Raw genomic sequence first — 126,205 nt, forward strand, 5'->3', positions numbered from 1 at the left:
GATTCTTTTTATTATTATCGTTTTTCTACGATTTTTTTGAAGGTCTAACAAAACATTTCCCTACGACCCAAAGGTTTCTTCGAGGGTTCTACAATTTTCTTGCGAACCGTAGTTCCCACACGTTTCTTCCATTCCAGCTTCGCGGTTACGACAATTAAAAAACTGAACAAGTACGTCCTTCCTCGTTAACACGACGAATTAACTAACCGCCGGAGTTCTTTCATGAAACGGTTATCTTGAACGAACTCGAACATTTCACGGACAGAAAAACAATGCCCTTTGCAGTTTGACTGAAGTAAAATGGAATCCATTGGCCAAATACAGCGACACGGAGTCGACGAATCGTTCTTCACGGTTCCGCAATTTGTAGTCATCGGGCAAGTATCGCGCGACCGCGGCAATCAAGAAAGCGTTATGAAGAAGTCAGGGGGGTTGGCCGAACGTGGCGAGTACAACGTAGCCGTGGATCTCGGACAGCGTGCGAAAGAACGTGGCCGCGCAGCCTTGAGGGACGACGTTGCCTCGTAGGCGACCGGTCGATTGTTTAACAAACCAGTCCGCGGAGCACTGTATCTCACCGGTGCTGCCGCGCCGGGGACCGAGGGCCCCGCGATCCTAATTAAGAGGAATGCCAGTCTCACAATCCGTTCTTACGTCTTCGTGCGAGCGCGGTTGTCGGGTACCGAGGCAGAGGCATTATCTTTAATGAGGAATTGCGTCGGGGCCACGGCCATATGTCGAGGAATCTTCGTAACCGGACGGTTAACGATGCTCGGCCGATCGCTAGCCGAGCTATTAGTCAACGTGAATCTTGATCCTCGCTAATTAAGCCCCGTGTTAGCCGCCTCCGTAACCCGGAAAAAATCACTCGTCAGCCGGGTTACCATCCGACGGTCCCATATATACAAGAAACTTAAACGCTCTTCATTTACGAGGCTACGGACGAGAGCCAACAGCACCGTAAACGTCCGACACGTCCCATGAAATTGCATCCGCCGCGTACGAAGACGGCCAACCGGTGTCGCGAATTGCGGCCGAGCGAATGACGGTGAGAATGCAAATTTATATATTCCGTGGTAACGCGGAGAAAAAAACTGACGTCGAGCACGGCATTACCACCGGTTAAAGATAGATAGTTATCGGCGACGTTAAACTAACCAGCTCTTGCGAGTTCTTCTAAATAGGGTAATTTATTTTTTGCGATGTATTTCCTTAATTAAGATACCGGGGCCGGTTTGGCTAATCGCTGCGTCTTCGCTGCATTTTCAATTATAATTATGTTTTCATTTATCGAATGCGTCTTACATTTTTCATTCTACCTGTTTCTTGATTTAAAAAATTTATGGAACATCCTGCTAAACGCTTACAGCGAAGAATTTCGAAGCAGTTCTACCGATAAGGAGCTTTCTCCATGCAGAAACCATAGACAGTCGCCGTGCCACGATTCCGTTCGTAGACGGGAACGGCGATGGAAAGCCGCCACGTTCGGAGAAAGATGTAGGTCGTTGGAAAGTGTGATACAGCACTGGCTCCGGGATCGCGATCACGTTCGTCGACGGTGGCAAAACGTACGCGCGGCGGACCAGTCGCGGCTGGCATCCGCTAATGAGCCGCGCGTCACCGCACGGTTTCAGCGATCCGCCACACGCACGCCCAGGTGTGTCCGCGCGGCGATCGGGGTCGAACGGTTTCGCGGAAGGCAATCTCGCGGTGCCTCGAATCGGCGGCGGCGGCTAGAAAAACGTTTCCGCGAATCCGTGCCCGCGGCGGGCAGAGCCGCCGCACGGATTCGCTGCGCCGACGATGAAAAGTCCGGATTTCTGCAAGGAGCCGCGGCGGAGTGCGCTCGACCTGGATTCGTTTGAGCATTTAACTCGGCCGCGTTGTTACGAAGCCCGTTGCTCGCGCGAAGGGCACCAGCGATTGCGGGAACACACCCTTTGATCGAAAATAGCGGAAAATCGTTTGCCAAGCCGCCGCCCCTGAGCACCCTTTTTTCTTGTTATTTCTTACCGAGAGTCCGCGCGGCTCACTCGCCGCTGAACGCGATCCCGTCGATTAACGATTTGCAGCGGTTCGATCCCGTTCGATTACACTGTTCGACGAATTCTCGTTTCCCGTCGGACCTTCCAACTTTTAATGGCCGCTTCGCGTAAACTTGTCGGCTGGCTACGACGTATCCCTTTCCTTCTTTCGCTCGCGGCTTTTTGGACCGAATAAATCGAGAGTTTGACCCACTTAAAATCGAGAGCAAACTATTAAAATTAGAATAATTTCCAAGTTTTTCATAACCTGAATATATCCGTCGAGATTTTTCGTCATTTCTCGTCATTTTACGTGCGTGTTCTTTGTCGTTTCAAGGTACGTGCGTTTTTTTCTCGTCACATTTTATCGACGTTCAGTGATGTAATAAATCTCGTTCTCCGCGGGCCGACCGATCGACGGTGTCAATCGGAGCGCAGTCTAGCATTTTTCTCCTTCAATTTAGGACAAAGAACAAAGCGCTTTTTTCGCAATGTAACTTAAAACTGAATCTTATTTTAAAAAATGTAATACTAGTTATAGTGCGCTGTGAAAGCGGACGAGGAATTTTTGCGTAAAATGTTTTAATAACAATTAAGGAAGAAAGAGTTTGAATAGTTCAAATTATAAATTGTAAACAGGATCATACGATAGAAGACTTAATAAAAGTTAATAAAAAGTACTAACTTCAAAATACTAATTTTTTTAAAAATAAATACTTTAAATCGATTTTCCTCAAAATAATGGTTTGGAATCTCAACGCGCAATCATTGAATCGAATTTTTATTGTTATTACATCGAGCGCAGCTTTATAATGCTAGTTTTCGCGCTTTAATTTTATCAATAAAATTACTCGAATTTCGTAGGAATTAATTTTTAGGATCGATTCACGGCACTTAACATATAAATAGTATCGAAACAACGTTATTGTCAAGTCCTGCTCACATATTGATCGGTACATATTCCGGCTGGAAACTTTTATCATAAATGCATAAAATCCGCAGGCTATTTGGTATTATATGTATCAGTCTAATTCTCATTTAATCTCCCATTCGTTTCGTGTTTATTCGTCGCTCTCTTTACAGTAATTTTAATCTCGCATTTATCCTGTTAACACGTTCCCTATCACGCGCGCCGTTTTCAGTGTACGTTATTCTCGACCCCGATGCTGCAATAACTCCGCGGAAAAATGGCTGTTTGCAATCGCAACAATATGCTTTCAACATATCCAAACGACAATGGGATTCGTAACGAGCGAGTCAAACGCGGCACATTGTTCCCTATAAAAGGTGTTAATACAATTATTTAAGTTTATTAGAATTTTGAAAATGCTTCTGTCTTCAGTCTAAGAGATATTTCATCTTTAATATCGCGAAATGGTTCTAGGTTCTTTTTCTCTTTTGGAAAGGGAGATCCGCGATGCACCGATGGTCACAATAGCTGCCCATCTCGGGTTCCTTCTTCTGAAAAACACGCTAGCGCCATTTCGCAATATTAAAGCGGAAATACCTCTTAGACTAATAGCTTCGAATTCGTTAAAAATAGCTCGGCGTTTTTGTCCGAGAAATTACAGGAACACTGATCCTTTTATGTATAATTATCAGTGCCAATTTGAATAATTTTATTATTATGTTAACGCGGAATATTTCAGGGCAAACGAAATTATTCATTTCGCATTCTTTGTTTTAAAGTTGTTGATATTACGAAGACTGTTTTAATCAATATTTTAAACCAAAGATATATAATAATAAAAAAGGAGAAGCTGTAAATAAATATCATTTTTCCATCGTAATAAAAAGAGTGGATTTTATGCATTCATAGCAAAAATGGACAGGCGAAATACAAAAGTCAAAAAGTGATGTTATATTATTTTCTGTGTACTTACTTTATTAAACGAAGAAATATATTTTTATATCTGACTTTTATTTTTTACTGTTTACATGCATTATTTTAAATAAAAATCCGCAGTCTTCTAATAGAGCAACAAACATTTGTTTCACTTAGGGTTCAGTCAAATTAGCGTTAATGTTAATAAAAACTTCTCTAAAAATCGTGTTCTACTAATCTCAATAAGAAGATCAACATTGTTGCAAAGGAGCCGAGTTGAAAACAAAATATCGGACCTACGAATGAAATCACAGGCATCACAATAAAGTCACGAAAATCCGCAATATCCGAATACCTATCAGTCAAGAGCAACCTATGAAAGCTCTCTTGAACATAGTTAAAATTGTTCCCCATCCGGCAGCATTTATTGCGAATCCGCAGAGATTCATACAGCATTTTTGCAGTCCAATAACCAAACCGTTCCGATTTAAATACCGCAGCAACCGATCGAAATTCCGCGGGGCCGATATCGCGGCGCGGAAAAATTGTTGAACGCAGAGAGAGAAAGAGAGAGAGAGAGATAAAGAGAGAGCGCAGCATCCGCGCGCGCTCGGATACAGCGAAAGAAATTGCTAGGCATCCGGAGCTCGTTAAACGAGTTACCACCGGCTTCGAGCCGGCTTGTACGTCGTTTCCGATCGCCGGCCGTATCAGTCATGTATCCCGCGGACAGCGAGCACCGGAAAAGAAGAAACCGTCTTTCTTCTTCTTCTTTCTTTGCCGCGCAACAGAGGGACACGGGCAAAAACACGTGACCCGACGACGAGTCAAGAGAATCCCGGGGCCGGGAAGAATTTTTGCGAGCTCTGCTTGACTGCCCCTACCACGCGAAACGGAACTTCTTGTTGCGACGTCGCGACGTCGCGCGTCGGTTTATACGTCGTGTTCGACTCGAAGATGCGAGTCGTCGCCGCGGGCCAAGTTTTTCCTAAGCCGCGCGCAATTTTCTCGCGACGCGGTTCGCAAAAGGTCGATACCCGGCTGTCGGATCTTTCCTGTTGACCCAGTCCTGCGACCGAAACTTTTCTGCCAGCCTCCATGTGACATTGTTCTCTATGCATCGAAAGGTAAAGCCATTATTGGACGTTATTCGAATTGAACGAATATTAACCCTTTGCACTCGAGTAGTAATTCTGAGGCACCTCTAAAATTGTTACATATGTTCCAAGATTATTTTTATATTTAAAGTCAAGACATATAAAATTGTTAAAAGGGTAACTATTATATAATACTTACATAAATTATGAAATGGAAGAACTATAAGCTAGAAAAATTATTTTGTGCGAAGGATCAATCCAAGATAATTATCTAAATGAATTCTTTCTAGTCGAATAATTTATTTTAATAATTCCTTGCTTGTCATAAATTATTTTATCTATTTATTCTAGTAATCCTTTATTACTCGTATAAAACTCGAATAAAAAGAAATGAAATTAAAGTAAAAATAAAATTAATTCCAAATAGGCTGTATAGAAACAAAATATCTACGAATTTAAATCTGATTTAATACTCACACAGTTTTTACCTATAAAATACTAACTGTTTTCTATTGTTAATAACTTTTGTTTTACCAGTTTCCATGGATTTTAGTAAGTTGAGAACTTTAGTAAGTTTAGTAAGTTTTTGTGTCGTCTACTCGTTTTTATAGCAAAAACGTAATCTCGCAGCCTAATTATTGTAAAACAAACAATTTGCAATAGATGGTTTCGTTTATCATACATTAGTTCGTAGTTTGTATACTGGGACAAGTGGCCGTTTAAATTAATGCATACTTTAGCTGCAGCACGTGTATAAACGTATGCATACACCGGCGAAACTTTAAATTTCATTGCTCGCGAATACATTTCCTTATGAAATTAGTATGTGCATGCGTTGACTGGTGCATGCATTTAGGTAGCCATTTAACGTATTGGCCCAAGCACGCGGTTTATTAATTAAAATACGACTTCTCCGAATTAGATAATTTATATGGTTTCAAAATTGTGTATCATTGATTTATTAACATCCTTTTATTCTTTTTGGAATCGCTGCCTTCTTTTTAACAATTTTTTGTCGTCGTCGACCGCGTTTATTCCCTTTTACTATTTATTCCAGCATTATAGTACACGGACAAAAATGAGGTAACTTTCTGACCCCAATTTGTCTTCAACCCAATTTATTAAGAAAATTAGAACGGTCCCTAATGCTCGCCACCTCCGTATTACCCTCGCGCGCTGTCCATGAAAAAATTAGACGGTATCTGGGCGAAAACATAAGTTGGAGGAAATAGAATTTTTTCGGGCAAGGTTATATTTAGCTGAAATTTAAACGATCACCGAGAAGTAGGCTGTAATGCCGTCCCTGACGAATACTTTTAAATAAACGAATTATTGGTGAAAGGAAATGTCCCAATTCGTCAAAATAAAATATTTTAATTCGTTGAAGTAAAATATTTTAAATTGGTAAAATAAATCATTTTAAATTGCTAAAATGAACTATTTTATATTGCTACAATAAACCATTTTATGTTGTTAAAATAAACTGTTTTAAATTGGTAAAATAAACTATTTTATATTGCTAAATTAAATTATTTTAAATTGCTAAAAAAGCTATTTTAAATTGCTAAAGTGAACGATTTTCATTGCACAGCGTTTTTAAAATTGCTGTCCCGACGGTCAAAGTCATAAAGAAAATTGTTACACAAGAACTTATGTACCAATTTCGCTGCAACCATCACGTGGTCGTCAGAATCGTCCGCCCTCGTAAGGACGATCCAATCGGCTACGTCAAAAGCGACACAGCAATTACGTAAACAGCGTAGCCGTGTTACCGTCATTAATATCGTTTCCGGCGATCCAAAAAGTCGTCGTCGCGGCGTAATTTGGCAAGAGGGAGGGTGCGGGACGCGGTTCGCGGCGGGAGGGTTGCGTAGCAGGGGTGTCGAAAGTAAACGACGCGGGTGTACCCGTGGGAGGGTACGCGTCGTGACTGGTGAGCGCATTAGAATAACGTCCCCCGCAGCCAGTCTGCTACTAATTACACGGAGTTTGTATTAATGCGGACGTTAGCATTCCGGCATGGCCGCGCGGCGTTCCGCGTCCAGACGTGTCGGCCGTCGCTCGTCCTCTCGTCATCCCGCCTGCCGCCTGCCGCCGGTTGTTGTTGTTGTTGTTACGCGTTCTGCGGCCGTGATGACGTCGACCGGGAACGGCCGACCACCCACGCCACCCCCGGTGTCCGGCGATACAGGTGGATTTAACTGCCCCCGCAGGTGGACAACCTGTCTGGATAATAATCTGAAATTAAACCCCCGTTTGCGCTTACGCTCGTTTGCCGGTTGACCCTTTGCACTCGGGCTCTCAGTGTTAAGTTGAAGATCGGTGGCTGGCTCGCGGTGGACGCGTTCGTCTTTGCGTTTGGCAAAGGTAACGCAATTGTCGAGGTAACGCAAACTCGATCAAATCTGACAGAACATTTTGAAATAATAATATGAAATGAAATATGTTTGAATTTTTCGATCACTCAGCTAAATGTGGACGGAATGAAATTTCAGTTAACCCTTTGCACTCGAGTGGCTGCTATGAGACGACACTTCAAATTGCTACACTATTTTCTAAAGAATTTTTACGTTATTAAATTTATGTTAACACTTTATTGACCGGTAGCCTATAAATTGGCTCTTCCCACCGATCGGTTGCTATAGCAGCCCTTAATTAGTCATCTATTATTGAGATAAATGTGTTAAATTGTACTACAAGCTTGAATATTATTATATAAATTTTTAAATATTAAATACCTTTCGCGATTAATAAGATAAATAAAACCAAAATAGAAACGAAAATTTTTACGATCAGATGACCGGTCAATAAAGTGCAAAGTTATGTTAATATAATTTATATTATAAGTATATGTGTTCAATTTCACGTGTTAACTAATAACAATCATACCAAATGGAAATACTGTAGGCCGATATAAATGTCTTCAGTTTGGAATTAAAATAATGCAAACTATTAATATTTATACAAACAATGCTAAACATCGTAATGAATTTCAAGGCGACGATGTTGCACGGTCAAGAAAGTATAAATTATATATGCAACGTGTCACAAATTAATTCTGTAAAAATCTAACATTAGATTATCTTCTCACACACAAAACCATATATCAACCTTCAGCACCCTTCGATCAATGATCTGTATTAAAAGACAAACACTTCTGTATCCGAGCGATAGACTACTCGACGCAAAATGTTTCACACCGTGGCTATCGAGTACGATTGCTCTAGGTATCCGGCGCGTAGAGCGTCAATTCGGGTCGTTAAATTTTATCAAGTATCGCGTAGGGAAGCGGAATCGATGGGCAATTACCGTTTCGTATTCAATTTTCTAGACACTGATCTCGAAAGTATCCCGGGAAACGGTTCTCGTTTTCGTCGGCGTCCTCTCGACGGCGGGGAGGGGGGGGGGGGGGGCGCCCCGCCGTCTATGTACGTAGGTGCAGACAAGAGGTTCGAAACGCCTGGAAGTAGTCGGCGGGAACTTTTGCAACGGCGTCGTCGGCCCGGCCGCTGGGAACTGCCGGGCGGCAATCACGGCCGGAAGCAATTTCCGCGAGGCATTAATACGTTTCAGATAAGATTGGCAATTCGTTGGATCTCGGTGGCAGCCATTACGGCCGGCGCGATATCATAAAACAGAAGCGATTTTCAATAACGACCCGCGATAATATTGGCAGACAACGAGGACCCCCGGTGGCGGTTTCCCCCGTCGTCTTCCCTTTTTCCTCGATTCCTCCCTTCCTAGCGACTAATTCTCGGCACCCCTCCGATCGGCGTCCAACGATTCCTCCACTCTCGACGCCGCTCCACCCTCAAAGAGATCCTACGGATCGAGTAAATAACGTTACGGATGCAAATTGCCGGCCATCGGGCGGCTCTAACGAGACGATACAATCGTTTCTCTTTGCTCTCTCTCTCTCACTCTCTCTCTCTCTGTCTCTCGTTTGTTCGCTGTTCGCGCGCCACGCCTAAACGACGCTGCCAAGATTTTACAATGAAACTCCGCGAGGAAATGCGTCGCAATTATTATTATTATTACTATTATTATTATTATTATTAACTTGGACTCTCGTTGTCTCTCGTTTATTCAACGCCGGTCGACGGAATTCTTTTGTCGTATTAATTCGCGGGATGGATGTTGATCTTTACATCGAGACAATTCGTTGCGGAATTCATCGGACGCTTCTCCTTTTTTTTCGTCCACCCTTTGTTTCGACATTTCATTTAGCCAATTCCTGCGTTATCCGTAATCTTATATTTTAACGGAGCACGAGGATCGTTTGTCTTCACATCGAGAATGAAATGGTAACGTTAAGACAATTAATTGTGGAATTCATTCTCCGTTGCTATTTAATCTTGCTGATTCTGTTTTCTTTGTAATCTCATTTGTCAAGGAGCTGTTTCAATATAAATTCCGGCTCTGTTAAACTTTATCGGCGATTTGTTTGTGAAGAAACGAGTCGTATATAGAAGATGTATTTACGCGTGATCTAATAGCATTTAAAAAATATTTGAACTAATAGAGTTAAAATCGGTGACATTGACTACTGTGAAATATAATGGAATATTAAAATGATTGTCCCATGTTATATTATATTAAAATATTATATTACAATGAAAGGGGTTGGATTGAATCTCGGTATAATTTACACGCTCTGGAATCTATAAATTGATCTCGATCGATTATGTATAGTTACAAGTGTAAACTATGTACAGAAATTGTTCACGTGCTACGTTCTAGAGCGGACGAGGATTATACAGAACTTCGAGGCTGCTCGACGGCCATCTTTCTCGGCCGAATGGCCGTGAACCTCGGGCGGAGTCACCTTGGCAGTGTAATTAGGCAAGATCGATCGCCCTACGCCAGCTCGAAAATTTAATCCCGGCGAGTTGATCAACGCCTGGCCACCGTTAAAAGAACTTACTAATTATGCCGCTCCTAAGCCCTGCTCCCCCGGAACGAGGATAAATGAAGATTTAGGGCGAACGGGGGCGGCAACAACAAACTAGCTGCAGCACCCTACCCACCGCGATACGAATTACGGTCTATTTGGACGAGCAGATAGGGGGGTCGGAGTGTTTCGCGCGATTGAAACACGCCGGGTTTGTTTGGTCCTGCAACTTCGCTGCTCGTGCAACCTGTTCCTCCACGTGTTTCCAAGTTCGAGAAAAAGTTGCGGCGATTAACCCTAGCACGTTGTTTCGAAATAATAGCGGAGAGTAATTCGACCGGCGCAGGGATCAAGTAATTGTGTTTCAATTGTTGTTCTGGAATTTGGAGGAATGTATTGTTGTTAAGAAATTTACGAGAAATATTTATGAAATGTATAAGAAATATTTAGGAAATATTTAAGAAATATTCGAGAAATATTTTTGAGAAACCTACAAGAAATATTTAAGAAATATACGAGAAATATTCGGACACTGTTTAAAACAGTATAACTTTTTAAACAGTAAACAGTATGATTTCATTTTAGATATTAAAAAGATTGATTTACTAGACAATGTTCGCAATATTGTTTTCAAAAATTGCAATTGCTTAGAATGAAAGAAAAAAATAAAAATCTCATCCATTTTTAACTTTTTCATCTATAAAACGAAGATAGAAAAGAGAGACGTTTTCTGGCTCTAGTTAACTTATTTATCAATAAATGTTCCCCCGGGCTTACAAAGAATGCCTGAGGGTATTACAAATTTACCGCTATTTCGGATAATATTTAATTATTTATATTACAATTTGAAGATAGAAAAATATGGAATGTTGTACAATGTATTTTTGTCCAAAAAAACACAGGAGGTTCATGAAAGTTATCTAAATATTCTATATTGTTTTTCACAGGTATTAAGCTTCAATTACTTCTCATTTCTCATCTCAGCTTGTCAATTAACGTCAAAACGACAGAATGGCACAGAAGTAAAAATGATAGAAAGGCAAATAGATAATTCAGTCGTAAGTACCTCCTTTGGAAACGAAAATTCCAAGGCAAAAGAGAACAAGTTTATCACCAGGACGTTTGATACGAAAACGATGTGCAGATATATTAAAACGTAAAACCACCGAAAGGCAGACAAGAATACTTAATGAGGAATACTTAATGAACTAAAAAGAATTTTCCCGATATTTGAGATAATATTATCCACGCCACTCTCACAGTATCGAACTATATAACGATATTAAGCTATTTGTCTAAAATTTGCGAGCGACGTGCGAAACACGCGCAAGAAATAATTGCGGATCGAACAACGCCCGGAATAATTCGGCGGACTAATTTTCAGGCAAATCGACCGGAATAAAACCGAAATCCCGGCCGAGGAATCGAGACGCGCGCGAAATCTTCTCTGCCGTTTCCCGTCGTTCATCGCTCGCGCAGTTCCCCGTGAATCCTGTCGGAGAACAGCTCGGAGTGAAACGCGCCGGCAGATGAGCCAATAAAAAAAAAAAAGAGGCGCGAGCCTTATCTGCCGGCCAATACGTTCTCCCGGCATTGTTTCAGCCGGCGTTGAAGGCGAAAGGGGTTGATAACGGGCGGCGGTGTGTGCGGGCGCCTGTGCCTTTAACGAGCGAACTTTTCGCGAATAAATTCCGCAAATCAGCGCGGAGCAGTGTAGCTTTCTCCCGAGAAAGAGTCGTGCCCGCTCGCCAACGTGTTCGCGCGTTTACGTATCTGTTCGACGAAGTTGGAGAGCCGTCCTATCTCCGTCCTCGCTTTAATCTGCAAGAATAAAGGGACATTCTGCGAAACGGCGATTGGAATTGGCGGAATGTTTATTTTAATTACGTCCCGTTCAAACGCGCCTTTTCAACTCCGCCGCTCATTTCGATTTGTCAAAGTGAACGAAAACAATTTCAGATCTCCGCTCGCTGGTTTAACTGGGAAAGGATTTTTCGAGGGTCTGAAAGCGCGGACACTTTGACCTTAAAAATGAGCACAGGGATGGATGTGTTCAGATTTGTTTAACCGGTGCTACGGAAGTTCAAAGATGGGCAATTCTTTATTCACGACTTAACGATTCTTTGATACGGAGTAGTGCCTCGTTGTCGTGGATTATTTATTAAAAAACAAGTTAAAATCAAAATAGACAATTATTTCAAATATCGCAAATTAAATCAGTTTTATACCTAAAAATTAAACACAGGGATATATTTAAAATGAATTAGTATAGAATAACATTGTAAATATATAATCAATACAATACTTCCTTCTCAATTATTAAAAATAATGAAAGATATTTTAAGATCATGGTTTATAAATCAGATGCTTAATTAACCCGAATTCTTTCACCATAATTGTATCGTCAGGTTCAAAACGCGTCAACCACTCGACGTCGTCCAGGCCGCGGCGCTAACTCGATACAAACACCGCAGAAATTATTCCGTGTGCCATGCAAATGTTCGCGGGATTTAAATCCGCGCGTTTTTTTCCATCGTCTCTCCAAAGCAGGGAAAATATATTTTCATAAATTACCGAGTTTCCCGGACGGCGTCAAAGGGGATGCGACGCGCGTGTCGCGGGAGAACGAGAACCGTGGCGGGCAGACCGGGTGCGCCACTTCTGCGGGTTTCTATGTGGGTCACGCCGCGAGAAGGTATGGCGGGGAAGCGCCCTGAGCCCGCGATAGCATCTTCCGTGGAGCGTGCACGAGGGCGCGATGTTTTATGGAGAAGCCTTTCAGTTTGATTCACGGTTTACAGGCGGCGAAAAAATAGGAACACCCACGGTCTATTGTTTTATGGTGATTACTTTACCATTCTCCCGTGGTTACGTGAGTTAAGTTTCAGCTCCTGCGCGCAAGAAACTCGGCCCGGTCCGTTTATGTTCTTTTTCACGGAGAAACCCCCCGGCCCGATGCTCGCCGACCGAGTAATTAGTCCTGCTTGTGGCATTTCTACCAGCGATTCGGTTACTTAAGTTCTTTGCGCGCCGCGAGATTTTATTTTTTCGTCACCCCGCTTGCGAAAGATTTTTACGGATTGTGTAACGTCTATAATTTCACCGTTTTTGCTATAATATCGTTCCAAGATTATAATTTTCTATAAAATAACAGTTTCCGATCTTTGAACTTTTAATACATACACGTAGCAAATTAAATTCTAAAACGTGTTAATAAATTAGAAAAATTTCTTTTTTACTGTTTATTTTTCTAGATTATATGTATTTTATATATACGATGTAAAATGGTCACAAGTAATTGGCAAATAAAGGATAATAATGATGATAATAGTAACAAGAACACTGCTGTCGCGTTGAAAAGGTTATAAGAAAGGATTTCATAGTTTCGTCCAGGCCAGATGTTCGTTCAAATGAAAACCCTTTTACGTTCACTTAATTCCTGAAGATTCCGCTAACAATTAACCGGCCCTTCCCCATTTAAAAATCCGTTGAACAAAAGTAAAACACGAGAACCTTGCCCCAGATGTCTGACAATTTCGCCCAGCGGCTTCTACAATTTCGTAGCATCACGTCCGACGGCGTCCCCTAAATCGACAGGACTTAGCCGACTTAGGGCCACGGCGGCGTTCTTTTCGTCCCATCGAAACTTTCGTCGAAGTTAAGCGAGCGGTACGGTCAAGTTCCGTGGGCGTTCAGCGGACTCGTTCCGGGTCGAACGGCGGAAGGACGGCTTCGTAACCCATTTAGAAATTAGGGACTTATTTAACGAAAGTACGGGGGGGGACGCGATCGTTTCCGGCGACGTTTCACGCCGGTATCGTTCCCGGCGCCGGATAACGTCCCGTTTAGAGAGTTTCCCCTCCTCGTGCAAAACTTTTTCGACCCCGTAATCGCGCCATCGAGCGCTTCTTTAACCCGGTATTAATTCGAGGACTCCGCGTACAACGAGTTTGTTTAACCTTCGCACCGGCTTTTCTCGCCGTCCGGATTCCGCGGCGCGGGCCGCTCTCTCTCCGCCAGGTTTTCATTAAGTTAATGCGGGGGCGGCGGCGACGGCAGTCGCCTAAACGTCGTGTAATTCATTCTTCAAACGGTCGCGCGCACAGCCCCCGAGAACAGAGGAGGACACCCGGCCGCGTTAATTACCCAGCTCTCGGCGAGCTGTTTCTCTCGAGGAGGACGAGCCTTCGACGAAATCTGCCCCCTCCTCCGGACGGGATTTATTTGCTCCCCGGCTAATGCCGCGACGACGCGGCAGGCTTAAAAACTAATAAGTAACTTCCGCGCGGATCCTTTCTTCTTCTCGCATACGGCGTTCGCTGCTTCGCGGCGCGATCGCGAGCTCTTGGCGTCTGTGAAGTCATTGCGGACAGGAGGCACTGTGACGAATACGTGTAGAGGACTTTGGAATATTTTTTATTAACGTTGTGGAATTTTTTAGAAAATTTATTAACAGTAAATTGAGCTAGTTCGCTTGAAGTTTCATGGAAAAGTTTTAATTTCTATAAATACAATGACTTGTGCACTTTTATATTTAACATCATAATTTTGAGACTAAAAATTTTTTCTTGAAAAATAACAGTCAATTCAACGCACGCGTATCTTTTTTTTTTCTTGCAGAATATTCTCTCATTTTTGATTCGAAAAAATGATTAGGTTTTATTGCAAACTTAATTTGCAAGGACTGAAAGGACTACTGATTTGTTATACCACGTTTTGTCTCTTCGTTATCATTAATTCATTAAACATCCTTTGTCGTCAAAAGAGGCGTGTAATAAACAGTTTGCGGATTTTTATGCAAAATAAACATGGTCTGTATCAATTACAAGGTGTCGAATCTTCGTTCTTCCTTTAATCATCGTAATAGATAAATAATACTAAAAATTTATTTATCAATAAATGTTCCTCCGGACTTACAATAAAACCCGGGGTAATTACATTGACGTTTTAAAATGCTTCCAGTTTTTCCATTATTTGAAATTTAGTTTTATATAGTTATAACAATACAGTCCTGTCATAATTGCATAAAATCCGCAGTCTGGTTATAAGTTATCATAGCATCGATTCCTTCTATTATGGATCAAAGAGAAAAGCGTTCTGAACATGCAGCACAAAAAAACAATATTCACTCGAAACAGTGGACAAAAATAAATCGAAACTATAATATAGGATAAAAAATAAGGAGACCATTGTTTTGACAGAGGCGGCTGTTTTGGCGTTCGAACGCGACGTGGAAATATTAACATTCTTCTTTGAGGGATGCGTTTCCTGGTAGCGTTCCCTCGTATAAAATGTTTTTGGACTTCTCGGAAGGCCAGAGTCTTTTGGAGCGACTACAGGCCAATTAATCTGGCAGATCCACCCCTGACACTCTTTTTCTGTTCTCCTCGCGGCTGTCCTTTTTTTGCCTCTACTCTCCCCGCGTTTCCTAAGGAACGAAGACGACGAGAGGACGACGACGTTGACCAAATTTTCGTGCGCGCGTGTTCTATTCGTCGCGTGGATGAGAAAAGTTTCACGGGCACCGGTCGCTTCCACACTAGAGCACCTCGCCGGATTCGGCGGCGCTCCTTTCCAAGTTATTCGCAACAAAGTTCCGCAAGAATGTCTGGCGAGTTCATAAATTGTTCGAAGACATTCTGCGGTGGATACGGGGGACCCCCGAAGTTTAAAGTGCCTTCGGGCCGATTATATGCGCTAATAGATCAGCCGCGCCCTAGATTTTTCGAAAGTCCGCCGCGCACTCGTAAATTGTCTATTCAATGCTGGACGCGAGTTTGCGTCCGTTCAAAAACAAACGCCCCTTATTCTTCCCTTTCCTCTCAGGTGGAATATTAGCCTCTTCTTGATCCCCTCGTAAATTTTGTCTTCTTCGTCCGTCGTTCGCTAAGCTGGTTCATTATGTTTGCAAATTCTTTGGCACTTGTTCCTTTAATTTTCAATTCAACGGGGATAGCATACGATTAACCCCTTGCCGCACTTTAACGAGTCAGTCTCGTGACGGAGATTTCTAATAATAAGCTATTAAGTATGAACGTTCGTCGGTTCCTTTAACTAGTTTTCCTTTAATTAGTTATTGCAATTGTAATTGCAACTGTAATATAACTGTACGTACTATTACGATTGCAATTATTATAATATATTATATTACTATATTATTATACTACTATATTGTATTCATTTTAATCGAGAGACATAAAATATGGATAGATATTTATATATTATGATTAATGACACCCTATGAGCATCCTAAATGGATAATTCTGCTTCTGAAATTTATGTCTGCATTGACAAATAAAAAAGTAAGTACAGTGTAATAATCTATAATTAGATTGCCAATTTCCATGCAAAATATTTTGTTAACAACGAAGTACGCGATGCTCTAGCACCATCTATCAGTTCAATTAATGAAATTATTTCAATCGGGTATATTGAACGGTCAACAATATTAACAATATTCATTCATTTACTAATACTGTTTATCAAGCTTGATGCACACCGAAATATTGTCTATATTTCAGTTTAATTTACATTTGCCATTCAATCAATGTTAATTTATTTGTTAAGATTGTTCTACCTGCTTTGTATACTAGTATGTGTCGGTATGATACCGGAATTCTAATAAATAGACTGTAGATGCTCAGCGTTTATAACAAAACGAGGTAGATCAAATATGAAATAGTGAAAATGATTAATTAAAAAGCTACTGTACTATTCTTTTCAACTTGCTATAGTTATTATAAAAGAAATGTATATAATGCAACTAGATTGCAACTAATACAGGCTATTTATATACACAAATAGCAATAACAAATCAATAATTAATATTCAGGTGTCTTCTTTATTAATTCCTTCTAATTCATTCGCTAATTTCCAGAAAAATAACATCGCACAATTTCTTTCTATTCAACACACATATCGCGTGTGTAATCAATTTATTATTCACAATATGAATATTATTATTTAACTATTTCGTTTCTGACAATTAATTCCAGTTTTCACACATTTCATTAAGGTCGACGCAAAGACAAACATATTTAGCAGAAATACATTAAAGAATGTGTTGAATAAATTAATAGATAAAATTATAAACAGACATATACAGACTCTGTTACATTTCTGTCAAAAATCATTCGAGTACTATTATTTTTATTTAAAAAATCATTCCCTGAAATAAATGAATTTGTAACACTCGCAGGCACGTGTTGAAAGTTACTTTTGGAAAGATTCACCCACACGTTTTCATTTAATATTGTCAATAAATGCTTCCTCTGCAACAAATAAATAATAACGGCTGCAAGATGTCACAGCTCCAGACAAGTATCCAAAAGTATCGCAGGACTTTCTAACCGCTCTGTACATCGGTACACAGACGTACATGGGGGCCGAGTTGGCTAATTGCTGGGAATGTGTCTTCTCTCGGTCACAAAGCTCGCTCGCGGTCGACAAAATGGCTCGACAAAGTTAATCCCTCCCGCCGTACCGACCCCTTTTCCTTTCCACCCCGGCCCCCGTCGCCCACCCCCGCGAACCGGCGCACCCTTCGCGGGATCTCATAAATTCGGCGAGGCTCTCGATCCGCTCCAAGATTTAGCTGAAAAAGAAATGCCGTGCGCGGAGAGAGAGAGAGAGGGAGAAAGAGAGAGAGAGCACCCCCCCCCCCCACCACCCCCCCCTTTCCCCCCCCCCCCCCACCCCCGGCAGAGATCTTCGTTCGCCCTCGTTACGCCACCCCCTCCGAAGCTGGATTATCCAGCAGAATTAACTTTCATCTTGGAAAACTCTGGCCCCGCAGCTCTTCGAAAATCCGCTCCCTTTCCACCAGGACCAGGAACCGACTCTCTCTCTCCACCATCCTGCTAATTCTGAAAAATCTCGACGCCGATTCGCCTCGGTGTGCTGCTGCAACGCGGCGGTTACAACGATCCGGTGATCTATGGGGTGAAATTGGAAGTCGAAGGTGTAGAGCTTGTTAAACGAGACCTCGTTTTTCCGAACAGGTTCTATATACCCTTGCCGGAGCTGTGGAAGTTGACCGCTGCGGTTTGTACATTTGCGACAGGGAGAAACGTGCGATATGAATTCGGTACGGTTTCGTTTGGATCAGGGTGAGTCTGCTTTCGAGTGGAGAAATTTGGTTAATTGAGAGAATTAAAGAAATTTGGTCTGCTTGCCTGTAGAAGAGTGCGAAGAGAATTTTTGTAAGCGTAGCTGTTGTATTCTTTTAGATAAAAATTATGTTAGGACTGTGTCGAACAGGACATATAAATAAAATATGAAATCTGCGCGATAAAGAATAAGACTCATACTTGCATACATATAGCGCAAACATAATCGTCTGACGTGTTTCTAGTTATAAATAGCGCTCATAGAAAAGCGAGATGGTGATAGGAGTAAGGAGGCGTTGTTAGATCACAATCGGCCAGACTCGAGCACCTCGTTTCCTGAAAATTAGGGCTAACAGGAAAGTTAATACATATATGTTGAAATGTCTTTAATTTGTTAAAATGCCCCGATTTATATGAAAATTTAAGAAAAAATAGCCTGATGCGAATGTGTTAATAAAGAAAACGCGTTTTCCTCATTTTTACCACAAGAAATTATTGCTTGATTAAAATGCTAATTTGTCTAAAGATCTGCTATTAACAAACAACATACAATCATCGATAGAAAGAAGGTAAAAAAACTAGCACAAACATGATTTTAATTAATGACCTACAGATAGAAGTAGTAGTCGTACTTCAACTCGTACTACCAGACTATACACCTTTCTGCATTCTCAACAATACATACAAAATATAATTAACGAAATTAGCGCAAAAAAGCTTCCACATATTTATCTTATTTTCCCCAGAAAATTGCTCGCACCGAGCGTGAATAAAACAGTAATTTGCCAAAAGACCACCCTCCACTCGCGAAATTATCAAATAACAATGAATTAATCCAGCGGCTACGATTTAAATAACCAATGCGCGTATCGAGGGAACCCGCATTCGCTATACTATCCGTCGACGAGTAAATTCGCCAAAAAAAGAAGATCCGTCGACAGCCAATCGAAAGGAGGAGCGTTTCGACCGGTCGGTGGATTTATGGTCGCGCGAAGAACCAGCCCAATCATGTCCATATCGCTATTACGATCGCCGGGTCGCGTTCGATTCGCAATTCCGATCCGAAGGTATCGGACTCCCCGCGACGTGTTCTCTGTCGGGCCGATAACAATAGGAGCCGGTTGTTCGTAGGAGGCTCCGCGTTTCCCGGAGACCGCGAAATAAATCGCGAGCAAAAAAGTCTCCAGCGCACGGGGGGGGGGATCGGTTCGGTGTACCGCGGGGAGGGGTGGCTCTGCGGCTCGACTCGAGACCCTCGCATTAGTTTTTATTCGGTGTTTGTTATACGCGCGAGGGAGATACACGGAGACGGGTGTACGGCGGCGGCGGCGGCGGCATAGGCGTAGGCATCGGCCGGTAACCGGAGTCAGACCGCCCACCTACAAGCTACGGGCAATAAAACGGATTTATCGATGCCGCAAAATGGCGGCTCCTTGCCCGCTCTCCGGCGTGCTCGTACTTCATTTTGCCGATATTAAATGCTGTAAATTCAGGCGGCTGCTACTTTCCCTTCGCCCTGCTATCCCGCGCCCCGAGCAGCCCCCGCCCTTCGCCCACCGTTTTCGTTTCGCCGTCGGTTTTTCTCATCGCGCCGGAAACGAGGAAAAGAGTGGACCTCGAGAAGCGCGCGGAAGAAAAAGAGAAGGAGAGAGAGGGAGGGAGAGCGAGCTCCTGAAAGAAACGCTCTTCAGTTCCCCCTTCGAAATGGAAGCAGCGTCCTTCCACCGACACCTTTTCCATAACTTTAGCTACCCTTTACACGCATTTATTTTTTTATGTAAATTCTAAACTGCTTCTCTTGCTATATACTCTTTTTGTCCAATTTGCTCGAATTGGGATGATCTTTGTTTGGAAGATGCTCCGTCGGTTCATTTGTTCGCCTGGCCACCCTGAAAAATTCTATTTTGCGTACTCCGATGTGGTCTACTAAGAAACGGTCTTTTCTAGCTAGGAAATTTTACTGTACTCTGTCGTGGCAATAATTGTATAAATCATTTTTATATCTTTAAAAATTCAACATTATAAACAGTACATTGCGCTTAACGTTTTTCAGTTATTATCAGATATTATTATGTCAGCTTTAATATGTCGTATTATATACAAACCATTGGTTGAAAGATTTCCCTTTTTCTTTTTATTTTCCTTGTTTGTACACTGTTAATTGTTGTCGAATTTTTTATTGTATATCAAAGGGTTCATTTCGCTATACATATGAAATTTATGATTATTGTTATCATTATTATTATTGTCATTGTCATTATTAATATATTTGAAGTCTCTACGATATTCTATTCTTTTAGACGAGCGCAACTAGGCAATCGAAAATCCTTAATTAATTGCATTCGTTACAATCGTCAATAATTTCATTCTTGTGTACACGAAAGCAAGAATCTGAACGTATACGGAATTTAAAATTAATTGCTTAACGATCGATAAAAGCATTGCACGAACATTTCTGCACGAATATATCTGACGTGATTGCAATAAAATCGCAGCTGCATAAAAGCAGTCGCCTGGCGGATACAATTCCCTTAATTCGCTATCGAAAATCAGATCCAATAACTTCTCCGTGCATTCAGTCGAGTCTGTCGCGGCAGAGGAGAGAACGGCAGCACGGGGTAAACCCGCGGAAATCAAGAAAACTCGTCGTCGATTCGCGCGGTGGTCCGTTTCTCCGCCTTTTGAAAACACTGCCGGATCCGGTCGCGGTTCCGGGGCGCAGCCATATTAAAATTCGAGCAGTGTTTCCGGCACAATGTTGGCGCGGCTCTCCGCGCGAGTTTTCATTCGCTTCCGTTAAGAAATGGGAGCAGTCGCGGCGACGACGCTGGAAACACACAGCGAAATGAAAGGTGCCGCGGTGGGGTTCTTTCATCGGCCGGGCGCGACTCCTTCCTTCGCCGGATGGTTCCACATGTCATAACTCATCCGGAGCGGCTCCCGATATTAGAAAGGTGACATATCGTCATGTATTGTGTGCCGTTGCTGAAAGGATCTTCAGAAGTCGGTGCTTTCACCGCGGCGCTGATGCTTACCGCACGCGCGCGCGCATTACCTGAAACGGCGTGTAGCACGTGCGATATATTATTCGCGGTGTGTTAGGCAACGAAACCGTGGCCCTGTGAAGTTGCATTAGTCTGACGACGGGCACCTTTGACATTAGGGTCATCTCACAAAGAATCGGAGATCTTTTGGAGTGCTTTTTCAAATTTTGCTGACATTTTTTAATGTTAACGTCTGTTGTGATATATGAATCTCGATGGATTTTTCCGAATTTTAATAATTATTCGTTTTACAGGCCTGCGAAATTAAGTGTCAATCTTTTCAAATTTAACTATTGAACTATCAAACAAATAGTTTAAATAAAATTTAGATCTCTCTGCTAGACAGCGAATCTTCGTACAAAATATTTGACCTTCTTATAATTTTAATATGACCAAACTAATATACCTTTTAATCTCTAATTAATCTTCCAACCGACGGATAATTTTTTATTTAAATAATCGTTTCTCTGCTATAGTTAGACTGCTGAGTTTGCAACTAATTACAAGATACCGGAGTTATGTAGACATTTATTTCCCTTCTTGACGATTTTAATGAGTTGGAAGTGAAGTAATAATATTTATAAATACTTTAAATGTTTTTGCTGTTTTGTGTGTTGATCTAATCATTTTTTCATAATTGCATAAAATAGTAATAGCAGTATCTAAGAAAGAGGATCTTCTGGTCAGTATTAAAAAGGTTAAAAGTGCGATAAATATTGCATTAAACTCAATTGTTAATCGAATTAAAATAAATGAAGGCCGACGGTTTGAAAAATCAAGAAAAATTGTCAGAACAATGTTAGAATGCGTCAAATTAATCTAACGACAGGGCAAAGATAACAAACTCACAAAGAAATTCCATCTAACTAAAGCAGCCTTGTATTTCTAATTTTTTAAACATCGAGAACAAGAAATTCTTTAAAATTATCCAACCTCCGTTAGTCCAATATCACTAATGAATCTTCCCGCGAGATGAATCTAGCAGCGAAGTCTGTATTTTCAGGATAAAGGGTTTTGTTAAGGTAGCGCACCACTTTCCGCCGCGACGGTGCACGAATATTCGAAATAGATGCGGTTCCAGAAAACTATTTAAAAAGTTTATAAGGTTTTTATTCGAATCGCCGTGGCGCGCCGCCATATGGAGCACACTTTTCTTCCGAGCCCGGTTGAAATCGAGCCGAACGCGGGAGCACCCAGATCCGAATTTCTTCGAACACGAGTAAAATAATATTATCGCGCTCCGCGGAATTTCATATAGGGTTTCCACGCTCCCGTTACGGTTCTTGTTACCCGCGAATGGGTCGGAATTGACCCTTCGCGGAGAAATAATAACCCCGGCTGCCTCGGCGGTAGAAACAAGTACAACGAGGAGCAAGTGCGGCGACGTTCACTTGTTATTCTTGGAGAAGCGATTTATAGTGTATTTAAAGAGCTCGAGAGATAAAGGTATGCGTAAATAAAAATTGTGCGAAGAGTATAGTCTCGTGTCGCGAGAGAAATTTGAATAACACCTTTTGGTGTATGCGATAAAAAAAGGAAATTAAAAATTTGACTACGCCGGCACGGTATTCGAGTTAATCGAGATCCAAACTCCGACAAAGTAACGCCATTAAATCACAGAGCGTTACCGAAATATTTTCCGTGGCGCATCGGGCTCATAAACCCGTGCGATGTCCCTAAAATTTTATTGCCGATAAAATTTGCAGCGAGGTTATCGCTTGTTTCAGAAGTTTAACGGCGTCTCCGGGGGACCCGGGATTCAACGATGAACAGTTAATGTAACTGAAATTGCTTCGCGATCCGTATTAAAGAATTATAAATCTTCATCAACGGTGGCCGAAGTTTCCCTTCGAACGATATTACCACTTGCGTAACAGTCCGCTCGCGAAATGGTACGCGTCTTGCTATTTGGAAGATTTAATAGAACTCTCGAAACAATGGTTCCCATTGTTCACGGCCTGGTGCGAGTAATACGAGTTCACTTCGTCCGCCTCTTGGCGGAACTTTCTTTTAACAGGATCGCATATCTTGTTTAAACAGCGAAGTTACTCCCCCCCACCGTTCGATATATTCATAATTAAATCAGAAGGAGAAAACAAGCGCCGCGCAAAATGATGACTAACAATTCTAAAGAATTAAATGTGGCACGGACGCGGCCAGTGTTCTTTGCGTTTTCGTACGTTTCTCGTAGCCTGCCGAGTGCAGGAGCCGCGCGATACTTTTTTTTGTAAAAATAGATCGAGTTAGAGTGCTTGTAAACAATGCTTTCGCGAGATGGAAGTCAATGGAAATTATAAAATCCGTGGTGCAGCGCGTACGACTGACTTTCGTGCTGTTGTATCGTTCGGTGTTGTATTTTTTGGGGAACGTACAATCAAACTGTGTCAATATTCTAGTCCAATATGCATCGAAAATGCATTGAAAACGCATCGAATATGCATCCCGATGCGCATCAAATATGAACCCAATTAATTACGATTGTCGTGCAATATTGGCTAGAGGAAAAGTTGATGCTATCGTATGAAATCGAGTGCTCGGTATTCATTAATTAGCGGGCTGGGAGGATCTTATAAACGTACCGTGGATTTTTATACGTAGTTGTAATTTCATGATGCAAGTATGAAGGAAGTATAAGCAATAAGTTTTATAACCTTCGTTAAAAATTTTAATAAAACAAAAATAAGGCGACAGTGCTTTTAATAGTATCGAACTTGACGAAAGACACCTTTTAATTATCTTTATTTAACACCATTTTTACCAAAGCGATTCAAGGATATCTTTTAATAATTTTGAGTAAAAACTGTTTTCTATATTTTCTATGTATTTTTGAATTTTTTCCTATAATTGTTGCAAAATTAGATCGGTAAAATATATAATGTAAAATGTCGGTATAAATAGTATTCTTTTGATATATTTTCTTTTAATACAGTTTCCAGCATAAGAAATCATAAAAGAAATCATAAATAATTCTACGTAGGTGAAAATCAGACTTTCGTCTAATTGTTCATTTTGGCTTCAAAATAACTAACATCTCAATTGAAATAGCAAATTCTCGCTACTTTTTACGAGTATACTCGTCGCGAACAATAAACCGTTTAATAACTCAATCTCCAATACATTTAACGAACAATCCGTAGCCGCGCCTGCACGAAACTGCCGATATCAAATTCTCTATTTCATCATGCCCGACAACTTCCATAAGAAACACTTTCCCCTATTATTCGCGATAACGACGGCATTCCGTCCGGGGCCCGAGCTGGCGACACGCTGCGCAAAAACAAATAAAGCAAAGGAAGAGAGCGAAGCGAAAAGAGGGGTCGTAAGGACTTCGAACGAATTCTTCGGCGCACGAATCCTCGAGCGATCGCAATTCTCCGCTCGTTTACGTATTTGCCCGTACCACCTGCCGGCGATAACGCGCCGCCCCTGCCACGGACGGAGGATCCCGCTCGAAGTTGTTAAACACGTGCTCGTCGGGTAATAAGAGCGCCGGCTGTCCCGCGGCGTAATCAGGCTCGTAAAACCGGGCTTTACGATCGGCCGCTTACGCAAAAACCCGATCATATCCGCGCGAACCGGAAGCACCGGGGAGCAACACGTAACCCGCGCGTCGTATAAAACTGCGAAACACACGGCTCGGCCCTCGGCCCCCGGCCCCGCGCCCGAGTTTTCCAACCTAGCTAGCCTATGCATCCCGGCCGAAGGAAACTCTAATAAATTTCGCGGCCGCGCGATTACACCGTACCTGGCGCGCACGCGGCCCGCTCTCAAATTTCCAAACCATCGATCTCGCTGGATGAGATAACGCGAGGGGATCCGGGAACCGGAACGCTCCGGCGATCTCTTTATTGCTATGTACAAGCCCCGTTATGGAGATCATGCTGCTATGAAAATTGAAAATCCACCGGCGCCCGTCGTATTTTCCGGGGGATCGCGGGCATCGAGGCCTCGGCGCGGGGATACGATTATTTAAATTAAAGATCGTACGTTGGTTAGGAGATTGAATAGAGATTAAAAGGTGTATTGGCTTGGACGTATTAAAATTATTCGCAGATCGAATCTGGATTTTTTAATTTTGTACGAAGACTCGATGTCTGGCAGGGAGACCTAAATTTTGTTTAATGTTAGAAGATCCAATTTGCTAGACGATGATAACAATATTCTCGCAAACATTACAGTAGGTTGGAATTAAAAAATTGTATTTTTTTATATTATAATTGTATTTTTTTATGGATATAAATAACCTAGTCTAAAATAATCAATAAAGACCCTCGACGGAAGTTTCACAATTTACAAGTTTAACTAACTGAGAAATTATCACTTATATAAAATGTTCAATTTTTCTAAGATCCCTTAACAATTCTTAGGATGTTAAAAATGATCAATGGTATCTATCGCCGATGATTGTTACGTTATAGAGAACATGTCACTGGCACCGAACACCACTTTCTGGTAATTCTGGTTCAACATATTCTTCAGCCGCTCGGCGTGTTCTTTGTCCGTGGTCTCGCAGACAACCTTCACGTCCACGCTGAAGATGTCCGACATGATCCATGCCCGCTCGTGCATGATGTCCTTTATCGAGACACCGATGCTCGCTAGCATTTTGCAGAGCTCCGAGATACCGCCAGGTCGATCGGACACCGTCACTGTGAACTTCAGGAGACGTCCTTCCGCGGCTAGACCTCGCTCCAAGCATCTGCCTAGGATTGTTGTGTCTATGTTGCCTCCACAGAGCGGCAGCACCACCCTAATTAATTGCGAAACGAAATATAAATATAATAATGCCAAGAACTGCTATCAAAATAGTACCAAAATTAAATACTTAAATAGTATCACGAATAAATATTCAAAATAACAAAAAAATAAATAAATACTTAAAATAATACTGTAAATAAGTAGTGAAAATAATATCAAAAGTAAATACTGTAAGTATTACTAAAAATAGATGCTTAAAACTTCAAAAATAAATATTCAAAGTAATGCCAAAAATAATTACTCAAAATAATACCACAAATAAGTAATTGATAAGATAGGAAACTAATTGGCCTATTTGTGAGGTTCTAAGGTGGAATTTATTCTGAACGGTGGTCTAAATTTTTCCATTAGAAAACGAACCTTTTCCCTTTGAGTTCGTCCAACTGGCCAGCCAATATGGCAGCCAATCCGGTTGCGCCAGCACCTTCTACGATGCACTTCTCGTTCTCGACCAGTTTCAAGATCGCGATGGCAATCCATTCCTCCTTCACCACGACCAATTTATCAATCAATGGGTTCGCTGTGGCAAAAGCATTATATCCCACCATGGGAACCGCCAGACCATCGGCCAGAGTGGATTCTATGGGGGTGTACACTGGTCGATCTGCTTTTCGTGCCGCAGAGAAACTGGGACACCTTTCCGATTCCACGCCCTGGAATACCGAAAAGATATACTCGATCATTCTTCACTGTACTTGCAAGAATTATTTTATATTTGTATAAATTATTAATTCAATATTTAGACTGTTTTCAGGAGATTTAGGATTGCGACAGTCTCTTATAGCCTTACAATATTTATCAAGTATTACGGAAAGGTAATACGAATCTAACTCTTTTGTCGACCACGCAATAAAAAACAAATGGCAGTGAATTATTAAATAGAGAATGGCTCACAATGATGGTCACGTTAGGGTGAAGAGTTTTCGTAGCCAAAGCCACCCCCGCGATCAAACCACCCCCACCAACGGGAACCACGAGAGCGTCGATGTCTGGCACTTGTTCCATAATTTCTAAACCCAATGTACCTTGTCCGGCCATGATATCTGGATGATCGTATCTAAAATGAAAAGAAAAGAGATAAAGATAGTTAATCAGTATAGAATAATCAGAACAGTTAAATCAGTCACCCGGTATACATCAAAACTTAACATTGTGTATATTGTTATCGATCGAATTTACTTAAAATTTCATTGACCATCCATTCGGCCGCAAACATTTCTTTACTATAGAGTGATTGAAACTACTAACATTTTTGTATTTCCATAACATTAGCATTGAACAATATGTTCTTTCTCTATTTTACTTATTTTATTTTTATTTTATTTATTTTATTAAAAAGTACATAATAATATTAAAATAGCTCAATGGCAAAGTTTAGTTTCCATTTTTCGATTATTTATTTTATTAATCGTGAAGGGTATCTGATATTTAATAAATTATATAATAATAATATTGAAGCTTACCGTAGTACTTTTATCTTTTATCTTAATAATAGATATCAAAATATTGGTTACCATGACAATCGATTCACAGGCTACCAATCACTACAAAAAGCCGATTCATAGGCTATCGAACAATAAAGTGTTAACATTCTCGCGGACAGTCTGTTAGAGTCTGTTAGAGAGTGTTTATTGGAGACACAATAATTCAATTTCGAGGGAAATCAACCAGGTGTCGGTACATTTCTCAAACACATACGCAACCGTGTAAAATGTAATTCAACAACACGTTGCAACTAAAAGCCGGCGCTTTTGTTAGCGACTGTATATCAGCTACGAGCTTTGAATAATTTCTGTTGGTTGCTGTACTACAATTTATTCATGGATTAGTGGGATTACCGATCGGGTCGGGACTTCGTTAATTATTATTTCGATCATTTAGTATTAATTATTATTGATTAACGACCAACGGGTTGAAGAACTCTTTGATACGTTCGCCAGCATTATTATACAGGGCAACGTGGATCGAATCAGAGAGCGGACGTTAACCCTGGTGCATTCTCATGATCCGTTCGATGGGGATGCGTATCTTTGTTCCCAATTAACACTTCGTAATTTGTGCCCCGAGCACTACGTTACCGAAACCCTTTACTTCGACAAATTACCAATTTTCAATTTACGAGAAATAAAATGTAAAGATACGTATACCGGAAATGTATTTAATTTCTCTCATTCGATACACACAGAAGATAATACTGCAAATAAATATTCAAGGGAAAATAGGCTCAAAATAGTACAAATAAAGAATTAGAAAAATAGAATATATAATTGAAAAATCTATGCATTTTTGCGGTAGAAATTGTTCTTGATGGTAGTCTATTAATTTTTAGTAAAATGAAAAAGCTATTCGTTGATCGAGTCAAGAAATTATACAATTGAGATATAAATATCAATTTTCATATTTTTATGATGCTTCAATTAATTAACAAAAATAATTCCGGTTCACGTCGGAATCGTTTTGACGTTTTTACGAAGCGATATAAAATACCTGCTATACCTCGCGAACCTGGTTAAGAATGTTGTTAAACCATTTGAGAACATAGAAACAGCATGACCATGCTTATTTAACCACGCCATTAGCTTGATTGGAAAGTCACTCTAAACATGCACTGTGCTCGTCAGAGGAGAATGAAACAATCTCCCGGGACGGACTAATAAACGTCACAGGGATTACTGACATTTTCAGTATTACTTTACGGTAGCATACGTCTCCGCAAAAACAATTGCATACCCGTTGATGTAGATCAGTCCTTTATTCTTCGAATACTTGAGAGCGATGCGCTTCGCCTCGCCCATATCGTGGCCGTCGACGATCACGGTGGCACCGTACTGTCGGCAGGCGGCGATCTTCATGATCGGTGCTAAGGTAGGCATCACCACGGTCACTGGAATCCCTAATTTGTAGCCGTGATAGCATAAGGCGAGCGCGTGATTGCCCAACGAAGCCGATATCACGCCGATCTTCTTCTGCTCTTCCGTGAGCATGAACAGAGCGTGCCTGGCCCCCCTTTCTTTGAAGCTTCCGGTTATTTGGAGGAAGTCCTTCTTCAGGTACAGATCGATCCCTGTCTGCTCCGACAGTCGAGATCGCTGTGGAAATGATTGGACGAAGAAATTATTCGCTTTCGATTATGCGGCCCTTGGAATCCTATCGCAATCTTTGAAACTAATGGCAAAATAGATCTGCGTGTTTCGTGAAATTTATAAACGAATTTCAACACTCCATAATTTCACAGAATACTCGTTGGTATTATTTTTTAATTTTCAACCCTGCAAAAGCGAATCTCTATAAAATATTTAAATATTTTCGAGATATTCTAATTCCAGTAGCAGCTCTACATTGTATATTCTACGTAGATATAATTTAGTTGTAATAAATATGTAAACGTTTCACTGTCTTGTTACTCTGCCATTCGACAGAAATTGCAATAATTCAGGACTCTATGCAGTTACACGAGTTAAGAATTCATGTAGCAGCTAAAAGGATCCGAAATTATAAATAATTAAAAATGTTTTATGTGGTTTCTATTTGAGTATACTGGTTCGTTCTTTTAGTAGACAGTGGATCTGTAAAATAAATATTTTCTATGTCTTTCGCAGGAAATAAGAATCAAATAGAAAATTCTTTTAATCATTTCACTGAGTTGAAAATAATAGAAATAAAATAATACATAATGTATAGACATCGTTAAATTTATAAAATGGTTTCAGTAAGTTGAAAATAATACGTAGAAATAAAATAATATATAATGCATAGACAACGTTAAATTTCGAAAATCGTTTCGCTGATTTTATCTTTCTATTTCTTTAATAAATGTATAAAATCCACAGATCATTCTGATGCACAAATATTACATGAACGATATCAATGGGAATTACATAATTCATTGATTTATGTAACAATTGTTAATTTTACTTTTCGAAAATCCCGTAATGTCAATCTGACACGGAAAACTTTCTTGCAATTCTAAAATTAAAACTGACGTTCCGCGAAATGCTTGCGTAATGTTCCATACTTGTGCATTGATAAAACTGTTTACGTCCAATTGGTACATCATCCGTTCGACACAATCCCAATCGTAATCACCAATGCTCTGATTTTTACATTCTTAATCACAATGAAACAATTGACAACTCTCTGTCAACCTTGTTGGAAATTCATTCTCGTAACAAGCGTCTATTTTCTTAAACAATTTTAAAACTAGAAGAATGAATGAGATATTCGTGTCCAGGTGAAAAGAAAAACGCTGTCAATTTTGTTAAACATTTTGACTATTGCTAGACTCGTAAATAATTATTGATTAATTATTATGATTATGATTATTATGATTATGATTATTCACTTGGATTTAGAAATTAAATTTTACACTAATTTATACATTTTAATTGTATCAAAATACGCTGAACAAGATACGAAATTTCCACTATTTATTTAAAAATCCAACATTGAGTATACACCAAATTAATATTGTAGAACTGTTGAGAATTCAGTCGGGGCTAAATTAAATTAAAAATACCAAAATATCTGCAATTTACAGTCAATCAACGTACCACGCAAGGTGTGTTAACGATCCCGCACTTGATCTTGAACGCCGCCGAGGTGATGTCCTCGAAGCTGATCTTCTGAGGGTTCTCCTCCAAGCAGAAGGGGTCGACCAAGGGTTCCTCATTGCTCTGCGCAGAAAAATGCGGGTATCTTGACACTGTCCCAATCGCAAACCCGGTTCCCAGTGTCCGATCGATGGCGTGCAACATCGCGGCAACGTTTTGAATCATCGCGAACAAGCTAGCAGAGATATCGAGACACGAGGGCAGAATACGTTTGAGCAAGGCCCGTATCGATCTCATTTCCTGCGATTCGCGTACACTTCTCCTAACAAACACAATCGAACGACTTTAAAATCGCGATTCTATACGTGAACGTGAACGCAATGATTACGAGAAGGTCTTCGTCCGGATCGCCGTTGCTCCGGCCCTCGATCGAATCGACCGGGTGCCCGTTCTGCGAGCCCCCGTTCTTCCTGTTCAGATCCTTCATGATTTCGATCGATCCGCCGAGTTGCGACACGCGCGAAAAATCGACTGCAAACGATCGCCGGTCGGCCGAGTTACTTATTCGAACGTGAGGCAACCGTATCGCTTCGGCCGGTCGTTATCGCCGCGCGACCTTCGACCTAGTCCTTCGTTCGAACGGCTTCTTCGATCGGCTGTGTCTCCAAGTCTCGTGATTGTCACAGTTCTTCGCACATGCAGTTTTTCCGTCCGGCTCGCCGCGATTACGGGAACGGGTAATAATATTCCAGCGAGGGGTTTCGGGAACAATGAGGCTCGCAGTGGAACGGGGGTAATGAAATGTTCCGATCGTTATTAATCCCTGACATACTCGTAAAGATGCGTTCGATCTAATGGCTGACGATTATGGATTCTATGGTCTGGCTAGAATGGAGAGGGTGACTGATTTACGGGAGAAACTTTATGAATTCGAAGTAGATGGCTAGTCATTTGATTGGAGGTGTAGTGATCGGTAGACTGTGGATTTTGAGGAAATCTGGCTAGGTTTAATTTCGGGCAGTAAAAGAATTAAAAATTAAGGGAATTGGAAATTAAAAGAGTTAAAAATTAAGAGATGTAGGAATTAAAAGAATTGAAAATTATAAGAATTAAATTTAAGAGGATTAGAAATTATAAAAATTAAAAATTAAGAGAATTAGAAATTGAAAGAACTAAAAATTAAGCGAATTAGAAATTAAAAGAATTTAAAAACAAGAGTTTAGAGAAGATAGAGATGTCTGTTCTACTGACAAAATGACATAATACATTTAGCTAAATAGAAAAGAAATTAATAACCGAAATTCATCGTCGGTAAAATTGCGAAAAAATAAAATTAATAAAAATCATCACCGTTACAATTTCACCACGAAAGTCGTCATCGAAACTCGACAATGCTTCTAAAATACGCCAAATGTTTTGCAAATATGTCTAAATTTCGGCTACCTTTTATAGTTAAAAGTAACAGTAATAATTATAAATTACTAACCATAGATAACGGCAAAGTAGATACAGGAACGTTAGGTTCGTGATACGATGATTGAACGCAGCTTCTGGCTTCTCGCTTAGACACCCCGAAATCGACTGATTTCAGTCGAATGACGATCACAAAGCGTCCGGCTAAAGATAACCCCGGCTAGAACGATAATGCTCGAATAGTACCAAGACCGAAGGAAAATTATCGCACTCGAAAACGCGATCTCTTTCGGTGGATTGTCATGGCTGTTTTCATTAATCAAACTTGCTCTTTACACTTTGAATGGTTCAGACAACGTTGGCTGATTATTGCTTGCTGTATCGAAACAAGATCCACGGCTTCGTACGAAGAAACAGAGAGACTCTTTTAGGAATCACGTAGAGAAAATAATGACATATAATTGTTTGTTTTAATCTCGTAATTATTATTACTGTGCAGCTTCTGTTTCCATCGAATCGTAATTAATTGAAAGCGATTGCGAGCTCGCGCATGTCGAAACAATAACAGCAAAAAAATGCTCGCGTGCCTCATTATTGGAATAACTGGTAATAACAAAATTCATGTTCTTTGTACTTTGTCCACGGCCACGGTATCATTTGTTTGGCTCTCCTTGCATGGTCACCAATGTTCTTTGTTTTCTATGGTAAACATTTTGCTCCGTACTATGTCCCAGGGAGAAAACGATACTCACGTTTCGCGGCCTACGTCTATTATCATTGTTATTGTTAAAATTGGGTCAGATGCGATTCGGCAGTGTATTCGTCACAATGCACGCCGCCAGTTACCGTTTATTCTGAAATTGTTCATTGTTTCGTGTAATTATTCGTGACAAATGCGAGCATAAATAACGAGCCAAGAAAAGTATATACGTGCCGCCCGCGTGGCCATTGTTTGTTGTTCCGCGTATTTTTAAACTCGTGCGTCGCCGAGCCGCCTCCGGTATTGTACGCGTAAAAAAAAGCCAACGAACCCGCTCTGCGTGGCACGCGGAACATTGTAATTTCGCGGCTTCGTCATTAACAACGGAAAAAAAAGAGAGCACGTTGATAACCGATAATACGAGCGCGTACGCGAAGAAAAAGAACTGATGCGCCGCGCGGTTTGTAATTTCAAGAACCGTACGGAAAAAACGGTGAACCATTGTGTTTGAAAAGAATCTGTGAAATTGATATCCGTGGGAAATGTTTGTTAAATCCTGTAGAAATTGAAGATGAACATATTTAAGGTAAAAATACCTGTTACGGAGTGCTTTTAAAGGTGTACAAGATCCATATATTTTATATTTGTCCATGAAAAATATATATAAACCATATAATATTAACATTATAAATTTAATCCAAACTGTAAAATTATATTCACTTTTCACATATTACAATTTTAATTTTTCTTTTCTATCTCGACCATATTCTGTTACAACTTTTTTTCCTCCTCGGTTAACGCATTGTTTCTCCGTGCAACTGGTTTCCTGCTAAAGCTCATTCCTGTTTTATTCGTTGTTGCGTTTCTTTTACTTACCTGTACGTAAGGTGAATACTTGAGGTCTATTTATGGAAGCAATAAAAAGTTTTTAATTTTGTTCACTTTCGCAGTCGTCGATATTCTCTCTGCATGTATAACACGGACGAATAAACATTAATTTTACAGGCGATTGTTACATAATAGTATTTATACGAGTGAATTTATAAAGAGCAATGTTCAAAAGTATAGATAGAATTTTTACATCCACTTTTTCGTGCTCTATCTATTTTTTACTGTATTACTTGTGCTACTGTTTCAAGAGGGAGTCCAAATAAGACGATGTTTCATAACGGGTACCATCAGCTTATTGTGCACGAAACGTTCAACCCTTAACCTTTGAGGCGCCAATGAAAATCGTTATACCATTTCCAAAATAATTTTGATATTATTAAAGACCCTTCTATTTAAAAGATTGTTAAAAGCGTGACAGTTTTATGATTCACTAGACTCACTTTCATATTCACGAACTGTACTAAGTTATATAAAATGGAAATACAGCTGGTTAACCCCTTACCGTATTTTGACGAGTCCGACTCGCGATGGTAATTACTAGTAATAAATTATCATGGATGTTATTCTGTTCTTTAAAATTGAAATAAAATTCTAATCCCTTGTTATTAATATTTAAATATTCGAGTAAATTCAGACACGGATTAAATGTTAATATTCTGTCCCTTCGAAGAAATTATATCAATTGAAAAATTCCTCATCGCAGTAACTGTGAAGAAAGTGGTTAAAATAGCTATTTTAGATCTGGGCTTGAAATAGAGGGCAAAGGGTTAACAATCTCCGCGAACGGAACCTCTTTCCGCCGTAAGCTCCCTAATCGTTCCCTCCACTTTTACGGCGAACGGACGCGAATCGTGACACGCGGCCCCTCGTCGACAATAATTTGTTAATAATTTGGCACGCGTTATCGTGGCCCGTCACGTGCCAACGCGGATTCGCTTAATCTCGCGGCTCTATCTCCCTGCCTAATAGCGCAACGCTGTCGCGCGATAGCTCCGGTTTACAAACAGCCCCCTTGCCCCTCCCCGAAATCACCGTTGTTCCTCCTCGAGATCCGATCATATTCCCGAGGCAGAGCATCGAGGAAGAAGACGGAAATCGCCGTTTCCGTGCTGATGCAAGCGTAACGATGCTCGTTTGCGCGGGGCACACACGCAGACGTTTCAGACGTTTCAGCACGCGGTGGGGGCCCCCCCGCGCGCGATGCATGCCGGCAGAGAGATCGATTCTTACGATATGCCGCCGAGTTTTTCCGTACGCCATCCACCTTAGCCAGCGAAAAATCCGAGGCGCGCGTCGCTCCCGATTCGTCCGCGGCCCGTATTTTTTCGGCCTGGACCAGGTGAAAAGGCGGCACGCACGGATCGTTACCGTCCCATTTGCCGACGACAAAAACCCCGTGCCGCTCCTCTTCCAGCGTCAGCTTTTCCGCCCGGGACACCCAATCACTTCGTTTCGAATATTTTCCACGCGATAAAAGTGCGCGGCGGACGTCGCGCTTCTTAAATTTCGCGCCGCTTCTGTGTGCACGATATCTGTGGCATAGATTATGGCTTTTTCTTCGTTAAATGTGCAAGTGCGATGGTCATTAACCCATTGTCGTATCATTTTTGTTTTCATAGTTACAATAATTAGTTTTTCGTTTTTAATAATTTTTAAGAAAAGGTAATTTATATTTACTGTTGTTTACGTTTACTTGAATGATTAATTGCTGATTAAAAGAAATTACGATCTTATTCAGACTAGAAGTAATAAAATAGAAATTACACTTAACAGGTTGCTAATAGAATTAGAAATAGAATTTAATTAATGCTAATTAATTATTATTAGTAATCTATTACTGTATCTGTTAATTTCTACAATTTCATTTTACCTCGAACTGTTTCTTTATTGTACTTGATTTACTCGAGGCTAACCATGTTAAAGACTTTATGGCCGCCATGTTGGAAAAGATTAAAATATCTGCTTCTTTTAAATGCTAATTTTCTTATTAACAATGAGGTAATCTAATACAGTGTTACAACACTCTCATAAAGTAAACTCATACATATTTATGTGCTTTATGATACATACAAGGAGTCTATATTAATCATTTAATATCGTGATGAGCAAATATCGAACGATCAATTATGTTTCCTCAACCTTACATACCTGACCAGTCAAAATTCCAAATTTGAAATTATTCTGAAATAATTTATTATATTTAGCAGGGTACTGTTTGTCATTAGACAAGTTTAACTTCACAAGATGACCACCGCTGGCAGACTTTCTTACATGTCAGAAGATTTCTCGTTCGTATCGATAAAATAAAACTGTACAGACATATCCAGAACGCGCGCAAAGAAGGCGACGTGCATTTTTACTCGTTTACTTACTTATTTAAGACGAATTTCCAGTTTCAAAGCGTCACGTCAAACCTGGTCCACCTTCGCGCATACAGCATGACAATCACCTCCGACGAAGCCAAATTTAGAGCTTCAGCTTCATCTTCTAGCAAATTATGTTTCAAATGGAACATTTATTACTGGACTGTAGATCCTTATGCAAAATTGAAATTAATCAATTGATACAATCGTAACAACTTATTAGTGCCATTAGATCTCGCGTAAATTCAACAAAAATAACCTATAAAAATAATAAAGAGACGCTATAGCGTTCTATCGACTAAATGGTAAAGCAAAGGGTATCGGTATAAACCGGACTCGTAGTTGATAATTGGATCGCCGTATAATTTTTGAAGGAGAATTCCAGACTTATTTCGAATGATATTTAAAATAACGTTATTTCAAACGTGATCACAGGCATGGAAATAATTGTGAAATAAAATACATGGTATCTGAAATAATATTTCAAGAGAACGGATTTCAGATTTAATTCAAATGATATTTCGCGTGGCGTTAATTAAAAAATGACTACAGGCACGGGGATCGGTATGAAATGGAATACAACTGAGATATTATTTCAAATGCGCTCGGGTGTGTACCTGTCGCCTAACAAATCTCGACGAGACGTTCGTAATAATGGTAACGATAATTTATTGACAGCGGTTCTTAGATACAATAAGAGAGGGTTAGAAAAGTGTTGAAAATTGTCCACGCGAGTCGTCGACGCCGAAGCACCTCGGTTTTCGAAGGTCGGTTCACGGGACGCGAATAGTTTTCGCGGAATCCGGGGATCAGAAATTTCGCGACCCTCGTAAGCCGACTTTCATCATGCAGTTTCCGGCGCGGAGAAGCGAGAAGATTCCCGGTCGCAACGCGTATCGTCAGATTATGTACAATTCCGCGGGGGAAGGGAGAAAAGAGCGCGCAGTTTCGAGGAAGATCTTTTAATATCACGAGATAGGGGGGAACGAGATAGCGTTGCCAGGTGAAGCAGCGAGGATCGGAAACGTTACAAAAGACTGAGCTCTATTATTTACAAGACCGACGCGGTTCGCGCGCAGCGATAGAAAAATATGAGACGAGGAGAAGAATTCCGTGGCGGGCTGCTTTGACTTCAAGAGGCGCTCGTTCCCCTGCTGCTCTCCACGATCCGGCGTCTCTCCCTCAGGAGTTCGAGGAATCTGGCTCTGGGACTGCCGGGGTATTTCAGTTTGTCCCTGAACTGCAGGATCTCGTTCGAGCCGTCATCCTTCGGGAACACTTTCGCGTCACCGTCTCTGATTCTACGCGAGTAATCGTGCGGTTCCTGGAACTCCCTGGCGTCCGACACACGTTGCGTCGAGTAGCTGCTCTTCAGAGCCAGGTACTCGTCTTCCAGATCGTCGTGGTGACTCGCGGCTCTTCTGCTCGCCGAATCGTCCCGTTGCCGCCTGGAAGAGTCGACGCGCAGTTTGCCTGCGATGCGGTCGAACCTTTTCAACGGCAAGAAGTCGTCCTCCATCGTGGACTCTAGATCCTCGAAAGGCATCCCTCGAGTCCTGGCGACCGACAAATTTCCGGTGATCTCGTAGCTCTGCTCGTTCAAGTCTAAACTACCTTGAAGATCGCCGTGGAAAGCATGGTCCGCGTGATTGTACTTCTCCCTGAGCTTCGAGTAAGTGACGGGGCTTCGTGGTCTGCGGTCGGTGCTCCTGGTGAACCTATTCTGAAGTCTCGTAGACGTGCTGCACGTGGTCGCGTTCGCAACGTTCATCAGCTGATCGAAGATCCTCTTTTCCAGGTCCTCCTCTTCGTTTCGCGTTCTGGTAGACCGTTGACTCGATCGAGGCGAATACTCTGCGAATCGAGGGCTGGTCCAGTCTTCCATGATGTTGGAGGAGGCGTCCTTCGTGCCACCGGAAACCACGAAGTCGCTCGTCGCAGGTGCACGATCCGTGCTAGGACTCGCTAAACCCAGTCTAGCGCCAGCAGATCCGCAGTTGACACCGTATTTCACGCGAAGCAGCTCGTTATGCCTGTCCACCCTCCGGATACAGTCCTCCAGACGCTGGATACCCTTCAGACAACGATCGTACGACTCCGTCGAGACGACAATGTCCTCGTCGCTGTTCAGATAATCGGCGTCGTCTGTCACCGCGACCTCCTGCCTCGGGTGGTCCAGATTCCAAGGGGAAGAATGGCTTCTTCGACGGGACCCTTGCCTCCCGACCCGTTTCTGGTGGATGGGCGACGAACACCTTCAGGAAAATCGATGGGGTTATCCTTAGTCATCGGTGCATGACACAATATGCATTTACTTTTGGGAACAGCTTTTTAAAAAATAGATATTTTCAAACAGACTTTAAAATTGAAATCAATAAGGACGTTGCATGTTAGCTGTTAAAAAGTAACAATACTGCTAATAATGCAATGCACTATTTTTATTATAAGGTGACATAAAAGTTACAGTTTTTAACACTTTGATAAGATCTGTTAGAATTTTTTTCTCAGATATGTATTATATTTTTTCAATTTTATTGAGTTCTAATAACAAAAATAGAAAGCATTTAGCTTGACTTCTCAATTTTAATTGGACCAAATAAAATATTTTTATTTTGTAAAATCTTATTCCTATAATTTTCTAAAGTTTCTAATAAAATTTGCAATAAATCATGAAGCAACGATTTTATTATATAATAATTTTATGTATCTATTAAAAAAGAAAGAAAAGCATTTAAATCAGAAGGAAGAATTCTCACCTGTCGAGCATACCAGCAACATTGATAGACTCATTGATAGAGTTCAGGTTCCTCATGAAGGTCACAGCCTCGCTAAGATAGTCCTCAAGGATCTTCTTTGCCACGTGATTGCAGGGAGCGTCCTCCTCCTCGTCTTCGGCGTTCTCGCAGCTGTCGGACTCGCTATTTTCGGATAAATCTCTCACTGAAAACTTGACCTTCTTATGGTTCTGCTTTGCGTCCACTTTCGAGTCCATCAAACATTCCTTAGACGGTTCGTCAGCGTCGCTAACCTTCTCTTTCCAGTCCTCCAAATTGAGACTCTTCTCATCTTGCTGAGAATCATCGGTCTCATCGTTCGACGACTGAACGCCGTTTACAATGTCCACGATGTTCCTCTTCTTTCTGTTCTTGATGATAGACTTCAAGGTAGTCTTTGGAGCCTGCTTGGAAGCTTCTTTTTCCAGTGACACTTTCTTCTCAGCCTCGGCACTGTTCGAAAAGGACACCTTTTTCTTTCCGCTGTTAGTCGCACGATTGGAGTCCTCAGGTTCCTCGTTCGCGTCTTCGTAGTTGTAACAAAGTCTGCCGAGGATGAGGTCCTTGTAATCATGCACCTGCAACACTTCTGCTACATCCGACGGCTTCATCTTTGGAAACTCTATCTGACTGTCCTCGAAATCCGCAGGTTCGTTGCTCTCCGCTTCGGAAACAGAGACCTTGGAGCAGTCTTTCTTGGTGTGCGCCACCACGTCGGGCGGACAGAGGCTCTCTCTCAGATCGCAGTCGGCCATCTTCAGCACCGTCTGTCCCAGCGTATTGTTCTCGTTATAGTCCAAGCTGTCGTCCGAAAAACTGTGATCGTGTTCTATAGTCCCATTCTCGAAAACCGGAGGTTTCATCGAGTCTCCTTGAACTCCGGGCTCCACCTTCGCACAGTTCGAGCAAGACAACGTCAGCCCAGCGACCTCGCCGACTTGTGAACCTTGCCACGAAGGAGCCGAGAATCCATTGTTGCGGCCAATGCTTTGAACCTTAGAGTTCATAGCTGCCGGAACGGACCACTTCCTCCAAGGATCTTCGCAAGCGTCCCTACCGAAATCGAACCTCTTCTTCGTGATGAAAGCCTCGGTGATTAAACCATCCCTGATGAACCCGTCTCCTTGTCTTCTTGGTCCGAACCCTCCGACTTCGCCGTCCCGAACCTGGGACACGTACGAAGTCCCGAGAGAATTCCTGAAGGTGATGGAATTCCTCATCCTCGGCCCGTCCGCCCTTCCCCCTGTCGCGTCTACCCTTCTAGAAACGTTGTTAGGGTCCTGAAAGATATTCTCAATCCGGAACACCCTGCTATCCGTTTGACTGAGCGTCGATCTGCTGTCGTCTTTGAAACAGACAGCCTCGCCTCCGATCTCCTTGATCTCCTCGGTCTGAACCTCGCCGTCCTTCGTCCTAGACTTGGTCCTCTCCTGCTCCAGGCTGTCCATCACCGCTATCCTAGACTCCAGGACGTTCGTGCTCTCGATTGTGATGCTGATGGTGTCTGGAAGCGATATGGAGATCACGCTCTTCTCGGGGCTGCCTATCGACGAGTGATTCCTGGGCTCTTGCACCGGATTGCAGCATTGCCGCATACACGGAGGAGCTTTGGTCTCTATCCTGCGCGGATAGAGACTGTTGGGTCTGGGTGTCTGAACCGCGAAGCTTCTGCAGGACGAGTACAAAGTGTTGGTGGAGCTCTCGACGTGCATCGCCGCGCGATCAGTTTCTTGGCAGACGTCGGACACCTCTGTGCTGGACAAATTGCTCTCGGCATAGTTCTGGGTGTCGTCGGAAAGGATTCCCGAGTCGTGTCGCGGAGAGTGCAGCTCGTAATCGAACTCTTCCAGGTCGTTGGCAAGACTGGCCACGTCCTTGCACCTGACGATGCTTGTTTTCGGCTTGTCAGTCAATGTGGCTATCTCCTTCACCCTCAGAACAGGCGTCCTACGCTCGGCGACGATCTCGCAGTCCTCGTGGTTGTCCGTCAGCACTGCCACGTCCTGGATCTCGGGATTCTCCGTCGAAGACGCGGTGTCCTTCATGCGGATGGTCCTAGAGCAGTCGGTCTGCGTGTCCACGCAAACCCGTCTTCGCTTGCCCAGCATCTTCCTCGAGATCTCCTGCAGCTTCATCCTCGCTAAAGACTTTACCTCCGTTCCTTCTGGCGGAGACCTGATGTCAGAAGCATCATCCGGGACTTTCTTGCTGGAGTACAGCCTCTCGGTGACTGCCGCTACGATTTGAGCCCTCTTGGCACGCTGGATAGGAGTGTGAGCTCTCGTAGAGGACGATTCCTGATCGTTCGAGTCGTTCCTATGCAGGAGCTTCTCCCTCGTTAGACTGGAGATGGAGATCTGCTCGTCCTTGGAACTACTAGAGCTACTGTCCTTGCTAGTCTTCCTCTTCAAGTTCTCCAAGCTCGGCTTCCTCGCGTTCTTTGATTTCACCAAGCCAGAGTCCTTCAAAGACTTGTCCGAGTCGTTGCTACCCTTCCTCTGCAGCGGCTCTTTGCTGCTTGACCAGAAACTCTTGGTAACTAGCTTCTGGTCCTCTATCTCCCGGATGTTGTTCAACTTCTTAGCCCTATCCGGAACCACGCGCCTCTCTAAGTTCGTGTGGGACCTCTCCAACGAGAACAGCGGCTCCTTCTTCCTCTGGATTGCCTCTACAGACCCGAACCGTTTCGAGATGTGAAGGTTCGAGGGGATCGGGACCGAGAGCAGGTCCACCGAGTCCTGCTTCCTGAACTTAGGCTTCTCCTTCGGCGTGGATTTGAAGATGTCTGTTTGGTAGGCGTCTAACTCGTTGTCTACGGACGCCAGGCAAGAGTTCACCGAGCTGCTTCTATCGTCATGGTCGAGGCTCTCTAGCTTCTCTTGGTCATCGAACCCTTCGTGCTCCGCTCCGATGAACTCAACGTCGATCCCGTCTTCGGCTACCTCGTCCGAGCAAATCTCCTCGATCTGAGTGGACGACTCTTGCAAATTATCGTCCGGCTTGATCAACACCGCCACCAAAGTCGGGATGTCGACGAACACCGACTCGTGGATCTCCCTGACCTCGTCCTCCTCGTCGTTCAACTCGGTCACCCTGGCGCGGTTGCAGGCTCTCTCGAAGCGATCCTTAGGGGAAAGAAGTTCGTACGAGCCGAATCTCTTCAGAGGACAACCGGTGTCCAATGTTGTTAGACTCTCCGTGGACGTGGACCTTCGGAAGGGCAGGATACTTCTACATAGTTGTTGTTCTTCTTGTTTCGAGTACCTGTCGGCTTCTTCTCTCTTGAAGTCTACGTCTGGGTCCTCGAACGCGTCGATTAATGCTTTCGACTCTTTTTCTTCAGGTTCGGGACTCTCGGGACTCGGCGGTTCATCCGGAATCCTCTGGCAGCAGCACAACGCTTTGATCGGCTCTGCGCTCTGTGGGAAGGAAGCAATCTATTAGTTGAAGATTATGGATTAATTTCAGGTTGTATTAATTAGTGAATGGCTAGGTTGTTTGTTGATATTTTATTTAGAGGATATGGGGTGTGTGAAGGATTGTATTACATGTTAATATGATGATTTTAGGACAAGAGTTTCATTGTACCTAACACGTTTAGTTAAACGACTTGATAAATAAAATTGAAACTAGAAAATTAACATTGAACTATTTAACATTGCAAATGTTCCGGGAAAATTCAGGTTTTTCAAATATATTGCATTAAAAACGAATTTTGAAATATTATCAGACATTAATGTCACTACTAGCAGTCACACATGTAAAATTCGACGTCTGTCGAAGTTTGAATCATTTTATCGTGTCATAAATATACGTAAAAATTTATTTGAAAAATCCGTGATTTCCACCATCGATTTAAAATCCTTTGAAGCGCTGTAGCTACGCGTGATCCAATATAGACCACATGCCACTTAACGGAAACTCATTAGACACGAATAAATGTAAAAATGACCTGCGGACCTTGTTTGTCAAATCGCGACGGCCAAGCCCTCCAGCATTTCAATAATAGGGGATTTCCGAGCATCGAGGAGGGCCCGGGAAAATCATTATCCCGAGCGGCGAGCGCGTTTACATAAAGTGCTCGGCGATAAACAAGCCGCAACAATGGCACTTTTCGGGCGCGGACTCGACAAACGCGCAGCGTCGCGTTACATCGCGCGACGGGGTGGAGAGAGAGAGAGAGAGCGCGAGGAGGGGTGCAAACAGAAAAATAAATTAGCAAATACTCCGTGAAACAGGGCGAGAGATTCCACTGGGGAAATTGGGGGATGGAGGAGAGAGGCGTCTATTTATAATCGGAGCTGATTTGCAATCGGCCGATTACAAAATGTACCCGGTGGCTCCAGCCTCTAAAACGGGCGATGTCCGGTCCCCGCGTCGCCGCTCCATGCGCCGATAAATCGCTCGAGTTTATTATCGGTATAAACTCGCGCCGAAACGTCATTACGCAAATGAAATGCATGGATCGTTTATTTGATACTCATTGACCGACCGCCGGCGGTTCCGTTCCCGGGATCTCGCCGCGTACCAGCGAACGAACCGAACGAACGATTGCTGATAAAATACAGTTCGCAGGTGGGTCCGCTTAATAAGTGATCCGCATTACCGCTCCATTTCCACGGCCGAAGGCGGATTTTACAATATCCTACGATTTCCCAGCGAGCGCGTTACATGCCCGGCCATCGACCGGTAGCGCTCGAATTTCTCTTTATGATATTGTTACAACGGCCAGCGATTTTCGCTTGTCGAGAGCCTACTCGCGCCGGCCGTACACTTTGACGCGCTTGTATCGGGCGCTTTCATCTCGGCAATCGCGAATTGATGGCCGCCACCGGGAAGATTTAACCGAATAACGAAGATGGATCAGGCGAGCTGGATCGCCGTTTCGAATCTATCGATTTCAAGATAGCATTATGCACGGTTCTTCGGTGAAACTCGGGAAATCGTGTTCGTAATGAAGTGTCTAGTACTGCAGGTATTATGGCGGAGAGACTCGAACGTGTGTGTAGTACCATTCTCTTTGTGGTCGAACGTGTAAAATCGTCATTATACATGCAATCTCTATGTAAAATGTTCTTTGGATCGGTTGTAAGAGATAGGAGCCGGATTCCTTTCTGTCTGAAATAATTTTAACTCTTTGCACTCGAAGCCACTGTAACTACGAAACCAACACGTTTATTTCGTCGTACAATGTTTCAATTTTGATATGATTTAATGCGCTTTGTGGGTATAATAATATTAATATTTTTATTATATAATCATCTTTAGTGGGGAAAAATTATTTTAAAAACGACATAGTTTAAATTGTGACTCTGTAGAGTTACTTTTCAAGTGAAAAGGGTTAACAAATCAAAAGATATAAAGCTATAATAAAATAGATGACTAGTTATAACATCACTGCGAATTTAATGGAATTTGTGAAAGAATAAAAATTGATAAGATTTTAAAACATTGTTACTTTGTTGAACAGAGGAAAAATTTTAAAAGTATTTTGCATGAATAACCGTAGTCTAGTTATAAAATAATTTGATGAAGCAGCGTTTCATTCTCAATAGCACGAAAATATGTTTAATTCGATGGCATGACCTTACCTTCTCTGACAAAAGGGACTTTAGTCTGGCGACCTCGGCCCTCAGCTCTCGGATGACCCTGGCCACGGGATCCTCGTTGACCACCGGTCGGTTGACCACGCTTTGCGCTCTCTGCGCGAATCGCAGAGTGTGGGCGGTCTCGTTGTAGCTGCCGCTTGCCGGCGATATGGCTGGAAAACGGGAAGCAACGGTGCAGAGAACAGGTGGTAATTAACAGGTACGCGTTCACCGCCGCGACCACGAATCGACAGCCCGCGAACGACCGAACGTCGTCGGCCACTTTCGTTATCGCGGCTCGTATCCTTTTTTTCTCGCGGGGGCGACGATGAACGACGCGCAGATCCCTGTGATCGATCATCCAACGGGACGAGTCGGTGAATGAAAACGAAAAGGTGCGTAATGTTCGCAAAATCGACGCTGATGACTGTCATTGTTGCTTGGGAAAGATTGAGTTTAAAATTTATTTTTACCGATCAGAAAGAAAACATTAATTTGTATTAAATGTGCACAAGGTAATTACTAAGTGAATTGCAAAACTTATTCATGAATTGCAAAATTAGTCATTTGTTATATTATTTTCAAGTTATTGTAATTATTGAAAGAGACAAAATATTTGCAATTAACTTCTGGTTTTTATAGGTGGCTTCGACAGCTTTGATTTAGCATGGAGTACCGTAATGTACTAATTACTAGACTGCGGATTGTATGCACTTGTGACAAAAATTACTAGGGAAAATATAAAATGACTTGGAAAAATAAAAAATTAAAAAATTCGAAGTTTAGAAATATTGTAAAATATTTCTACGTACTTCGCAATTTATTGGAATTATTGATAGATGAAATATATTTTTATTTAACTTTTTATATTTTATATTTTCATCTTAAATAAAAATCCGTTGTTTAGTAGTTCTGTGCGCAATTCTAATCTTTCTTAACCCTTTGTTCGGCCAAACATAATGCGACCAATCGATTGATCTGCACGTGAACAGAGGGCAATCATGCCTGCGCATTCTTCAAGTAAATTATTTTATTCCCTTTGTGTTTTCTTTATTTAATTGTTGTCTTGATATTATTTGAAATAAAAAGTCGTCACACAAAATTTTAGTTTGTTTAGGAAGTGGTATCTTTTTACATAACATAATTTAAGTTCACTTGTCGCATATAGCTGACTGACTGATATTTACAATCAGATTCGTCAAAAATCGATTTTATTGAAACTTGAAAAATATTTCGGAATGTCCATTGACAACTAAATACCAATTACAATCTAATGTGCTCAAAATATTCCTAGTGCATCTAAATATTTATTTATCTACGTCTTAGACAACTTGTGCAGTTGCATCAATCGCTACTTCTCGCTTTTTTTAATGTTCGAGTATTAAAAATACAATACAACAGGTTAACCTAATGTTCCTTTTATAAAATCTAGTAGAACATTCTGTCATTCCCAATAATTTTATGTACAAGTTGGTCTATCAATACCTGGCAGGTATTGGTGATATTAGGTGGCACCTAAATTACTTGAAAACCAGTTTTTCTGTAGAAAAATGCTTTGAATAAATATTTGTAAATTATGATATACATAATTCCAAGTTATATATAATTTCTGTCTATATTACTTTTTTACCGAGATTTCAAGATTACTTGAAAAATATGCGTTTTTAAAAAGTAAATAAATTTTAAGTATATTCTATATTGAATATAAGTTAATTAGTATCTCGCTAAATATTCGATTTTTTACTCATATTGTCATATAGTTTTTTTTATTTAATTTCGCATCCTCTTTTCAGTAGCATTTTACAAATTCAGTATTATTCAAATTCGATATTTCACGATTGCAAAATTCAAAGCCACTTTTCAGTCTCGATAAAAAGACAATATATCTAGTAATCAATTAAATCATTGTACGCCCGATTTCATACGCTAAAACTCTTGTTCGAAACGTTTTTCTACAAGAAACGATTTACGGGCAATAGCCGTGCCCCGTCGGCGATTATAAATAAATAAATATTCCAAATGGGTCGCATTAACCCGCCCACACAGCTCCTAGCATCGCGAAGATAAATTTGCATGAAGCCCCGCGGTCCGCTAATTGAATTCCATGGAACGATCAATTAAATACTCGTCCGGCTCGATCCTCGAATCCGGATCGAATCGAGTCGAATCGGAAAAAGAGAGCGCGGGCGGCCGACCGCGTGTCCGACGTGGGGAAAAATCAGGAAATTCGATCGCCTACGTTCGATCTTCCGCGAAACGAGAAAACGTCAGTCCGTCCGCCGGGGTTTAATTCGACAAAGTGCCATCACCCGAAAGCTTGATCCCCTGTCCACGTTCCCCCCGTTTCCCCCCTTTCTCTCTCTCTCTCACTCTCTCCCTCTCTCGCCACCCCCCGGTTCCACGCGCGGTCAATCATAAACGCAGACACTGAATATTAAACGTTCCCCGTCCGTCTCTGCCCCTGCTCGATAATAAACCCGAATGCTATTAGCAATTCAATTAGCCGTCGATGATCAGCGGTTTGGAATATTTCGCCGCGATTAATTATACGCGTTCTGTCCCCGGCCCTAGGAATATTCGGGGGACTCTTCCGTTTCCGCGCGACACACGCGTCGCACCGCGCATCTACGGGCAGAGATAGAGAGAGAGAGAGAGAGAGATAGAGAGAGAGAGATAGAGAGAGAGAGAGAGAGAGAGAGAGAGAGAGGGGCCGGTCGGTAATTGGCTACCGCGGTTTTTCTAGGCCGGCCCTGATAATTGTATCCCTCTAATGTATCGGGGGCGACGCGCGGTGCGACGCGTCGCGGGGCCGAATAATCCGAATTAAACGTGGCTCTAGTTATTGCAACGGCGAATATCCCCGTGGCGATTCAGCAAAAATCCGCCGCCGCGTTGCGCACGGTGTGTACAGGATTTCCTTATATCGGGTGGCTTGGAAATCGCGGCCGAGGAATGGATTTATGATATTTATCTCGTCTTTCATTCGTAATTCCATTTTAAATCGCTTATCTTTCACGTTCATATCAAAAGTAAGTCTCTCAAACACTGTCAAAAAATTGAAGAGTGATCACAATTTATATTAAAACTGCAAAATGTCTTGCTAGATAATACGAATCTGTGTTTACATTCTTTCAACTTTTTCAGATTCTGATTCAGTGTAAAAATCTACAGTATAATAAGAATTCCAGTTGATCGTATAAATTTATGAATATACAAAAAAGTTGAATAAGAAGTAGACAAATTTTTTCATAGCTATTAATTATTTTTAGCTCACTAAAATAGTTGAAGAAAGAATTAAATTTCTTTGCAGTAGCAATGCTTGCGAAACGTTCGAAATTTTTGGAAATTCTTCCGAAAGAACTAAAGCAAAAATATATATTATTTTATCAAAAAACACTATTTATTTAATGATAATTTCGAGCGCTCTCGGATTTGTATAACGCGTAAAGAGAGGTTTGCGTTACAAGGGTGTCCCATTATGATTGAATTATAAACGTAGAAACAGAATTAATTTGTACCATTTAGTGCCGATACACGGCAACGTTGTTTCAGAAATTCGTGATTAAATGGTTCGACGGATCCCGAATGATTCGCGGATCGTCAAGAAAGCGTTGGTCGGTACCAAGAGAATTCTTTGGCGCCGGCACAATCCGCAGCATACTAGAGGCGCGCTCATTCATCTCCGGCGTTACCACGATTTCCAGCCGACCCTGCGGAGTAACATACACAGAACAAGAGACTCCGCTGTGTACCTAGGTATGTACTTTTCTACGGTGCGGTGTCTAACTACGTTTAAATTCTACAAGATTTACGGCCGACCCGTTTGCGGAAGTTTACTACAGCAGTTCTTCGACCAAGACACCAAAGACGTCCGCTGTTGCCTCCGCCACCGCCGCCGCCGCCGCGCGATTTATCGCGACCGAAACGTACAATATGAAAGCTACGTGTGAAACAGCGTGATCCAATCTTGTTAATGGTACACATGTTCATCTACCAGTCAAATCTACGTTGCCTCGTTGACCCAACGATCTTCTATCAGTGTGACGCTACGGTATTTATGTATGTACAGAGAGCTGAAAAATAGAATCTGGGAGTTTATGGGTTCGCAGCGCTCGTCGGCCGAGTGTTTAATCAATGTACGTTTCGTCAGTTGCTGTGCTATCTTCGTGACACCGTAGTAGGATTGTTATTTTGGAATAATAGAATTACTTACGTGTTGCTACTTGACTTTGAGTTTCGGAAGTTAAATTTTTCTAATTACATAATCGTTTGAATTAGATCATTTTTCTAATTATATAATTTTTCTAATTGCATAATTTTTCTAATTGCATAATTTTTTAAGTACATAATTTTCTAAATTATAAATTTCAATTACGTTTTATTAAAGTTTTTTAATCACGTCTTATTCCACTCTATACGAGGAATATTTTTTTAAAAAGATCTACGTCTAATTTAAAAGGGGCTTTACAAAGGGCTGTCTAAATCATTCTCTTACAAAATTATGTGAATGTCATTCACACTAATGATATGCAAGGGAACAGGTTAAATATCTAGAACAAAATTTTCATAGCAGTAAAACCAATATGGTATGATTTTTGTCGATATTTCAACATTTTCAAAGTTTGTCACATATATTTCTCATCCGTACTAAAATAATTATTTTCCAATATTTTTCCATCTATTCTACAAATAATAATGAATACCTCAATACTACAATTCCTACATTCTAATAATTTTACAGACTTACTCCAATTACATTTCGCATTTTATAAAACGAGCTTACCCTTCCCAAAAAAAAATTCTACGATCCGGTACAACGAAACAGCAAATCCTAACTGTCCTTACTTCCCGTCAGCCGTTGATTAAACACCCTTCAGCCGCGACCGGCGAGAACTACAAACCCCTAAAACCCGCAGAAGGCGCCCCTCTACCGCATCGGTATGTACAATCGAGGCTACGTCGGCACATAAGCTGAGATAGGATTATTCGTATTTACCGAATTCCGGTTACTACGGTTTTTCGCGCCGGGTTATCGAATAATAATCTGGCCGCGCCTTAGCTCGCCTGGAAAAGCATTTAAACCAATTACGATCCTGGCGGAGTCGGCGCTCCGGTATATCGCCGGCACAATTTCATGAATCAGAGGCTCGCGATAATAATTCTCCTCCGGCAATTAACCGGAATTTATGGAAAGCCGGAGCACAAGAGAAAGAGGGGAGAAAGAGCAGATAGGTACAGAAAGAGATAGAGAGTCGGAGGGAGGGAGGGAGAAAGATACAGAAAGAGAGGGCGAGGAAGAAAGACAGAGAGAGAGAGAGAGAGAGAGAGAAAGGGAGGGAGAGGAAGAAAAATACAGCGAGAGAGAAAGGGAGGGAGGGACAGGACGACAGATACAGACAGAGAAGGAGAGGAAGAAAAATACAGCGAGAGAGGGAGGGAGAGGACGACAGATACAGAAAAAGAGGGAGAGGAAGAAAGATACAGAGAGTCAAACGCCGGACGTTCCAGATTCCGCGGGGGTGTCGGGAGGATAAGGAGGGGGATGGAAATGCGACGTCCAATTTTTTTCAAGCCCACTTAAGTCGTCATCCCGAATTAAATATCGCAAGTTAGCCGAGCGGTGGGGGGGGGGGCGACTAGGGGGAGTAGGAGGCGACGCGGGAGGGTGGAAAAAGTGAAACGCAGGCGACTCCGTTTCGAAATGGATACGGGACGTATCCGCGGTGGAATCTGGGACGAGCGTAAAACGGATTAGCGGGCGGGTGACGGGGAGGGGGTGTAACAAGGGGGTTACAGAGAGAAAGGGGGAGAGAAAAGGAAAGCCGCTCGTTGGACGTGTAAATCATCGTTTAATGGATGGATGCACCAAAGAACCGAGGCCTTCCAAGAATAAATGCGACGCGATGGAACAGGTGGATGTGGCCTAGCCGAGGGTGGCGGCAAATGGGAGAGGGGGGTGTGGAAGGGGGAGAAAGTGAGAGCAGAAGAAGGGAAGATCAAAGGGAAGACACTTACTGGCGAGCATAATGGTAGTGGCATTTCCGCCAAGTGCGTCCTTCAACAGCCAAGTAAGCGCGGAATCTCTGTAAGGGATGAACCTTCTGCCTGGACCACTTCCGGTCGAGCCTCTCTCCGCGAGGGCTGATATCACGTTCCCTAGAGCCACTAGACTCTTGTTTATGTTCGCGCCCTCCTGGAAGAAACACAGGCTCCTTTTTCGAAAATTTGCACGGTTTACTGTGTTACTTACGGTGTAACATACGTATTACAGAATCGTTAGAATAAGGGCGGTTCGAAGGGAAACAACGTAGTAGATAGCCCGAAACTATCGTTCAGATATGTAGCATTTATTTGCAGACAAGTGTAGCGTACAAATTATTTACTTTTTATTATCATTTCTATTATTCAGTGATGTTAATACAATGAAAAAATGTGACAATGTATTGTTACTTTTATCTTTACCGTTCCATTTTTGCTATAAATCGAATAAGTGTTAAAATCGTACTAAAAATGTTGTAAAAATATGTTAAAAACTCGAACTAAAATGAAAGTGTTAAAAAATTAAATATGAACTAACAACTGTTCAAAAGATCAAATTATTAATTGTGTACGAACCAGGTCCTAGAAAAATTAAGTCAATTAAAAACAGCCTTAATAATGCATCGTATTCCGAGGTACATATCTAAAAAATAGATAGTGATAGAAAAATCAGATCCACCTCTGCTCTTGTTCCGCGAGACTCGCCCGGTTTCAGCAGCGAGGTCTTCAATTTTCGAAAAGACTCGAGGCGTATCGATCCCAGACGGTTCACGGCAGAGCAAAGTCGATATTATTTTTAGGTGAGTGACTCACCTTGAGCCGGTGGATGCCGCCGCACGTGGCCGCGCTTTCGCTGCCCGCCAGATCGACCAAGCGTAGTTTACTGCCGCCGCGTGGCGGCGATAATGAACCGTCTGGCCTCCTCGCGGAGGACGAAGCGGAGGCGGATGATGCGCCGACCGCGACGCTCGACGGCTCCGGGATCAGAGAGATCGTCAGCAGAGCGTGGCTGCGGCTGCTGCTTGGATTCTGCAGGGTCGACGCTGTCTTCCTGGCCTTTGTCCCTTCCTCCACGTAGGACATCAACGAACCCAGGGTGGGGACCACGTGGTGGGTCAGTCCTGCACAAACGTTGATCTGACGATAAGAAGTCTGCGCTTTTTACAGTCTCTCTCGTCCTTACTCGATTTCCTAGTACGAACTGGGCCAGAAATCGGGTCAAACGCGAGGTCGTGGATACACCGAACGGAGGATCGATCTCATTTTATCTTAACATTGACGCGTTAGCTGCTACCCCTGCAATTGTACAGTGCGTGTTCTTTATCGGATTGCGATATCCGGACTGCGGATTTTATGCAGCGCTGTTCAGAAAACGAATCTATTCCAAACTAGAAAAAACATTTTACAATTTTTAAAATACTGTTGCGTTATTTTTAACCTATCGAAGTTATTAAGGAAAGAAATAACCTTTGACGCTGCTTCTGCATTTTGCAATTAATAAATAGATTTGTTATTTTGCATAAAAATTCACAGTCTAATGATAACATATTGGGATATAGTTAGAATAAAATCAACTGCAATGTCGATCTTTTAAATCTAAATACATCCCCTATGTTCATCAGATGTTCGTCCTCAATTGTTTTCTATCATACTAACAACAGAATCTTCAATTTGTTAGTAACACCGACTATGGCGAACTTTTCTATAGCTGCGTTAACAGTTCCGCCGAATTCCGTAAAGCCGTTGTTGGTTCGTGCCGCACTGAAATCCCGTAACCTTTCTGAAACTGTCACGACTCCTCCCATGTGACGAAGCCGCGGAAACAGATTCGATAAAATATTCATTTGACGCGACGCTGCGTCGTCAGCCGTTAAGGTGTCAGCCGGAGCTATTCACCTTGCAGGAGGCGTGACTCGAAAATTGACCCAGTTGTATCGGAACTCTATGCATGAGATACGGGGGATTTCGAGCAGGTTCGAGGATCCCGCTGGAAGGTGAAAGACGGATAGGAAAGACGGCGAGACCGAGAGATAGAGATAGATATATAAAGAGTGTGTGTGTGAGAGAGAGAGAGAGAAGTAGAGTCAGGCAGACAGACAGACTGACGGACTGATGGACAGAGAAAGCTAAAAGGGAGACGCGAGAGAAAGAAAGAGACGGACAGAGATAGAAAGAGAGAAAGGGAGCAGGAGTCAGTGAATTTTGTCTTTGATAAAAGGGGGATTGAGCGGAATTGGAAAGGAAAATCGAAATATCGTACATCGTTGGGGATATATAAGTGGGAGCCAGTCTATCAAGTTCAAGGGGACGGGAGGACCGAAAGGAAATCTCGGCGCGTTACACGAGAGAATCCCAGATCGGAAGTGCAAGGAATCGACTGTAAGATCTCGAAGAAATCCCTAGTAAGGTTACAAAGGAGCTAGAACGGGGTTAGTAGGAACGGGGGAGGGGGGAGACGGGTAGATTTCCCCCCCGAAGATCGCAATTATCCGGGACTAGGAAGCCGAGCGTCTCCGATTGCCGATACCTTGAACGTAAGGGCCGAGTCGAGGATGCTCGCGAACTCTCAATCCGCTGGCGCTCGATGACGGCTTCAGGAGGTCTCTCACCCTCTCGTTGTATATCTCCAGATAACTGAAACAGAATTTCAGCCGGCGTTACGCTTCAGCCATTTGATTGATTGCGTTAATTTAACGGGCCGTGCTGATGGATCCACTCTCCCTCTTTCTCTCTCTTTCTCTTTCTCTCTCTCTCTCTCTCTCTAGGGTGTTACAACTTCGAGAAACTCGTCCGTCCGCGCGGAATATCGAAGCCGGATTCTTCCGGAAATCTATTCGTCGGCGCACACGGTGCTTCTGATTCGATTTTCCGCGCCGCGATCTGGGAAGAGGAAAAACAAACGAGTATCATGGGAAACGTTGGCTCTTGGGAAAGGGGTATGGGTATTGTAAGAATGTTTTATTAATTGATAGTGGTTGGTTCGATCTGTTCGGGAGAATGGGCTTTGGGTATAGCTAGTCTGAAGGGAAAAGGGTGGGTTACTGTATGTTCTCGATGTATGATCAGGATTGTTATGTTTTAATACTCCTATCTTATGGAAACTTTAACGAAAGGATATTTGGTCATAGCAGGAACGTGTAGCGATTCCTTACTGTAATTGTGAAAGTGTTCTTGCAGTGTTTAGGAATATAAGTAGATAGAACAGTAATAGATTGCAACACGTAATTCATATGAAATTAAGAAAGGATTGCAATAAAGACTTGCTGCATTTTGTTTAGTGTCCGACAAAGCTTACTGAAAGATTGTCCTAGAACAAGCCTATACTGTACTTTTAGAAGAGTGCAATGTTCTAAAGTTCCTAACAAACATGTTCCATTTTAAAATTGAATGCAAAGTATGCAAAATAATTCAGAGGAATATGCATCGTATAAATAAATCAATTAAATCGACTACGGTGAAGCCTCGTTATCTATTTCACTATTCTCATCACTCCCGACTATTTCGTATGAGCCCGTCTGAAGGAAAAAAAATTCGTGAACCGGTTCTCACTGATTGCGAGCCGCGGACAACTAACGAGTCCTTCCCGTGATTGCCTTTTATCCAATCGAAAAACTCAGCGAAACATAAATGGAACGTTTCAACTTTACCGTACCGATGCACGGAGTTTGTCGCGCAAGGATAGCTCGCACATAAAATGTTTCCCATCGAAATCGGAGGCCGCGAGCAATTACCGAGTTGCTACTGTAATTACGGAACAGCGAGCGTGGTGCGTGTTGTGTCGAGGAGGCGCGAGTCGTCCCAAACAAATCGACGCGGCAATTGTTCGTCGGAGACACAGCGCCGGCCGAAAAGCGGAGATTTAGCGGACCGTGGGACGCACACTTTTCGCCGGAACGGTGCCGGTAGGTGAGCGCATGGGCCACCGCAAGCTCCTGGATCCTCTTAACGTCATTATCTGCTCCGCTGTGCCCGTGAAACGTCCGCACGTGCGACCGTAAATCCGCTTAACAGCGATCGGAGTTTCCATGGTGTTCGCGGCCTCGTGGAAACACTTTCCTGCCTCGGTGCACCCCCCTCGCGCGCACGGTTTCCCATTCTTTACATTTGTCTCCTTTCGCTTTTACACGGCCGATAGTTGTGGACTACGCGATCCACCGATCCGGATCGGGAACGAGAAACTCGAAAGAAAGAGCGATAGAGAGAGAGGGAGAGATTACGTACCCGGTATATATTGTACTATAGTGGTAATCGTGGTCGATTAGATAAATAGTGATTTTACATACAGAAATTTATCGAGAAAAAAGAATAACATTTTCTAATTTAAGGCTCTGTTTTCGAGAAAAATTATTTTGGAAAAATAGGGCTGTTGAAGGGGAATTCAAGTGGCGCGTCTGACCATAACACACCGATTCTACTTTACGTCATAATACAAACCACGCGAGCCTACTTTTGCAAGTTACCAAGAACTACAAGACACTTTTCCTATTGTGGGATTAAATGAAAGAATCGGGAAATGGTTTTAATTTTTTTTCATTATCCCAAGTAACAGGAAAATTAAGAAAAAATGCAGTTTGGTTATTGTTTACTAAACTAGCCCTTCTAAAATTTCCACAAAATTCATTTCCTTTAATCCAGCCTCAAAAAAGATATACCATTTCAAAAAATCATCCGAATACCTCTTTTATCCACCAAATAATATTGAAACAATTCTCATAAATTTTTCAGCACGTTCCTTCGGTATCATCAGTATCAAATCGATAAATTAAGAGCGTCTGTCGACAAGGTTCGGTTCACATGTATCGAAGAGCGGCTGTTCGATGACACGCACGTATCTGGGAGCCGAAAAATCTTTCGACCGTGACAAGTCTCACGTTCGGTCTGCTCGAGAGACCGAGCACATGAGACCGAGAACGATTGCTGTCGAAGTTAGCTACCGGCGAAGAGGTCGATGCGGGCGGAAGTCACTGCTAAGGTCTCGAGTTCCGATGATTGAAATCATCGGGACCAGACTCTGAATTTCGATCAAGTTGGCCCGGCTGGAAGTACTTGAAACGCTCATCGCATCGCGGCAAAAGGACTCCCCGGCCTTTGACGTCACGTATTTCACTCACGGATCCCGGCAGAATTGGACTCGAAGTAGATAGGGTCGTCGGTGGTCAGACCGCCGGCTGCCGGAACGTTGCTACCCCGGAACGCTGGAAGTATTCAGCGTCGACCGGCGCTCATTCATTTCGGCGAACGCGCTTCCGGAAATTAGAAAATCGAACGGCCGCGTACGCTCACGACTTCCTTGACCCTAAAACCTGGATACTACGATCCCTTAACCCTCGGAACCCTGCCGCGCACTTCTCCCTTTGTCATTTATGCTCTCGAGACATCATTATTCTTACTACCAAGCGTCGGAATGGAAACTTCCGCAAAAAACAACGAAAACCCGCGAAAATTTACCGAAATGTTTTCTACCATGTTGTTCATGACTATACAACGTAAATGTTTAAAACAAGTAAGTTTCGTATTTGCAACAGTTTGCATTTCACCAGCGAATTTCCGTGCACGATATCCAGACCATTATTTTAATTTCATACACTTTCCCGTTACATTTTAATACATTTTATCGCGTCATTTTGATTGTTCCAGCACGAAGTAAATCACGGAACGTACTTCTGTTAATCTGCAAGTTTAACATATTTATAGCGCTGAAAAATCTTGCGAAATTTATAACGCGCGCGTTTAATTGAAATTTAGCACGGTGTCGTTTTATGTTTCATTCGACGAGCAGTTGCTCTCGAAATACATTGCGAAAGACAATACGATATTATCGCGAACGTTGCAATCCTATCCATGACATTGTATCTTTTCATATTAATATTTCACTATTGGCTCACGAAGCGAGGACTGAGTGAAATAAATGCTTGAAAAGTGCAAGCTCAAGAAAACTAAATAATTCGAATTAATACCGTGTCCGATTTTTCCAAAATTTCGGCGAACTGCGAAAGCTCGACGGAAGGGAACCGTGCCGGGGATTTCTCTTTCAATAAATTAGCCGATAAAAAACGGTGGCGTGTTTGGACAAAGATCCAGTCGCGGGCAAATAAATAAATAAAACGGAAACAGTTCACCACGCAGTAAAAATGGCGGAGCAGGTGCAGCGCGGACGTTGCGGGCCAGCGCTTCATCCTCGAAATTTATGGGCCGGGCCATCAGTTGTGAAATTCCACGATGATTACGCTACCCAGGAGCAGGGGGAGAAATAGAGAAAGAAAGAGAGAGAGAGAGAGAAAGAGAAGAGGAGAGCGCCGGCGAAAAGAGCAACCAGTTCTCCTCGAACTCGTAAGTAAGGGTTGTTTCCATTTACGATCGCGGAATTCACTGGAACCCGCTAATAAGAAGAAGCTCGTGTTCCGCGGAAGAAAATTGGCCCCCGCCCCCTTAAAGAGTAACGGCTGCTTTGTAAACTCTGCATTTTTATCGCCGCGGAGACCGGCGGCCGGAGTGAATTGCGAAAAAGCTATTTAAAGTTTCACGAAGATAACCGGGTCTCCTACCTTTGTCCGCGCGATCCACCGCCGCGCGTTTTGCCTCCCACCGTTCCCGGCGGCGCCTCCTTCGATAAGATCACCCGACGAAACAGTAAACAGAACAAAATGCGGGAAATAGAAAGCCGGAACACGACCCCCGCGACCATCCCACCCGATACAAAATTTACAGCTTTGCTTTGTCCATTATCGGCTTAAGTCGGCGGAGAATCTGTCGATCGGCGCTTAATCCCGCTGTCAAAAAGGAATTTCGACGCCCGGGCTCTTCTCTGTGCGGGTCCAACGTGGTTGGTTTGGTTCTATTCATTAGCAACGAACTCATTAGCATGGACTCTTAAGCAGACGACTTATAGGGAGTAAATATCTAAATAACTTAAGCAGATGACTTCTTAAAATAATAATTTCTTTAAAACTTGACTAATCGACTAGAATTTCTTTTAGACGATAGAAGGACTAGTATATTATACTAAACGTATTTTTTAAGTTTTCGTTATAGAATCAAATAAAAAGGATTACTTAAAAAGACTAAACAATAATAATTGATCAATTGATTTCTTCCTTTTTAATTTTTATAATTCATTTTCTCTCTATCGTCGTTTTGAAAACATCAAATAAAAATTTAATGTATGTACAGAATGGAATCTATACTAATCAATATATCGTCACAAAATTGCATAAAAATAAGAACAGTCGATAATTATTCTCTATATTGTTATGAGACCAATGTAACAATCTCCATTCGGATAATTTAATCGAAAGAAAAATACAAAATAGTTTAGATAGTCGAATGGAATAATTTGTTACGAATAACCATCGTTATTCGAATAAAAATAATTCAACCGCTTCCTTGTCTGAAACATTTAGCCGAAACGATACGACCAACGGCGAGCTCTGATTCACCATGCGGAAGATCGTGTCATCCACGACCGACACCGGCGTCGTGTTAATTCGGGGTTGCTCGACGCGACCGCAGCCGACTAAAAAACCGTGGAAGTGGTTGGAGCCCGGGTAGAGGGGCGCGAAAGTTTTCGAGTGGCCTCTCATTTTCATCAGCGGCGATGGCGCGACGAAAGGGCGTCGGGATGAGGAGAGAAAACGTAAGCTGGCTCTCGTGCCTGTCGGATATTACGCGGACGAACGGCGTCGGAATAAGAATCGATCGGCGTTCCTATCCGCGGGAGGAATATATCTCCGTCTCTAGGACAGACGAGCGATGAAAACGAACGAAAGAAATGCCGCGTGGCGGGGAAGGAGTGGAGCGGACTGTAGGAGAAGGGGAACGAAAAAGGAAAAAGGGGAAAAGGGCGAGCGAAGAAGATTCAACAGCGTCGAAAACTCGTGGCTCAAAGATCCGTGCATTGTTTCGAGAGAGAAAAGGGCTCGGCGGTGGCCGGACGGGTTAGGCTATTTCTGAAAATCGATGCACCCTGAAAATTGCAGGCCTCGCCGAACAGATTGATCGCGAAAACGCCGACGATTTTCATCCCGGTGTTCACGCTACCGCCCGGCAAAAACGGGCTCCGAAGGGCAGACTTCCTCTACAAAGAGACACGCGAAGAGTTGACTGACCTGGCTTTTAATCTCATACAAAGTCCAGTTTGACCTGGTTCAGCGGCAACCCGTGTGATCAAAGGGTGCCTTTGAGGTCGCCGGGCGCGCAGAGTGCTCCGAAGGACCCCCGGCCAGCGGGCTCTCTTTAAACGCCGCGGATCTTTAAGCTAATATTTACTTCTGATCTACGAAGCTTTGTACATTTCGCGGAACTCGGCGCGGCGCAAACCGTGCGCGGGAATTAAGGGAATCTTGGCGCGTTGGAAATATTTGCATGTTTTTTGTACGGGATCGACCATGTGTTGGTTCCTTCTTTCAAATTCTTGCGAAAAAGTGAACCGGTTAATATTTGTCAAAACTTTTTGCTTGGTTAAAAATAGTGGACCAGGGTTGGTTGAAATAAACTTGCATTTTCAACTCTGAAATTTACCCTGAACCATTACGGAAATAATTTACATTTTACAAACGTTGGAAAATGCTTCGCTTGTAAAAGTTTGCTGATAAAAGTATAATGCTTATGTCTCGATTTAATAATTATATAATAATTCGAAGTTTGACTCATTTCGTAAGGGCTTTTTCAATAAGCGTTTCCAAAACATTTGAGAATGCATTTCGAGAACTTTTCCAAGAAATAACAATCCTTTTCGTAAAAATTCCAATAAGAGCAGATACTTCATCGCACGAACGTCCGAAGGGAATACTTCTCGGAAGGTGTCTGTTTGCTCCGAACCCTGAACCCAACTGTCGAAAAATGATCGAATTCGTGCAAAAATTGTCAAAAGTCTAAATAAACTCAGCGTCGTCATTCTTTCGAAGCGGGACAGGCGAGCCTGTTTTAGCGTTGGATAGAGGCACCTTTGCCGTCGCGAAGTGTTTCGAAGCGACGAAAAATTGACGAGGCTCGTTCTTTTTCGTGGAAATATCAAAGAAATCGCGAGGAAGCGTCGGGCGAGAAGGGCTGGCGAAGGTACGAAGAGAATGGAGAGCGTAGACCGGGTTCGCCACGCGATTCTCGCGACATCGGACGCCTCGAACGTCTCGCTCGTAAATATCGATCACCGATTACTGGGTCACGGGAAGCAAGACCACGGTGTGCGGCCGTCCTGCGAGGTGCAAAATCCAAGCTCTTGCTCCTCCTGCGAGCGGCAGTCCCGTCTCGCGTGACGAGTGATCTCCCGTTCAGCTCCGGGAAGCTCCGTCGGCCTGTTCAACGAGGATTCAATCTCCTCCGAGCTTCGCCCCGTAAATTGGCCCCCGCGCCGTCGTCACGTATTCATCGGGCGAAATCCCCGAGATTAACCATTTATTATACTCATGAGCTGACTGCGGCTCCTTATGCACTTACTGTTTCCAGGGACCTGCGCGGAGGGCGGGAACGTGGGAGGGGAATGGAAATCGGGGAAAGGGGTCAGAATGGTAGATCAGGAGCGTCTTAAACGTGACAAGCGCTGTTTGCAAAAGTGATTAATGGACTGCGAATTTTACTTGTATTTATGGCAAAGGTGACTAGAGGAACATATGTATATGTAACGAATATTCATATATGTAATACGTATGTATTTGATAATGAACCAGCTGGTTTGAAGCATTAATAAATGAACAATAAATAGAGAAAATACAAAAATGTGGATGCATTAGAGAAATTTAATAACATTGCTATTTTTTCAATACGTGAAAATTGGTGGAGATAGAATTCATTTTTATATTGCATAAAGATGAGAAATCTATTCGATTATTCTTTATCTCGTAATTTTATTACTATTATATTATTATTTTTCGTCTATTAGACAAAAATGTAATTCAAGAGCAGAGACTTCATCTCGCGCAATAAAAAGAGTGTTAGTTACGTCAAGAACTACCAACCCACCAAATAGCATAATAATAGTTGTCCAGTCCACATTTACAGAATAAATTCATGAAGATAAAAGAAACTTAAATCAAAGTCTTAAAACTCGGCCATTTCGTTATAGCAACACAACAATATCAAACATCGTCCAATCATATAAAATATATAAAGCGTACAAAACAATTATCAAAATAAAAAAAATACCATCTCAAAACACAGCGACTCTAATAAAAGTCGCTTGCACCCTAAAGAAATATTTAACACGGCCGAATGCAAAACCGTGGCGCGACGAGTGAATTTCCGGGTCCGATCAGACCCAGCATTGCCGCGCGATGATATAAACCGTTTCGAATTTCGCGTTCACGCAGGCATGGGCCTCGGTATCCGGTGAACGCAGCGAAAATCGAGCGGATTGATTAAATGAGGACCGACAACAAACACTACAGCTGGGTAGCGAGCGGATCGAATTGAATTTGCGACGAGAGAGTTTCGATCGTAATGACCGGGAATCGAAAGCTCGCCTCGCAGTCGAATTAAAGCTCCGCGTCGGCAGCGGGAGAAAGTGAGAGCCCGTCGAGAGGGAAAAAGAGGAGGGGGGGGGGGGGGAGAGGGGGGGGGGGGGGGGGGGAGAGAATGAGAGAGAAGGGGAGAAAATGACAGAGAAAGATGGAAGAAGAGAGAGAAAGAGGCAGAAAGAGAGAGAAAGAGTCAGAAAGAGAGAAAGAGAGAGAAAAACAGAGAAAGATAGAGAAAGAGACATAAAGAGAGGGAAAGAGAGACAGACGGACAAAAAGAGGGGCAGAGAAAGGAGAGACAGCGGTCGAAAGAAGGAAAGAGAGAAACGACGGACGGGTAGAGGAGAGGAGGGGGTTCTATCGATCAATCAGCCATAAGTAATGCGGAGCTTTTGATCGGTTACCGTTTCATTGCGGATGGGAAGAGCGGCACGGCATGCTATCGCGTACGAATTCGGCGACTTAATCACGTTAAACGACGCTCCCTAATGACGATGGTTCCTGATCAATTAGCGGGCCCCGACGAATCATCCTGCCAGCCGCGCCGGACCTCGGGTCATTTACAAACAGACGCGGGAACGCGCCGCGCAAGGCAGGTAACTCTCTCTCGCGCGCTCTCTCTCTCTTTCCCTCTCGCTCCTTTTCTCTTGCTCTTTCTCTCTCACCGAGTTGATTGCTCGTTTATAATTGGTCGAAATAGAAACGAGGGAAAAAACAATCTCGCCCAGAAATGCCCGACGCAATCGATACCTTGATTCCCGACGGCAATTGACGGGTCAGAACTTTTCGCGACCCTCGACGCAGCCTGCGATTCCGCCTGCGGACTATGTCGACGCGGTTTTTCAATAATAAATTATTTTTTCTGTCACCCTCATTTTTACCAAAGCTATGTTCAAAATATACATTTAATCTGTGTTTAAGTATTACTGTATAATATTTTATGAACACCTATTTAATATTCAATACGTTGCAGATGTTTTCAATATATTTCAATATGTTTAATATGTTCAATATGTTTTAATAAATTTTTGAATATTTTAAAATATGTTACATTTAAAATATACATTGAAAAGCGCAAACATGCCAACAGGCTTAATTTCTTGTGAGATGCGATAAATCGTGTAAAATGATAATACTGTAAATCAGGGAGCATGTTTTAAATTTCATATTAAAGTAGCTTGGAGTGCAAAGGTTTAATTTTAATGTTTAATGGGGAACATTTCACAATTTCATTGAGTAACTACAGAATACGGTCAGTTGAATCAATTATCAAACGTAATGGCTTTATTTGCTTCACGTTCACCAAATAATTTCTCTAATAATTTCCTAATTATAACGTCCGTTTCATTTGTCAGTGCAGAGTTCGTTTAATGCATTACCTCTTTATAGCATTCCAAATTGTGTTTTAAATGTTGCTGTTCAATTGTCCATCAAGCTCCTGGCATTTACTTTAGATTTTTACATGTTTCATTGAGATCTGTAGAGGGAGAGTGTGTCTCTCTACTCCAGAGAGAATGAGAGAGTGTCTTGTTAAATAATTTGAGGGAACTGATAAATAAAGTTATAAAATATCTCAACAGATTATTTAACAATGGCGATGTTATAATTTCTAAGAGTATTGTTCAAAATTAAAACCTGAATAAATTGTTTCGCTTGAGATGATCCTTTAGGAAAGTGTTATTTAGATTAGTACAGCACAGTAATTGAAAATGAAACGTACTCAGCACGATTGTTAATCCAAGCAATTTATTATACAACGTTTCAAATTCTTCCGATTTCCGGCAGACAATGAACAATTATTTAAACCTAACACGGTTAAATAGATAACATAGGAGCTCGTCGACCAAAAATATTATTTCAATTAGTACAGAACAGTGATTGAAAATTAAGCGTACTCGGTTCGACTGTTAATCCAAGCAATTTATTAAACGTTTCAGATTCTTCCGACTTCTGGACAACGAAAAATGATTTAAACCCAACACGATTAAACAGATAACACAGTAGTGGTTAAACTTGCCGACCGATCGTAAATCGCCAGGAACAGTTAACGAGAGAGAGCGCGCGCTCTCGATTTCGTCGCCATCGGAGCGGGAGCCCGTGATTTTCGCAGTTCAAGGGTAAAGCGCGCCAACGATCACCGGCCCCGTGTCCCCGATTATCAAATCACCGGCGAATATTAGCGGGCCCGGTGGCACGGCAATTTTCACGCGACATTAGCGCGACGTCGTGTTTACCGTGACGTTACGGAGCGGCGCGACGCGGGCGCATCAGTTGTAACGCGATCGTTGTTAGTTCGTAAATTAAATTACGGCCTGCTCCGATCCCCGTTTATTCGCGAGTAGTACGATTCGCTAATAGGTATAATTAATCGCACAACAAAGCCGGAATATCGATCCTTTGGGAGAGGAGGGGGAGAGGGGGAGGGGGGGACGACCGCGCGCGACCCTATAGCGCGCACGGTTCCGCCGCGCGTTTCGGAAATCCGTTCGCGATCGAGCGCGCCCCGCGAAACATTCCGCCGAAAAACTCGTTAATCAGCCGGGGCGAACTAGTTTCGCACGCTGATAAACGCCGGCAAACAGTGCTCCCGCCGTGTTCCGGTTCCCGCGAATCCTTTTTCGCGAGACTTATCGGCGCCGATCTACTATACTCCCCCCGGCGAACGCGTGCCGCTCGTTGATCGATCGACGGAGAACAAATATCGAAAACCTAACCTCGAACAAATAGAATGGTGGACTCAGGGGCATATAATTAATGTGCGGAATTATTGCCGCGTCGATGGTTCTCCTTGCGGAAGCTTTGCTATCGGTCCTGTGCGGTGACTGGACTGCGAATCTTCGATTTACTATTTCATCGATGCAATCTTGCTTGTCGATTTTGCAACTTTCTTTCACTAATTTTTATATTTTTTATATTAAAATTACACTTAGACGTGCAGAATGTTTCACTGACTGTGTTTTAAAGCAATGTCTTCGTTATCTTCGAAAGACGTTAAAAAAGAATAATTTCCACTGCAACGTATGACCCATTAAATCATACAATTTATTGCTCTTTGTCATTATTGTCAATAATAATGGAGATACTGATTTGTAATACCGTATATCTAATTCTACATGAAATAATCATGTAAAAATGTACTGAGATGTACAGAATGATTTTCATTTTAAAATAATGTCAGACGAATGTTAACGCTTATTACGAGTAGTATACCAGTGTCATTATAATTTTTGTATGTCGCGAACGCCTACCTTAAACAACCTTCACATTACTATAAAAACCACAAGAAAACCTTGCCGAAAAAGGAGCTAATAATAAATAGCATTAATCCGTCGAATAAGCAACGAGCAAAAATAAAGTCTTGCGCCGCGAAGCTCATAAAATTGCCGGCGCCGTTTAAAAATTCCGCCAGCCAATAATGTTATTTTCGGTCGAAATTCTGGTAGCAAAATCAACGCGGTGCCCCCCCTGCAGAGGCACGGGCAGAAACCCAGTAATATTTCACTAGCCCCCAGTGATTGTCGGTGGCCGTTAAATAATCCCATTCGAATAAATCCAGCGGGCAGAATGAAACGATCAGCGGCGAACTCGCCGAAACAACTATGGCGTTCCTCGTCGAAAATTCATTGGACCGCGATTTTCCTGATTCCCGCCGTTCCGTCTATCCCGCCTTCGCATCGTCCTTTTTTTCCACCCCCCTCGTGCCGTAGAAAAATACTCGCCACCTAATTCTGTTTGCCCGCGCATATTCCTCGGCTTCCTTTTACGCCATCGACGTTCGTTTCTCACCGGCGCGGCGCGGCGCGCTTCCGCGGTACGTTTTAATTCCGCGGTTCTCCGACTTCCAGCACACGCTCCTTCCGCCCCCCCCCCCCCCCCCCCTCCCCCCCCCCCCCCCTCCTCTGTCCGTCGTTCCACCCCGTTTTCACACTTCCTTCGATGCTCTTTATTTTCCCGGAGAACGCCGCGCGATCGGGTTTTCATCGACCATACCACCACCCTTTTCGCCGGCCGCCGGTTCCTTCTGGCCGAGCCACGAGTTCCTTCTCGTCGGTACCAGCAGGTCTTCCGAAAGTTATTGGATCACCGGCTAACTCGAGAAATAATCGAAATGGCCGCGGCGGCCACCTTTCAGACGCCGTTTTTCTTTCGCGTATGATTTTTGACCGGCTTCGAGTCGCCGGCTTCCGGCTAGATTCCGAGGATGGAATTTTTACGCGAACGACCAACTCTGGAATTGCAACGGGGAACAACTGTTTAACTACGCATTGCCGCAATTTTCTCCAATTTGCTAATTTTCTGCTCTCGCGTAGTGGTGCATACGCCGCGAAAGTTGAACGAAATTAATTCACTCGTTCAGGCGAGAATGAAAATATATAGGGGAATGAAATAACGATATCATTTACCAATATGCAGGTAAAAAGATATGCAAATGAATTTATAAACGTTTAAGAATATTATATGTCTATTAATATTATCTTATCTTAATTTTCGTTAGCATTTATCGATTTAAAGGATTCGGTCTCATCTGTTCTTAAATTATTTACCGTGTCCCCATTTGTCTCATGTTCTCCTGAATCTGATTGAAGAAAATACTCTTCGATTGTGAAACTGTTCTATAACTATTGTAGATAAATAATTAAATTATTTTTCATTTCAGAGTACCATTTTCTAAAACATATTTTCAAGAATACTTCTTTCGGACAAAACAATTTTCCCATCAACTGTTGTTACAAATTGATGTTAAAAAAGAACCTTATTTATACAACAATTAACATCTTTATATAATTTATATAACCATATTAATATTATATAACCATAATATTACCACATTTATCCATCGAGTTTAAGTTTAAACAAATCCTGTCTTCGTATGAAACAGCGCACGTCAGCACTCGTAGAACTCCGTACGTTTAGTGTTAATAATCAGATTGTAATTTAGCCGCGCGGATTAAAGGAACGCTTTCGTAGGAGCATTTCGCAAATTGTTATTGGTTGACAAAAAAAAAGACGTGCCAGTCGCAGGAGCGGAGTCGTAAATTATTCACCGACAGCCGGAAGCTGAAGAGGCCAAGTAACGACGCGCTTCGGCTGCCGAACCGGGAATGCTTCAGTTTTAAGTGCGTCGCGTTCCGGCGACGAGCTCGTTTAAACATCCTATTATTCGCATTATTAAACGGCGCGAGATTCAGTTTAATTGCGCCGGAGGAGCCCGCCGACTTAATGGACACAGTGCCGAATGAAAACGCGGCCACTTTCGCCAGCCCGTTCCCTACCCCCGAAAAGGAGCAGCTACGAGAGACTTTCGTGGACCAAACTGCCGCAGGGAGCGCGACGAATTTCATGAATAAATCTTCGAGTTTCGTAAACAATTAGCCGGGATGATATTTCGGGAACAATCGGAAAGTCGGCCGTGTCCCCCACCGGACTCGCGACTCGAACTTGTTCGGGAATTTGTTTCGAAAGATCTTTTTTTAAACAGCAGTTGACACTGCGTTGCGATGTTGACGGTAACAATTATTAAATATTCAGTGTTTTGTGAGATTGAATTTCTTTCGTTCAGTTTTTAAGGATTGGAATTAAACGGAAGACTGGCTTCATTGTTAAAAATTCCATTTGTTAAGATTATCACAGAGTTTTCTTACTTATTCTTAGAAGAATATTTATTAAAACAAAATTTTATTTTAATAAAGTGGAAACTGCACATTGGAATTTATACGTGTACGAAGACCATCTAGTCAACGTAATAAAAATAGCTGAGCAATCTTCATTTCGATTTCAAAGAAATAATTTTAGGGTCCAAATATAAAGTTGCAACAATCGATTTTCAAAGGGACAATTAAATACATTTAAAAATAATGAATATAACGAGAGAAACTTAGTAATTCTCTTTTCATTAAAACACAGATATAAAATTATCAATTTAGGTATAAAATTATAACCAACAATTTTCAAAACGTTGTTAAAAACATTAAAAAATACATACCCAGCCCAATAAACGAAGCTTAACATTTATCTTTTCCATTTAAAAGCAATAAAATTACAGTTCACGTATGAAATAACAATCTCCAATTTTCGGAAAATTATTAAACAATCCACGGTCGACACAGCGTGAAAAATAATATCGAATCGTGTTTTACATTCCACGAGAGACACAATTTTTGAGCGAACGAGGCATATATTCGTTTCGTACGAAAATGGAGACCGCGTCCCTTTTCCTTCCGCTATCTGGATCCGCTTATAGATATCGGCCCTCGTGAATCTTTCTTCGAGACAAAACGAGCCGCGTAACCGCGGATTTACGTGGCACCCGTGTCCAGGAGAGAACCGCTCGCGGTCCCCGTCCGAATAAATCGTTTAAGCGCGAGCAGAATTTCGGCTTGAACCCGGGCCCGCTTATTTATACGCGTTGCGTGCAACAACACCTCCCATGGAATATGGCGGCGGGTAACAGTATCGCGTTTTATCGTGCGGATTCACGGGACCGTGATATCGCCGCATCGGCACTAATATCTGGCGATACGGCCACCGTACTGGCTTCCACCTCGGGACTACCCAAGACCTGGGTCTTCGTGCGAGTGACCGAGGAGCTGGCGGAAGGGTTGGTTTCGTCCCGTGGATACATCAAACACGGTGTTCGACGTCTACCAGCAATTCAGAGCACAGGAAAAGCTCGGAAAATTTTCGGAAAAAATTCTAAATCGTGTAAACGAGTTTTGAAATCTGTGAAAAAAATTCTAGAACCTCTTGGGACACTTTCAGAATATTTTGGAAAATTGTGGGATCCACGGAAACAATTGTGGGACGTTGAGAAAAATTGTAGAACCTAATAAAAATCCTTAATAAGATTATAAAACGTGTGGAAGAATTTCTAAATCCTTAATAATATTATGAAACGTATGAGAACATTTCTGGGATATTTTGAAAAATTCTGGGATCCAGGGAGACAATTGTAGGACGTTGAGAAAAATTGTAGAACATACGAAAGAATTTGTAAATCCTTAATAAAATTATAAGGCGTATGGGAACACTTTTGGGATATTTGGAAAAATTATAAGACCCATGGAGTTAGTGGTAGAATATTCAGAAACATTCTAGGACGTATAAACAAAATTTTTAAATCTGCGATAAAATTGTGGATCATGTGAGAACACTTTTAGAATATTTAGAAAAACTGTTGCACCCATAAAGATAGTTGCAAAATGTTAAGAAAAATTTTAGAACTTACAGGAAGGCTCTGGGGTGTAGAAAAACTTTTAGCACGTGGAAGAAAGCTTTTACGATGAAGAAAAAGATTGTAAGACCACGAAAATGTTGCGCGGGCTATGAAAAGATTGTAGAGCTTAGGAGAAGCTAATAGAAGTCAAGAAAAAATTGTTTGACCTAGAAGCCCCAAGCTAAAGCCTTCGGACTAAAGAAGTCCTTCCTCTTCCCACTGGTTGCATACTTGGATCTTAATTAAATCATGCGAACGACTATGTTCATAGCTTATTTTGTAATAATTGATTTAATTCTAAAGAAAAATCCTTAAAGCACGAAACAAAAATATCGTCTCAATTGTATGCTGGTTTTTTCTATGTTAAATGAATTTTACACGTACCATAATCGCCTGAATTTGAGGTTTAGCCGCTTGTTATTCACAGTACACATGATCAAATACTTTTGAAGAGTACCCACTGCGTTTGTGCAACGAACACTGCTGTAGGTACGCTCTCCTGGAACGTTTCGTGACGGAACGAATTTCGGATAGAAACTGTCCCGTTCCCTGATTGCAACAAACTGAGTAGTGCCGTGTAGACACTTTACCATTCGTTAGTTTCGTTCTTCGTTCCCAGATTGCTTATTACTCCTCAGAAACATGAGAACCGTAAACGTACCCTTCGCGTGACTGTTGGTGTCGCATCGCGTCCCGACGTTTCCTTTTGCAACATACTTTTCTCTACAGCAACAATTTCTAAACGCGAAATACAAATAGCAAATTAATTTCGCCGCCGAGAAAACGGTTTTAAAGTTGTCTACTTGTTAGTTGGAGAAGTTAATTCAAAGTCGGCACAAGACACAATTTGAAATCTGTCAAAGGATGCACGAAAACTTTTCTACTTTGTGATGACAATTATTCTTCGACGGTTCTGAGTGATAATTTCAAAATTTTCGATAGAATTCTTTTCGGTACTATAAGAATTTTTAAATGCTGTTCTATTTATTAGTTCAAGAAATTAATTTAAAATCTGCAGTAAAAATTCGGTTTTAATTTTAATTTTTAATTTTAATTTTATTTCATAAAACTAATGTTATTTTTACTTACTAGATTTTTATAGATAGATTTCTATTTAGTTACTTAATTGATTTTTGAAATAGATTGCAAAAATTCTAACAATTCTCTGTCGGTTTCTCTACATTTAATTTTTAAAGTATAAAGTAAAAATGTGTAGATTAATGCGAATCAGTAAAATCAGAAAGACCGAAAAACATTCTCTCCGATTAATCGGATCGGCTCGAAGGATTCGAAAAGATTCGATTACAGCGGAAACGTTCGATTTCGCATAAAGAACCGCGCGAAACAAGGAATCAACGAATCCGTACGAAGCGGGATCGCGGCAGCGTTGAAATCAGCCGCGAAATTCGGGTCCGTGAAAAATTCATCTGACGATAAAAGAGCCCGCGGATGCCGCGCAACGTGCGCGCGCGATCTCCCCAAAAATATTTCGCCGGCAGGTCCACGCGAAATCGTTAATTTTCGATCCGGTCGGCTCGCGTTGCGTATCACGGGGGCTACCCCTGTAAACAAAATTTGTTCGCCCCAGGAAAATTCCGCGATAACGAAGGCATCGCGCTCGCGGGGGAGGGGGGGGCGGCAACGGCGGCTGGGAAATCACATCCATCGGCGAGCGTAAATTTCCCCCGGCGTGCAAAAACCGGGGAAAAACCGGTAGCGTTTTCGATCTGTTCGCGCACGGCCAGGAATTTTGCCAGCGAGCCGAGCGGGCTGCTGCCGGGCCATCGACAGGAATTATTAGCGGGCGCAAGCAAGCTTTTAGAATACGTTTTGATCTGAAAGAGCATCGAAATATATTAGCGCCCGCGCTCGCTACGCGCCATTAACGGGCGCGCCCTGCAAACACGATTAACGGCGCGACGCACGCTGGGTCTGGCCAAGAAGCGTTCCACGGTCGAAATTCGTGTATTGAAAAATCTTGTTTTGCTGTAAATCGAGCGCCCTTTAAAGCTTTCGAATTTAAACTGTTTCTCGCCTTGGATCACTCGTGCCAGAGTTCTGCTCCAAGTACGAAATCATAAAATTCGAAATTAAATTAAATCTACCCCAAATCACTGTTTAAATTCATACACAAATAGAGTTAAATTTACAACAGTTCAAACCTCGAGAAGAGTTTTAAAAAAATTGTTAGAAGTTGTTCGCAAGTCACTTTAACAAATTGCCAATTCGCTTCTCTACGAATTAAACTATAAAAACTAATAAAAAAGAATTCTTTTCACAAAAGGTGCTGAACAGCCTCTTGTACCATAACCTCAAACCTTGAAACAACGCTAAAATAATTTCGATCGGAGAAAGCGATTTCCCAGACCACAGTGCGACGGCGCGCGGCGGCCGCGTTAAAAATCTCTTTTTTATTCGCGCGCCCTGCGGCTGCATTTTCAGAGGCTCGGTGTAGGGGTCGCCCAGGGACGGGGGCGAGTGAATGACGATAGCGGCGGGGTTTATGTTCGAAGTAGACGATGCAGCGTCGCGCTCGCGCATCGTCCCGCGACAGGACCCGTATTTTTCTCACCGGGAACAACGAATCGCCGCCGTACCACTTTTAATAACTGCCGGTGATCGTATAAACGCGAATTTATAGTATTCCGAGCGGAGCGTACGCGTGACGCGCCGCTCCGCGTACGACACGCGTAAATCTGTCGTTTATTTCTTGTTTTCTCCCCCGCTTCGTCCCTCGCTCCCTTTCTGCCCTTGCGCCGCGTCCCTTTTTCTCGTTCGACGGTCTTCCTTTTTTCACCCGGTCACGTTTTTCGGGAGAGCGACGAGCGCGGAACAAAGGGATGATTCATGGGCCAGTTACGGATGATGAACAGCGCCGGGGACTCTCTCTCTCTCTCTCTCTCTCTTTGTCTCTCTCTCTTCTCGACGATGAACGTTCCTTCGCAAAAATCGACGAACGACGGGCCTCCCGCGCTAGAGACGCAATGGAAATGTTTCGATCGGCCGCAATTTATTGGCTGATTCAGGGAAAATATCGTTCGACTTCGGGCGCACACCTCTGTGCTCAGTCTTTGTTGCTAATGCGAGCGACGCGTGATAGAAAATTTGCATAAAGCCACCTGACAATTTAGCGAAATATTATATTTGTGATGAAATTCACGGCTAGCGTTTTAGGACTAATAAAACAAACCATATTCGATCACACTCACAGATATAATATGTATCTATGCAAATTGAATATTTATTCATTTTACTAAAAGGCAAGTTTTAAATTTCTACAGAGCTTATGTTATTTAAGTGCCATTGAGATTGTCAAACAATTCTTCCATATTTCGTGATGAATACATAAAAGTAGGAAAATATGATTTTTCAATCGTTTTTATCCCCCCAACCAGTTGCGAATTTTCTGTAATTATTATAATCGATAAAAAAAGATTTAATTCACTCAGACCAATTTTGAGGAGGTTATTCCGTCTGAAAATGTGTTAACATACTTCCCGACGCGAGTGCTGATATCGACGCGCACCGCGAAGTTGAATAGAAAGAACAGAGCGTCGAATAGAAAGAAAAGCGCGCGCGCATCGCGCAGAAGTACAAAGCGAAAGCTATACAGAGCACTGACACAAACGCAATGACGCAGATGTACCGTCGCAATGCACGCGGTGAAAATCTCCGCGAACTAATTTTAGGAAAATCTGAACAAAACTAATTTCGTCGCTGTAAAATCGTAGCTATTCACGAAAACGTGGCAGGAAGAACGTGCAAAAGCGACGCGAATAACAATGGAAAATACACGCAAAAACGAGATCTTTATATCTAAATAATCGTAGATCTTTACGCGCAAATACACGTTGATCTTTATGAAATTTTTGAATAACAGTGACAAGCACTAATTTAAAAAACACAAAAGCGCAACAAAAATCATGCGACAGTATCGTAGAATAAAAATACACGTAAAAATAGATATTTACACGTAAATGCACGTAGATCTTTATGCGAACCAATTTTCTAATAACAGTGACAAGCACCAACTTAAATACCAAAAAAGCTACAAGGATCGTGCAATAGCCAGAAGATCGTAGAACAAAGTGAAGCTTTGATCCGACGTCTTTATTTACAAATACGCAAAGGGGTGGATTGTCTCCGTGGAGAAGAAATCTAATTAATGCGCCGCCACGGATTTCGTTCGCGCTTCGGAAACGTATTGGGGAACACGCAGGGTCCGAACTTTCTTCCGTCGACCCACTTAACGATTTTACGTCGACGACTGACGAGGAGGAGCCGGCCGCGGCGCCCGAAAGAGAATGGGCGCTCAAGCTGACCGTTTCGTTCACTCCGCAATACATCAAGCAAACTTCGCGGAGAATCTTCTCCCGGAGCCGACGGGGAACAGGCTGAAGTCCGCGTCCTTTGCGAAACTAAATTCCTTGCTATGGATCATGCCACTTTCACGGACCCCTGACACAAGCTTATGGTCCACTGGCAGTAAGAAGACTGTATTTATTCTGATTTTTGATACAAAACCGCGTTAAACAGAAATCTCATTAAACGTGAAGTAAAATGTCACCTTTCAGAACGGTATAATTTGTTTAAAATTGCACCAAGTTTACAAGATAACGAGTGGAAAATTTGTTTCAAGAATTTTAACTTGTTGGAGCGACCGAGAAAATAAAAACAACACGTTTCTCAACTTTCTGTCGTTTTACCTTGATTTATTGATGTTACGATTTTCAAGTGGTTAAAAATTAAAACATCGCAGTCTTTCGTGACTTTTTTTAGAACTTGTTACTACGTTAATCGATTTCGATGCATCTTTTTCCATCTGCTACAAGGACTTATAATATTCATTCTTTAAATTTAATAACTTTGTAAACTACTGGGATCTACAATATTCATTGTTTAAATTTTCATTCCAGGGACGAATAAAAACGTGATAACGGAATCGTTGAAATATTTTTTGACACCTTCTAACCGACTGCAATTTAACTAAAAAGAACGCTTTAGATTTGGCCCGATAAATGTTATTCTGTTTCAAAAGGTGTCCGAACACCAAAGCAAATGAAACTCGTTATACGTAAAGAAAACTGGACGTAAAAATATATAAAATTGAAAGGAAATGAATACGCTTGTTCGCGTATCAACTGCGTAACGAGACTGGCGCAGGCGAAAACCATGAGGACGTTTCGCTATCAATCTCTATCGCGGGTGGAAGGAAAAAACGTCGCGATGTCACGCTGCTGAAATTTGTGTACACTTGTCGCACAATGCACCGCTGCACACTACACACCACACACCAAGACAGAAAGACGCGTCGCTTTTAACCCCTTACCGTACTTTAACGAGCCAGACTCGCGATGGAGATTTTTAGTAATAAGTTGTTAAGTATGAAGGTTCATCCGCTCCTTTAAGTAAGAATTCAATATTACTCTCTTGTTAAATATGTTGTTTAAATATTAGAGCAGACGAAAGCAAATAATAAATATAAAATTCCTTTTCCCTCGAAGAAATTAGTGCGATCAAAATGACTCTAATCATAGTAATTGTAAATAAAGAAAATGGTATGAGAAGGGGTTAATATTCGCAGGTTCGAACTCGCGTTTTCCGTCACGGGGACCATAAAACTCAATTTATCGTCTCTAAAAGCGCGCGTGATCGCGCCGAATCTCCCGCGAAACAATACTCGCCGCGCACCGTCGGCGAAACGCGTCCGGCAAGAGGACTCCACGGCTGGCAGCGGGGTAGACGAGGATTTGCAAAGTCCGTATACGATCGAAAGCTGCGTGTCTTCCCTGGGAACGGATCGCGTCGCGTTTACGCGATCTCGCGGAGCAACGCGTCGATTTTCGAAGGATCCAGTTTCGGACACGCGTTAGAGCGTCTAAGCGCCTATAAAACTCGCGTCCGCCGATGGGAAACGGTGTTTCCCTTTCCTCCATTCATCGGCGGAACAGCTTGCAAGCGGAACGAGGAGAAATAACAAGAGAGAAGCGTGAAGGAGAGAAAGAGAGAGAGAGAGAGAAAGAAAGAGAGAGAGAGAAAAGGGAGGAAAAAGGGAACCGATATTTCGCATCGAACTGTAAATACAATTTTTACGGGTGCGCCAGCCGCCGGTCGCAGTAAGTCGCGCGCTTTTATTTTTTTTCTTTCCGACCAACAGCGTTTAATATGGGAATAAAACGATGTTTACGAGAAACAGCGCGATTCGAAGATTGCCGGCTTGCGCTACGACGTTGCCCCGTGTTTCGCGGCCGAAGCTTTTGTTTCTTCTTCGCCGCGATCGCGATCGAGAGGGGCTGTTAATCGGGGCGTAGAAGATAGAAATAATTCCGGGGGTGAATGCGGACCAAGGTGTGATTGCGGCTGGAAACCGCGGCAATCGTCTTTTTGTTCGACGCGGCAAATATCTCGAAACAGACGACGAATTTTCACGAAATTACAGTAATATGTTTAATCAAACCTTACTGTAGCACTGGTTATTCTGATTAGTCGATGCACTTTTTTAGTTCTATAATCTATAATATTCTATATCTTAATAATATTCAGTTTACGCGTGTAACTTGAGATTTTTATGATTTTATATCTTGGATAAAGCGATGGTTTTTTGGTAATCCTTGGCAGCTGCATTTATTTGTATTATTATAAAAATTATGTCGGCGTTATTGAAAGTTCAAATCAATATTAAATAAAACAATATTAAATATATCATTATTATTAGAAGAATTCTTGTTAGGAAAATATATAGTGTTATTACCGAAAATAATTTGTATTGTAATTAGAAAAATCATATCACTGCTACTGTTACCATTGCGAATATTATGTACTACTACTGTTGTTATCATTGCTAATATTATATACTACTACTGCTGTTATCATTGCCAATATTATATACTACTAATATATATTACTATTACTAATAGCACTTTATGAAATAAAAATAAACATACAGTAATACAAGTGACAAAATTTCATTCTCAGTTATGAAAATTAAGTTTTAAATTCTAATTTTATTAAGATTCAGTTGTACTTTGGCACTTCAATTCAACTGTATAAACTACTTTAATTTCGTGACATTTATTCATTGTTCAACGTGCCAGTGGAAGCATTAAGAGAGTGACAAGCTATAGAATATGTGCGTCTAAGGGATGAACTTTTCTCCTGCCTAAAAAAATTTTTCAGGATGCGTTCGACAATCAGATATTTTCACTCAAAGCCCTTCGAACAAATACAAACTAAAAAGAATACAAATTTACATAAGCGATAAAATTGGATTGGCAACATCATTTGATCTATGCTATCACGAGTTTTGAAAAGAAAAAGCTTTTTGATGGCAACTGATTTTACATCATTTGCTTTTGTTTCACAATTCCACTATATCGTAAACTGAAATTTACAATAATTACGGCGATTATATTTTTAGCAGTAATCAATGCTCGGCATTCGTTGAGCTAATTTCGTTAATATTCTGTTTGTACTTCCGACCGTTTATTGTTACGTGGATGTAGAGGATATGCAAAATTGTAATTGAAGCAAAAAGCGGAAATTCTTAAAACCTTAAACAACGTACGATCACATATTAAACTTTAAAATAAAAATGCAATTCAACACAAAGCAAAAACTATCGATTGCCATTAAAAAAAAACCTGCAATTTTCGAACTTTTTCAAATCGTTCGAATACTTTGCAATTTCTAATTCAGATTATCAGTTGAAATTTCACGGTGCAAGGGGTACCAACAGCGGTGCATTTAGGGCATGATCGCCACGATCATCGTTCAATTTCTTACCAAATCGCTAAAGGATCAGGTTCCCCAGGATTCGATTCGCGGTCGCGCGAACACCGCGTTCATTTTCGCGTGCGAAACTCCGTAGGCTACCGCGGCGAGAGAGAGAGAGCTCGAGGCGTGAAAGCTTCGGGGGCTGGTTACCTCGAGTTCTTACCCAGGTGTACGGCGAGCCGACGTCCGTCTAGGATTGCGAGTCACGGGGCACTGAGCTTACAAGACACATCCAGGCCAAGCAGCGCTTGTAAGCTCGCGGCTCCTAAGCTCGTGTTCCAACGTCCAACCCCCTACCAACGGCGCCCACCCTTTCCCGACGCACACAATATTTTCCGCGTTCCCTGATTTCCATCCGCGCCAATTAACCGCGGCTAACATCCTTCAGCGTCGAGCACCGACCGGGTCTCGAAAGTTCCATTCGCCGGCACAGGGTGCTCAGCAATTAATCTCAACGGTATTTCCCAAGAAAACTTTCCACGCGATGCTTTGAAATATTTATTTCCGATTTGATTAGTATATTTAATGGACGCACTTGTTATAGAAATGTGTTCGATAAATTGGAACGTCGGAGAAATGAATTTTAAATTGGTTAGAATTGTTAAGAGGAGAATTTGTGTGCTTGTAAACTCTTAGGTCATTTACGAATAGCGAGATTTTTATTAAATTATTATTTTGTTATAGGTAATTCATTTCTTCATGCATGAATTGAGTGGAACTTTCAAGGACTAAAAAGACTAATTAGCGAGACGAAATTAATCATTTTAATAATAAAATAAATTTAATCCGACGTATTGCAACGTTCCATGAAATAATATATGACAGATAAATTTATTAATAGATCTTTATACGAGATAGAACTTTTCTTCTGAATTCTCAGCAAACAGGAAGAAAATAGAAATTTCGTACTTTATTTAATACTTTGAGTTATTGATAAGATGTAGATAATCTTACATTCTCTTAACTTTTATACTCATTCAAATTTTGCCGATTTATTTTTCTCACAAATACAATCTATTTATTAAGTCTATATATTCGCGTCAGGCAATATTTATTTTAGGTTAGGGTGGAAACGAGAATTTTCGCGAACGTGTTAACAGAGATTCACCCAACCCGGTTACAGCGCATTATACGAAAGTTCCAGCACAATCCGAGCAAGCCGATTGTCCAACATTCTCCGATCAGTGTCAAAGGGTTAATCTTGTCGCACGACTGTTGCCGCAAAGACGCGTGAACGAATCGTTCAGAAGCCCCGGCGAAACGATCAGACCCGTTTCGCCGGCGGGTAAATTGGGTGGGGGATAAAAAAAAAAAAAAAAAAGTGTAACAAGGGAAACGATAAACTTGTCGTCGCTGTAACACCAGTCCAGGGGTTTCCCCCGAAGCCCCTGGAGGGTAGGCTACACCGGAATGCGAGTAAATCTCTCTGGCACACATACGTACACGGACGGAAGCCAATCGAACCGGGGGGATCCGTTCGAGGCCTGGCCGTTTGAAAATCGAGTGCTCGGAATCGAAAGCCGATCGACAGCACGAACGGGACGAACTTGAAGCACGATCCGTCTGAAAACGATAGGTAAAATTGGCCCGATAACCGGACCTTGACCGAGAGAGAGAGGCGATGCCTTGATCGCCGATTGCTGTGCAAACACGTTCCCGTCGAAAGACGAATGTCGGGTTTCCCACAGTTATCAATCCGAACGCGTTATCGGCCGACTAATGCTTCCTCATCTATGTTCCGACGGGATCGAACCAGACTTACGTGTACGAACGACTGGTTTTAGTTGTGCCCGACACGCGGGAAACCGTCCCTCGGAAACGATTTTCCGAAAACCGTCGAGCTTTGTACAGTATACTAGGGAGACGACGGTCCCAAAGAGGGATGTTATCTCTCTATACATTGTCGTCGACGGACATTCCTTTGCAATTAATGTTTAGGAATATCGTTTACTGGTAGTTCGACTTTTCCATTGCTGTTTGGTTTATAATGCTTTTCTAAGAATTATTCATAATTTGCTAATTCTGTTTTATGTGTATTCACAGGTTATTATTGATTCAATTTTCTTCCGTCAAGCTTTCATATGTACAGTGAGTAAAAAAGATTTAAACACTTTTTAAAATACAGATCTACGTCGTGTCGCTATCATAGTCAATTAATAATTCATAGATATCATAGTCAAGAAAATAATTTATAGATATCACAGTCATGAAAATAATTTATGCAAGAAATGAGAGTTGGCGACCTATAGTTGAGTAGCGCATATAGATACGCTATAGTTCTCACGCGACAAGGAGGCACCTTTGCATTTACATTCCCCCTCTTACTACCTGAAGCAGGGGGCAGTAGAGGGGGAATGTAAACGCAAACGCGTTTTCGCCTCGCGAGTGAACACTACCGCGCGTACATTATAATTCTAAACTACGATCGCGACGTAGAACCTCAATCTAGCCTTAATTCAGAATTCTAACGTTCACTCGGTGGACGCGCCGCGCCGCTGTGCTCCCGGCGCATGCATCATTTAACCCACTCCTCCCGTAACTTATGTTCCTGAGAACACTGTGCTAGACTACTACCGCTCTCGTACAGCCCCATGAAAAGGTTCTCAAATATTCCAGCGATTACCTGACCAAGACGCACCAGTTCTTCTCGTTCCTCTTCTCGTCCTCGATCCTCGAGAACAGTCCTTCGCACAGCCTCGGCGTCAGTCCCGGATCATCCTGGAAACATCGCACCCGCAAGAACGGGCCGCGTCGTTCAACCATTATTGTGAAAAATCACACCTGGTGACAGCTGCCACAGGCGAGGAGGATAGAAGAGTGGAGGGTACAGCGGAGAGGAACCGCGCGTATCGTTATCGATGGGCATCGGAATCGCCCGCAGCGATTCCAGACGCTCCACATATAATTGGAAACGCGGGCAAGCGGGACGCTTTTAAAAATCCCGCGGCTCGGTGCGTCGCTCTAACGTAAAGCCGCGGGGCAATTTAATTAAGCGACGCACCGCGAAAACAGTTCCCATTTACCGGGCGGAAATTCACGAAAAAAGAATTACCAGCAACCGTACATTGACTGGAGGGGGAGGGGGGGGTCGCGGCCGCCGATGGAATTGTTCCGATTGGCTCCTCGCGCAACCGATCGTTAACTATTATATTGCCTTTTAATTGGGAAAGTATAATTTTCTGCCGCGCGCGGCACGCGTCCTTGATAATTGATCGTTTCTGCGGGGCCGAAAACGCGGTTTCACCTTTTCCACGGTGGGAAGACTGTTGAGGCCGGAATTGGATTTGTTTAACGAGTCACCGGAATTTCTCGTGTTATCGATCAAAATTCGAAATATTTCCAAGGGATCTCTAGAGGGTTGCCATTAAATATACATATAAATATATAAAAATATATGTTTACAAAAATGTACGATATGTAAAATGTATATTATAAATGTATCAACGATTCCACAGTTATCAAATTGAAATTGAATATGTTGTTTACAGTAATATCTTTACTTGTAGAAAGCTTTTAATAAATAATATGAATATATAAATATTTAATCTTGTCAAAATAAAAACAAGGTTAAAATTTCGTTTACTTCTAGTACTTCTTAAATTTCTATTATTTCATCTTAATATATTGTAACGAAATAAAACTTAATACCGACTTTAAAGTATTAAAATATTAGCTTTATATTTATCGAATAATACACATTATATTTTTATCATTAAAAAATGAACAGAACGAAACAATTAACTGGCTCGACTTATGCGTTCTTTGACGTATCAAAATAAAAAGAATGTAATAAAAAAAATAATAAATATAAAAATCTACAATCTGAAGAGAAAGTAAGATTACAGATAGCCAAGCAACAAATAACTAAAATGAATGAATAGAAATAAGGAAATACCTTGGTTCCCATCATGGTATAAGTTTTCCCAGAAGCGCTCTGTCCATAAGCGACCAAACAGGAATTATACCCCAAGAAAACCGCTTCCAGGACAGTCTGACCAAGCGTCTCGTAGATCCTCTCCTGATCAGCGTAATGTTCAGCTTCGGGGTCGGACGAGTCGAAGCAATAGTCGAAACCATAAGTTCTGGTCCTCTCGCGACTATCCCCAGCCTTGCTAGAAGAGACCTTCAGGTTCGTCAACGAGATCCCCTTCGAGTCCGTGCGCACCACGAGGTCCGAGCCCGTTCGATTCAGCTCCCTGTACCGTGCAAAACAGACACCGTTAAAAATTATCCCGGCACGGCCGTTACACAGTTCGTTAAGGGCACAACAACGCTTTACGTGTCCCGGTTGCAATAGCAAACCCTGTTCACCGCAAGGCAACGGCGTCCCAAGCCGCGAATGGTTTCTCGATATCGTTTCATTTTGCAGCACGGTCTTACGATTGCTAATTCGCGACACGACCAAAGGAAGCCGATAATGGCGGGCTGACTGTGTCGCGAAGTGGGTCAACGTGTCTCCGGAAAGTTCTAAGGACGTTCTAACGCTTCGGTCCGTACCGTGACATTCCGCAAATTCGCGGTTCAGATTGCTATTTAACCGACTGTGCGCTCTGCGGAATTTTTAACGAACATGTTACGGTACATCGATAGGAAAAACACCGTGTTCTTTCTTTCGTTTCGCTGATACGACCATTATGTAAATGCCTGAATGATAAGCATAGTAAAAAGCGTCGATGTTGGTACAGTTGTTAAACGCATCGAATTAATTTCTGCAGTCGAAGAAGAGCTGAAAATTGACGAATTTGACAAACAATACAAGACGATGACCATGGAGAGTTGAAATTTGTATCATAATACTAACTTCGTATACGTATAAGGATATAAATTTTTGTTACAAAATGAATTAATAAAAAAAGAGTTTTCATACAGTAACTACTAAATCTTTTTTTTAATTCAATTATCCACAAAAATATATAATCCTAAAAGATCTACTCGAATACCAAACTGCATTAATCCATAAAATTGGCGCGTACTAAAATGAATGCACTAAAATACAACTTATAATTATATTACCAACTTCATATATTCTTCTATCAAAAATATTATTAGAAAAGTAAGGATCCAACCTACTGGACAGCAAAGTGTTGTCAAGAAATAATTCCGTCCAAATCAGAGCGACTAAAAGGGGCGCAAAGGGTAAACTGTCTGAAATTGCACGGTGTCGCCGTCGTAAACATTATCGTTCTGATCGCCAGGCTATTTATTAGACCTGCGGAGGCGGCGAATGTTCTACGAGCAAACGAGCGACGTAAACGTGCCACTCCCGATGAAAATTGCAACAGCGAGGCACCGCGAGAGGCAGCGGCGAAGGGTGAAATTGATATTCGTGTTCATTCGTCGTGCACACTCCGGGCTAAATGTTTGCTAAACTGCATTTGCAAACATCATTGTCGTCTTTGTTAACCCCTTGCCGTACTATAACGAGTTGGACTCGTGATGGAGATTTCTAGTAATAAGCTGTTAGGTATGAATATTTATCCCTTCCTTTAAGTAGGAATCAAATTTTATTCTCTCGTTAGCAATATTTAAAATAAAATAAAATAATTTTTTCTTTTAACACTTTATCGACCGGTAGCCTATAAATCGGCTTCCCCCCCCCCCCCGATCGGTTGCCATAGCAATCCTAAATTTGTTATCTATTATTGAGATAAATGTGTTAAATTGTACTGCAAGCTTCAATATTATTACAAAAATTTTTAAATATTAAATACCTTTCGCGATTAATAAGATAAATAAAATCAAAATAGAAACGAAAATTTTTACGACCGGATGACCGGTAAATTATTATTATTATAATATTCTAAGAATTTTATTCATAAGAATTCTAATTATAATAATTGTAAAGAAGATGGTACGGCAAGGGGTTAAAACCTTGGATACGGGGCGGCGTCGACTGCCGTAATGGAATAGGATCGGCGACGAACGCGACGTCGTTCCTCCGCGGATTTATGTATCCGGGTGGAGGAAAAAGTGTCGGTAACCGAATTGGAACTTATCCCGTAGGGATTTCGAGAGGATCCGCGGGGTCCGTTGACGAGGCACGGTCGAGCGGGTTTTCGGGTCGCCTTCCGTCGCGGCCGGCACAACATTTGGCGTGACCAGACACCGGGAAAACGCGGTTACGCGGCCAGGTGTGCGACGCGCGAACACACGCGCGGCCACACATATGGCCGGCCAGATATCCCCGGTGCTTTCACCCCGAGGTCCTCGCGTGATCCTATCGGCCCCGATTCGGTCTAATCGGGACGCGATTCCGTGCCGCGTATCGCGTTTTTGCGAAATTAACACCTCGCCGGTGCCGAACGTGCCGGACGTGCCCCGATCGTTCTGGGTCAACGGTGCCGGATCGACTCCGTTCGTCCCTCGCTTCCGCCGCGACCCGATCACTTCCGGAATCCTCCGCGGGTTGCCATCGATCGGCCAAAATATTCGCGCCGTTTCCAACGGTCGCGTACCAAACGTCGCGCGACGTTCCGCGCCATTTGCGAGATCCGGCGATTTTTCGTGCTTCTTCGAGTGCACCGGCTCTGTCGGTGGCCTCTTTAATGGCAACGATTAATTACCGTGGAGTGGACTGCGGATTTTATGCGTTTGCTAGAAGTATGAATAGGGTGGATGGAAAAGTATAGAGACGCTGGAGGAACTTAATAATATTATCTTCTACATTGTCCAACCCTTATTTAGCTATATTTTGCAAACATGGAGAAAAGAATATATGAGAGTAATAGACTACTGTAAATATTCGTATTTGCAATTTACATTCTAATATGCTATATTTACGAGAAATCTCAGCTAGTTTTTATATTATATATAATATAACTAAATACAAGTGTTGTGCGAGTAATAAAATCTGAATGGCAGCTGTATAACACAGACGTAATATAAAGCCAAAATTCAAGCTAAAATCAATATAAAGTCAAAATTATAAAGAAATTAGATATATATTTGTGTTATACAGCTGTTATTCAGATTTTATTACCTATACAGCACTTGTACTTATATTATAGACAATGTAATACAATAGAAAATACAAAAATAATACCATGGATTTTTCTGAAAAGTATTTGTAATAATTATTTATAAATGTAGTTTCCTACCGAGTTCACATAAATCAGACGCTACTGTATAGAAAGTTGAAAAATGATTCTCAACTATTTCAATTGCTTTGTAAGTGTGTTTGATGTAGTCTTAGGTGGAGAAGTAAGAAACAACTTTCAGTCAAAATGGTATCCTCTTGTATCGATGTTATAATTGTATCTCGTGTTATCAATATCGTAAGTTATTCCTAAAGGATCTAAATTTAGGTACGTCGCTCGTGATGTCCTTATATTTGGGCTAAGCCAATAATTCTAAAATATGCTAGATAAATTAATAATTATCCGATCAAAATCGCCTATAGTATATCCATAAAGTCCTCCACTAATCTAAATTCACAATGATTCGAATCATTCGAGTGGAACCATCGGTAACACCAGAACGGTATATCAACCCTGCAATTACGAAATCGAGGTGATCGCATCCGAGCAGTTCTGCAGTCGTTGACCCGTTTATCTTCCACGCCAGACTTCGCGAAGCGGAATGAAGTTTCTGAATGAAACACCGAGATCGGGCGAGGGTGTAGCTCATTCTGAGATCGGGCGCGCGACGCGAGACTTCGACGAAGAGCGCGGAGCTTCGACGAAGAGCGCGAGTCCCGAGAAAACATCGACGCGGAGGTCTCTGAATGAATCTCGGTGCTACGAGAAGGCTCGTACGTGAATAGCAACACGGGCGCAGCCGGCTTTATTATTCGGCATCTCACCCTCCGTGGCGCCCGCGGACCAGTCAAGTGTTATTCTAGAACGGATGCGACGCTCCCGCTGCTCCTATTGGAGTCGTTAAACTGTCGAGCCGTGTGTCATCGGTCTGTCGTGCTATTCCTACGTGGACCCGGTGAGAACCGACGTCGCGAACGTTTCTTTTCGACGTCGGGAACATCCCCCGGATCGACTGAGACGCTAAGGAGAATAACTGACATTTACGGAGGATCAGGTGATCGGTTCGACAAAATTCGAATTTGTCTTTCCATTGAATTGTTTTTTCATTTTACTGACCCTGTAGAATCGGTGACGATTTTATGTAATTTTGTAATCGGTATTTTCAACATTTTGCTCTTCGACTTCAGTAACAGAATCATTCTCAGCCATAGATAATTAGCGAACTCTGAAACAATCCATTAAATCAGAGTCACTTAATTAACGTACCCGATATAATTAACCCCTTGTCGTACTTTGAAGGGTCCGACTCGCGATGAAAATTGATAGTATTAATTTATTAAGTGTGAATGTTATTCTGCTTTTTAAAACTGAAATTAAATTCTAATCTCTTGTCATTAATATTTAAGCATTCAAGTATTATACAGTAAACGTTAATTTTCTGTCATTTCTAAGAAATTATTGCAACTGAAAATTTTCTAATTTTGATAAAGTAATAAGTCATATTGATAATCGGTCATACCGATATTTTTCATATCGGTTCTAATTTAAACAGTTATGAATAATTAAGAAAATCGCATAATTGTTTTCAACCCCTGATTTTAATACAATAAAAAGTAATTTTTATTCCGAGTAAAATCTGTAATAATTAAACCGAGTTAAATCTGAGTTTTCCTACACCTCCGTTTTGCAACAAACTATTTCGATTACAAAACATTCTAATGAATAATAAATGCATCCGGATCGGTTTGTTTTCGTTCACTCCCGTTGTTGCGAGATAAAATAGTGCACCTTCCATCCCGGAAGTGGGAACTCGGCGAAGGGTTAAGTCGAGCCACCCTCGTCCAAAACAAAAACTGTGAACAAATATACAAGACATCGCGTAGAAACAAGACACGATAAAATCTCATAAAGATCCTGATGTCTCGTCGAGGTGATGAACGCGGTCGAGTAGACGAGGGGATACGATTAAATTTAAACCGGCAGTCGAAATCTGTCGCGCGGCCACGTGGGACAAAATCTACCCCATATGTTGTATTTAGCTTCTTCCAGCTTTCGCTGTAAAAATCGATTCCAAACGACTCCTTATTACTCCTTTCTCTTTTAACCAATTGGGAACGTGCGAAGCTAATTTGCTATTTTGATTATGGTAACGTTACAGCTAGACTGTGGATCTTTATGCGAAATAAATGTTGTCCCCATTTAGGTTATTGTATGCTAAATAAACATTTATTTCTCTTCTTAACTATTTTAAAAAGGTGATGGACATTTTAAAATCTGTTTCATCCTCGACCTCTCTTATATTTAATTTACTGTTTGGTTAAATAAATTTCATGTGTGTTACGTCCTACTGCACTAATCCAATATACGTTATATAGTTCGGGACTACCTAGTCGGGTTTTATGGCGACGGGCCATGTGCTTGGGACCTCTGAAACTGGTTACGGCGTGGGCCTGTCACCCAATCTACCTTCCAACCGTCCCAAGGCACATGGTACGCCACCGGTCGCGGAAGACGGCACGTTCGGGACGCGGGGCAATTAAGAATATTGCACCCTTGTGTCGGCGACTTGTCGATGACCGCGCGCGGCCCGCGACATTATTTTGTTTTTTATAGGGCGACGGTTCCCTCACGAATGCCTAGATTTTTTTCGTCAACCCTTCCGCTCTTATAGTCTTTTCTCTCATTTATTTCACCATTCTCTCACTCTCTCTCTCTCTCTCTCTCTCTCTCTCTCTCTCTCTCTCAGATTGTTGCTCATTCGCCCTCTTTCTTTCCTTATTCCCCTTTCACTCGCCCACGCTTTATCTTTCGGCCAAGCAGGACTTCGAAGAACCTAAACAATGATCTCCAATCACTCGAAGCCGTCCAAACACTTTGCAAACACTTTGCAAACATCCGTCTCATTTATTTTGTATTTTATAACTCGCGACCATTTTACCTTTTATACTCGACAAAAACACTACAAAATATAAATAACATTTGTAACAACTTCCGTCCGTTACACGTTTCATACATCTTACTCTTAATTAAATACAGAGTTAATTATGCCTGAGAATAAACTAAAGACACAGTAATTGGTTAGCTTGCAATAACTGGTTCCACCATTTTGGCTAATTAAAATACAGAGTTCCAATGACGGCAGGAGAATATTCAAAATTCTTTCGTACCTTAATTTCGTAATTTAATTTCAACAAAACCGGAGTGATTTTTTACGACCAACATCGCAATCCGAAAAATCGAAGAATTAATCAAACATCTGATCGATCGCTCGAAAAACATGTTTGGCAAAGTGTTTTCCATCCCCGGCGACGACCTGATTGCCGACCACGGCGGGTCTCCGGTAATAATTGTCAGTTTGTCCGACTGTCGCCGCGGTTTCTAACTATAGAAACGAGTCCGCGAGTGACGGCGACGGTAACCGCCAGCAGATTTTCGTTCTAACGGCGCGAGCCATCCGCGACTCGCCCCAACAATTAGGTCTTCTCCGGCCGTGTGTTACCGGCAGACACCAGTCGATCGACGGTCGTCGCGCGCGGCTCGTAAAAGCCCGCGGAGAAAAAAAGGAACGGCCCGGCGAAAATGAAATTGCGGCGAAGTAGCTGGAAGGCGGCGGTAAACCTTGACCTCCGAGGATCGTGTACACACGTATCCGGAGCACGCCGGTTTTTGCTGTTTCTTAAAATACATCGGGCCTGCCAGGCAGAGGCGAGCCTAATGGCGAGAGGCTCGGCGGGCCAACCTAGAATTCACCTCGGACGGTTTTCATTACGCCGACCCGCGATTCCCTAACGAGCGGCTTCCCAATTTCTACCCGTAAACCATCCTCTCAATTTTTGCAAACTCGTAAACCGTAAATTGCTAAATTAGACCCGCGTAACGAAGCACGCGGTTCGACTACGATAAGACAGAGGGAGATATACAGTAATAATAAGCTCACCTGGCTGAGATCGGTCTCACTCGCACGGCCACCTTGATGTTCGCCATATTGTCATCCCGTCGACGACCACGATCGGCGTCATCCAGCTCCCATCTCTCGATTGCGAGGCTAGAGCGAGTATCTCGGACACGCGATGCGTGACGATGCGTTTATCGGCGACGGTCCCGGGCTTCTTCTTTCAATCGCATTTTGCGGAGGTGAACACCGAACGCGACCAAGAGATGCACGAACGGAATCGGCGGCGCAGAGGAGTCGGAAGAAGCCGGCTGTGCGTGCACTGTGGCCGCGTGCACGTGTTGTACTGTTACGATGAAAATACCCTCGAGTCGCTTCCCAAGACCATTCGCTCGTGGTTTACCCCACCCAGAGAACGCCGACGAACTCGTTACATTTCGACCGAACCGCTGCAAACGACCTGCCATCGGTGGCAATCGGCATCCTCCTATTCTTTTCGCCCGCTCGTACCCAGTTACGAACGGATTCTATTTCGACCATTGGATCCGCTTAATTAATTCATGGTACTAGCGTCGTCCTCCTATACTCCTCGTTTTTCGAAATATATTGCACCGTGAGATCTTTGTTTTTACTGCTGTATTTTAATTTGTTGGATTTATCGAATTCTGATGACGTAGTTTATGTTATGATCGTTAACCTATATGGACGAGAAATCAACCATTTTATTAATAAACAATATAGCTCAGACGTAAATCATTTGCTCACCTGATTACTGGAAGAAACAGTGAAAATTATTTTCTGGCTGTATTATTTGTAACTATTAATAATTTGCACTTCGTGCAACAACATTCATAATTCTGCTACTGAATAGCAGGAATAATAATACTGTGTTCGTTTACATTAATCTCTTTTTCGTTTAGGTTAGTGCTAGATTTACGGAACACGAAGAGAGACTGTGATTTTTAGCGATTAATATTATTATTATTATATATGTCCAGTGTAACAAATTTATTGAATAAATTACCCATTTATATGTATCTTCATACTAGTTGTTAATATATATAATAATATATTACTTATAATGTAAGTAATAATATATTATTCATAATATGATGAATAGTATATTATTTATAATATGAGTAATACCATATTTTATTCATAATATAAATAATAGTATATTATTTATAACGTTAGTGATAATATACTATCCATAAGATAAGTAATAATAATATATTACCTAATAATTTGAATAATCGTAACCCAAACAGCTTAAAACATATCAAAATGACGTGTTCCGTAAACCTAGCGTTACTTATCCCTTCCTTCGTCGACAATATTTTGATTAGTCATCAGTCGAAGTTGCCAATAATGTCGTAAAATGACCAAATCATTTACGGTTAATGCTTGGTACGTAAACAGTCAAAGAGCGGATGATTCATCGTTCATCGAGTAGCCGATACCTGAGCACAAAAGTCCGAGGATCGGTACTACCCCGTTAAGTTGAACAACAGAGTCGTCGCAAAGGTTTATCAGGTACAATCGCGACAGGTAAATTACGGAAATAAAAATTCGATCTATTGATAGAAACTCTATTTCGTCAACATGTCACATAAATCTGTAACCATGGGCGCCGGCTACCATTGTCCCCGGTCGTAATCAACCCCCCGAACCCGTTAATTCGCCGACGAACGAAAAGGGCGACGCGGACTTTCGGCCGCGGCGCTTTGATGTACGCGGGATATTTTTAGGCTAGTGGAACGACTATAGTATACGTATATGTATTCGCTGCAAGTTGAGTCATCAAGGGACTCTTCTCGGTCTACAATCGTAAAGCGTGTGGTGCGCGTCGACGTTCGTCGCATCGGCCATTATTCCTCTTTGGTGGCCGTCAGGACCGTGAAGTACGAGAACGAGGTGCTGAGCACCTGAAAATCGAACGAACGTAGCGTTAGGAGAAGATTCCCTGCTAGAACGCGGAGCATCGAGGCTAGAACGCGGAGCGTCGAGCATTCGAATCGGAGGAAGCGGTTTGGAAATGCTCGGTAAAGGATCGGAGGAGTTGAAAGTGATTCGCACTCACCGTCGAGAAGCTCTCCAGGGACATACTGTAAAATTTCGCCGCCGTTATCTTGCTGGGCACCATCGACCGCATCATCAAGATCATTAGCCTCGGGCAGTAGCGACTCTTTATCAATCCACTGCTGTAGGCTGACAGGCCCACCGACTCGCTCTGTTCAATCACTAATTATCTATTACTTTTCACACGGACTCGCCGCCGTGAATCAAGAAATCACGAAGCAATCGAAAAATAACGAAGCAATCGAGAAATCACGAAGCAATCGAGAAATCACGAAGCAATCGAAAAATAATCCAGAAATCTGTGTTCTCTGTACTCTCGAAAGAAGATGACACAGTTCCCGAAACTTTTCTGGTTCGCGTCAACAACATTTATTCGTCGTTTAACGATCGCCCACTGGTCTTTTATGATCTATGACCCGTTTTACAGCCCGTAAAAATGAAGGGGAACGTCTGAGATGATACGTTGCTATCATATTCGGAGGAGCGGTAGACGGAGATGGCAGACCATCGCGACTTCGGGAATCGTCTTTTGAAATACGGAGACGGTCGATGATCGAAGGCATCGGATCGAAGTCCCTCGAGTCGAATAAAAGCGTCGTGGTCTCGGGATCGTCCGCGATCCACTTCTATTTTCTACCAGCGATTACTTTGACCACTCAAGATTGCACGGTTGGTACAGTACTTTCGGGCACCTCGTTCTCTTTGGGTTTCTAACGCATTCGCGATTCTAATTATAATTGCAACTTCCGAGTGACTAATGCCTGTGTTCCTCCGCGCTGATTTCCCCGGGTTGCAGTCCCGGGCACAGAGAGAATAATTCAATAGCCCCGAGACGTGGAAAACTCTCTGGTTACGATCGGGAAGGTGATCTGATCAATCCGATTCGCGGGAGCTACGACCGCTTCGATTAACCCCCCTGCACTGTAATAACGAGTCGACTCGTGACCAATAATTCGTACATAATTTAATAAATATAACCGTTAATCGTTTCTCTTAAATCGAAATAAAATTTAAATCACCTGTCATCGAAATCTGGGAATGACAGTAAACGAGGACAATCGAGACACTAGAATCGTCTCATGGCATCAGAGAAATAATTAACCCTTTGCACTCGCAAACATTTTAACTCTAAATCCAAAATAGTTTTACTTCAGTATTCCTATATTACATGATTTATAATAAATGCATTTTATACGCACGACATCGAGTCTTGTGGCGCATGCAACACTTTAAATAGTTTCTTTTTAAATATAAACAATTTTGGTGATGTGAAAGTTACCTTCGAACGTGACGAAACAATTTTTAGCGACGCCTCTGAGTCACCTCTCGAGTGAAAAGTGTTAAGGACGAAACAGTCGCAATCAACGTAGCTCTGAGAGATGTAACAGTGCAAGGGGTTGATATCGATAGCGACTGATCCAAGATCGGATCTACGAAGGTGACGAGATCTATGATAGTAGCTGGGTCAGTTTTTCTCTTTTTACCTCCTCGATCAAACCGTCCCCGCTGAAGCTGAACATGAACAGCTCGAGGATAGCGGAGTTCAAGAAGGTCGAGTATTTCATCAGGCGTCCCTTGTCCTCCATCATCTGGAAAGGTGTTAGTTGTTATTGACGACATCGCGACGATGCAGCGACAAGGTCGGACGCACCGAGGTGATCTGGAATCCCGCGAAGCAGATCAGGCCGGTGCTAATTACGAATTGACCCAACGCCAGAACGTTTATGATCCTCTCCAGCGCATCCGCGAACCTGGAAACGACCGGCTAATGTTCAAAGAGATGGAAAACTGTTCGGCGACTGTTCAGCGAGCTTAATCATTTCAACACGAAACGTACCGTCGCGGATCAAACGACCGGTTTCGCATTTCTTATTTTATAATTATTGAAATCGTATTGCTGCACTGTATAGAATTGCTGAATATATTTTTTTATCCAGGCGCACGAAATTATCAAAGTTGTGGCAGATTTAAGTAAATTCAATCATGTCGTTTCTATGAAACAATCATTTTTTTGATCTCGAAATATTTAATGTAACCCTTTGACTGCAGCGCACTCTTGGATAAAGGCGTCAATAGAAACAAAGCGATGTTCCGTCCCGAAGGAACAGTCACCCGGAATTTCCGCCGATGGGGTTTATGACAGGGACGCGATGAAGGTCATTTTTTAGGAGAATACCCTTTTTACATTTGGCAACCAGAACCATGCTAATTTTATTTCCGACTTCCTCAATAATCACTACGTGTCATAAAGTAGTGCTCGCATCGCAATTCAGATGATCAAAAAGAAAGAAATTCGATAGTAAATAACTGGTAATAAATAGTAAATAACATTTGTTAAACATGATACGTGTTGCAGTTCACAAAATATGAAGAGCATATATTTACGCCTTTTGTTCATGTTGGTAGCCTCATAAGAGCGTATATTGACACCTTTTGTAGTCAAAGGGTTAACTAGGCAATATATTACTTTACAAGTAAAATATTCGGGCAAGTGTATATTGATATTATTATTTGTCAAGTAACGCTCACTCTATTGCCTGTTGATGACGAATTATGCAGTCCCTCATGACGGAAGAGGTGTTGGGATCTTCACCGTTCAGAGACTCCAATCTCTTCCGTAGCACCGCAAACTTCGCCGATCCGTGCATTATCACTATCAAGTTGAAGCTGGTTGCGCCGGCGATCATGCTACCCCCGAAACCGCCGGCAGTTACATTGAACAAGTAGAAAAACTCGAAAATCGGCGACACGGTGTGATTGATGTAGAAATAGCCGCGAAACGGCAGTATCTTTTCGTTCCCTGCCACGTAAATCTGCGAGGAGTGATCAAACATCGTCAAACATTGCCTCAAACCACCTTCCACAAACATCACCAAACTGTCTTCAATTATCTCCAAGGGATCGTATTTATAGATTAACCCATTTACCGATCGGAAACTTAGAAATCGGCTTTTTGATCGCAACGCTTATCCACCAATAGCCTATTTAAATCGGTTTCTAAAATAGATAAAAAATGGATAAAATATTGTTTAAATTAAAATTGATTGAAATAGATAAAATATTCTTTAGTTTAAAATTGATTGAAATGAATAAAATATTGTTTAGTTTAAAATTGATTGAAATAGATAAAATATTATATAACGCTGATATAATAAAAGTATAAAAACGTTGGTAGATACGGTAGATATGGTAGCAAAATTTCTAAGCGCTCGCGGCGTTACAAATGCAAAATTTCTAAGCGCCTATAGGCGACCACCGTGGCCAAAGGGTTAATTCCAAGTAACCGGTCGGCAAAGTGTTGAGCGTACGGAGGGTGTACCTACTTCGAGAAGCGGAATGCACATGAACATGATAATGGTGACGGCGACGGTGCTGATGAAGTACTTGGCCAGCCGGAAGGCGAACATTGTCTTCTCGGCCATGATCGTCCTGTCCTCGTAAGAAGACACGGTCCAGTCCTCGCGCATTGTGTTCACCACGTACAGCATGTCCTTTTGATGAGCGGTGTAGACCAGCAGCCGGACGACGCACAGGTAGAACGCTGTACAAATTAGGGCACACTCGGTCGCCTCGTCCAGGTCACTGAGATTGTGGACCACGTCGGCCGTCACCGCGATCGACATCACGACCACCTGTGCAGCCAGCCTCCCAATGAACAAGTGAAACACCCACTGAGCCGGACCAATTATATTTCCCTTAATACGGGGCAAACGCGGTCTCACCAAGAAAAACATGCAGAACAAGTGGACTCTTCGGAACAATACGGTCGACCTGCTGCTGTCTTCGGGCAATGGCCAGATCGAGATTATTCTGCCGGTCGTCATTATGGGCTTGATGAGTTTGTCGTACTGCTCGCCAGCGTAGATTTGGAAACTCATTCTTCCGACGTGGTCTGGTTGGTACAGAGCTTATTTAACCCCTTGCATTACAATAACGAGTCAGACTCGTGGTGGGGATTTTATGCAAGCTCTACTAAATAGGAATATTATTCATTTCTTCTACGTCGAAGTAAAAATAAATTCTTCTGTTACCAAAGTATAGAAACGAAGGTAAATTAAGAGAATATTTCTATATATAAAATACATAAATTCAAAGAGATTACGATGAGACTTTAACACTAAACCTACCACGGTTAAAATGGTCGATTTCTAGTTATACAATATTAAAATTAACTGTAAGAGACCGCTTTGTTTGAATAAATTACATTATTGTTTCAAGCTTTATAATTAAAGCTTCACAGAGTCTAAACGAATTTGATCTTCTCACTCTTACAAGTCAACGCACAGCAATGCATACAATATCACTGCTCGGTAGGTTCAATGTTAAAAAGACAATGACAACGAGAGAAAATGAGATGAAGGGTTGCTCTAAACACTGTAGACACCAATAACATTTACCAGCCCTGAAAGTTTAGTAAGCCAGCCCAAGTTTCTCAAAGATACGCACTTTGAAATTAATATACTATTTCGAATCGACTGTAAAAACTTTTTAATCACTCAGGTTGGTTTAATGCTGCAGTATTTGCATTTCGTATAGTTACCTTCCGGTGTGCCACAAAGATTGTTCTACCTTCCAGGACGATCGCAACCATACTCCACAGTCGAAAGAGGAATATTCTCGCGAAACTGTGGGGACATCGATCCGCCGGGCGAGGTAATACTTATTATTTTATAGCGGGCGTGTCGGGATAGTTGAGGAATCCGAAGTTCGACATCATCAAGTGTTACCGTCAGCTTCGGAGAAGGTAATGATATCGTTGAAGGGGAAACTTAAACTACCCATCCAGACCAGTTCTTTACGCAAATGTACATCCACACCTGTACTTTCGCGTCGAAAGCATACACATTTTCCGAGGCCATTATACGAAATTTTGTTATTCGACTTCTGTTCTACAAATAACTTATCTTTCCTCGGCCGCGAATGATGGTGTAAAAGTTCCGCGATCTTTTTTGTATGCAGGATAGTAGTATCTGTAGGAAGTAGTAAGTAGTCGTTCTATAAATTAGTGATTTAATTAAATGCTAGAACAGCTGTTAAAATTAACAAGGATGCGTCGACATTTGCCATGAATATTATTATTATTTGTTGTATAAAACATTTATAAGATGATAGTTGCATAGTAGGATGGATTAAGTACTGCTAGTAGGTTAAGACAAAAGTAATCATTGTTTATTCGATACGGTTGCAAATATAAAAAGAATTTAAAGAAATACCGAAATAATTACAAAACAATATGTTTTAAGGTATAAAAATGTTCAGAAAAGCCTTCTGCACCCATATTATGCAACCAAAATTTATTTATTCTTCCAAATATCGAGGACACATGATTCTTGCTGATTTTAGCATAAGATACAATGTAAAATCTGAAACGAATCATTTACTCCTGAAAATGTAGAAATAGCACCAGTATGCGTAGTGGCAAAACGGGCAAACTGTTGACCAAAATTATTCACAGATGATAAAGCTGGGTTTTGATTAAAACACTTCCACTCAAGAAGATTTATTATAAATTGAATAACTCGTTGGTATGACAACAATAATAATTGAATTAATATTTACAACCTACTAAAAGGTATTTATTAATTTAATCGGCATTAAAAAATTGTCGATAAAATAGAGAACATTAATTATCTGTATCCGTCGCAAACCTGTAGCGGTTATAGATAACGTCAATTTCTGTAACTCTTTGATTCCTACTTGATCGACCACCGACTAAAATAGAGAGTTGAAAAAGAAACATATTTGAACAGTTCTCGTACAAAATGAGAATTTAACAAAACGTTACTTTCGTAAGGATTAGAGTTTTCTTTGAATCTTGTCAGTTTCTCGTCGTATGACATATCAGTACTGTATCTAAAATAATCTACTGATTGGAAAAGTCTTTCCGCAATTGGAGAGTTATTCAGATTACGGCGATCTGATTTGAGATCCAGCGGAATCGATCATATGCTTATCACCAGTAAACAAATCAAATACCATGGAATTTTAGGTATATATACTGATCTAGTAAAATAGAGTAAGATAAAATCATGTAAAATAGAGGTATAAAACGACATCGATCGTAAATGAATAATCATTTTTTAAATTTCAAACTTCTTGAAATATATTGTTAAACAATAGAGGTTTAAAACCAGTATTAATCTTATGTGGGTAATGTTCATCCTAAAATTATGTAGGTATTTTACACTAAATCAAAAGTTTATTCTATTTTGACACTTATATATTCTAATATACTATAAACCATTTTTTCCTTTCAATGAAAAAATGTTGAAGTTATACTAGTGGCCAAATACTTTTGGAAGTCGCTGTATCTTAGATCTATGCCTCGTCTGTAGATCTATAATATCTGTTAATAATTTATAATTATGGACGAGTACCTCATGTATAAAACGAAACCGTAAAATAAACCCTTGAATAATTTAATTCTTTCTCGTTCTTCAAGATTGAAAGTTGCGTCGACTTTTTGATCCCATAAAATAACAATAAAATTTAAAGCAGCCAGATAAGAATAGCAACACGAATAAAATTTGTAATTGCAAAGATATGTACATTGATCGAGTGCTAAAAAAGCGAATGAGAAGAGCTAACGTCAAAAGTTGCGGATGTTATTATTGTTTATTAATTTTGTATACGATGCATGATCGTGAAGGATAACATAGGATGTTGAAGAATGAATTCTTATCAAATTCAATCCGGTTTGACCGCGTATGTCACGGGCATAAGCATTAAATGGTTAAAAGCAGCAGCCTTTGTATAATCTCGTTGATTTGTTTTGCTACTTCGAAGTATCTGTGATGTCACGGACCCAAGGTCGCCAGACTGGCCAGCGGTCAGTGTGTTTGCAGTTTCATAAAAATTCTGGACAAAGGCGAGATCGTCGCATTTGCGTTCGATCGGTCGAGGCGTTCGGTCATTTTCAAATCGTGCTCCAAGTTTTAACATTAAACTTCTGTTTTCTCTTACATTATATTTGAAAAAAGGAAACAGCGATTACTTCTCCTGATTATTGATTTCTCGAGATCTACGCCGGCGTTTTATCTTGGATAAATTTCCGCAGTGCGGCGACACATTCAACTGAGGCAAAATGTTCAGTGAGTAACGACGTTCTAGATTCGCTCCAGACGTTTCGTATACGTAGCAATTTCGTTATTAGTAAACAATAACATTGCGAATATGTTGTACTTTATTGTTTCGTTGAGTACGTGATTAATTCACGTACAAAAGGAATGCTCAAGGCCTTCCTGTCTGTGTTGATTTTTTTTTCAATGGTGGAGCGAAACCGGCTCCGGCACAATGACTGGGAAAGCTCGAATGGAATCGGACAGAATACTTTATAACAGAATGTGTTCTGAATTAATGAACACAATGGATACATTATGCACATTGTGTTTTTACTAACAATCTTACAAGTTATTATTAGATGTTTTCAAACAACTTATTGGTCCGCGAATAAAATTGCTTTAGAATAATTTCTGAAGGCACCTTCAAATTATTTGTCTTTTGTTTCTTGAAAGATTATTTCTTTTGTAATGTTATTCTTTTTTATGGGTGTAACAAAATTAATATGAAGCCAACAACCATTCAAGTACATATTGACAGTGAACTTACATTGTTTGAAAGAATTGAATTTGCTGTGTGAATTATGGGTTAACTTGAATGAAGTTACACTAAAGGAGTACCATATTTATAATTTTTTCTTTTCCAGAATTCGCAGTTTTATTGCTGCTTTGTGCTGTAGCTACAGCCCAGGATTGTGAGGCGAATGAAGATCAATGCGCTGCTATCAATTCAGCTCCTTTCGACCAGGATAAAGATTGGAAATCTGCAACCACATTATATGATTTCCATGCTAAAGATATTCATGGCAACGACGTGCCACTAGACAAATACCGTGGTCATGTATGCATAATAGTCAATGTAGCCAGTAATTGTGGGCTGACAGACTCGAACTACAAGGAACTGGTGCAATTGTACGAGAAGTACAGTGAGAAAGAGGGCTTAAGAATCCTAGCGTTCCCCTCCAATCAATTTGCAAACCAAGAACCGGGCAGTGCAGAACAGATTCTAGATTTTATCAAACAATACAATGTGAAATTTGATGTCTTTGAAAAGATCGATGTGAATGGAGACAATGCGCATCCATTGTGGAAATGGTTGAAGACTCAGAAAGAAGGTTTCATAATCAATGCTATCAAGTGGAACTTCACCAAGTTCATCGTTAACAAGGAGGGCAAAGTTGTCTCCAGATACGCGCCGCAGAAGGAACCTCTCGAAATGGAGGATGAACTGAAGAAATACTTTTAAGTGTCCCGAGATTCTTGCATGCTCAGAATCTAATAAGTAATACACTCAATACTTGATGCTATAACTGTTAGAACAACAAATCTAAGAACGATAACACTGTTTTATTGCCTACAATACGTACATTCGAGTGGTTGGAAAGTCGTCTATCTATACAACAGTCTGATGTAGAATAAGTCTCCTTCCTCTCTGTTCCATTTCGATGTAGCTGTTTACTTTGTGGCCAATAAATATATTTCTCTAACTTTAACAGTAACGTGTCTTGATTGAACGAATGAACAAATTCGACGTGCTACGTCTCGTTTATTATTTATATATATATATATATATATTTATATATAGATCTCTAAACAGATGTAAATGTGAACTGTACAAAAAAAAACGCAGCTGGGTTTATCAACGCCCACCGGGATTTCTTAATCACGACTTAATTAACATTAAATACAGAGAACAGGCGTATCAATTCTTAACGGTACGGTATAATCTTATCACCTAATGCGATCACTGTAGTCAGATCGGAATCAGCGATCCTCGAGAATCACTTTCTCATAAATAGGTCTCTCCCGGTCTTTTCTGATCCAATTGCAATTGTTCTTTATAATTGAGAAAATTTCTTTGCTGATATATTTAACTTTACAAATGCTCAACACCTTTATATTGACTTCCGTAGATAGACGTACGTATAAAAATAAAGTTATTTTATTATTGACAAAAATGTTAAGATGATTCTGGCTGATGATAATTGTAACAAAGCTTTCAGAGCTCGCATTGTCAGCTCAACACTCCATTATAAATGAAGAGAAACGAATTAAAAGATTCTCGTTTTCTCGTTAGATATGCGTTAATATCAGCGACCTATTTATAATCACCATGGCGAGTTCAGTGACCAGGGAATCGATTCCGAGCCAACTGCAGCGTCGCACGACACCGCTATTTACAAAATTTAATACAATTCCACTGACAGGAATGAAAGGCGAGACAATTATCAATAATTCCTCATCGTCCGTACGTTAAGGCAGTGGACTCAACCGTCTGACAGTTCAAGGCACTTCGTTCATCCGTTAGGCTCAAGGTCGAGGTCCGCGAGAGTTTCATCGCTTTCTTTCGGTGATCGAAACGTTTTCGTGTCTCGCATAAATAAATACAGTTTCAATAAATTACAGGACCTCAAGCGGACTCCTTGACAGTGCTGTTGTTTATGGTGGCCATCTCGTGCTCCACGTTCTTGTTCCTACCGTTGGTCATCGCCACGGGATCCTCACAAGTCTGCAAACACCATAGAAAAAACCATTAGCCACCGTTTTCTCATTGATTCGAAAAATCTGTCATTCAAGGATTTTTTACTTTTTTAATCTGATTAGTTTTTTGGGGTAAAGGGGTGGGAGTTCATTTAACTTGACATCTAGCTGATTTCTTGTCATTTGGAATCCATTTAATTTATTTCAAGAATCACTGGTAGATTGAGAATTATTATGCAATCTTACAATCCGGCATTCCAATGTACTTTTCAAAAAAACGTAAAATCTTATTAACACTGTCCTGCCGTGTCCATAAAAGTGTACACATTTTTTCTTTAAAAATGATACAAATTATAAAGACTCTCTCAGAAAATGATTAAATAAACTTCTCAATTCAGGCAGATATTATAACAAAAATAGCAAATAGTTTCAATAATTCTTTTTCTTGTCATTCTTACATAGCAACAAACGACGATAACTTCTCTAAACATTTCTAAATTTCTATTTGGTAGATTCCGATTAATTAACTCTTTTATCAGAACTCCGAGAATTGCAGAAGCCGAGAAGACGGAAATTTCCTAGCGGACGGGTCGTAATTGGTCAGCAGTTTCAGTAAACGGATCAGTTTAACGTATTAATACAATGAGAGTGAATTACCCATAGTCTCTTGTTGTAATTCTACCTTGTAGGAAGGATTGTCGTAGGCGGATGTGGTTTTACGTGGAGATATATCGGCTTTGCTGCTGGTCCGCCTTTTCATCAGCATCATCAGCAGTATCAAGGTCGAGAGGATCGCTAGGGACGCGACGATCGCCACGACCACCAGCGGACCATAATAATCGCCTTCGTGGAGAGGCACCGAAGCCAATTTTCCTGCTGCGAGTACAATCAACGATTCAAACAACTTAGCAACAATTTCAGCAATCAAACTGTGACCACATTCGTTCGTATTCAGTTGAAAGAAATTCGAATTTTAAATAGTCTTGACTTTCCCCGAATTTATCTCACCTATTAACCTCTTTCACTCGAATGGTGACTCTGAGACACCATTAAAAATAATTTTATCATGTTCCGAAATAATATTTACATTAATATAAAAATCGTATATATAAAAATACATATCATATAAAAATATCTATATCAAATGTCTATATCATATAAAATGGTATATTGTAGACCGGAAAAATTATTTTAAATTTAGAATTAACTCGAATGTAAAGGATTAATTAATCTACTTTCATTTCAGAAGTTTGCACAGGATTACAAGGTGTAAGCAACGATTATCTTGCAAAATGATGGTTTTGGAAGAGGACTGCCCACCTTGTTGAGAGATCGTAGCAGGTAAAAGGACGCCAGGCTTGGTAACGAAGTCCTGCACGTTGCTCTTCTTTATCCTGCCGTTGGTCAGGTACACCTCGAGCCACAGCCGGTACCTGGTTCCCGGCTTCAGGTCGCTGATTACCGTCTTTGGATGCGAGTCCCGTTTGGCGATCTTGAACGTGCTGGTATCCTCTTTGCCGCTGTCGCTTTGGTAGATCGCCCTGTAGATGTTCACGTATTTGTCCTCTGGATAGGGCACACCGCTCCAGGTCACCTCCACGTCCGTCGATTTGATCGTCTTGATCTCCACCCTGACCTCGAACGAATACGGATCCGGTTCCATCGATGTCGTCACATGGATCTGTAAGAGTAATTGTTTAACCCCTTATACTACCACTTCCTTCGCGCTGCTTTGATTAGCACTTATTTGTCCTCAATATTTTTAATAGTCGGACCAGACGATTTTTGTTTCTTTTAATGTCTTTATGCACAAGAAATTATTGCAATCGAAAAGCTTCTCATTGTAGCTATGAATAAAATGGTACTGCAAGGTTGAAAGGTCACCAATTACAAAGAATAATAGTTCACACTGTTTAAAACAGATTTCATCGAGTTGTTCCAATAAACTCCAACAAAAGGCAGACTTCTTGCGAAGATAGCGTGACAAAGAGATAAACAAACCGTCTGTTCGCTGATGAGCTCCGTCAGCTGTCCCGGGAACGGCACGAAATAGATGCCGACCTCGTACGTAGTGGCTGGCTGCAGGTTTTCGATCACGTAGTTGGTGACCGCCCTGTGAATCAAAGGTGTGCCGGAGTAGACCTTGCCGTCTTGCGGTTTGTAACGCAGCTGAACGCCGTCGATGAACTGCAGTTCGTACTCGGTGAACTTCTTCCACATCACGTTGATCCAGGTGGAGTTTGTTTCGGTAACCTTTAGCTCAGCGTCGATCGGAATTTGCGGCGGCAAAGTCGCCATATCTGCTCGCTTCTCGAGAGTCCTCACGGTGTAGATCTTGCTGGTGGGACTGTTTGCCAGGTCTTTTAGTTTTACCGTGATCTTCACCTTGTAGTCAGTCGACGGCTTTAGGTCACCTAATTCGAATTCTAGTTGGGGCGTCGCGATCAGATCGTTCGGCGGCGCGAACACCTGAGACTTCCAGGTGGAGACGTCGTTGTTCCTGAAGAGAAAGATTGTTACAGATTTTGTTGAAGTTTTAAGTATGTTTTAGAAGATCGTTGAGCTAGGAAAGTAGGATCGATCCTAAACCTTTTAGTGCTTTAGATCTAAGAGAAGTTTAACTCTGAATATAATTTTTCTTCTAATCGTGACCTTTTATGAATTTTCTAATTATTAGATTGAAAACTATGAAACGGGCGTTTTTGTTTAGTTTGTTTCATAGTTTCCAACCTAATATTATTTTGCACAAGATTTTTATGATAATATTAATTTATTTTACGGGCGGAATAATGTTGAAGATTTCAGTGTAACTTGTATTGTCTAAAATAGCGTGCTATATATTTGAGAAACAATCTTTGGTAAGAAATCGTTACGAGAAAGGATAGGAACAATTGAAATTATTTTGCACGTCTGACGTACGTTTTATCGTTGGTGTATCGTAGCTCGACGCGTCCATGAAGTCCCACCAGAACTTGCGGCACAGTGAAAACGAGACGAACGGTTTTTTCGTCAAGAGCTTCGAGCATTTGCACGGAGACCTCGTCCGACGAAGAGGCAACTGGGAATCCAGGAATGCCGCCAGGTAGTGGGAAACCTGGTGGGATATTGTGATCCATACCTGAACAAGAAATCTACAATTAACGTTTGCCTCTACATTGCGGCTGATAAAATGATTGAACTCGTGGATGCCACTCGAGCAGTATTATAACAAGGCTGCTACCTAAATTTTTATACTATCGTTCGATCATTATAAGAAGCACTGTCCGTGGTCTTCAATATCAAATTTGAGACCATTATTCGAACAGTAATGCAGGACCGTGTGTGCAGTCTTTCCGAACGGGAGAGTGAGTATAATACACCCATTTCCGAAACAATTGGTATACCCCAAACCAGGTGTAACCATTCGTCTTCTCTCCGATCGATCGCACGTCGAAGAAGGAATGTTTCAGTGTTTCCTGTCTGTAAAATCGTGTTGCTGATGGGGGACGAACCTGACTGGTTAGGCGATTGTGCAGCGAACGGGTGGTTCAAGTGCGTGAGTCCCGAATGCGGTAGGTGGACCGGCAGAGTGGCCTGGGGGCCACTCGGCCCGTTATGAGATATGGCTGGCTGTCCGGGATAGTGTTGGAACGGTCCGGGATTGGGATCGTGTTCAGCGATATGCGCTAGCAGTTCCTCGATCTGCTGCGGCGTGCTGGGTATGTCCGGCGTGTGGATATGGTAGGTGGTCTCGCCGTTTTCGTTCGTTTGCGTGTACACGTGCGGCTTGGCGGGCTTCTTCGGGCCAGCGGCGGGCCCGGCGAAGTACCCGGGCTGTATCTGATTGGTGTTCGACTGTTTCTGACCTGCGATTTGCTGGTGGATATCGTACAGACCCGGGTGGGCATCGGGCGGTCCGCGGTCGAGCTGCACCAGGCCCGGATGGTGCAGATTGATCAGATGGTAAAGCTCCTCGGGGAGGATCTCCTGTTCGGGGTTTCGTTGGCCCTGTTTGGGCCTGCCTGGTAGACCCTGCGACGGGGTCTTGATCTTGTCTTGGTCCGAGGTCTTCTTCTTTGGACTGAGAGGCACGATCACGTTCGGGTCCAAGCTGTCTTGGATAACGGGGCCGCGATACGGAGGTCCGGTCGGGTCCAATTGCGGGTTCAGACTGTTCTGGGGCACGTTCTGACCGATGGTGGGCACGAAGGCGAATCCTGGGCCTACGTTCTGATGCGGGTTCAACGGAATGAACTGTGGCTGATCGCTCGGGTGACCGATTTTCGGCAGTTTGTTCGAATTCACCGGCAGGGGCAGGCCGTGGCCAGGTTCCATGGGGTACGGAAGCGGCGGCGACTTGTCCGGGAACTTGTCCGGCGCCAATGGACCAGGGAAATAGTCGTCCTTGTGCGGAACCGGTTTGGAGATCGGCTCCACGGGCTTCTTTGCGTCCGATTTCATCTTGGTCTTCTCTTTCCCCGTCTTTTCCGGCGCCTGCGGCTGATGCAAATGGAACACGTCCTCGACGCTGGGGTGCGTGGGCCTGTAGTCGGGGCTGTAGGGCCCGTTGTACGGAATGGTTGGGTGGCCCGGGTCCATCGGGTAGTGGAACAGCCCGTGGTTGTTCCCGGTGTCGTCGCCGCTGTCTTTCTGGCCGGTCTTGTTACTCGGCCTATCGAACGCGTCCGAGGCCAACGGGCCCGGGAACACGGCGGTCGCGTTCGTTCCTGCAATAGAGCAAAGTCCAATGTCACAGAGATGGCGGCTGGTCGTCATCGACTGCTGCTCCGTCGGCTGGCCCAATTTCTCCATGCATATTTACAGGCGACAAGTCCGTTTAATTTCAAAGCATGCAGATTTTTACAGTGCCCCCTCTCTCTCTCTCCCTCAATCTCTCCCATTCTCTCTCTCTCTCTCTCCCTTTCCCTCTCCGGAATTGCTGCGGATACGCTGGAGCTCGTTCTCGTCTCGCTGTACAGGCTAGGTGTTCCGGGATTATTAATGCGGGGCGCGTGTGTGGGAGCAATCTACAGTGTTTGGATGGTGTTTGTCTTTGGATGGTAGTCAGAGCAGGGGTAGCTTGTCAGAGGTGCGAATCGGGGATGAATTCAGGAGGTGTATATACATTCGCGTTTGCACTGGAAAAACCAGTCAGGTTCGCAGAAGCACTTTCAACCCACTACCAACGACGACCAAGACGAACGATCGTTTTACCAGGATCCTCTTCTTGCAATCTTGCCTGATATAACTAGACAACGGTTTGTTTCGTCGTTCCGCCTTCGAGTTCTCTACCAGTACCACCGTCACCAGAGAACCAAATGGTGCCAACCTTCTACTTTCGACAACCTCGGGAGACGTGCACAGGGTGTTCCATTCTTACGGATTATAACTTTGTTTTCTATCGACTGTCAACTGTCCCTCGTGTCGAATCGACACAGGTATAAAATTAATTATTTAGTGCTAAGACACGAGGGACAGATCAGACAAATAAGGGACGCCTATGTAGCAAACCTACATATTTATTTCATTAAGTTATTTTATATTACTGACTCGGAACATCCTGTTCACTACTTTCACGAGAAACCATAGATCAACCATCGAAAATCTCAACTCCAGTTAAGGTGAACCTATTGGCATTCGACTTCATCCCCGAGAGAAAAGACTCGGGGCTCGCAAGTGATGGATCTCGGTGGTTGGTACCTGGCTGCTGACCGGACTGGTGATTGCAGGTCCATTCCTTGCAGCAGTCTTCGCCGGGCAGCTGCGTCAGAACGGCCTGATACGGCGGGCAGGGCAGTGTCGCAGGTGGCAGGGCTGCAACAGGTGGACAGGCAGCCTGGCAGGACACGTTGCCCATCTCGCAGTAGCATCTCTTCTCGCAGCCGGTTACGTTCGACGGCAGCTCGCTCCAATTGTCGTACATTTTGTCCTCGTAACTGCACGAGCCGTTGTTGATGCAGCGTACTTCCTGGAGAGGTTCAGAATCTTTTGTGTTATTGACGCGTTAAGTATCGGAAATTAATCATAAAAATTACCACAATATCAAAGTCATTTAAGCGGGGGTATTATTATAAAAATATGTTGAAGTCTGGCATAGTATATATTAGGCTTTCTTTTTTGAGACGACGTTAACCTGTTAGGCAATCTTTATTCTACAATTCTCGAGATAAGGAAAATACTTCCGCCAGAAATCATGCAATAGATTTCTTCACTCAGACGCATATTAACCCTTTTTTATGCTACTACGTGTTCACTTCTACGAAGTTGAAATGCCTCCACGCACAAGCAGTTGATTTATTGAAGACACCTCTGCTATAAAATACTAATCAGGTTATTCCACCGTCGTCATTTTGTATTTTCACCAGCGTAAGCTGTTGAAGGTTATAGCATCCTGCAAATCTCACCTGAGGACAGCAATTAGGCGGTTTCGCGACGAAGTTCGGCGGCACGGTCTCCCAGTCCAAACAATGTGGGTCCAGCACGTCGAGCCCGAAGTCGGTGGGGCATTCGATGGTCAAACAATCCGCCATGCCATTCTCGGCGCACATGCAGAACGAGATGCACTCGTCGTACCATTCCGCGCCCACTTTATACGTTTTTCCCCTGTGACTGCAGGTGTTCTTGTCCCCGGTCTTCTCGGAGATGTTTGTTTTAATCACTTCCGCTGGGAGGACGACCTGCAGGGCCGGACCGGCTTTGGTCCCTTCGGTCACGCGAACCGAGTACGTGCGAGCTGGCTCCAGGTTTGATATAATGCCATCTGAAACCAGGAAATCGTCTTTTTTATCGCCGCTTTTCATTAACTTTATTAGAAAAACTTGAAGGAGTCGTTAAAGGTGCAGTAATAATGTTCTGAAACTTTGTAGTACTAGTTATGCTGTATGAAGTTTTATAACAGTTAAATGAAACTGTTTCATGTTTTATCCAATCTTAGAAAGGAGATTCTAATAATAATTAATAAAAGTACATCAGTGTTCAATGATCTTTAATATATTAAGTGCCATAGAGGTTCCCACTAAATTCTGACTAGTGTTTAAAACTCATTGTTATGGTATCATATTTAAATGAATCGAATTTCACTAGGATAGAAATCATAATAATGCAAAATAATTAGAAAATTATTCTCTTCCTAGTTTCAGCGTTATTAAAAAATTATTCAAGAAATTACTCGATCTCGTGAGAAATTTTTATATTGATTTTCGGCACTCAATATTTTAATCCTTTACACTCAAAATTATTTTATTCTTTACCCCATACCTTTGTCAGGCTTTTGCTGCCTCCAGACATGATTCTTGTCAGATATCTCAATGGTAACATCCTGTGGGTTCTTCGCGGAGAGTTTCAGCTTGATCGCCGTGGAATTCAGGACCTTGACATCGGTCAGATTGACGGTTAACTCGCCTGAGACCTCCGGTCTGATCTCGTGGTCACCTAGGGTCACGTCGCAGAGGGTGATAGTGCAGCAAGAGTCTCTGAGGAACGGAAAGAAACGCGGCAATTGCGATGAATGTATTGTTAACGGAGATACGAAGGGATATAGCGTCACCTTTGGTACCTTGGGTCGGTGAGGACGACGCAACGATCGTGCTGGTTCGTCGCAGACGTGGTCTCGTTCGGAGGACATCTAGGCTGACATTTCAAGACACCGCCCACCTCGCAGACGCAGACTCTGGTGCAGCCGTCTTCGACCCTTTGACCTCGCATGATCGTCTCGTTTCCAAAGACGCAGGTCTCCTCCGGCTCCGGCGCTGTGGCAGAAACTAAAGATCCTTTGCGACTGCTAGATAGTTCGACAATGATGGGCAGGAATGACCTGTACCATTCCGGTTTCATCAAGTACCCTATCTTCTTTTTATTCAATTTGCTAAGGGCTATTACACTGAAGTATTTTTTCCAAAAAAGTAGATAAAAGCTGCTGTTATCACATATCAATGTTGAGCATTGTTCGAATTCATTTAAAATAATTAGACAAATGAATTCTCTTTAATCGGAAGGTCTATTCGAATAACAATAATTTATCATTTCTAGTAATTTATTCCATCTATTTACCTGGATGATTTTTTATTCTATAATAAATTATCCGAAGAGAAATTCTAAAATTATTCGAATAAAAATGCGAATAATTGCTGACTTCTTCTATGTTACGTAATTTTGTAAGAATTTATTGACAGGAATATTGTATCGACTTTTGTAAAAATCAAAGTTTTGAATTCTAATGATATTGTCGATAAATGAATCACTGTACAGCATATTCTGAACAATTTTTAATAGCAACAAGCTGCTGAAGAGTGCCCATTAAAAATTGAAATTTTTATTCAATTTATAAAGATAGGACGACTCAGGCAGATCCTGAGAACGTTTAGATAAAACATCGTCTATCTCACGCCTAATAAATTACTTGGAGTCTGATACGTTGAAGAAAACTCCCTAGTTCGAGTATAGAAGCTTACCAGAGTCAGCAGCGCAGACCAGAATCGCGCAGCAAGGTTCCTCGTTAACAAGCTTCTCCTGACACAGCGGATCTTCGACGCCTCTATTGGCTTTGGCGTAAGGCGACGTGCAGAGGGGTTTGCAGTCTATCACTGCGCCGTGCTCGCCGCAAATGCACTTTTCCTCGCAACCTCTGATGATCTTCTCGCCTATAGAGTACGTCTGGTTCCCGTCGACGCACACTGTGATCGGTAGCAGCGTCGAGTTGATGTTCATGGAGGTCTCGTTGTGAGGAGCTACGTATTCTCCGCCTGAAACAATGTTAGGTTAGAAACGCAGTCAAATATGTTCAAACAGTAAATTTCTGATCAGTTAGACGCAGTTAAAAATAATTGAAATCGTCGAAAGTTCGAAGGACTCGGAATTAACCTGCACACAATATGAGGATTGTTAGGGCTACGCCTTCTGAGTCGTCGCAACTCAGACACGTATTCCTGTTGCCTTACATGCATTTAGTTGGTGTAGCATTTAGGCGATCATACTAACATGTAACATTTAGGTAATTCAAGGAGGAGACATGCGGTAGAATTCAGGAGGCGTGGCCATCGCGACCCTCATGTTGCGTGCCGGTTAATTCCGAGCCCTGTCATACAAGATCAGACACAATCGAAGACATTACAGTAAATTCTCCCCAATTGTCCTTCAACTTGTAAACAAAAATAGACACTTTAAGAAGAAATAATTGTATCTTCTCTTCCTAAATTGTCCATTTCTTTTTACAAGCTGAAGGATAAGTGGGAATAATTTATTGTTTAACGAAGACATACGCAATCAAACACAGTGTAATGAAATCATACAATATAAAACACAGTCAAACACTGTAATAAGTTAAATTGTACACGGTCAGACTAATTCATACACGCCCAACTGTAGTTAAGTTAACTTTGCTGTAGCAAAGCACAGTCAAGCACAGTTCAGCGTATTGAAATACAGTTAAATAGACAGACAAAAACAAGACGCACCTTCAACATCTCTGTCGTCGTCGTCCATGCTAACGTCGCTGAGGTCAGTGATGTTCGAGTGCAAGGAGTTAGTCGGCTCCGGGGCGGAGATATTCAATGCCCTGCCTCTGGAAGCTGTAGTCTCCTCAGTGGTTCTCATTTCCTCGGTGGCATTCTCGCTTCCAGAAGATTCCATCATGATGGTCGATCCATTCGAATCATCCTTCATAGGAATAATGGGTTCACCGTGGAACAACAGTGGAATCGTGACTCCCGTCATATCCATTGGCCTCGTAGTGATATCCTCCATGGACTTCGTCGACGTCATCCAAGACATCGACGTCGTTCCAGCATCGTCTGACGATTCCCCCCGCTTCGAGTCGTCATCTTTGCTAGGCTTCTGATACTTTTGATCGTTCTTGATTTTGAAGTCGACTGGTTTCTTCTTCGGCTCGATCGTTGTTTTTGAATCCGGATCTTTGATCGGGTACTCGGACTTCCGGTCGCTGGTGTCGTTCTTCGCGTCGACGCGGAGGGGCTTCACGCCTGGCACTTCCGTCACGTCGATTCCTGAAAATAGAATAGTCATTGTAGTTTAATGGTTTATTATACGTTACTTATACTATATATTATTTTTAATATATATTACGTACATATTATTATTTATTATACTGGTGGTACTGCTAGTGGTACTATTATTAGCGTACTGTTTCCAGAACAATTATCAATTTTAATCAGATTTAGAGGTCACAGCAACTATGTCAGAAGCTGTATTAAGAGTAATAATAACAATATTCTCATCGATTGAATTGATTTTATTTATAAATTCAGGCTACACACGAAACCTATAAGATATCAAGGCTAACATGTATTTCAACATTTATTCCGATCTTCAACGATCTTGATTAAAAATGTATGCCGTGGGAAGCAAGAATACTATAATAAGAAAATATGTTAATCTGTTTATAATGAAGGGTAAATTAGATGTTCCGTAAAATGCAATAGCAATAAAATGTTGGGACTTTTTCTAGTAAACTACTTTCAAGCTTCAACTTGAAATAGTAGAAAAAGGAAATAAAATGTCAAATTAAATATGATTCAATAATATTGAATCAACTTAATGAGAAATTAACTTACACCATTTTTGCTTTTAACGTGTTCTTACAATTGCAATCATCGTAAACCTCGTATAAAATATTAACGATACCGCCTAATAATATCGAATTAAATCAGAAACCGCTTTAAAATATTCTTCAAATATCCAAATCACAATTAATGACCACAATGATACGAGAGCTGAGAATCCATGAGGATCCAGGAGCCGGGGAAATCGCATCGGGGTGCATAAGGAAGCAATTATTCGAGACGACGCTGCGACCGGGCACAGTGTCACCGGAAAAGGTTCGCATAACGGTAAAGCGTGATCGTAGAACGTGCTGTCCAAGCTGTCCTCGCCGTTCGACCCGTGAACTTGAACTTGCCCCGATGCGAATCGGCTTCGCGAACGCTCAATTATCGGCCACCGCTAACAACCAATTAGCGGGCCTTTAATCACGCTGCGATTACTTTCGGACACGCGAACCCCGCCGAGAGAGTGCTGCCGATTATTTCGTTGCGCTGCGAATTATCCAAACGGCGCCGAACATTGACAGAGTACAATTATCGAAATAAATGTTAAAATAAATATAGACGTCGGAGTGTTGCAACAGTTTGCTCGTTTACATCGTGTATGCTTTTATGGCGTTTGGGATGATTTGTTAATTTAAATTGTCTTCTGATTAAAAATGGTTCAGCGTAGTTGGCCTATTACTCAAAATAAAATAAAATAATTATTTTATTTATTGATAAAATATTTAATCATAATTGCTAGTCGAAATAAAAGCTTATCTAAAACAGAAGTAGGATAAAAATGTGTTTCGTCTTTTAATAATGTTAATGCAGTGAAAGTGATAGAAATAAAATAGTGGACAGGCACGCCACGATATTAATAATTATAACGAGACTGTGATAAAGTCATAATTAAATTGTCAGATACTTAGAATCAATTTATTTCGTTTGCTAGAAAAATATTCTCACTGAAAAGACAAAGTAGAAGTGTCAACGTTTGTCATTTTAACACTTCAACTGCCGCGTCAGACATATGCGGGTGACGGAAGTACTTGCTCAGATTTGGAAATTAACTTTCACGCCAATTCAGTATACATTTGTAATTTTATTAGGATTTAAAAAACGCAAAATTGTTGAAAAAGCAATGGTTAACTGGACAATTAAAAAAAATTAATAGGTCGAATATAAAACTGCGAAGACGTCAGACAAACTTCAAAATATTCTTACACTGTATTCCACGTGTTATTATTGTTAAAAAATTACATTCCCTGCAATTAGCTCAACCAAACTTTTATCTGATATTATACAACTAAACTTCTCAATCGTCGATCGGGGAAAGTGCTTCGACTTAATGGAATTTTCGGTTCGTTAAACGCGGCAGTCAAAGCGTTAATGGCTTTCTACAATTCCAAAGTTTTCTGAATCGCGCGAACCCGTGAAAAACCGCATTCTACCCGACTGTACCGCGCGAAAAACCGAAAGTGTAATCGCCGTTACCGCTGCTGAAAAATGATTTTGTTTTGTTCGACTCGGTCAGTGGAACTTGCGTCACGTCGCGCCCCGTTTCCCGCAGAAACGCCGCGTCCTTGGCGAACCGCGAATTTAGAATCCGCGAGAGTACCACGCGGGGAGTGGCCCCCATCCGATCGAAGGAGCCGCAATTTCACCTGGGATCGCCGTTCCACGGTGGTTTCGCAACGTCGAAGATCCACCGCCGATAGACCCGGACAGCGTCGGCATAGTGCTCGCTGGAAACTTTCCATCCGCGGCGATCCGACGCGAAATGCGCTCCCTGGACGTACTGTTACGTCAAACGACCCGCTGCCGGCACCGGTCGCCGTTCCCGTCGACCGCTTCTTCTGCGATTCTGCCGGCCGGTCAACTTTTTGCGGAACCATCGTCGATCCTAGCGGATCGCTGCCTAGATCTTTCTGATCGCGAATCGCTTGCTGCTTGAGACAATTCGACGATTTTCCGCGCTTATGGCAGAAATTTCAAGACTTCGAAGGAACTTCGATATAATAATCGTTTTTATTCGTAATTATTAAGAATCGGAATTATTATTAAATCGGATCAATGCGCTTTCACTAAACTTTATCTTGTCTACGAATCTTTATTAAAAAGGAATTGTTTTTTAATTATTGTGCCATGCTGATTGAAACTCTGAATTTATCTCTGCAGATCTAGGACTTTAACCTTCTTCAGAACGGCGAGCCGCGTTGCGCCGCTATCGTGATAGCGCCGGACTTTCGTAATTAACACGTTCACTGCCAGCGTATGTTTGGACAATTCGCATAGGTATGCTATGTTATTAAATGCAGTACATCCACTTATGCTGTAACGTGCGAAATTAATTGAATTTCCCGTGCGTAAAATACAAAATTGTGGGCAACGTGTTGCCAACCACGTGATAACAGGGAAATGTTATGATATTTAGAACAATTGCGTGAGACGGTTCTTGACGAATTAAATGGCATATTGCGTCCTCTGTTAATGACAATTGGCTCGCGTAAATCTATTAATAGTCGATTTTGCAAATTATCTATAAAGAAATAACATCACTAAAATTGAAACGTACTGTTATTACTATAATTAAATAAAAACGAAATTAGCATGGATGTTTCATCGTTTTACCTAACTTTTCTAATATTCAAGTATTGTTACTTGTTACTTTATCGTTAACAACTAGAGGTTGTAAAGAGCAATTAGAGATCTAACACACATATATCCTCGGTTAAAGATAATTGTCTGCGCTGAGTGGCCTTCGAATTTACGATGAAGAATATGTTTTCTTGAATATTCAAATAACTAGAGATTGTAGAGAATAATAATCGTTTAAATACCTGGACAGAAACATTTCATTACGTGTTATAAAGTCACACGTACGTTCACTAATATTGCTTCCAACAGTTTTCTAGATTGCCTTGGTGATACGAGACCGCGCATTTAACGAAGACGTTCTTCTCTGCCTCCTTTGATATTAACCCTTTGCCGAAGTATGTCTACTCTCAGCCATCAAAGCTATTTATTTTCTTTTACTTTCTTTATTTTTACATAAAATTAAAATATGTTATCGTGTCGCATATATTTAAACTCTAGAAAAAAATTAATAAATGCTGTTTTCTCTTCTTAATCTTGTATATTATATATTACTGTTCGTTCGAAGAAAATTAATTCCAATTAGTGACACTTATTGTATATAAACTTAATACGACCGCAAAGGATTGAAGATCGAGTTGAAAGATTATGTCCATTTTATTCTGTTCTATCCTGTTTAATTTCCGTTCGTCTGAACCGCACAAAGTGCAACTTATCAGAGACATAGATCGTCGCAGTCCGTTCTTAAAATAATCGTCCTTGAGGAGGTTAACTGTCTCTTAAACAAGTGGCACAAGAGAGTTCCTCTTGCAATCGCTGCTTTCCATGTGCTAAAGGAATGGGAAACAGTTATTTCCAAGTCCGTCGGTTGTCTTCTGTCGTCGCTGCGGTCTCTATGCACGGCAATATATTTCCAGCAACCATTAAACACCGACCGAGCTGCCATTTCTCGTATCCCCGACAGACTATTAACCTTTTACCCACGGGAACCCTTCCAAACATGAACTCCCAACGAACTACTTCTTCCATGGACATATTTTTGTTTATAAATGAACACGATCAGCGCTGAAAATTAAACCCAAGGTTGTCACAAAATTTAAGTAATACGAAAGACACTCGACCGATGAATAATCTTAAGAAAAATATAACCGGGTATGGTTAGGATGATTTGTATTTTTATTTATTTGTAGCATCGTAAATTGAAGGGAGAATTTTAAGGATGTAATTTCGAGAAATTGTATGTAAGAAACTATAGTTTTAGCACTGTGGATTTAAAAGGGACTTAGACGTAAAAAATCGTAGCTTTAAGGAGCGTGCAGGGTAAAAAGTTATAATTTATAATTTGAGATTCCAAGATTTCTTTACAACCTTAGATTCCAAGATTTAATTAAAACCGCAGATAATTTCATAGACAATCGCATGTTTTTTATCAGTATAAAACTTGAAAGTCTCGAAATTAGAGAATCCAAGAGGCCCTAATTGATTCGGTAACGAGCGTAATGCTGTAACGTCAAAGAATGAAATTTAGATTAGAATCTCGCCTTAGTTCTCCGCACGGTCGCCATGACAGTCTGCCGTCTGGGAGTCGCCTAATTGATCTAATCCCATTGTGTTAAAATCTATACATAAAAGCTATTGTCCCGTCAGATCTGTCATGTACAGGTTGAACAAAACTGTACACGTCGCCGCGTTATTAATTACCGCGATGGTCCGAGGAAACGAAATATAACCGGGTCACTGAATTATGCTTCCAGTAAAGCGTAACGAGCGGTGTGCCAGGAATTTCGTGGGAGCATCTCTCTTGGCGGAGAAAAAGGTAAACGACGGCGCCCTGAGATACCGTTTTACCGTTCGCGAATGGATCGCAATTACCAAACATCAACGCGATGTACCGTAACTGTCGAGCCTCGATCCGATCCAGAAAATCCAGATCTCGCTGTCTACCGAAGCGATATCAATACACTGGACGTCCTTCGGCGATGCGGGGCCTTCTGCCTTTCTCTCCACGATTCAACAACAAATCGAGAGAAAATCGCGTCTGTTAAATAGCGTCTGCCAAGTTTCAAATGTCCCAAGAATTATATAATATAATAGGTTCCTTTATTGATACACTGTACAGTGGAATATTTGACCGATTTTGCTGGTCAATATTATTTTTATCACTAAAATAATTTTTCTGAAATGTGCTTGCTATTTTGTTTATTGTACTTTGTATTTTAGGAAATATAATTCTAAATAAATAGAAATTATTAATAAAAATGCAAGATATTATTTTTTAATAGATTTCAATCGTTTCATTTACGTACGTTTTAACCTCTTCAGAGTTATTTCGAATTAAATCAGATGGATGATAAAAAAGAAATAATTAAATAGATTGTTCCCTACTATAAAAATTCATCCCTGAAGAGGTTAACGATCATGAAGAAACGAATATAAGGTATGTCCTCCCAAAATTTCTGTTCTAAAAGCGGCAAGAAATTAAGTATCCTCACTCGGCGATTTTATGAATTTCTCGATGTAACGGAGTATAATTACAAGTGCAAGAATTTTTGAAACAACATTGAGTGATCGGGGGCGGTGGTCCCGAAGGAGGCCGGACGGTGGCCGGTTTTCGGGGCAGTATGCACGCACGGGACCGAAAAGGAGACCGTCACCTACTTCCACGTAAAATCGTTACACGATGCGTCAGGTGGATCCTCGATGACGAGCATCGGCCTCGTGTGAACGAACCGGTCGCACCGTTACGGTACCCCATTCATGCGACGATAAAAGTCACGGCCGGGATCCGACTTTCGATGGGGGGGGGGGGGGGGGGCCGGCGAAGATCGGGTCCCCGGGCCCTTCGATGGAAAATTTCCAAGCGGCTCGGACACCTTGAATTCGAGCGGCCCACTTCCTCCTCACCTTTTCGCTTCGTGACCGCCGACTTGCAATTCATTTCAAGCCTTGGGGAACATAATTTCATCCTTAACCGCTTCCACTATGGTTTCGTGACTCGTTATGCAGATTTCGAACGTAATCCACTAAACGGGGATGTTATGCGCTGTTTTCGAAACGAAATCAAGTTCATCATTTTGATTATTGTCGATATTGAGCAGTCGGGTGTTGCAATTTCTAAGAAAATCGCGCGATGAGTTGTAATAAAAAAATTGAATAGTATGTACCTTGAATTTAATTATAAAATTTTAATATCTTCAATTTTTCCATGTTTTCATTGTGGTAATTTCAGCTGACCATTATTATTATGAATGCATAAAAATCTACAGTTTAGTAATGATACTGTATATATTTGATTTTGTTATATTTTTGTCTAGATACCACACTTTCATATAATACGTCATTTGATATGTAATTTAATATGTAATTTAATACGTAATTTAGTACGTAATTTCTTAACCAGATCACTGCTTCTGACGAGTATAATCGTCACGAAGACATGACAATATTTCGTACTATGACAAGTACACTCTTCGAAACAGTTTAAAAAATACCATGAAATCGAATTAATTCACATACGTGTTTTTATATAAATTACAATGTAGTGAAAATCACACATAGCAACAGCGAACCCAAACGCAAGACTTTTGGAGACACCAAACCGTGTCTATATAAGTTGTTCGTACGACGAAACCCGTTAAACGAACACGGAACTGCACCTAAAGGATCTTCACTCGACTTCCTTGGCACCGGAAGTCCCGCCGCGGGGTCGTCGTCGAGCCCAAGTCGGCGATCAAATCATTTCCAACCGCGCCGAAATTCGAGCAGTTCATTTCACCCGGGGGCCCGTTACGCCGTCGACAATGACGCAATCGAGCGAGCCGCTTATGAAGAAAACCTCGAGGCAATTAACGAGTCGGCCATTTTGCCCGGGTAGCGCGGGAACGAACCGCCGATTGCTCGAGTTCCCGGCGAAGAAAGTAACGAGCCGTTTAGCGGAACTGAAATTCTTCTCCCGCTAATTGTGCGATTATTTTTTGTCGAGGGCGCGTCGGTTCTGAGACAAAGCCACCAAAGTCACACTCGTCGCCTTCGTTAGCACGAACAGCCTGTTAATGATTTTATTCAGCTTACTTTTGTATAGACTTATTCGAAAAAAATGTTGGTCTCTGTCTTGACAAATTAGTCATTAGTTTAGCTCTCATATTTTAATCATTATAGAATAGTAGTAATAATAATATCAAGCTAGAGTCTGATAATAACAAATTCGAAATAACAGTGAAAATTTTTCCATTGGATAAGAAACCAGCGGTACAAAACCACTTTTCGTTAATTAAGAGATAATTTACACACGATTTTCGTAGAATACAATTTAATTTAGAACATGACAGAGACGCTTAAAAATTCACAATCCAGTGATAACGAATACTAAACATGATGGACATATTACGCAACTCTGTGTAAATATTAATTTTTGCGACTCGGTTTAAAAAAGTTCAGGATGGACAAATTACATTGTAGACAATTCCAAAGGACGAAATAAACGATCTATTGCAACAGTCCCAACAGTCCACTTTAATGTCGACCATGTTAAAGCTGACCCACCATGCTGCCTTTACATACAATGGGAATTCGCAGTATTTTCTCTTTATTTCCACAGTGTCTGCAACCGAGAAAGGGTTGTAAACGGCGCGAAATTACCGATAAGGGATACGGGACGATTTCTGTAACTTTCTATCGTTATTGAGGCGGCCGCGGAGCGCGCGAAGAGCGAGGAAGATTTTTCCTTTTAAGAAATTCCATCGACAAAAATTCCTGGCTGCCGTCGGAGCGGAGTGCATTATTTTCACGCCAGCGTTCGCGGAATCGTCGGTCATAACCCAACGAGCAGAAACTCTCGAAGGCAGCTTCTGCCCGTGCCGCGGGAGACCTTGAACCGTGCTACTTCTCGGTAGAACTAGCAGCACGAGGCTCCGGCCGGAGCCAGGTGAGCGTAGACGTTGCCGCGGCGGCCTCGGACTTTTAAACGCGGTTTTAGCGCCTCGTCTTCGGTAGAGCGATTTACCCTAATCGCCCCCTTTAATCTCCGCCAGAGCTACGTTTTTGCGGAGAAATCCTCGGGCGTTTTTTGTCTTTCAAAATAACCGCCGCGTTTCGGAAAGTCAGTCGGGACTTACGCTAGGTCATTTTTCTTGAAGACTTCGCACGTGTTGCGAATGTTATTCTCATTGCACTTTTACGTTGATTTTTTACAGTGTGATACGTTTCTTTATGTCCTCAAGATTGATAACTTTTATATATATTATATATGATTTTTTGGTCATATTCCTTGGTTTCTAATAAAATATAAAATCAAGTTTAAAATGAACCAACTATTGTGTTATCCTCTTCTAAAAGAGGAACAGCATTATAAATGGAAATAAATATTGTGTCTATATTGATTTTATTAATTCGAACCATAAATTTCAGCGCGACGTGAAACATTATTCACTTGTGATGTACAACTAATGAAAGAGCAAATAAATAAACAAGATAAATGTCTAGAATAATAGTAAATGGTTAAGATGAATGCTGATTAAGCGCAACAAGCGTGCCTTATTGCGTCTCTCATACTCAACTCATCAATTCATAATTCTACCTCCACAAGGAAGATGGTAGATACATACGACTAATTGAAAACATAATTAGCCGTCGTCGGTAAAGCGTTAAGCCCGGCGAAGTTGTAGCTGGACAACGCGGCGTTATAAGGAAAGAAATGGGTAGAAGAATCGGGAACGAGCCCGACTATCGAGATGGCAGCGGCAGCTGAAAATAGCCGGTCACCGAGCGTGCCTTTGACCATACGGTATTCTATCCTACTTGCCGCGAGCCGCGCCATCATTATTTCGTCCGAAGCGGTTTCGGTGGTCGACGATCATCAAACGACCGATGAGTCGATGCGCGCCGGTCCTCTAACCGTGAAACCATTACCTCTCCACGATCGTTAACCCGTCGCCGGCGTAACACTCCGCCGTCGTAAACACTCCGAATACAATTAAGGACAAAAGAAAGATGGTTCGCTGAAAATCGTATCCCGAGAATGGCGCAATAAAATAACGCGGAAGCGCGACGCGGTCGATTTTTGCGCCGCACGGAAAATGGCAAAGGTGTTTCGATCGAGGATCGAGAGATCTGCGCGCGCGCGAGCTACTTGCTCGGCGATCGGGGGCTTCGCATGCGCGCGTTACATTTCACTGACCGTATCGTCGATCGTGGCTCTTTTCCAGGGGACTTTTACGACCCTCGCGTGACTTCGTGAAATGGTACCTGTCCCTCGTCGCCGCGGAATCTAGACTGCCCGATTACTCGTTCGCCTAAACACGAAAGTTTAGTCGGCCGATGGCGAAATCACAGCCGTCCTCCGCGCGATTCATTTGTTGCCGGCCGATCACGAGAGAGAATCGTTTTCTAGCGAACTTGAGAAACGGACCTTTCAGCGAATTCGACTTCGCGGGGATCGCGGCTCGGTGACGAGATGTTGAGCAACCCCGACGACGTGGGAAATATAATTTTATCGGCGTGAATGACAGTCTCGAGAACGAGTTTGACTGGTTCGAACGGCGATCTCGGTGCTGTGCTGTTACATTTGATTAGGTCGCTGGTGCAAACGCGATTAGTCGCTCTTTTGAGCGCAGTCGCGACGGTAAGCGGCTGCGGCACGGCCATTTTGGTGGCTGGACGAAATTAATAAATACTTTTGTGTATCTTGAGGTAAGTATAATGTAACGTGTATAACAGATTTTTCATTGGTCACTTTGGTTTGTTGGAGAAAATTCACGAAATTTTTAGGCCGAAATGGTATTAAGATTAATAATAACTTTGATCTTAAAACGACTTTCAAACGAACATCAAAGTGATTTTTATAAATTTGGGAAACGCTATTTGATCGATATACTGACACGATACTTAGGAGATTTGTTTCCCAAACCAATTTATAGCCTTTAGAACATAATTATGTCCGCAAAAGTCGCGAAGGAATACATAAAAATGTCACCGCTGACAGAACACTATGCTGTACATCGATTCTCATGGAAACTACAGCAAGAAGAATGCGAGCGCCGAGTTTAGAAGCTATTTCCACGGAACGTGAACAAGAAAACACCGTAAAACGGCCCAAATGGTACTTCAGTCAATCACATCGTGAAGTAAAGCTAATAAATAATCAATTTATGTCTCGCAGCTGCAACTTCCAGCGAGAACTTCTGACCGATATAGTCTGTTGCAATCGTGGTCGAACGAATACGTATGACGTAACAAGTATTCTATGTGGAAAATTCGCGAGAACCTGCCCTGTTGCAAAAATTGATCGATAAAATTGCGCTCTTGGATTCTGACCGATACGTACTATACCTTAATTCTACGAAACCCACGTGGAATGCAACGTGGAATTTTAACACGTTATTAATCATCGATGATAATTTAATAATAATTAATAATAATCGATCTTGAAAATATTTACAAAACCACAGGAATTTATTGATTAGAATAACCAAAACGTTTATTCCTTTATTAATATTAAATCTACTGGTTTAAGATTTTTCTTCTTCCATTAAAAAATTATTGAAATTGTAGAAACCCTTTCTTAGGAAATGCTTCAATCAATTTTTTCGTTCAAGTATACATCGCGATAAAATCTTGGAGAGGTCTAAATATATTCTCTCCTGTAATTTAGCGCTCGGTAGGTTTAATATTAATATTCTCCCGACGCACCGTTGACTCATCTACTTAGCACGCTTATGCAACGCCGTCGAGAGATTCATTCAAGATGTCGATCGACCATTTGCCAAGTACCATGAACGACGCCGGGTCTCACCGAATGCGATATCGATCGCACGTATCTGGGAAAAAAAGAAGTGTCAATGAGAAAAAAAGGATTCCGTCCGAAGGACGCCCGCGCGCGCGCGCGCGTCTCCGTTATCTGGCTTCCGTCGGTGCATGTCAGAGGTGACCGCGCGAGGCTAACGGTTTCCCATGGTGGTAGAATGAGCCCGCGATACCGGAATGCAAGAGGCAAATCGAATCGTTGCACCCGGGCCCCCGTGTGTGCAGGTGCTCGTGTGCGCCGCGGCCGCGCTCGTGTGCCCGTTCGCGTGAGTCTCGCCGATCTCTGGGTAATCGGGCGACGTTCCATTTACGAAGCCGCGCTCGCTCGATTTCCGTCAACATCCAACCGCCTTCGGTCATCGATCCTGCGCCTCGTGTGCTCGACTCGTTCCATGACAGTACTTCCCAACCCTACGTGCCCTCGATTCCGACATTTATTTTTTAACCGTTTCGACGATGCTAGAACTCTTTTAATATCCTGCTTGCCCTCGATTTCGTTTATAATTTATTTATTGTAAACGAGCCACGTTAGCGTACATATGGCACGGAAGAAATTATAGTTGCAAGTAGATCCGCAGAGAATATGTCATTAACCAGTTCATGGAAAAACATGAGTAACAGTTTTCTTTCTGTAAAGGAATGAATTTTAAGAATTTTGCCATTTCTTATTCATTCTGTCGTTTACTTTATCTTTATTATTTTATTGCTGTAATTATGTTTTATAATATTATGATTTCTCGTGACTTCATTCGTCGTGCCATGAAGTATTACACGTATTCTGTTAGTAGTTTATAGAATGCGGATCTTTATGCAAGATAAAAAATAATAAAGTTAATTTTAAAAAAGGTAATTTGATCGAAATGTCTTCCTTCTTTTAGTCATTTTAATAAGTCACGCATAATTAAAAGATATCCTCTTATTCCAATTTGTTCACAATTTTGTATTTGACCTAGTTATTCTTGTCACATATGCATACAATCCGCAATTCCAGTAATATGTTTTCATTACATTTTCATCCTTCCCTCGATTCCATTCTTACACGCAGCCCATCGAAGAATATATGCTAAGTATATACTACGCCACGCACAGACCGTGTTTGCATGCAGCAGACGGTTCGGTGTCAACTCGGCATACGTAATGAGGAATCCATTACGTGGCATCCTCGTCCCGCAGCTAGACGAGAAACATTGTTCGCGTAGACCGAGTCTGGAAATTTAATTACAAACAATTTGTCCACTTTCAAACGGCAGACTCTGGAATTGCGGGGTTCCTCGCATTATTCCAAGCATCTCGGAGCAAGAATCCCTCTGTAATGGCATCTTTTAGACTAGACGATACTTCCTGCAATCATCGCGGTCTCTATTCAAAAAATAGAGAGTAAAGAACTCCTGGAACAACAGCTATTTATGTTCCTTAATTCTTTGAACAATAGCAACCCTTTTAAATACGTCAAATGTTCAGCTATTTGCTTTTTACGTAGAAAATCTAACTTATATAATTACAGAATAGAGGTTGTAAAATTATTTGAATAATATGCGAATAATTCTTGACCTTTTTCGTATTTCCGTAATTTTATAAGAGCATGTTTGTTCCGGTATATTCAGTATCAGTTCGATTTCAATTACTTGGTCTGTGGTCGCAGTGGATTCGATATCGATCTGTTCGACCGACGTTGATCTATCACGCACAATGGCTGTACAACATGCGAAACGCTAATGTGGAAGGAATAAGTCGAAAAAATATGAAGGAAAAAATCTGTATTCTTAGATTTATGAAATCTATACTCGACCTATTCATAGTTTTACATTAATTCACCTACGAATAAATTCTTATTCGAATTAGTTCCTATTCGAATGAGTTCTCATTCGAGTAAAATTTTACTCAGATAAATTCTTTCAGATTGAACATTTATTCGCTAGCGACAAATAAGATTTTATTCTTTACTCCTTGTCCGTTATCCGAATAAAATAATTCCAGAGTTTGGTCAAGATACTGTTATCGTCGTAGCTCCGTTGTCCTTTCGAAACGGCGATTGCGAACGACGCCGCGAACTACTTTCCAGGCTGTTTCGACGACTCTTTCGACCCTAATCGAGCCCAACATCTGCGTCCCGTCACCGGCTAAGACCACAATAGACGATTCATCATTAGCAGCACGATCCACGAAAAGAATCGCACTTGTTCGCCGCTTCCGCAGCTAATTCACAGCCTCTGGTGCCAGTGATTCAGCTGTTCCCCGAGCGGATTCGCACGGGAGAAAGTCGTGCGCGCGCGATGCGTGTGCACGATGCACGTCGTCCCTTCGCCGTTGTGTGTAAAAAAGACCGTACGGATCCAGGTCAAGGGCGTTCACGGTATCGATCGCGGCGTGGATCACCGTGACGTCCCGAAGAAAGTCGATCGATCATTGTCTTCGCCGCGAACGCCGCCGTACTTTTAATTCGGACGCGTTTTGCCATCATCGTCGGCCTTTCGAGCGTAGAAAGCCGTCGGAATTTCTAAAATTTCTCCTCCGCGTCTGCAAAATTCTGGCGGCGACGAAGAAACAACTAAATGTTATTAATTAATTTCTAATCGCATCCATGATTACTTTTTTACTTAATTTTCGAACGTACATTTATTGCGCACAAAATTTCGAAATGTTTGCAATACTGATGTGATGACTATATGAATAAAAATTAAATGATTTGATGTATATGTATTTTATAAAAATTATATTATTTGACTTATTATATGTTAACTAAATGCATCGTGAAGAATCGCTTACTAATAATTAAAAACAGGAATGTCACCGCAGGTTAAAGAAAAATCAATTTTCCCAACCGGCATATTTGTTCTAATAAAAATAAAGTTACTATTAATTTTTAGTACTGTAAACCTTGCCTAGTGCTTCAGCGTTTTAAACGCAGCATAAAAGCGGAAAGATACATCGTCCACGAACCTTGAAAAAAAAAATGAATCGACTGCGTGTGGCAAATGAGGCACAATGCATCTTGCACAAGATAAATACGCCATAAAACGTGCCTAAAGGCATGAAAACAGTATCCAGAGTGGGAAGTGCCCCGCCTGATGAATGTTCAACCTCCGGGCGAGACCCCTCCCAAAAAGAAAGGTCTTACAAAGATGAAAAATGTATGAAAGACCGCTTATCAGCCCACTCGAGGTATTCGAAGTTCCGCGATTCCATCGTATTGTGCTTTCACTCGGCTTGTTCCGAGATGCCCCGCCCTTCCTGCGATCTAAACTGTAAAGGTTGGATAATAGAATCGAGCGCAAGTGTTCCAGTGATGCAATCCGCCGTTGGAGGAGCCGTTTTCTGCTCCGAGACCGACCGGAGACTTCAACGCCGGACTGACGATCGCGCTTGTGCGGCCGTTGATGTCTCCGGGGCGACTTCGCGACGGTGCAATTTCGCTTGTAAATTAAATCTTACTTGATTGCAGGTTTTCCGAGAGGTGCGCGATGTAATCAACGTTTTGTACACTTGACCACTGACGCTTATTTACCACCGACGAAATTTATTTCGCATTTTTAGGCGACGGTCGCGCTTGTGCGGCCGTCGAAGTCTCCGGAGCGTCGATGTCTCCGAAGCGATATTCTGTCGATCTGAAGCGGTAATCTAATGGCGCTTACAATACTATTTTTCTTGAATATTAAATTCTACTTCTCCACAGTTTAATAAGAGACCATCCACAGTTTCAACATTTTGATTTGCAACGATGTAATATTTAAATTTTTAGTGGAAATGATAGGAAGCGGAGACAATGTTACACTTTTAGACACAAGTTGCCGCTACTAACGCGTATATAAATATAAAATAATTAATAAAGTATCCAATTAAGTAACCACATGGTATAATCGATTGTTAACGACAATTGTTAATGTACAATAATTCTTTCCTTGTTAAAAATTAACACGATCGTGATTTGGATCGAAAATCTCGACTAATGCTAAGCAATTTATTCAACCCGAATACCTCGTTTTTGGCAAAAATAATTGTAGCAACAAAAACTGTCGCGACTTTTATGATTGAGATACCGAAGCAGACTTAACAGAAAATCGGTTAATGGCCGTTGATCGTCGATTCGCCGAAGGAAACGTTCCCTTTAAATTATGCATTCGCCTATCCGAGTGGTTTGACACGCTAGCACGCGAGCTGCCGAGCGTATTACATGCTTCTCGCGTAGAGCACGAGGATCAGCAAGAGGGCAGAGAACTCGCGGCAGCTGCGTGTTCGTAGCCTGTCTGCGAGGACTCGTCTTTGCCTTCTCCTGCGAATATCGAACCCGGTTGCGCCATCGAAGACGTTCTAACTTGCTCGATAGCTGTCAGACGTTCGATACCGTTCCACTTTACAGACCGTCCTCTTCGGCGGTTTTATACACAGACGATAGGGTAATCACTACGATGTTATGTTTCAATCTGTTCCTTCTTCTAATTTCTGTTTAATTACAAGCTCCTTGTTGATCTGCGATAAAATCGTTACTTTTGAGAACTAACTTTTTCATGGATTAGAAAAATTAACAAAAATTACATAATCCTTCGAAATCGTAATTTTCTCTGCTAAATAAAATACTTGTCATTATTAGATAGTATGAAATAATAATACTTGCGACTGCTTTAAGAATTGACATACATAGATATGAAGTTTCAAATCGATAACTTTGTCGCTATCTAAATTGACGTTAAGCTTTTTTAACTTCTCCTTTCTGAATTCTCTTCGTTAAATAAAGTTGTTATTGCCATTATCAGAATGAAATAAACATTTTTTTGACTGCTCCAATAATTCATAAATATAACCATGAAGCTACAGATCGCTGCTCCTATCGGTGTGGTTCAGAAAATTTTACGAAGCCCAGCGCAGTTCCCCTAGTTTAACCTTTGCCATTTCTCTTTTCGCCAAGATTGATATTGTTGCTAGAAGTTGCACAGCTCGAGATCCACGATACAGGATCGCTAGAAAGCAGTTCGAGGGAAAGCCGATCGTAGGAAAATTAAACGGTTTCGGGAAATCATGGGTCGATAGCGATAATCGACGTCCTCGGGGAGCGTCCGACGGCCATCGAGTGAAAGTCGCGCGTCTAAGGCTGGCCGTCGCAGAGACAATGACGCGGGAAACGCGGGAAACCTATTTAATTACTATAGTTGGAAGAAAGAATGATCGCGTTTATTCTACGAGCGTGTTTTCTGTTACCGGAAGACAATTTTGGACTGCACGCGAAGCTTCTTCGCGCGACGGAAGTTGCGCAATCTCAGAAATCATTATTTTATGCATCACACTTTTCTGAAACGAGTTCCTAAACTTCAAAAGTTCTCTTCGATACCGTGAGATTTTGCTTCGATTTATAGGATAATAGAGGCGATTGCTATACTTATAATTTGTCTTTAAGCAATGACACATATTAAATTCTTTTATTAAAAAATCGAAAATTCAAGGTATAATTCATTTTATATTTATCGAATACGAAATATTATATATTTTATTCGAAAATAAACGAAACGAGAGAATTTAATAATGCCTTATTTAATAAATATAAAATTAATTATTTCGCAAAGGGACAGCAATTGGGCGATCACCAGTAACCGGTTCCATTGCCCTAATTTACTAAATTCGCGACCGCTCTTTCGATGAAACCGATCGCCTGGATCTGTTTCATGCTGTGTTCGTTGCTTGACCGATCGTAGGATAGACGAGGCGCAGGAATGCGACGTGAAAGGCGACGATCGATGCATTATCCTTGTAGATCTCTTCCCGGTCGTTGTTTTTCCAAACGATCGAATAACGCCAATAACAAAGACGTCGCCTAGCTCGGCGTTCGCGTCGAGAATTATAAAGGACGCGGTACGTTCACTCGCATATTCACGGTACCGTTAACCAGGTTACCTCGCGAGCACGACCGTTTATGAGAGTCCGGCGATCCTCGCTCACCATCGCTAACGAAAACGTTGCGGCGCCGCGTTAAAAATCGGTCTATCAATCGATCCTAAAATTTGGTTCAAAGTGGTCGATTATTCGCTCGTCGAACGGTATTTCTTGCTACAAGTAAAGCCACTTATTAGTATACTTTATTTCCTCGACACACGATTTGCTCCTTCGCAATTCCTACTTGTTCGAAATATATTATGCCAATTGCTATTTTACAGTCGAGTCTTTTAAGTAGGTGTACACTTTGCTTCCCGACAGCTATCATTTTCTTGTTAAACGTTCCGTATAATTGAACGATCTTATGAAACGTTTCGCGGTTAACGCAAGTTTCTTACTGCATCCAGCGAACGCGCCGCGTTCGTTCGCGATTCCGCGGTGTTGGAACGAAACGATGTCAGTTTCTTCTCCGCGAAACAGATGCGCCGTTCGTTTTCCAATGATTAACATAATCTCATTACCCACACTTTCTCATTACCTACACAAATTACCATCGCCAATACTTTTGTGAATGTCCAACGGGCCGCCTCCCACGAGAGATTAACCGGCAACACGATCCCATTCGTCCGAGCTTCCGCAGTCCGGTTCTTGGAAAGGACATTTCAGCCCGAGTTTCGACCGAAACGGAACACGGCAGCATACGGTCCCCCCCCTCATCTCCCCGTCGCCACTCGCGGTGCACCCGATCGGCTCACCTGTCCGGCGGCGACGCGACGCGTTCCTTTCTCCGTTTGAAATCGAGACCGTCTCGCGGAGAGCAAGGAATCGCTCGCCGGAGCGTTGCGCGGATAAATCGCCGAAAACGGAGACGAGAAGGGAAAACCTAATTTGCGGTTAGGTTGCTGGCGGGCGCCCCCGGACGATCCTCGCGCGCACGTGTGAACGCCGAAACGGGAACGAGCGAGTTCGCGTGGGATCGGTCGCGCGGATAGAAAGTCGCCCGCTCGCGCGTTGCGCAAATTAAAAGAGAGGCCGGAGGAGTAACAGAAAGATTACCAAGCATCGCCAACGACGTAATTTAATTAAGAGCGACGCCGCTATTCAAAGAGAGCAAGAGAATCGGGGAAGGGGGGAGAGGGAGGGAGGGAGGGATGGCGCAACTCGCGCGAGAAGATTCGAAGTCGAGCCGAGCCGATGCCGAAGGACGCGGGGTCTCTCCAATTACGTGGATGCAATTAAAAACGTCTACGTTCGAGATCTGACAGTCCAACGGCTCTGTGATCGACGCGTTTCCGTTTCATCTAGATGCAATTAGGCTCGTCGACGGTACTTTTGCTAACTCCTCGGCGAGCTAATGTTTCTCGTGAGAGACCATCGCTCGGTTACTTTTCGAGATTTCGCTGTGCAAAAGATACCATAAATTGCAGAATATGTGCATAGTT

At 42.0% G+C, this 126,205-nt stretch overlaps 5 protein-coding genes across 13 annotated transcripts; 1 reads left to right on the forward strand and 4 right to left on the reverse strand.

Annotated features, from left to right (window-relative positions):
* Positions 1-25,088: 25,088 nt before the first annotated feature.
* On the reverse strand, positions 25,089-31,865 carry Srr (Serine racemase). Of its 2 annotated transcripts, none has more exons than XM_078178443.1 (6): positions 31,784-31,865; positions 30,298-30,420; positions 28,478-28,836; positions 26,642-26,804; positions 26,108-26,400; positions 25,089-25,739 (listed from the first exon to the last, which is right to left on the reverse strand). In XM_078178443.1, the coding sequence occupies exons 1-6, from the start codon at positions 31,784-31,786 to the stop codon at positions 25,397-25,399; spliced, it is 1,284 nt and encodes a 427-aa protein (XP_078034569.1). In that variant the 5' UTR covers positions 31,787-31,865; the 3' UTR covers positions 25,089-25,396. The 2 variants fall into 2 exon arrangements, with proteins under 2 accessions (XP_078034569.1, XP_078034567.1); XM_078178441.1 differs by lacking the exon at positions 31,784-31,865 and adding an exon at positions 30,686-30,818.
* Positions 31,866-36,138: 4,273 nt separating this feature from the next.
* Positions 36,139-86,982, reverse strand: LOC144469125 (uncharacterized). The gene is made up of 9 exons (XM_078179055.1): positions 86,414-86,982; positions 79,395-79,695; positions 78,123-78,217; positions 52,593-52,699; positions 50,879-51,186; positions 50,042-50,219; positions 44,030-44,199; positions 38,421-41,857; positions 36,139-37,919 (listed from the first exon to the last, which is right to left on the reverse strand). The coding sequence occupies exons 1-9, from the start codon at positions 86,458-86,460 to the stop codon at positions 36,797-36,799; spliced, it is 5,766 nt and encodes a 1,921-aa protein (XP_078035181.1). The 5' UTR covers positions 86,461-86,982; the 3' UTR covers positions 36,139-36,796.
* A 956-nt stretch (positions 86,983-87,938) lies between these two features.
* Positions 87,939-93,050, reverse strand: LOC144468410 (odorant receptor 13a). 6 transcript variants are annotated; one of them, XM_078177851.1, is made up of 8 exons: positions 92,988-93,050; positions 92,170-92,339; positions 91,771-92,079; positions 90,977-91,260; positions 90,099-90,198; positions 89,932-90,036; positions 88,449-88,598; positions 87,939-88,293 (listed from the first exon to the last, which is right to left on the reverse strand). In XM_078177851.1, exons 2-8 carry the CDS (start codon positions 92,323-92,325, stop codon positions 88,237-88,239), a joined length of 1,161 nt encoding a protein of 386 aa, XP_078033977.1. In that variant the 5' UTR covers positions 92,326-92,339; positions 92,988-93,050; the 3' UTR covers positions 87,939-88,236. The 6 variants fall into 6 exon arrangements, with proteins under 6 accessions (XP_078033977.1, XP_078033974.1, XP_078033975.1 ...); XM_078177848.1 differs by having other exon boundaries at positions 91,771-92,118; XM_078177849.1 differs by having other exon boundaries at positions 91,771-92,118; positions 92,170-92,419; positions 92,988-93,045.
* Positions 93,051-95,301: 2,251 nt separating this feature from the next.
* On the forward strand, positions 95,302-96,998 carry LOC144468411 (uncharacterized). The gene is made up of 2 exons (XM_078177855.1): positions 95,302-95,538; positions 96,153-96,998. The coding sequence occupies exons 1-2, from the start codon at positions 95,532-95,534 to the stop codon at positions 96,749-96,751; spliced, it is 606 nt and encodes a 201-aa protein (XP_078033981.1). The 5' UTR covers positions 95,302-95,531; the 3' UTR covers positions 96,752-96,998.
* Positions 96,999-97,132: 134 nt separating this feature from the next.
* Positions 97,133-108,086, reverse strand: Sas (stranded at second). Of its 3 annotated transcripts, none has more exons than XM_078177846.1 (12): positions 107,418-108,086; positions 106,416-106,706; positions 105,521-105,713; positions 105,223-105,437; positions 104,370-104,725; positions 103,666-103,933; positions 101,478-102,692; positions 100,906-101,104; positions 99,988-100,486; positions 99,307-99,667; positions 98,669-98,862; positions 97,133-98,014 (listed from the first exon to the last, which is right to left on the reverse strand). In XM_078177846.1, exons 1-12 carry the CDS (start codon positions 107,983-107,985, stop codon positions 97,916-97,918), a joined length of 4,458 nt encoding a protein of 1,485 aa, XP_078033972.1. In that variant the 5' UTR covers positions 107,986-108,086; the 3' UTR covers positions 97,133-97,915. The 3 variants fall into 3 exon arrangements, with proteins under 3 accessions (XP_078033972.1, XP_078033971.1, XP_078033973.1); XM_078177845.1 differs by having other exon boundaries at positions 105,521-105,725; XM_078177847.1 differs by having other exon boundaries at positions 98,644-98,862; positions 105,521-105,725.
* Between the last annotated feature and the right edge of the window lie 18,119 nt (positions 108,087-126,205).

Source organism: Augochlora pura, chromosome 4 (assembly GCF_028453695.1).
Source record: "Augochlora pura isolate Apur16 chromosome 4, APUR_v2.2.1, whole genome shotgun sequence".
NCBI classification, from domain to species: Eukaryota; Metazoa; Arthropoda; class Insecta; order Hymenoptera; family Halictidae; genus Augochlora; species Augochlora pura.

What these genes read in the sequence shown, in the direction of transcription:
- LOC144468410 (XM_078177848.1), bottom strand. Translation starts at nt 92,325, where the DNA reads ATGAGTTTCCAAATCTACGCTGGCGAGCAGTACGACAAACTCATCAAG. An exon ending in TGTTCTGCATGTTTTTCTTG is followed by an intron (nt 92,119 to 92,169) that starts GTGAGACCGCGT and finishes GGTCCGGCTCAG; the next exon opens with TGGGTGTTTCACTTGTTCAT. An exon ending in CGGGATTCCAGATCACCTCG is followed by an intron (nt 90,037 to 90,098) that starts GTGCGTCCGACC and finishes ACACCTTTCCAG; the next exon opens with ATGATGGAGGACAAGGGACG.
- LOC144469125 (XM_078179055.1), bottom strand. Translation starts at nt 86,460, where the DNA reads ATGGCGAACATCAAGGTGGCCGTGCGAGTGAGACCGATCTCAGCCAG. An exon ending in GTGAGACCGATCTCAGCCAG is followed by an intron (nt 79,696 to 86,413) that starts GTGAGCTTATTA and finishes TGCACGGTACAG; the next exon opens with GGAGCTGAATCGAACGGGCT. An exon ending in AGTCCCTTTTGTCAGAGAAG is followed by an intron (nt 41,858 to 44,029) that starts GTAAGGTCATGC and finishes TCCTTCCCACAG; the next exon opens with AGCGCAGAGCCGATCAAAGC.
- Srr (XM_078178441.1), bottom strand. Translation starts at nt 30,784, where the DNA reads ATGAAGGATCTGAACAGGAAGAACGGGGGCTCGCAGAACGGGCACCCG. An exon ending in TCGTTAACACACCTTGCGTG is followed by an intron (nt 28,837 to 30,297) that starts GTACGTTGATTG and finishes TCATTTCCACAG; the next exon opens with CGATCTCGACTGTCGGAGCA. An exon ending in ACCCTAACGTGACCATCATT is followed by an intron (nt 26,401 to 26,641) that starts GTGAGCCATTCT and finishes TCGGTATTCCAG; the next exon opens with GGCGTGGAATCGGAAAGGTG.
- Sas (XM_078177845.1), bottom strand. Translation starts at nt 107,985, where the DNA reads ATGACTATTCTATTTTCAGGAATCGACGTGACGGAAGTGCCAGGCGTG. An exon ending in CCAGTCCGGTCAGCAGCCAG is followed by an intron (nt 102,693 to 103,665) that starts GTACCAACCACC and finishes GCTCTATTGCAG; the next exon opens with GAACGAACGCGACCGCCGTG. An exon ending in AGCTCATCAGCGAACAGACG is followed by an intron (nt 99,668 to 99,987) that starts GTTTGTTTATCT and finishes TTACTCTTACAG; the next exon opens with ATCCATGTGACGACATCGAT.